This window comes from Sciurus carolinensis, chromosome 2, assembly GCF_902686445.1.
Source record: "Sciurus carolinensis chromosome 2, mSciCar1.2, whole genome shotgun sequence".
Taxonomy (NCBI): Eukaryota; Metazoa; Chordata; class Mammalia; order Rodentia; family Sciuridae; genus Sciurus; species Sciurus carolinensis.
In genome coordinates, this window is record NC_062214.1 from 175118039 (window position 1) to 175236275 (window position 118237).

General features: G+C 51.6%; 2 protein-coding genes across 4 annotated transcripts; one reads left to right on the top strand and one right to left on the bottom strand.

Moving 5' to 3' along the window:
* The first annotated feature begins 41691 nt into the window (after nt 1-41691).
* Tmem63c (transmembrane protein 63C) lies at nt 41692-108748 on the top strand. Of its 2 annotated transcripts, none has more exons than XM_047535693.1 (25): nt 41692-41712; nt 54125-54270; nt 70235-70295; nt 72888-73050; nt 73569-73648; nt 74054-74135; nt 77491-77528; nt 83975-84117; nt 84864-84912; nt 86843-86951; nt 89015-89088; nt 89699-89779; nt 89881-90004; nt 90676-90809; nt 92247-92369; nt 92765-92918; nt 94365-94471; nt 95504-95590; nt 96083-96148; nt 98925-99087; nt 99334-99439; nt 99841-100008; nt 101495-101604; nt 102834-102902; nt 105935-108748. In XM_047535693.1, the coding sequence occupies exons 4-25, from the start codon at nt 72901-72903 to the stop codon at nt 106133-106135; spliced, it is 2418 nt and encodes an 805-aa protein (XP_047391649.1). In that variant the 5' UTR covers nt 41692-41712; nt 54125-54270; nt 70235-70295; nt 72888-72900; the 3' UTR covers nt 106136-108748. The 2 variants fall into 2 exon arrangements, with proteins under 2 accessions (XP_047391649.1, XP_047391641.1); XM_047535685.1 differs by lacking the exon at nt 41692-41712 and adding an exon at nt 41723-41797.
* Nucleotides 108749-113651: 4903 nt separating this feature from the next.
* On the bottom strand, nt 113652-117885 carry Ngb (neuroglobin). Of its 2 annotated transcripts, none has more exons than XM_047541143.1 (4): nt 117597-117885; nt 116072-116138; nt 115755-115874; nt 113652-114681 (listed from the first exon to the last, which is right to left on the bottom strand). In XM_047541143.1, the coding sequence occupies exons 1-4, from the start codon at nt 117683-117685 to the stop codon at nt 114547-114549; spliced, it is 411 nt and encodes a 136-aa protein (XP_047397099.1). In that variant the 5' UTR covers nt 117686-117885; the 3' UTR covers nt 113652-114546. The 2 variants fall into 2 exon arrangements, with proteins under 2 accessions (XP_047397099.1, XP_047397098.1); XM_047541142.1 differs by having other exon boundaries at nt 116072-116183.
* Nucleotides 117886-118237: the final 352 nt, after the last annotated feature.

The window sequence follows — 118237 nt, forward strand, 5'->3', positions numbered from 1 at the left end:
ATAAAAATAAAAAAGGGGCCAGGAAACCTTTTCATGTTCTGAAAGGCTCTTACATGCAAGTGGAGGAACAGCATGCCAGGAGGTGGCCTCTGAGAATCCAGTAGCTCTGTGCCTTCCAGTGGCCACAGACAGACACAAGGAAGCACAAGTGGCCTTTTTCCCATCAGAGCAGCTTTGTGTGACAGGCATGGCTGTCTGGCCCCTTTCACAAGCGCTGGCTGCGTCTCACACTCTCCTGGGAGGGAGAGGAACCTGGAGTGTTTGGTTGGGGCCATATTGATTGAAGATCTCCATTCCCTAAATACCTTGAGAGTCGGGTGGTATTTCTAATTTTATTTTGCATATGGGTGTGTGGTGGGAAGGTGTGTGTCTGAATTTGTGTGTGTGAGGGGAAGACAGAGAGAGAGAGAGAAGCTCAGTGAACGTGGGAAGATGTCAGTGGGGGAAGGGAACAGTCAGGAGACAGAAGATGCAGTCGCGCAGATACAAATGGACAGGGCTGATTATTTATTTAGAAACATAGTTATCAACAGAAAAGGACATTGGAGCTGCAGACCTAGAGTCAGTGGTCCCTCCACCCCCCTTAAAGGAGAGAGTGAAAGAAAGGAGCCAAATGTTTGTTTTCCTAAAATGAGCGCTATCCCTGACCAAATCCACAGGGAGGCCAATTCGGAGCTTCATTTTGACAGTGGTTCCAACAGAGTTAAGCAGCTGAAGAACGAGCACTTTGTTGCCATTTACTAGCCATGTGAACTTGAGTGAATCATTTAACCTCTCTGCTCTCTGTATTCTCACCCATAAAAATGGACAGAATGGTGTTGCATGGTGGCAATGGTGACGAAACGGAATAATGTCATATAGGTGCCCTGGGCTCAGTGGAAGACTGGACAGCACCTCCCGTCTCTCTTCTGGGCTCTTTATCCACAGGACTGTCTTCTCTTTCCAACTCAAATAAGAACTCTGGTCTCTATTGAAAATGTTTTGGAGTCTTCTTTGGTTTGCCCAGAGTTGACCCGAGTAAAAGTATACCGATGGCTGAATTAGTACTGGTCTCTCTGATGGGAAAGGCTGTCCTCTGAGGTTTCTGAAATGTCCAACGAGGGCGTATTTGCCATTGATCCTGCATCCTGTCACCCTCTACCCTGCCTACCCATTCTCCATTAACAGTGTCAGAAGGTGATTTACAAGCCACCTTCTCCATTGCCCTTGTCACGTGCTCTCATAGTTAAGCTGTGACTGAACCCGCAGGTGGTCCCAGGAGGGCAGGGACACATGAGCATCTGATTGCTGCTGAGCACTTTCCTGGAGACAGGTGCCATAAATTTTCCTATTTCATGGTGTTACCGGAATAAAACGAATTCCCTTCCAAGTGGCGATTTCATTTTGCCACAAAATGTCGTATTCCAAGAAAGAAACTCCATGAGACAACCAGCTTCTCCCATAGGGGAGGGACCAGCCCCGTGTCTGTCAGGCCCCATGATTCCCTAGCTGTTTGGATGGAAGCTGATCCAGATGTAAGGAGCTGAATGGAAGAAGCCTGCTGGGGTTTCTGTTCATTTGCTTGTATTTCAGATAGATGAGAGTGAATACAGCCTGGGTCCCAGGTTAACTGAAATTAAGATGGCAACAGGCATCCACAGACAGGATGCTCTTTGTAGCTACCAGCAAATCGTAGCCAGGGGCAACCGCAAAGTGCTCACCAAGTCTCAGAAGGTCTAATAAGGCTCCATCCTTGCCTGCCCAGATTTGGAGAACATACATGGGTAGTTCATCATCTTAGCCAACTGAATACATGGAAATTGGATTATCACCGAATTTCTATTTGGAGGTGGTAATTTACTTTGCCAACTATGTCTTCATCTTAACAACAATTACATTCCTTGGATGTGATAAAATGCTTTGCAGGTTACAAAGTCTCTTCACAAAATTAAAAATTTCATTCCACGAGTCTCTCAACAGATCTGTAGCTAGCTGGGGTAAGAAATATTAAACCCATTTTTCTTTTGAGGAAACAGAGGTTTGGAAATTTGTTGCCTGTCAATTTGAAAGTCTTGGCTATGTTTGATTTAAAATGTAATTTATTATGTAAAGATCTCATGGATACTTAGCCTTTCTGAACATGACATTTGCATAAAGAAAGCAGTGCCCTGGAATAAAAGACCTGCTTGATCTCTCTATCTAAAACTGCTCTGCTTTTCGACCTGTGTCCCATCTACTCTGCCTTATTTGTCCCCAACACTACTTATCACCATCTGACAGAGTGTGTATTTATCTGTTAACTATTTGTCTCTCTCACTAGAGCGCCAACTCCATGACAGCAGTATTTGGACTGTTCTTGTCACAGATGTATCCCCGGTACCTATAATTGTGTCTGGGACATAGTAGGTGCTCAGTAAACATAGTAGGTATTGAATGAATGAACAGATATATAAGGCATAAGAAAACATATAAACCTGCAGCACATTGATCAAAAGCCCTCAAACACTGAAAGGGGATGTGAGGCTGGGGACAGGGATGCTAAAAAGGTCTGAATGTCCCCCTGTGGGTGACAGGCAACCCAGTAGTCTCCCTTATGGTGATGCACCAGTGTGGGAATCTTGGCTTAGCATGGACAAGCCCCTTGGTAGCGCTCAGGCTGTGAAAGAATGAATGCCACCTTTCCCCAATTAGCCCTGGTTTCCAGGGACCTCTTAGGCAGTCCTGGTAGGGATGCTAAAGCCCTGGGCCAGCATGCAGCTTGGAGGGATGGCGGCAGCAAGATTAATTGGCTCTTTCATCTTAGAGCACACAGGAAGCCGAGGAAAGGAAAAGAGGGGGTGGAGGGAGGGAGAGGACAGAGAGGAGAAAAGGGCGGTGGTGAGAGGGGGCGCTGGTCTGACCCACTGTGGTTTCTGTCTTCATGAGAGAAGCTCAGGAGGTGCAGGGCTGTGTGCGGGTGGGGACCAGCTGTGGCCCTGGTAAGCCCAGCAACACCAGCGTCCAGGATGGGAGGGATCAAGGCAGAAGGTCAACATCTCCATTAGAGGAGGAGGGAGGGAGGACCAGGAGACTGAGGTCACCACAGTGCCCTTATTCTTAGATATGACCACAGAACAGCAGGCAGCACAGACTTCTTACCCATGACCGCTCCTGCCTCCCTTCCTCCCTCTTTCCCTCTGTCCCAGCAGAGACTGCTCTGGGCCCAGGAGAGAGGTAGTGTGTTAATTATGGGGAAAAAACATAAGGTTTTGGTGTCCACTGACTTGGACTCGAATCTCCGTATTCTCATTCAGTAGCTGTGTGACCCTGAGCAAGTTCCTTACCTTCTCTGAGCCTCAAATTCCCTGTCCATTAAATGGAATTTTTAGCTAACTTGCGAAGTTCATTATGAGTTTTAATGGGCAAAGATGTCAGTTCGATTGATAGCACCTGCATCTGGCACCAGACTGTAGCCCCTAGCTGCTACTACCCCACAATCCTGCCACCACCACACTTACTGCCCCCACGGTGATCTCCATTGTTTATTTGCTTGTTTATGGTCTCTTTCCATCTGTAAACATCTATAGGCCAGTTTCTGCAGCCTATACCCACACAGAGTATAGTGGGAGCTCAGTAAATATTTGAATAAATAAATTATAAATAAATAATACATTCCATCTCAATACCTAACCTTTAAAACACAGGCTCAGGAGAACAATGAACAAATGGATTCCTGTTTCCTGCCTCCTGTTATGTGCCAGGCCAGTGGGGGCCTACAGACAGGTCATTTTATTTAATCCCTATGATTACCCTGCCTTGTGAAAGTCAGACTCTGCCAACTTTATATAGGCTCAGAGTAGTTAAGAGATTTGCTAAGATTGTGAAGCTCGCTGGCAGCAGACATAAAGTCCAGGTCACTTAGCCAGGTGTGTTAGCACTTGCCTGTAATCTCAGTTACTTGGGAGGCTGAGGCAGGAGGATTGCAAGTTTCAGGCTAGTCACAGCAACTTAGTGAGACCTTGTCTCAAGAAAATAAAAATAAAAAAGGACTAGGGATGTAGCTCAGTGGCAAATCATTCCTGGGTTCAATCCCCAGTAAAAAAAAAAAAAAAAAAAAAAATCCAGGTCACTTGATTCCAAACCCAAGCCTCGCACAGCAAGGCCTCTTGTCTCCCACACATTGGCCTTCACACTGATATAGAAATAGCTAACCTATTTCCTTATGGAGAGGTAACATGTGACGCTGATGTTGACCTCTTACACTTCAGGGTGAGTTAACCATCAGTCTGTCCCCTGTGAAACAGTGCGAGAGAAGGGACGTTTTACTGGAGAGGAGAAAGAGGAGAGGGATGGGATGGAGGAGCAGAGTTTAAAACAGTCCCACAGTAGAGGATGGAAGTGCAGATGGGACCAGAGGATGAAAAGGGAGTCCAAAACAGAGTTCAGAGGGGTGCTGGGGCCAAATGGCCTACATTCAGATTTCAGCTCCACCAGTTGATCATTGTGTAATCTGGAGCAAACCAGTTGTCTTGGTGCATTTTCTGTTGCTATAACAAAATGCCTGAGCCTAGGAAATTTATAAAGAAGAGAGCATCATTTAGCTCATGGTTCTGGAGACCAGGAAGTCCAAGAGCACGGTGCTGGGCATCTGGTGAGGGCTTCTTGCTTCATCATGATACAGCGGAGGGCGTCTCAGGGTGACAGAGCGTGTGTGCCAGATGGCCCGTGCCAGATGGCCCACAGGTTACTCAACGTTTCATCACTGTGACTAAAATACCTTCCACGAACAACTTAGAGGAAGAAAGGTTTATTTTGGCTCATGGTTTCTGAGGTTTGGTGCATGGTTGGCCTGAGGGGACGCAGAGCATCAGGGTGGAAGGGTGTGTGGAGGAGAGCTGCTCAGCTCATGGCAGGCGGAAAGCAGAGAGAGGGAGGGAGAGAGGGAGGGAGGGACGGACTAGGAAGAAGACAGGGTTCTCCAGGGTGTGTCCCCAGTGACCTGCTTCCTCCAATCAGGCTCCACCCACCACGGTTTCATTCAAGTTATGAATCCACCAAATGGATTAATCCACTAATGAGGTCAGAACCCTCATGGTCTGGTCACTTCCCCAAAGCCCCATCTCTGGACATTGCCGCGTCGGGAAGGAGGCTTCCGCACACGAGCTTTTGGGGGATGTTCCACATCCAAATCCTAACAGCCCGCTCGTCCACACACAGGTGGCTCCATCCCGGAAGGTAGGACCCTCACGGCCTGGTCACCCGCCCAAGCTCCCCCATGGCCGCTCGGCTGTGCTGGGGACCAAGCTTCCAACAGACAGGCTCAAACCATGGCACCAGTTTGTGTCCTTGTGTCTCAGTCTCTTGACCTGTGACACCGGGTTGAGTGCGGCTCCCACCTCGTGGGGTCGTTAGGTAGGAAGTTCTCGGGAGGTGATCACTGTTGGGAATCACCACTGTTAGGTCCTATGGCATGTGACAAATCCAAGAAAATACGGTTTAAACTAAAACGGAAGCGGATCTCACTCTCACTGAAGTGACGTCTGAGGGAGCCAGTGTAGGACTGGCGCGGAGGCTCTAAGACCACGTGACACCCGGACTCTATCTCTTTGCTCCATCATCCCGAGTGTGTTGCCTCGTGGCCTAGAATGGTTGCTCCTACACCAGTCATCGTGTCCATATTCCAGCCAGCAAAATGGAGAACAGGAGAAAGGACAGGCCCCTCTCTTCAAGGACATTTCCTGAAGGTTGAGCACAACTTACACACTTGTCTGTTTCATTGGTCAGACACCTAGTCTCGTGGTCATGCCTTGCTCCAGGTCACTGTGTAACCAGCTAACATTTGTGAGCTGTATTGAGAAAGAGGAAGAGGGAAATGGATTTGATGGACGCCTGTAGTTCTGAGCCTCAGGGCTGAAGCAGGATTTTTCTGGAACTCCCGGTCTCTAACAGTCTGGTTCCTCATTGGTTCAGTGGGGGCCCTGCCCTGTGCCCTCTTCCACCCTCCTGCTGTTCTTAGCCTTCCTCTTGACATGTCTCTAGAACGGGCCCAGGAGAGCTAGCTCCGGCCTCCACAGCCTTGACCCTCGTGTGACCGTGGACCTAGTGCTGGAGGTGGCTCTGCTCAGTGTCCCAGACCATCTGCTGAGCTGGGTAAGGTCAAAATGGTCCTGGATGAAAGAGAAAAGGGGAGACAGAAAAGACACTTTAAATATCAAAATACTTTTAATTTCTAGAAGTCATCTGAGTAATATATATGGTAAGAAAAGACAAAAGAATTTTAATTAAAAGCGAAGCAGTCATCAAACCAAAACCCAGAGATAAACATCATTAACATTTTGTACAGTCTTTCATCTATTCAGATAATTTTTTCTTAATTACTAATTTGGGCTCATGTCTTCAATCTCCTTTATAATCAATTGTTAAAATTCAGTGATAGTAAGACAATCCTTTTGTGTTGCTAAATATATGTTCCCAACATAATTTTTTTAGTGGGGGGACTAGGGTTTGAACCCAGGGGCACTTAACCACTGAGTCACATCCCCAGTCTTTTTTATTTTTTACTTTGAGACAGGGTCTCACTAAGTTGCTTAGGGCCTCACTAAGTTGCCGAGGCTGGCTTTGAACTTTCAGTCCTCCCGCCTCAGCCTCCTGAGCCACTGGGAGTACAGGCATTTGCCACCACAAATGGCTCCAGCATAACTTTTAATGGACAGCCAGTAGGTCTCTCTTACTGAGGTGACACAATTTGGTAGGGATACACCAGAATCTGGCATCTGGTCAATCTTGATCTTAGCATCTGGTCAAAGTGAGCTTTCTGCCCTCATTTTCTACTTTGGCCTCTAAAAGGACGAATAGCCAGTTCAGACGTCAACATCACCTTTTGGTCCCCTGGAATTGGACATGGTCAGTCATCCTGTGACCATTCCTTGGTCTTTGTGTATAATAAACATAGCAACCCCCAGGACACACACGGATGCCACTCAGATTTATTGTCAATCACTTCCAAAGACAGGTAGCCTCCTAGACGTAACTTGTAATGTATATTCTTTTGCTCTCTGTCTTTTGAAATTCTATCAGACAGCATAGGAATGTGTATTTACTATTGTAAGAGTAAAATGTTGTCATCACTCGTGATTATAAACACTGCCCTCCCAGAAAGAATGAGGCTTTTCAAGTGTTAAAACAGAAGGAAACACCGATGATGGATAAGAAATATTGAGAAAGCCCATTGGGTTATGTACCCTTATGTACATTATGAGGCAACACCAATAAAACTCTAAAATAACAAGATGAAGCAGAGTAATAGACATTAGATTCTGTTTTAGTATCTGTAGAATTGTTTGGGATGCCAACATTTATAATGCTAAGCAAAGAAGCTTTCAAAACCACATTCAAGTTGGGTTTACTTTATTCTATTTAGATCATAAGTCTTTCAAAAAAAAAAAAAAGGCCATTTGTAATTCTTTGCATCTTGTAAATGTAAAAGAAAAACAATATTAACTTAACCAACCTCATAATTTCAAAAGGAGGCAAACCTTTAAAATCACATATATTATCTATAGCAAGTCATATTTAACCCAACATGGGAAGGAAAATTAAGAATATAAAGAGCAGAGCATGGTGGCGCACACCTGTAACCCAGCAGCTTGGGAGGCTGAGGCAGGAGGATTGCGAGTTCAAAGCCAGCCTCAGCGAAAGTGAGGCCCTAAACAACTCAGTGAGACACTGTCTCCAAATAAAATACAAAACAGGGCTGGGGATGTGGCTCAGTGGCCGAGTACCCCTGAGTTCAATCTCTGGTAGCCCTCTCACCAAATAAAAGAATATAAAGAAAAGAAGAAATTATTTAGAAAAAGCCAGGTATGGATTCCTCTAGCAGTAATAGTTGACAAAAGCATCAATCTATTAACACAAATGTTCACAACAGAAACAATCTAACTGCGGCCAGTCCTAAGACAATACTGTTCTTTCACTACTTAATGTTAAAATGTTAAACATTGACGGTGAAACTCGTCAGTAAGGATATTGTGATCACAGATACTCTGCTAAAGCTGTAAATGCTCTCCTTTATGGAGATACTTGCTCCGTGCAGGTGATGTCGGGCACTGACCTGTGCTTCGCCTGGATATCGATCTTACCCTTGGACCATCTGGTGTTCAGCCAAAACGTGTATTGCCTGCATCTCTAACTTGGTGCTGTTTCCAGCTTCTTGCTATTATTAGCGACATTGCCATGAATGTCCTAGCACAAACCACTTCGTGGGGCCTATGGCCATCTCCTTGGCTGGCTGAATTCCTAGAAGCGCCTGACTGGGTCCAAAGGGTCCCTGTTGCCCAACCACCCTCCGGAAAGTCGGTACCAGCTTCCCCCGTGACAGAAGGGCATGAGTGAGGAGCTTGACTCCCGGCTCCTCTCCAGCTCCGGGGCCTGCATTTTGGACCCCACAGTGCGTGGCAGTTGGATGACAGAGAAGTCCTTCGGCATGGAGATCCCCCGGACCCCTGGGCCAATCCCACAGCTGTGGTTGTTTTGTGATCACTTCCTTTCCAGTTTTGAGTAGACCCTTCAGGTACCTTCTTGCATTGAATCCTTGCAATAATGGTGCAGAGTAAATACAACTGGCCTCATTTAATGGACAAAGAACGGGAAGCTGAGGGAAGCCCAGAGGGTCCGGTGGCTCTGCTTTTAGCCCTGGTGGAGCCCCCCAGAGGCCTGACCAAGCCACAGTCTGCAAGCTTTTCCCTGCAGGAAAATGAAACCCCCTAAGTCTGGTCTCTATATCCCCAACTGCTTAGCCTCCCTGGGGACAAAATGACCCCAAGTCTCCTGCCAGCACCGGGTTCCAGCCAAGGATACAGGGAGAGAGAAGAGATGCCCACTCTGCACTGGGCCTGCTGTGAGCTAGGCACTGGACATCTGTGGACATCTGTGTCCCTAGCTGAGTGGCTCAGACTGAACGGTGCCAGGAGCCGGTGGATGGGTCACTGACTCTCCCACCAGAGGAGGTCGGCAGTTGACCCAGGGACTAGGTGTCAGCCACTTCATATACAGTATCTCACGTGAATCTCAGACTGCCAGCTGAGCTCTTATCCAGTCTAACAGAAGAGGAGCCAGGAGCTTAAGGAAACGTCCAAGAGCTCACAGCTGGTAAATGGTGACAGATTCAAGTAAGGACCGGGTCCAGAGAGGGTGTTTGGGGCATGAGCATTGAGCAGGTGGAAGGATGATAATTCTGCAGGGTCCCAGGTGGTGAAACTAGAGGAAACAGACTGCTGACCCTCTGTGGGAGCCAGGGATGCCACACAGGGAGCAGTGGGGCGGGACTTGAGCCGCTGTGGTGACAGGAGTCTTTTTTTCATGCTTTCAGGCAAAAGGTGTATGTAGGGCTGCTTTGTACAGTTGTTCAGGTTCCGCACTTTATAATTTTAGGGGGCATCATTTCACACTTCAGTATTTGAATGGTTTATGTCAGCTTGCCAGTAGATGGCGGTAAAGCATCTTGAGTTAAGGGTTCCTGTTTGTGTGTGTGCAAATGCACTGTTCTGGCTGTGGTCAGTGCTGGCGAATCTGTCGACCAGCCCTCCAAGCTGTTGAAAAGCTTCCTGACAATCCTTCCAGTTCTTGTCCCACTTCTTCGTCACCTTGGGGCTTCACCAACCACACCCAGGCTTCAGTTGAGCTGAGGAGTTTGGAGGAGAGACCCCAAGACCCAGAAAGCCTCACCTGTAGCCTTTGTGTCCAGGAAGATGATGTTTACAACCAGAGGTCCTGGGTTAGAGTCCCCACTCCTGGGATTCCTAGTAGGTGATCTTGGGCAAGTGACTTCAGAGTCTGGGCCGGTTTCTCTTCTGAAAAGAATGAGGCGATCATCCCTGCAGGCTGGCTCTGCAGCAGCTGGTGGAGTGTCTTCCACGGAGGAAACAGAGCTGGCCCGGCTGACCTGGGAGGGGTGTGCGGCGGGTCGTGGCTCCAGCTTCGTCACCCTCCCCAGTCACCTCCTCACTGGGGATCTCTCTCCTGGCTCTCCACCACTGCTCCGTCCCCAGGGGTGCTTGGGCCCCTTCAGTCTCTAGTCCAAATTCAGTGCAGTAATTTAGGTGGTCGATCAAGGACCATTCATTGAGCATCTACCGTGTGCTGCACCTATGTTACTTAGAGTCCCGTGAGGGCAATTAAGTTAACATAGTGTCCATCTTTTTTCTTTTTCTTACTTTTTTTTTCTTTTGATAGAGGGATTGAACCCAGGGCCTCACACATACTAAGCCCTGCCATCTTGCTTCTGAATCCGACTTTATCCTTGCCCACTCCCTCCATTTGTAGTCCCTAGGTCACTTCATGATTGGGCACTGCCTTGGCTCCCAACATTGTAGACGCCCTCAAAGGTCCAGAGAAAGAGAAGCTTAGCAAAACCTCTCCTGTCCTACTGGGAGCAGCTTGGGTCAGGAGGATCTAACGCAAACCCTCCATGGGCTGGTAGGATTGGATGTGGGTGGGAAGGGACAGAAACCTAAAGCAGAAGTGGCTTACCTGAGATAGACAGGATTGCCTTCTCACCTGGAGGAAGGCCAGAGGCCACCGTTCCAGAGCTAATGCAGCCGTCTGCAGTGTCCGGAGGAACCCAGGTTCTCTCTAGTTCCTTGAAATCTCAGGTGTGCTTTTTATGCTTATGGTGAGTAGCAGTGCAGGGTTGGTCCTTCACAGTATTAGGACCCAGGCTCCTTTGATATCATCACCTACCCTTCACAGTTTGCAACTTCCAGTGCATGGTCCAAAATTGAGGCTTGAGCTCCAGCCATCCAGTCAACATTCCACCAGCAGGAAGTAGGAAAGAAGGCATGAGCAAGAGCATACCTTCTCCCATTTTTGGATACTCCTGGAAGTTACTCATGACACTTCCATTTGCCTCCCATTGCTTGGGACTTAAATACAAGATCAAATCTAGCTGCAAAGACAGCTGGGATATGAATCTTATTCCAGGTGACCCTATCCTAGTTAAAAATTGTGAGTCCAATTCCCAGGAAAGAAAGGAGAGGGGTTATCGATGAAACACGAGAATTTTCTACCACATCTTGTCTAAATTCACCAGGTCAATAACCCCATAACCATAACATCGCAGAGTTTAAGAACTGTACAAATATCCAAATGCAGATCTGGGGTAATTTTCTCTCTGCACATAAATGACATTTGTGTTCTGTTGGAACTGTCATCTCTGCCAACATCCAAGGCTGCAGCCCCCAGGATCTCAAGCAGTCCCTACCAATCTGTCTGTGGCAACCCTTCCACAGCCCCGGGAGCTGCTTTCCTGCAGCCATCCGGGCCCCCTCCCTTCCCAGCCTGGAATCTGGCTCCAGACTGATTGGGGGGGGGGGGGAGGCTGTGACAGCGCAGCTGCACAGCAGGGACAGGAGCGGTTGCCTTGGTGAGCTGGGCGAAGAGCTTTCTGTGCTGCTGCTGAATGTGTCTTCCTGACCTGGCAGCCGCCTGCTCGCTTAGGAGACCCCTGCCGGAGGGGAGGCTCCAGCCGGCTCTCTGCTCACTACCTCTGTTGTATGGAGGGGCCTCAGGCACCCGGGCTGTGGTGGTGAGTGGGTGCAGGGGGTTGTCCATGTGCCCTGGGCCAGCCCTGCACCTCTGTCCCTTTGTTTCCCCTTTGACAGGTGAAGTCACTGAACCTGAGATGCTAAGTATTCGGTCCTGGTCACCCAGTTTGGCAGTAGCAGCCCTGGGACCAGCACCAGTGCTCTGACACTGAAGCCCACCACGTGTCCCCCCAGGCAGAATTCGGAGGGCAGAATTCCAAGCCCTCTGTCCTGCTGTGGAGGACGGTGGGGGCAGGAGCGTGAGCCCACCCTGACTGTCCTTTCAGAGCTCCGTGTGGAGCAAGGAGGAAACTGGCCCTGCTGGAAATGGAAGGGGAGCCACAGAGCCGCCGGTGGGTGGCCACTGGAGACCACGCCCACCAGGGCCCGCTGCCCGGTCTGCCCGCCACACGCCCAGGCAGCTTCCCCAGTAGCCTGAGAAATGGTCTCCAGGGACAGCAGCTCTGCCCTCTCTCTAATCTCCAAGCCCAGAAGAATCAGCCCTCCACTCAACACAGGAGGGAGGCCATGTCCATTGGCCTAGTTCCCCACAACTCCCCAGATCCCCAGGTCCCCGGCCTGCACAGCTTCTGTTCCATCATCTTCCACACCTGGTCCTGGCCTCTAGTCCAGAGCAGTGTGGGGAGGCGCTCTAAGAGGGAAGGTGCCTCATAGGTCTGGCTTAGCAGAGTCCTGCAGAGGAGGCCAATAGAGGAGGCCAATGGAGGAGGCCAACTGCTCACTTTCCCTCCAAGTTCCACCCCATCCCTCTGGTTCCATTCTGGGAGGGATACGTCTCGGCGGAGGGAGATGGTGGGAGGACAGTTAGGGGTTAAGGCCATCGTGGCCCACCTCCCAGAAACGGGCCTTGGGGATCAGGCGCTGCGTCTTGTTAAGGTTCTGTGCCCTGCCTTGCTGCTGTGCACACGCGCACACACCCTGGTCCAAACTGCTAGGCAGAATTCTGCGGGGAGTGGAGCTCTGGAGTCAGACCCGGAATTCTCTCATTTCAAAGACGCCATCTGAGCTTGAGCCACACGCAGGTGCCACGAGCCGGTACCTTCCTCCTCCCCCGGGTCCCAGTCTCTTGTCCCCTCACCAGGGGCAACCACTGCCGCCCAGCCCTTCTGACTCCTAGGGCTGACCCGCACACGGGAGGCGGCCTCGCCACCCTGCCTTCTGCCTTCTCGCTGAGGGATGCCCCCCTGGGACTCCCTGCCCAGCCCCGCCCTGCAGCTCATGACTGCGTGGTGCCCGCTGCGCAGAGGCCCATCGGTCACGCCCACGTCCTCCAGGAGGAGCGCGCCGCTCCCGGCTGCTGCTCCCTGCGGCTCTCCTGTGAGGCTCCCGCCCTGCCCTTTGCCCACGTGGGTGCACGCAGCTGCCAGAACGGGGCGTGGCTGAGTGGCCGCCTAGGCCCCTCCCGGATGAGGGCTCGCTGGACAGGGTGCCAGGAAGTCCCGCCATCCCCACGCAGGGAGAAGCGGCTGGACTGGGCAGGGTGAAGGGTGAGGGGGTGCCCCGCGGACCCCAGGAGGCCCTGCAGCTCCTCCTCAGGGCCACCATGGTGAGAGGGCAGGGGCTGCAGCCCGGGAAGCCCCCGCCTTTGTGATCCGGGTCACAGATTCAGGATCCTGGGCCAGCCTGTGTGGGTGCCTCGGGGCGGCCGGAGAAGCAGGGGACAGGGCGCTGGCGGGCGGGGCAGCACCGCAGGAGGCAGCAGAGCACGAGCAGCCTGGCTTCCCGCTGAGTCACTGCTGCTGCTTTAGGGGGGCAGCCTGCTGGGAGGGAGGGAGGGAGCGTGCACGAGACACACGCAGCGCGCACCGCAAGTTTAGGGAGAGCGGAGAGGGCTTCCTACAGGCCAGGCTGACAAAGGAAGGGCAGCTCGGGCCCCAGCTGCCATTTCTCCACCCACTTCCCTCCCGCCCCCATTCCCACCAGCCTTCTCCATCCCCAACCCTGACCCAGGGAACGCCAGGATGGTCCGGGACTAAGGGATTTCCTGACCCCTCGCCACCCTGCTCACCTGCTCCTGCCTGCTCTCCGCCAATCGCCCCCTGGCCTGGCTCTCCTGGCTCTCCTGGCCCTGGGCGTGAGGGACCTGATGAGCCCTGGGCAGCTGTGCAGGATGGTGAGGCTGGTCCCACAGGGAAGGCTGCCCGCGGGCAGGGGCAGGCTGCGAGGAGGAGGTGGCACCTTTTATCAGAGCCACTTTTTGTCTCAGTACAAAATCCCAACACCCAGGGCTGGGGTTGCGGCTCAGTGGTAGAGCACTTACCTAGCACGTGTGAGGCACTGGGTTCGAGTCTCAGCACCACATACAAATAAATAAATGAAGGTTCATCAACAACTAATAAATATATAGATATTAAAAAAACCCGACACCCAGCTGTCGTCCAGGGCTGCTCTGTGCCTTTCAGGACATATTTCTATTTGGTGGGCCCTGGTTCTGGAAAAGCCTGAATGTGGCAGGATTTAGGCAAGAAGTGTGTTGGCTGGTGCTGGAGATGGAACCCAGGGCCTTGTGCGTGCCAGGCGAGCGCCTCACCACCACTGAGCTGCACCCCAGCCTGCAAGAGAGGTTTCTGCTTTGTCTCTGATCACAGCCTTCGGCCCCCCTCTTCTGTCCCTGAACCATATTCCTGGAAGGTTTCCAGCTTTCTGGTCATCTTCAGTTACTTGAAATCCAGGTTAGTCTAGTCCAATTTAAAAGATAATTATCAGCCGGGCGTGGTGGCGCACACCTATAATCCCAGCCACTTGGGAGGCCGAGGCAGGGGGATTGAGAGTTCAAAGCCAGCCTCAGCAACTTAGTGAGGCCCTAAGCAACTCGGAGAGACCCTGTCTCTAAATAAAATAGTAAAAAGGGCTGGGGATGTGGCTCAGTGGTTAAGCACCAGTACCCCACCCAAAAGTTAATTAACGTAGGCCCCTGCCCATGTTCTCCAGTGCCAAGCCAGCCTAGGGAGGGAGGGAGGCAGGTGTCTCTCTTCCTTCCTGTCCCTCAGTCCTCCATTCCAGGAGGTGGCTGGGTCGGATGGGGTCAGAGTAAGAGCTGGAGGGAAGCAGTACAGGCTTTGCTCTCTGGGCCAGCACTGCCTCTGGGGACAGGCTCCCAAGCGTGAGCGTGGTTGAGTGGTGGGGGAGAAGACGGTGGCTGGACTGTCCCAACACCCTCGCAGCTCTGGCATCTGGAGGCCACCACTGCATTCTTCCCCACCTGTGCTCTTGGCTGACCAAACATGGCACCCGGCCCCCTCCGCTCCAGGACCACTCTTCTTCCCTCCATCTCCCTTGGGCCATGGATGCTCCTCCTTCTCCCAGGTACCCACTCTCTGTGAGCAGCCCTTTCCTACTTCCAGAAAGGGGAGAGGAGAGTCAGAGCTCTCCTGCCCCGGCCCAGCTAGAGTGGCTCTCCAGGTAGCCACCCGTGCAGGTGCAGAGGGTCCTGCACCCGGAAGTGCCCCACATTTGGTTTAAGCCCCACATTTGGTTTAAGGCTCTGGTGATTTGAAATCCTTCGTCATTTGAACAAGGGGCCACTCACTTCCATGTTATGCTGGGCTCCCCCAAATCACGCAGCTGACAACTCTGAGGGTTGAAATGTAACTGTAGGAAAGAAGGACTTCCGTGACCCGGGAGCAGCAGAGCTGGTCTGGAACCCATTGACGCCCCGGGATTCTCCCCTCTCTTTGGAGAGGTGATGATTGACATCTGGTTATCTCAGGCTGGGCTCTGGTCATCCACCTCCAGCAATGGGATCTGAACTAATAAGCATCCTGCTGCAAATAGGAGCGTCCTTCCACATCCAAACCCTTACGTCCAAAATCGGGATGGAATAGACCTGGGTCGCATGCATCTGGGTTTACAATAATGAACTCACGTCTCCCGTGTTGTTTTATAGCCTCCTCTTTTTCACTTAATATATTGTAGGCAGCTTTTCATGTCTAGAATATTCATCTGCAATCTAAGCTTCAGCATCCATTTCTGGTGATACCGAGGGTGACACTCCACCCCCAAATCCAATAATAATTAAAAGCAATAATGATTTCTTGTTTCTACCTAGTCTCTGGGCTGAGAGGAATCTGAGCTCCAGGCTTAGCTGAGTCACTTCCTGCAGGTGTGACCTTGGCCAGGTTGTTGAACCTCAGTTTCCTCATAAGTACAGAATTGCAAAGGACAGCAGCGATGTCTCCTTTACCAGAGATATTTCAAAGATTCAGTGAGAACTATAATAATAGGATCTCCCATGTAGGGTTGTCATGAGCCTTAAAGAAGTTAATGCGGGTAAAGTTTAAGTATCAACTGTTACCATTAAAATTGTCATTATCTGGAAGCACCTAGGCAAGGGGTGAAGCTAGTGAATGAATTGTTGGGCAAGGAGGTAGTTGGCTTTCCAGCTTATCACACAATCAGGCATGCAGGGAGGGAAGATTTTTGCTGGGAATGGAAAGATCTGGAAGGACATGGGGAACAGAGTGAAGAATATGAAGTGTTGCTCAACCAAAGGGGAAATAAGGCTATTGAAAGAATCATCTCATCATAGCAAAAAGGCATTCACTCCTTAGCCACATTCTCCTACATACTAATAATATGCTGGTAATAAGTCGGAGTGACACTCACTCAAAAGCAGGTTGTGCAGCTTAGAGGCACTAGGCCTAGTGAATGTGTGTGCGCACACCTCCACCCCAGCCCACCCCACCCCGGGAGCCACCTGCCTGTCTCAGGAAACAGAGAGGAGGCAGAACAAGGAATGTCTACGAGGGACGGGAGACAGTGTCAGGAACCCACGTCTAGACCTGATGGTTTTCTGACCCCAAATATCTCATCCCAATGCTTTCAATTTCATGAAGAGATCCTAACATATAGAGATCCATGTGCTTGTCTTTTTAAAAATAAAATGTAATATTTAAAATAAGCAAACATATAAAAACACCACAAAGCCCACATTTAAGAAATGAAACATTGCAATACCGTTCCTTTGTCTCTGGTGGACTTCCTTTGCCTTCTCCTACCCGTCATGAGACAGAACTGCTCTCCTGACCCCTGGTGTTCAGGATACCTTCAAACTCTGTTTTTCAAACAAATAAATTGGATTTTTTTTTTAAAAAAAAGTGTTGCCTTGCAGAGATTTGAGTCCCCAGGGACAGGCTGCTGGCTTCAGCACTAGGCTGTAGATGGCTTCCAAAGAGGCTCCAGAAGAACCAGCGAGGAAAAGAGGCTAGAAGAGGCCCAGTAACTTGTGACACAGTGACAGTGTCACCCGGAATAGTGCACTCGGCCTCCTGGGGAAGGAGGGATGGCACAGGAACATCTCTGAAAAAAGATGACGCAAGTTTTTTCAAATTCTATGAAAAATATAAATCCATGGATCCCAAACTATGAATGAATGTCAAGCACAAAGAAAATCACACTGAAGCACGTGGTATTTAAATTGCGGACAACCAAAGATAAAGAGAAAAATCGTGGGGCTGGGGCTGGGGCTCGGGGGGAGAGCGCTCACCTGGCACGCGTGAGGCCTTGGGTTCCATCCTCAGCACCACATATGAATAAATAAATAAAACAAAGGTATTGCACCCATCTACAACTAAAGCATATTTTAAAAGAAAAGAAAAATTGTTAAGAACTTGGGAAAATAGGCGCATGATGTTCGGCAGTGGGAGATGATCTTAATCTGACTCCCTTTAGAGCTAATGGAAGTTGGAAGATGAGGGAACCCCATCTTTAACTCGCCCCAGGGAACCCCCCCCGACGCTCGAACGAGAAATCCAGCTGAGGGAACTCCTCACCGGCAGACCTCAGAAATGTTGAAGGCGCCTGAAAAATGATATCGGGTGGAACCTCAGTCTCCACAAACAAAAACAGAAAGAAAAACCACTGAAATGGTAAAAATGAAAAATCATATTTTCTCAATTTTGCAGGGGGCATACCAGGGATTGAACCCGGGGTCACTTAACCACGGAGACACATTTCCAGCCCTTTTTATTTTTTATTTCGAGATAAAGTCTTGCTAAGTTGCTTTAGGACCTCACTAAATGGCTGAGGCTGACTTTGTACTCCCGATCCTCCTGCCTCAGCCTCCCGAGCCACGGGGATTGTGAGAGTACGCCACCACGCCCAGCGATCCTCTCAATTTTAATGTATGTAAAAGACCTGTAAGTTTAAAGTGAAAACAATAACACCTTACTTTGGAATTTATAATAAATGCAAGAAGCCGGGTGTGGTGGCGTTTCCCTGTGGTCCCCTTACTCAGGAAACCAAGGCAGGAGGATTGAAGCCTGGGCAACATGAGACCCTGTCACTAAATTAAACAAATAACTGCAAGAAGTAAAAGAACAAAGAGGGCGAAAAGGAGCCACGCTGTGTGTGCCATAGGTGCAGTGGTCTCATAGGAGGTGAAGGAAGACTGTGGGAAGGAAAGATGCCTATTGTGGACCTGAGAGCAACCACTAAAGAAAGAGAGGAGAAAGCCAGGCGCCCTGGTGCAGGCCTGTGGTCCCAGCTCCTGGGGAGGCTGAGGCAGGAGGATGGAGGCCAGTCTGGACAACATAGTGAACCCCATCTTAAACTTAAAAAAAGAAAAAGAGGAAATGTGGCTTGGTGGTAGAGCATTTGCCTCGAATGCATGAGGCCCTGGGTTCAATCCCCAGCACTAGTGAAAAAAAAAAAAAAAAAGGAACAGAAAACAGGAAAACAGAATAACTAATAAGCTGACATAGATAAAATGGAATTCTAAAAATATGCTCAATTAATACAAAAAGGCAGAAAAAGAAAAAAAAGACAAGCAACATATGGCACAAAGAGGAAAAAAAAATAGCAAGACAGTAGACTTAAACCCCACTATATAAATAATAACTTTAAAAAGTAAATGGTGGTGTTGGGCCTGGTGGTACCCACCTGTACCTGTAGTCCCAGGTACTGGGAGGCTGAGGCTGAGGCAGGAGGCTCATCTGAGCCCAGGACTTTGAGACCCCGGCCAGGGCAATATATCGAGATCCCTGCCTCAGAATAAAAAAAATAAAATACCTTATCTACAGAGATGGCCTTGAACTTGAGATCCTCCTGCCTCAGCCTCCTGAGTAACTGGGATTACAGGTGTGTGCCACCCCTCCCAGCTAATTATTAAACATTTTATCACCCCCAAAAGGAATCTGTACCCCTGAAGTCACTCCCCATTCTCTCCACCACAACCACAACCACACCACCCCTACCACCTCCCCGTGCCCGACCTGTCAGTGACTAACCACTTTCCATCTCTATGGATTTACTTATTACAGACAGTTGTAAAACCAGAACCAAGCAATAGGTGGCCTTTTGGGTCTGACTTCTTTCACTTAGCATAATATTTTCAAAGTTTACCCACGTCGTAACACATATCATTGCTTTTTAATGGTTGAACAATAGTCCGTTGCTCAGATACATCAGATCTTTTGTACCTGTTCATTAGTTCATGGACATTTGGGCAGCTTCCCAATAATAATAATAATGCTGCTATGAAAACTAATATCAAGAGTTTTGAACCTATGTTTTCAATTTTCTTGGGTATATACCTAGGGGTGGAATTGATAGGTCATATGGTAATTCTATTTTTAACTTCTTGAAAACTGTTTTCCACAGTTGGCTACACCATTTTCCATTCCCACCAGCAAGGCAGGAAGATCCCAATTTCTCCACATTCCCACCAACACTGGTTACTGTCCACTTTATGCCCATTCTAAAGAGTGTAGGGGGTATCTCATCATGGCTTTGATTTGCATTTTCCTAATGACTAATGATCTTGAGCACCTTTTCATGTGTTTATTGGCCATTTACGTATCTACTTTGAAAAACTGTCGATTCAAGTTCTTTTTAAAAAATCGAGTTGCATGTCTTTTTATTGAGTTTTAAGACTCCTCTATGTATTCTAGATCCTAGACCACCCTTATCTGACAAATGATTTGCAAATATTTTATCCTCTTTTGTTGGGGTTTCTGTCTTTATAGTATCCTTTGATGCAGAAAAATTTTGAAGTTTGATGAAGTCTGACATATCCATTTTTCATTTCTTTTCTATGCCCATGATAGCATATTTAAGAAATTGTTGTCTAATTTAAGCTTATAAAGATTTACACCTATGTTTCCTTCTAAGAGCTTTGCAGTTTTTAGCTCTGACATTTATGATGCTACTCTGTTTTGAGTTAATTTTTTGCCATCGTGTGAGATTGACCTTCAAATTCTTTTGCATGTGGATATCAAATTGTTCTAGCACTATACGTTAAACTATTTGTTAAAAAGACTTTGCACCATTAAACATCCTGACACCCTGACAAAAGCCAACTGACCATAGACATATGGGTTTATTTTTGGATTTTCAATTCTAATCCATTGATCTATGTGTCTATCCTTATGCCAGCACCACTGTTTTGATTACTGAAACTTGGTGGTAAAATTTGAAATTTGAGAAGTGTGAGTTCTCCAACTTTGTTCTTCATTTTTTTTTTCCTTAAGATTCCATTGGCTCTTTGCCTGTCTTGCAATTCCATATAAATTTTTTTTTTTTTTTTTTTTTTTTTTTTTTTGCAGTACTGGGGATCGAACTCAGGGCCTTATGCTTACAAGGCAAGCACTCTACCAGCTGAGCTATCTCCCCAGCCGCAATTCCATATAAATTTGAGAATCAGTTTATTAATTACTACAAAGAAGTCAGCTAGAATTCTGAAAGGGATTGACGATATTGAATTTATAAGTCAATTTAAGTATTGGCATCTTAAAAAGTTAAGTTTTCCATTTCATAAACAGGGGATGTCTTCCCTTTCATTTAGGTATTTTAGAATTTCTTCCAATAATGTTTATAATTTTCAGTGTATAAATATCTTATTCTTTCCAGTGCTGTTCTGAATGGAAGTTTTTTTCCTAACCATTTTCAGATTGTTCATAGTGGGTGTATAGAAATACAAATGATTTTGTGTATTTATCTTGTATTCTGAAACTTTGCTGAACTTATTAATTCTAATATGTATGTGTGTGGTGTGTGCAACATTTAACATTTTTTATATATAAGAGCTAATATCATCTGCAAATAGAGATCATTTCATTTTATTTCTTTCTAATCTGGTTGTCTTTTACTTTTTTTCTTGTCTAACTCCCCAGATATAACTGTCAAAGAAATGTTCACAGAATGGCAAGAACCAACTTCCTTATTGTTCTCGATTATATGGGGAAAGCTCTCAGTATTTCACCATAAATATGATGTTGGCTGTGTTTTTTCATAGATGCCTGTTATGAACTAGATTGTGTCTTCCCCCAGAAAATTCATATGTTAAAGTTCTAAACCCCAATGTGACTAAATTTGGCTATAAGGCCTATTAGGAAATAAGGAGATTCCTAATTTGGTAGGTCCAGTGTCTTTATAAGAAGGAAGAGACAGTAGAGAGATCTCTCTACACACAAGTGCATAGGGAAGGTCATGTGAGGTACAATAAGAAAGCAGCCATCTACAAGTCAGGAAGAGAGACCTTACCAGAAACAAACTCCAACCCCTTGATCTTGATGTTTAGCCTCCAGAACTGTGAGATCATAGATGTGTGTGCTTTTTTTGTTTTGGTGGTGGTGCTGGAGATTGAACCCAGGGCCTCATGCATGTGAGGCAAGCACTCTCTGGTAAAGCCACATTCCCAGCCCCTGGTATTTTGTTATAACAGTTCCAGCTGACTAATACAATATCTTTTGTCAGACTGGGCAAGTTCTCTTCTATTCCTAGTATATTAAATGTTTTTTGTTATTCTGAAAGGATATTACATTTATGTCAAATGCTTTTTCTGCAACAATTGGGATGACTATGACTTCTTCAGTCTTTTAAAATAGTGTAGTACATTGATTGAATTTTTTTATACATTGAGCTATCCTTGCATTCCTGAGGTAAACCCCACTTTACCAGAGTGTATAAACCTCAAATATGCTACAGTTGGATTTGTTTTTCTTGTATTTTGTTGAGGATTTTTACATGTATTTTTCATAAGGTATATTGGTCTATTTTCTTGTGATGTCTTTGGTTTTGGTATCTGGGTGATAAAAGCTTCATAGAATAGGTTAGGAAACTTTCCCTCCTCTTCTATTTTTGAAAGAGTTTGAGGAGAATTAGTGCTAATTCTTGAAATGTTTGGTAGAATTCATTAGTGAAGCTAGTTTTAATTATTCATTCAATCTTTTTACTTGTTATTTGTCTCTATGTTTTTTATTTCTCTTGAATCAGTTTTGATAGATTGTAGGTGTAAGAATTCATTTAGATTATCTAATTTGTTGGCATGTGTTTTAGTCAGCTTTTTTGCTGCTGTGACTAAAAGACCTGACAAGAATATTTTGGTGGGGGAAAAGTTTACTTAGGGGCTCATGGTTTCAGAGGTCTCAGTCCATAGAAGGATGGCTCCATTCCCCGGGCTTGAGGTGAGGCAGAACATGGTGGAAGAGTGTGGTAGAGGGAAGAAACTCACAAGATGAGGAAGCAGAGAGAGAGAGACTCCACTCACCAGATACAAAATATGTACCCCAAAGGCACACCCTAGTGACCCACCTCCTCCAGCCACACACTACCTTTGTACAGTTACCACTCAGTTAATCCCATCAGGGGATTAATTCACTGATTGAGTTAAGACTCTCAAAACCCAATCATTTCTCCTCTAAACCTTCTTGCATGTCCCACACATGAGATTTTAGGGGACACCTCACATCCAAACCGTAACAGCATGAAATTGTTCATAGTATTCTTTTATTATCTCTTTTTATTTCTTTATAGTCCATAATAGTGTTAACACTTTAATCCCTGAGTTTACTAATCTGAATCTTATCCCCCTGCCCCCACCCCCCTCTCTCTCATTCAGTACAACTAAAGGTTTGTCTGTCTTGGTGTTTTCAAAGCATCCAGTTTTGGTTTTGTTGGTTTTCTCTATTATCTCTTTTCTGTTTTCTGTTTAATCTATCTATCTATCTATCTTTCTTTTTTTCTTTCTTTCTTTCCTTTCTTCCCTCTTTCTTTCTTTCTTATTGATTTATTTCTTCTTGCATTGGGTTTAGTTTACTCTTCTTTTTCTAGATTCTTAAGATAGAGTAATGGCTATTGGTTTGTGATCCTTGTTCTTTATTAATGTTAGCATTTACAACTATAAAACTTCCTCTGAGCACTACTTTCACTACATCCAATAGTTTTTATAGATTATATCAAAACATCATAAAGTATTTCTAGCTTCTCTTTTGATTTCTTCTTTGACCCATTGGTTTTTTAAGACCATGTTATTTAATTTCCACAAAAGTGTGAGTGTCCCCTATTTCATTCTGTCATTGATTTCTAATTTCATTTCATTGTGGTCAGAGAATATACTTTGTATAATTTCAATCTTTTTAGATTTACTCAGACTTGTTTTGTGTCCTCACTTGTACTGGAGGATATTTCATATTCACTTGAGAAGAACATGTAGCCTCTTCTTGTTGGGTAAAGTGTTCTTTAGTGGTCTGCTAGTTCTAGTTGGTTTGTACTGTTGTTAAAATCTTTGATAATCTTGATGATCTTCTTTCTAGTTGCTCATTTGTTATTAAAAGTGGAATATTATAGCTCCCAACTCTTATTGTCAAAATGTCTTTTTTTCACTTCAATTCTGTGAGCTTTTGCTTCATATAGAACTTCATACGGAACTCTCTTGCACAGTGTGTATGTTTATATAATTGTTAGACCTTCTTCATGGGTTAACTCTCTTATCATTATATAATATCATTCTTTATCTCCTATCAAATTTTGTCTTAAATTCTGCTTTTTTCTGATATTAGTGTAACCACTGCAACTCTCTTTGATTGCTGTTTGCCTGTAGTATTATTTCTATATTTTTACTTTCAACCTATCTGGGTCTTTAGATATGAAGTGAGTCACTTGTAGGTAGCACATGACTTGATCATTTTTCAAACTCCATTGACATCTGCCTTTTGATTGGAGAGTTTAACCCATTTACATTTAAAGTAACTACTGAATAATCCATTTGGCTATTTACTTTTTGTATTGTACATACCATTTTTGTTCCTTTTTCCTCCATTATTGCCTTCTTTTGTGTTAAGTGGGTCTTGTCCTTCCATTTCAGCCTGAGGAATTTCCTTTATTATTTCTCATAGGGCAGGTCTACTAGTAATGAACTCTCTCAGCTTCTGTTTGTCTGAAAATGTCTTAATTTCTTTTTTATTTTTGAAGGATAGTTTTGCTGGATATAGAATTCTTAGTTGATAGACTTTTCTTTTAGCATTTTGAATTTGTCATCCATTACCTCCTAACTTCCATGGCTTCAAATGAGAAATTGGCTGTTAATCTTATTCATCATCCCTTGCATTCTCTTCTGGTTGCTTTCAAGAATCTCTCTTTCTTTCTAACAATTTGATTATAACATGTCTTAGTGTAGATCACTTTGAGTTTACCCCACTTGGAGTTTCTTGCATGCGTAGATGAATGTTTTTCATTAAATTTTGGAAGTGTTGGTCCATTATTTCTTTAAGTATTCTTTCTCTTCTCCTTCTGGAACTCTTTTTTTTTAATTGATTTGGTATTATTAATTAGTTACTTCGTTAATTAATTAATTTTCATAGTGCTGGGAATTGATCCTCAAGCCTTGAATCTACTAGGCAAGTGTTCTACCATTAAGCCACACTGCCAGCTTCTTCTGGGACTTTTATTATGCCTATGTTGCTATGCCTGATGATGGTTACAGGTCTCTTAGGCTGTTTACATTTTTTGTGTTCTTTCTTCTTCGTGCTCCTTAGGATGGATAATTTCAATTGATTTATCTTCAAGTACACCGGTTCTTTCTTCTCTCTGCTCAGATCTGCTATTGAGTCCCTCTAGTGAGGGTTTGCATTTTAGTTGTGTGTGTGTGTGTGTGTGTTTCTACTCTAGAGCTTCTATTTGACTTTTGATAACTTCTGTTACTTTACTGATATTCTTTATTTATGAGACATCATTCTCATGTTTTCCTTTAGTTCTTGTGCATATTTTAAAATGTTGATTTAAAGTCTTTCTATTTATTAATTAATCCTATTAATTGCCATTTTCTTTATGTATGGGTCCTACTTTCTTGTTTCCTTTCATGCCTCATAGTTTTTGGTTAAAAGTGGACATTTTGATATTATAATGTACAACTCTCTGGAAGTCAGAGTCTTCCCCCTTCCCAAAGTTGACTGTTTCTGCTTATGGTAGTGTTGTTGTTAGTTTATTTAATGCCTTTTCTGGACTAGATTTTGTTTTTTCTTCTCTCTCTCTCTCTCCCTCTCTCTCTTTCATACTGGGGGTTGAACTCGAGGCCTCATGAATGCTACACAAGCACTCTACTACTGAGTTATATATCCCCTGCCCTTTTTTTTTTTTTAATTTTGAAACAGGGCCTTATTAAGTCACCCAGCTTAGCCTTACACTGCAATTCTCCTGCCTCAGTTGTCTGAGCAGCTGTGATTACAGGCCCATAACACTCCACCCAGCTTGAATTAATTTTTTAACTATATATTTTTTGCATGCATATGGCCACCAAAATCTCAATTCTATTAGCTTAAGCTCAGTTAGTGGTTGAACGGAGATTTCCTTAGATACTTGAGACAATAAAAGCAAAAATCTCCCAGTCTTTGCAGATAGGTTCTGTGTTACTCAGTGTGTATGTGTGTGTGTGTGTGTGTGTGTGTGTGTGTGTGTGTGATTGCGTGCAAGTTGGGGCATGCCTTCAGAATTCACCAGGCAGTTCGCAACTCTGCCTTAATCTTTAGCATTTCCGGGCACAGAAACTGAAGGTCATCCAGAGGTGAGCACTAAGGAGCATTTCAGGACTTTCCTGAGCACGCACTCACCTTGGACATGCACTTGCCCTCAGAGTCCCAGGAGTCTGCCTGGGTGTTTCAAAACTCTTCTTTAAAATAGAACCTGGCAAAGTGGGGGAGATGTCTTCCTGGAAAGAGATTCTGCACAGACAAATAACTTTAGAAGCTATTAGCAGCTCATGGCTAGTGAGCAAGTTGAAGGAGAACAAGTGACATCTCAGAATCAACTGCCATGTCACAGTGATACTAACCAAAGCCGTCAAAAAGTGCAGAAGCCAGCCTGAGGGAGGGAAGGAGAAAGTTTTCTGGTACTGCGTCCCAAGTCCCAACTGGCATTTCTTCTGAGGCTGAGGTGTGAAGAGAAGCTCACAGGATGAGGCATGTCAAAGCCACCTGAGAGGGCTGGGGACGGAGCTCAGTTGGTAGAGTGCCTGCCTTATATACACACTCAGGTCTAACTTGCTCATGCAGTAGTGATGGTGGGAAAAATCTTTAAGCAACAGATTTATTTGTGAAAGCATTCTTGCATATTGTTTTAAATGTTATGTGGGGCTTCATATAAATTTTATTCCTCTTCCTATGCTCTGGGACAGTTTAAATAGCATTGGTGTTAACTGCATCCCTCATAAAATTCCTCTATTTAAATGATTACCTGCTTTACCATCTTTTTCAACTAATCAACCACATACTGATTCCAGTTGCCTCGGATAAAAGGGTGTTTATAATTTCTGAATTTTTTTAATAGTAAACGTGTTAGCCTGATAATTATAAGAGCATTAAATATTATTAAATTTGGGAAATAAACATAAATTGTCAAGTGTTGATATGGAAAAAATTCCGAGTACAGCATTATTTATACTACAAACAAGATAGAAACTTAAGGGCTAAATGTCCACAGGAGACTGGTTAGATTATGGCACTTCTTCTATACCATTAAATACTATGCTATTAAAAATTTTTGGGAGTCAGGTGCCGTGTCTGATGCCTGTAAATCCCAGTGACTTGGGACATTGAGGCAGGAGGACCACAAGTTTGTGGCCAGACTCAGTAATCTAGAAAGACCCTGTCTCAAAATAAAATATAAAAAAGGCTGAGGATGTGACTCAGTAGTAAAGTGCCTCTGGGTTCAATCCCCAGTGCCAAAAAAAAGGGGGGGGGTATATGGAAGGAAATTTTAATACATTCCTGAACATTCTGAAGATTTCCCACAAGGTAATTATTACTTTTATGCTAAATAATATATAGTTTTAAAATTAAAAACTTACCGGGTGCGGTGGCACATGCCTGTAATCCCAGCAGCTTGGGAGGCTGAGGCAGGAGGATCACAAGTTCAAAGCCAGCCTCAGCAAAAGTGAGGCGCTAAGCAACTCAGTGAGACCCTGTCTCTAAATAAAATACAAAATAGGGCTGGGGATGTGGTTCAGTGGTCAAATGCCCCTGAGTTCAATCCCCGGTACCCCCCAAAACAACAACAACAACAACAAAAACAACAACTTTATTTCCCAAAGCATCTCATTTCCCAGGCTTTTCCCTAAAGCTTTTGATTAGGTTATTTTAATTTAATTTTACTTACTATTAACCAATGCTCCAGGCAGCAATAATAAATTCATTTGCCTTTAAATAGATTTTGTGGGTTTTTTTGTTTGTTCATTTGTTTTGTATTGTTTTTATTTTGGTACCAGGGATTGAATCCAGGGGTGCTTAACCACTGAGACACATCCACAGCCCTTTTATATTTTTTATTTTGAGACAGGGTCTCACTAAGTTGCTTAGGGCCTTGCTAAATTGCTGAGGCTGGTTTTGAACTTTCAATCCTCCTGCCTCAGACTCCCGAGCTGCTGGGATTACACCCAGCGTGGCCACCATGCCCAACCCTTTAAAGGTGTTTGACAAATGCCAGGGCAGCCACCTTAGTTCTGATGGAGCTCCTAGTTAAGTGAGCTATAGCAATCCTCTCTAACTAGTCCTCCTGACCATCAAACGAGTCAAAATAAATAATCGCTATTTGTTTTTAATCTAATGAGGTCAGTTCTGCTCCCTCCCGGTCCTGGTACTGGGAATGCATGCTGCTGTCATCCAAGCCACTTCTGAACAGGGAACAGGGTTGGGCACCAGGTAAGTCAAACTACCAAAAGGCTCTCTCACCGAGATTCAGCTGCTTGGGCCCCACCCTCCTTGGTTAAGCTTCCCCCGAGTTGTTTGCAGCTAGTTTCCAGAGTTCCAAAAAAGTTGATTCTTATGTTTCTTTCTTTTTTTTTTTTTTCTTTTTTTTGCCAGTTTATTTGTTGCTTTTACAGAGGAACAGACGCTTTGAGTTACCCATTATACCCTTCCACAGATGTCTCACCAGATAGATTTTAGACTTAAATGTAAAATGCAGAAAAAGATAACTTTCAGAAGACAGTAAAGAGAATATCTTCAAGTCCTAAAGGAAGGGAAATATTTCTTAACCATAATACACAGACTGCTAACTTTTAAGAAAGAGTTAGATAAATTTTTCTGAATTAAAATTTTAAGAATTTGTTCATCCAAGAATGTCATAAAGACACTGAAAAAGCAAGCCAGGAAGCAAATGCAGATAATTCCAACACCTATAACAGATGAAAACTTTTTCCATAAAATCCCTCAAATCAGTTATTAAAAATACACATATCCCAATATAAAAAAGGATAAAAGATCTAAATAGGTGCTTCCAAGAAAGAAACTGGGGTGTCCAGATCCCAGGCTGGCAGGTAAGGAAACTTGTAAGTGGTCGCTCTGTCCTATCAAGTAAAACACTGAACAATTGGGAATAAAGCAACAACTCTTCTTGTATCTGTAAGACAAGTAAAGTCACTGGGCAAATCACTGTTCCCAAGTTGGAGAGACAGAAAGACAGGTAGACAGATAATTACAACTCACTGGAGCAGAAATCCACAAGCCCAAACCTCTGTAGGAAGTAGAGGTGTGTGATGTATTTCAGGTCATTATGCAAAATGAAATAATCCAGCCACAATCAGACAAATACTGGATGACTCCACTCACAAGAGCTAGTTAAAGCAGTCAAAATCATAAAGACAGAGGGTTTGATGCTGGCCTTCAGAGGCTGGGAGGAGTGGACGAAGAGGGAGTATTGATTAATGGGTGCACAGTGTCAGTTTTCCAATAAGAAAAGGGTTATGGAAGCCAGGCAGGGTGGCACACTCCTATAATCCCAGCAACTTGGGAGGCGGAGGCAGGAGGACTGAGAATTTGAAGTCTTAGAAACTTAGCAAGACCCTGTCTCAAAAAAAAAAAAAAAGAAAGAAAATGTAGCTCAGCTCATCGGTAAAGTGCCCCTGGGTTCAACCCCACTATAAATAATTAAATAAATAAATAAAAATGAAAGAAAGAAAGAAAGGGTTCTGAAGGGGTAATTATGATGGTTGTATTGTATAAATGCACATAATACCACTGAACCATGCACTTAAAAGTGGTTAAGAAGCAACATTTATGAAATGTATTTTGTTATAATATGCAAAATAATAAATTTTTAAAAATTAAGTCTCTGGCCAGGACATTTAAGGAAAAAAAAAGAGAAAACACAAAATAAAAATATGAGAAATCAGAGGGAACGCCACTACAGATCCTACAGGCATTACAAGGATAATAAAGTAGCATTATGAACAATTTTGTGCTCTGAGATTTTACTCCTAGATGAGATAAAGCAAGCCCATGAAAAATGCAATCTGCCAAAGCAGACACACTTAAGAAATTAAAGAATTAAAGAAATTAAACCAATAACTGATAACCTCCTGAAATAGAAACACAAGGCTTAGATCGGTTTGCTGGTAAGTTCTACCAAATATTAAAGAAAGAAATAATATGAATTCTCTCCGATCACTTCCAGAAGATAGTAGCAGAAAGAATATTTTCTAATTCATTCTATAAAGCTAGAATTACCCTAACACTAAAAACAGACATTAAAAGAAAACTACAGATTGACATTTCTCATGAACATAGATACAAAAATGCTCAATAATACATTAGCAAATTAAAGTCCAACAATGTTTAAAAATAACTATATGCCGCAACCAAGTGGAATGAAGCGGTGTGAAATGTGTTTCAATATTCAAAAATCAACTAACAAAATCCAACACATCAACATGATGGGGAAGAAAAAAATCACATAGTATCAATAGATGCATGGGTTAGTCAGCTCTCTGTTAATGTAACAAACACCTGAAATAATCAACTGTGAGAGAGAAAAGGTTTATTTTTTACTTACAGTTTTGGAGGTTTTAGTCCATGGTTGGTTCACTCCATTGCTTTTGGGCCTGTGGCAAAGCAGCACATCATGGCAAAGAGTCCATGGTGGAGCAAGCAGTTCACCTCATAGTGTCCAGGAAGTGTGAGAAAAATGAATTGAAAGGACCAGGATCCCAGAATCTTCTTCAAGGACACATCCTCAATGACCTAACATCTTTTCCACCAAGGCCCCACCTCCTAAAGATTCCACCATTACCTAGCAGCTTCACCCTGGGAACTGGGCCTTTAACAAATGGGCCTTTGGGGAACATTCTAGATCCAAACTATAGTAATTCAGAAAAAGCATTTGGCAAAATCTAACATTGATTCATGATAAAAATAACTTTTGAAAAGCTAGGAACAGAGCTTCCTCAACTTGATGAAGAACATTTACCAGTAAATATATAGTTACCATCATGCATAATGGTGAGAGACTTAAAGCTTTCCCAGTAAAAAGAAGAAAGAAGGCAGGGCTATCTCACTCACCACTGCTTTTCAATATCCTATGGGAAGTCCTAGTTAATGCAATAACACAAGGAAAGGAAAGCAAAGGAAAGGTAAAAGGTGTACAGAATGGAGGGGAAGAAACAGAACTGTCTTTATTCATAGATGATACAATTGTCTATGTGGAAATTATGAAAGAATTGACAAAGAAAGGAAAGAAGAAAGAAAGAAAAGGAAGGAAGGAAGCAAGGAAGGAGGGAAGAGAGGGAGGGAGGGAGGGAGAAGGGAGAGGGAGGGAGGAAGGAAACTTACTCTTGGAACTAATAGGCAATTGCAGCCAGGTTGTGGACTACAAGGACATTATGCAAATGTCAACTGCTTTTCTGTATGCCAGCAATGAAAACAATGGAATTTGAAATAAAAAATGCATTATCATTTATATTCGTACTTGGTTCAGCTTTTTGACTGCTGTGACTAAATGACCCGACCAGCACAACTGTGGAGGAAAAGTTTATTTGAGGACTCACAGTTTCAGTCTTAGTCCATTCCATAGAAGGCTGGCTCCATTCCTCAGGGCTTGAGGTGAGGCTGAACATCACGGCAGGAGAGGGTGGCAGAGGGAAGCAGCTCACATCAGGGTGATCAGGAAGCAGAGAGAATCCGCTCTCCAGATACAAAATATGTACCCCACAGCCATGCCCAAATTCCCGCCTCCTCCAGCCACACCCTACCACTTCAATTAATCTAACCACTAATTAATTCACTGATTGGGTTAAGACTTACAACCCAATCATTTCTCCTCTGAACCTTCCTGCATTGTCTCACATGTGAGCTGTTGGGGGACGCCTCACGTCCAAACCATAACAGTACTTAGGATGATTTTGACTTGGAATGTCCTCCAAAAGCACATGTTGTTGAAGACTTGGTCCCCCCAGGTAGCAATGTCCAGAGGTGGGGCTTCAGGGAAGGGATTGGACCATCAGGGCTCTAGCCTAATTAGTGGATTAATCCACTTGATTCATAATTTGGATGAACTACTGGGAGGAGGTGGACTCTGCAGGCAGATGGGGCGATTAGAGGAAGGAGGTCACTAGGGGCACCTCCCTTCTCCCACCTCTCTCCTTCCCAGTTACCATAAACCAAGCGGCTTTCTTCTCTCACATCCTTCTGCCATGATGTCCTGCCTCTCCTCAGTCCAAAGAGGCAGCTGACCACAGACTGAAACCTTTAAAACCATGAGCCAAAATAAGTCTTTCCTTCTTTACCTTGTTTCTGTCAGGTATTTGGGTCACAGCAATGAAAAACTAACACAGTACTTGAAGAAATGAAATCCTTAGGTATAAAACTAACAAAATACGTACAAGGGATATATGAGGAACACTGGAAAACTCTTGAGAACGATGTCAAAGAAATAAGTAAATGGAGAGAGATTCCATGTTCACGGAAGTATCAAGATTGTCAAGATGTTAGTTCTTCCCAAATTGATTTATACATTCAAAGCAATTCCAATTAAAATCCCCCCAAATTATTTGGTAGCTCCTGACAAATTGATTCTAAAGTTTACATGGAGAGTCAAAAGACCCAGAATCACAAACTCAGATTGAAGGAGAACAAAGTCGGAGAACTGAGACTATGCCACCGCAAGACTCATTATAAATCTAAAGCAGGCCTGACAATGTAGTATGGGCAAAATAGACAAGTTCACGAACAAAATGAACAGAGACCAGAAATAGACACGAAAAAATACAGTCAACTGATCTTTGATAAAGGAACTGTGTTAGCTAGTTTTGTACCACTGTGACAAAATACCCGAGATAAACAATAGGAAAGATTTATTTTTGGCTCAAAGTTTCAGACATTTCAAATCCATGGTTGGCTGGGCCCCTTGCTTTTGGGCCTGTGGCAAGGCATAACCTCCTGGCATGGAGTAAGCAGTGGAGCAGAGCTGCTCAGGACATGGCAGCCGGGAAGCAGAGAGAGCAAGTGAGGCCAGCTCTCAATATACTTTTTTTTTTTTTTGCGGTGCTGGGGATTGAACCCAGGGCCTTGTGCTTGCAAGGCAAGCACTCTACCGACTGAGCTATCTTCCCAGCCCTCAATGTGCTTTTCAAGAGCATGACCTACTTCCTCCCACTGGTCCTGCCTCGTCACGTTACCACCCTTCACCCAGTAGTGCCACCAGCTAGGGACCAGGCCTTCCGTACATTTCCCTCTGCCCCACCCCCCACGGCCTCATCTCCACCTCACGATGCAAAAGGAATTTAGTTTACCTCCATTCCCGCAGCCTTAACAGTTTCAGCATTGCTCAAGAGAAGACTCTCCTCTGAGACTAAAGGCAACCTTTCAGTTGTAAGCCTTTATAAAATGAAACACAAAGTTACAAACATCTGCTAGACAATAGTGCCCTCCAAACATTGCCATTCTGAAAGGGAGGAATAGGAAAATAGCAAGGAGGAATCGGACCAAAGCAAGACTGAAATCCAGCAGGGCAGACATTAATTCCTGCAGCTCCATGACCCGCCTCAGGATCACATGGTGGCATGCCGAGAGCTCCAAAGGGCTCGGGCAGCCCTGCTCCTGTGTCCTTGCCACACACTCTTGCTTAGGCTTGCCCGTCCACTGCCCAAAGCTTTCCTCCACAGGCAGTCAACATTCCTGGCATCTCCAACTTCCTGTGTCTCGTTTTGGGCTCAGTTTCACCCTCACGCATGGTACATCACTCTCTCAGAGGCTGCTGGTAAGAACTCTGGTCGCATTGCCTGGCCTCCCAGGCCTTGCTCTGTGGAAGCCTCGGTGACCCCACAACTCCTAAGTTCTGGATGCCTGCAAAAACGTGGACAATGCCAAGGTCTCTCACCAGTGGGGGGAGTAGCCAGACCCTTTTGGATGCAGTGATTTCTGAGTGCCCAGATGGCTCAACATGGGGAAATGAACCCCAAGGAAACAATTCCCTAAGTAGCCATGTGTGAGCCGGTATCCTGGGGCTCTCCTCCCCAAGCAAAGTATTTGAAAGGTGTTTACACTTTTACACCATTGGTCCTGAGAGGGCTAGTCTACCGATGCCTGAGGTGCTCTCTAGGTATCTTTCCTACCGTACCGTGCAAAGTATTTGACAACTTCTTCTTCCTCTTGCTCCCCCTCCCTCTCCCCTCCTCCTCCTCCTGCTCCTCCTCCTTTTCTTCTTCTTCCTCTTCCTCTTCCTCTTCCTCTTTTTCTCCTTCTCCTTCTCCTCTTCCTCCTCCTCCTCCTCCTTCCCTGGGAATTGAACCTGGAGGCACTTTACCACCGAGCTCAGCCCCAGCCCTTTTCCTTGTTTTATATTTTGAGACCGAGCACCACTAAGTCCCTTAAGGCCTTCTTAAGTTGCTGAAGCTGGCTGGCCTCAAGCTTGCCACCCTCCTGCTTCAAAGTCCTAAGTTACGGGGTTGCAGGAGGCTACCACCACACCTGGGTACTTGACTTCTTTATAACAGCATTAATCTTATTAGCAAGCATACTCTCTTTGGTTGCAACTTCAAACTTGCACATTTTCTGGCCAAACTGTAAGTTTTTTGAGGCTTTTCACATCATCTTTACTCCTGATTTTCTCTGTAAATTTGGATAAAAGCAGCTAGCAATATTCATGCCTCTGCCTGACTGCTGGGCTGCCTGGAAACTTCCTCCACCAGATTAACTAATCTCTCGCCTTAAAGTCAGCCTCATGCAAACTCCAGGACATGGGACAATGTGGACAAGTATGAATTCCCGACAGAGCCCTCAGGTCCGTCTGTAACCCAGGAGCACAGCCTTACTGTCTGCAATCCTGTCGCCATTCTGGTCTTCTGAACTCTCATTAGAATCACCAGTTGAGCTCTCCATACAGTATTCTATGGCTTCTCTGCCCTGCTCCTCTAAACTTTTCCAAGTTCCTCCTGCAAACCGATTTCAAAGGCTCTGGATCACATTGTCAGGTATAGTTACAGTGACAGCCCCATTTCTTGGTACCGATTTTCTGTCTTAGCTTTGTATTGCCGTGACAAAATACCTAAAACAAACAATTTGGAAGGAGGAAAGATTTATTTTGCCTCATGGTTTCAGAGATTTCATGGTCAGTTAGCTCTGTTGTTTTTGGACCTGTGGTGTGACAGAACATTACAGAGGGAAGCACTTGGTGGAACAAAGCTCCTCACCTCGTGGTGTCCAGGAAACAGAAAGAGAGCAGGGAGGGACCAGGGTCTCAACATACCCTTCAAGAGCTTGACCCCAATGAGCAACTTCCTCCAAGTTACCGTACCCATCAAAGTGTCCACCACCCCCCAGCACCTTTATCAGCTGGAGACAAAGCTCTCCACACATGAGCTCTTGGGGGACATTTAAGATCCAAACCATAACAGGAATAAAGGCAACAGAGGAGAAAAGAGGGTCTTTACAACAAATGGTGCCAGAACAACTGGATATCCACAGGGGGGAAAATGAGCCTAGACTCAGAACTTAAACCTTTCACAGGAATAAACTCAAAATGGACCCACAAACCTGAATTAACACGCAAAACTACAGAACTCCTAGAGGACAGGAGACAAACCTAGATGACCTTGAGCATGGTGATGACTTTTTAGATAACAACATTAAAGGCATGATCCATGGCAGGAATAATTGATAAGCTAGAATCCATTAAAATTTAAAATTTCTACTCCATAAAAGATAATGTCAAAAGGATAAGACATGTCACAGAAAGAGAAAATATTTGCAAAAGACACATCTAATACAGGAGTGTTATTGAAAATATACAAGGAATTCTGAAAACTCCACCTTAAGAAAATGAACACCCTCTTTAAAAATGGGCAAAAGACTTAACAGACCTCATCAAAGAAGATACACAGATGGCAATAAACAAGTGAAAAGATCTTCCGCATTAGGTAGCTGCAAATTAAAACAGCAATGAGATAGCCATACACACACCAAACATTACACACATTACCAAAATCCAAAACACTGACACCACCAGATGCTGGTGAGGATGTGGAGCAACAGGAACTCTCATTCATTGCTGGTGAGAATGCAAACAGTACAGCCACTGTGAAAGACAGGTCAGCACTTTCTTACAAAAAATTACTCTTGCTACACGATTCAGCATTTATATTCCTTATAGATAAAAAAAAATTTGTCCCCACAAAAACCTGCACACACACACACACACACACACACACACATCAGATTTATTCATAATTGACAAAACTTGAAAAGAACTCGTGGTACATCTAGACCATGGAATATTATTTAGTGCTAAAAAGAAATAAGCTATCATACCATGAAAAGATATAGAGGAAATTTAAATGCATATTACTAAGTGAAAGAAGCTAATCTAAAAGGGCCATATGTTGTGTGAATTCAACTACATGACATTCTGAGAAAAGCAGATCCATGGAGACAGTAAAAAGGTCAGTGGTTGCCAGATGTTAGTGGGGAAAGAAGGATGAGTAGGCAGAGCACAGAGGAGTTTTAGGGCAATGAAACCATTTTGCATGGTACCACCATGGTGGCTACATATAGCGCACGTCTATCTAAATCAAGTCCTACACCAAGAGCGAACCTTAATATGCACCTTGGGCAATAAGGATGTGTTGGTATAGGTTCATTGATTGTGACCAGACTACCACTCTGCTGCAGAGTCCGGACAGGACAGTGGCTGTATATCTATGAGTGAGGGACATGCGGGAAATCTCCACACTTCCTGCTCAGTGTTCTCTTTAACCTGAAACTGCTGTAAAACCCAAAGTTATTAATTTTAAAAAGTCTACAAATGACCAATTGACCAAATGGCTGTAATACGACCACATGCCTCACCTCATTGGTCATTCACAAAATGCATATAAAACCCACAAAAGACACAATCGAAGGGCACCAGGAAGGTAACAAGTCCGTCAATGCCAAACATTGAAAAGGAAGCAGAGCATTTAGAACTCCCATCCGCTGCGGGAGGAGGCATAAATGGATGCAATCCTACTTTAGAAAACATCTAAGCATTAACTAGAAAACTGAAGATGCACACACCCTCCAGGTTTTACTCCTGGTTTACAGAAACTCAAAAATGTGAGCCAGGAACAATGACATGGTTTGGAAAGATGATCTCGGATTGTGTTTCTATAACAAAATACCCTGAACTATTTCTGTAAATTGAAATCTATTTCTCACAGTTCTGGAGGCTGAGAAGCCCAAGGTCAAGGTACTAGCTGCGTTTTTGTCTGGCAGGGCTACTCTCTTCTTCACCTTGTTCCCTCCCAGGCTGCATCCACACATGGTGATAAAATGAGGGAGGAGCCCTATGTCCAAATCCCCTTGGAAAGGCCTTCCCTCCTTACCTAGTTTTTTTGGACATAAGTCTCAATGTGAGTTTTGGAGAGGACTAAAGCATTCAGACAATAGCACTAACTGGAAGTAACCAAGTCTCTACCCAGCAGGACCAGTTAATTCATGGCACAAACAATGGAGTACCCCAGAGCAGTGGCAAAGATCAGCCACCCTGGCATACCATAACGTGGGTCAGTCTCAAAAGTGTGATGATAGTAAAAGAAGCCCAACGTGAAGGTGTGGGTGTACTCCAACTCCATGAATACATACTTAAAAACCAGACCGAACCCAACCTTACTGGTTAGGGTGAATAAGCTGGAAGAAGTAGAAAGCAAAGCCAGGAAGGAGTCCCACTAAAATCATGATGGGGCTATATCTCAGGGGAAGAGGGCTGGAAGAGAAAGGGGTGTGTTGGTAAACTACTTAGGGAAACGAGATCAGGTCTTTCTCTGGACTTGGGCGCTGACTGTACAACATAGGCTTTGTGATTATTCACTATGGCATTCATTTGTGTTTTGCATATACTTTTCTGTATGTGTGTCATCTTTCACAAAGCTAATAAAGGTTATAAAACAAGAAAAAGGTTCATTACTGAAAGCAGGGATCCAGTTCCAGTGGAACAGGTACAACAGAGCTGATTTCAAGAGCCTGGGTGGGCCTGGGTTCATGGAAAGGGGAATCCTCATTTTTGGTCCATGGGAAGACCACATTTCTGCTTCAAGAGTGTCAGCTTGCAGGTGGAGGGGATTCCTTAGCTGCAATAAAATTTAATGCAAGGACTCAGATATTCTTTAATGACCTGACTCTGCTGACGAGCAAGACTCAAGATAAAACTGAGGCTTCAAATCCCAGGCCTGTCTGAAAATGCTCCATTGGCTCAACTCTGGGTAGAGAAACCTTTCTTCTCAAGTATCTCCAGAGTTCTAGGACGACAGGGTGCTTCCTTTGTGATGTCATCAGCACCTTTCTCGACCTCACCCACCAGAACTTTCCAATATTGATAATTGGTAGCGTCTCCTGGTGGTGGATGACAGTAACCTCCCCCAGTCTTGAATTTCCCTTCTTCCGGGAGAGAAAGAGGTTGGATAAAGAGGCTGCTGCTGGCTAAGAGCTCAGACCTGAGGGGGCCTTGGTGAGTGGAGCCCCGCTTAAGTCATGGATCAGGAGGGCAGGGACCCAGGAGAGGGAGGCCTGGATTCTCTGTTGTGCGAATGCCAAGTGATTACAGGGTCCTCCACTCGCCCACCAACCTGACGATGCCCAAGTTGAGAACAGTGCTGTGTGCCAAGATCTGACCCAGATCTCTAGAAATCTGTCTGGTTAGACTGACAACACTGAAAACAATGGTTTCCATCCCAATTAGCTACCTCCTGTCTTGTGCAGGAACTCAATTCCCTTCTGCCTGGAAAGGCAGGTTGGAGTATATGATGGAATCCAAACTCCCACAGTGAGCCCACTTTCTTAGACAGTCTTTATTTGGCTCTCTTTAAAAAAAATGTTCTTTTAGTTGTTGCTGGACCTTTATTTTTATTTATTTATATGCGATACTAAGAATCGAACCCTGTGCCTTACACATGCTAGGTGAGTGCTCTACCACTGAGCCCTGTACCCCAGCCCTTTATTTGGCTCTTGGGAACAAAGGCTATCCTAGAGTATCTGGATTGTCCCTTAAAATATGAATGGTACCTTGGTTCTGCTTGAAAATACTGTCTCTGTTGGTGTCAAAAATTCATATTCTGGATCCTAGAACAGAATCTGCAGTTGACTCTCATCACCTCTAGACCCACCGCCCCTGCTTTCCTCCACCCAGCAGCTTGTCCAGTGCCAGGCCTTGAGGGAGATGGGGCATTAGTGTGTGGATCCCCTGCTCCTGAGCCGAAGGAGTGAGTGTGGAACCGAGGAGAAACAGGCCTGCAGCACACCTAGCAGCTCTCCCTGGCCACCTACCTTTGCCCTCTCATGCTGAGTTTCCCTGAGCATCTCAACTGGGTGGTGCAGGAAGGCTGCCTAAGTCACCAAGGTGGTGCACAAGTTGTGTTTGGTTTGGGCAATTACAAGGAATTCCGCAATGACTGTCTTGTGCAGGCAGGTCTTTGTGAGCCCAGGCGAGTATTTCTGATACGATTCCTAGAGACCAAGGGTGAGTTCCAAGGCCTCCAAGGGATCAAGACCACTCTGGGCTCTGAGGCTGTGCTCTGGCAGCTCTTACTGGGCTGGTCTAGGACCCCAGGCAATTTCACCCATCAGTTTTCCAAATCAGCTTGCAGACCCTTCTCAACTGGGTCATCAAGGGAACACTGACTTCACCCCCGTAGACACTGTGCTAGACACTAGACATAAAAAAGGAAACACAATCGGACTGTAAAAAAATTGAAAATCTTTCGTGGGAGGAAGTAAATATTAATGAATTAAAATCTGCTTTCTGATTCTTGAAGAAAGGTATCGTTTTAGGTGACTGAGTTTGCTAGATGCTGAAGGTTTCTCTCCATAACATACAAACTTTATTTTAACCAATTTTTACTGAAATTACTTTCTCTATATCTCATAGCTTCTCTTTCAAATAAAATATTCAGTTGACAATTTAACCTAAGTGATGCAGGGTTGTTGTTCTGAGCGTATTTCCTATATGGACCTACAATACAACCATGCCCTGCCAGGCTCTTGGAAGGACCCTGCAATCACTTACTCTTGCCTTTTGCTGATTCCACCTTACTTGCTTTTTCATAAGTTCTTTCTCCTGCCAATCTGCTCCTGCTCATTTGCTGTGGGCCTCAAAACCAGGAATCTGGGCTTAGCACTAGGCTATTGGTGCAGCAGCTGTAACAAAGATCAACAACGGTGGCTTCACAGTGTGTTTTGCTCTCCCAAGGTGGCTGGCATTCTAGGCTTCTTTCCACTCCAGGTCATCCTGAGACTCTACTTCTTCCTGTCTTTGCCTGGTCAAGCTGCAGGGGTTGTCCTGGTCAGTATCATCAATGCTTCCCTCCCCTCCACCCCCACATCCACAAAGGAGAAAGAGAACGTGAAGGGCAGGCAGCTCCCTGTCAAGGGTCACTTCCACTCACATCCACTGGCCAGGACTTAGTCCATGGCTGTAGCTGGCTGCAAAGGGGGTGTGGGACACATAGTTTTGGCAGGGTAGCTGTAGCGGCAGGTTGCAACCTTTAGAGCTCTCCTGCTAAAAGGAAGAAGGTAGGAAAGGATATTAGGGGGCTCAGCAGTCTCTGCCACACTGCTTCTGTTGAAATTGTGTGTGGCGGTGTGCTCCAGCTGAAAACAGTAGGGCTCTCATGCAGAAAAAGCCCCTGACTTTGTCAGACAGATGCATCTGTGTGGGCTACTCAGGGTCCTTTTGCTTCTTATATATTGTTCTGAATTATGCTCCCAGACAAATTGTGGAGGTTAACTCCCATCCCAATCCCCGTGAGTGACAGCATGGAAAGGGTTTTCAGTGCCACAGAGGTTGAGAACAAAGGTCAAAACCCTCTGTTATCCATTCCCACCCATCTTTACAGAGACCCTTCTACCAGCCTGACCCTCACCTGGGTGGTCAATGTGTAGTTGGCTGGACACTGGGAATCACTCCTTCGCCACTGTGCAGCCAGCCCCTCTGGGCTGCAAGGGTTCACCATCCTCCTCCTCTGCATCCCCTTCTATTGCATGTCCCGGTGCCTACAGGTCTCTCCTCAAGGGCTGGAGTGGGGTGAGTACAGGCTCAGCAGCAGATACTGTCATGAGGGAGCAGAGAAGGATTCCACTCGGTCCCGCTACAAAGGCAGCAATGACCAGTATTTCTAGAGTACTTACTTTGCCTACAATATCTTAGAGCGTCCCTTAGGAGCGTCTCCCATTTTACATGCAGACGATGAAGCTTAGAGAGGTAAGTTCCATATACAGGTGGCCCAGCTGGAAATGGAATCCAGACAGCTAGAGTTCTTAATGTACTCTTGTATTTATCTGGTTTGTCCTGTATCCACCAGCCCTTCTAAAGAGGCATAATAAAAGGGTTAGGGCAGAGAGGCCTTAGACCCCAACCAGTCCAGTCCCCTCTGTTACAGAGAGAGGAAAAAACAAAAGGCCATCAAATGAGCTGCCCCAGATTGCACAGCACGGTGGTGGCTGAGCCAGGGCTAGAACTCAGCCCCCAGCACTCTGTTGCCACTGCATAATAGATGATCAAAGTCTTCCTGTGCCCTGACTGAGGAAATGAGGGCGTGAGTGGGAGAGTGAGGACGCGAATGGATAGGCCCTGACAGATTCTGTCTAGTGGCTCATCCCTGTGTTCTCATGGTGTGGCCGGACAGGTGCATGGCATGGGGAGACAAAATCAGGGGGCCCAGCATAGTGGTAATGTAGGGGGGGGGATTGTGCTGCTGGTTATGGGGGAGCCTACCCAATGAAAATGCTACCTTTTGTCCCCCTCCTCTAGTGTCTCACAGTGCTGTCACCGTTTCCTCTATGTTCTTTTAATCATATTGCTACAACTCTGAGCTGTTGGAAGGGAGTCACCTGTGGAGATTATTCAGTAGTGCTCCTGTCCCGTTAGCACTGTAATGGAAGTGCTGGATAATGTCTATTAAATAAATGTGCCTACGCCCCTGCCTGGGGGACAGAGGCTGTCTGCAGCCCCTTATTTAGCATGCTGATCTTTGGGGTCCAAACCAGGGGTATCTGTCCCCAGGGTCAAAACCAGCCATCTCTAGCTGAGTAGCCAGGTCTTTGATGAAACTAGAGACCCACTTGAGGAATACGGCCCCTGACAAACTGGAAATGACCCAACCCACTCCCTTGGGCTTCCTGGGTGGGGCTGTGGCCAATTTGTAGGTCTTTTGCCAGGGAGGAAGAAGCCGGAACTGGATTGAGCCACTGAGCCGTGCCAGGAGGTGGTCCTTGGGCGGGGCAGAGCGCTACCTTTGTGGGGTTTGGTGTCTTTTCTAGCTTCTGGCTGAAGGGACTAGGAGGCCTCGGAGGAGGAGAGTTTGAGGGTAGGGTAGGGGAACCTGCAGCTGCCAGGCCCAGAGCATCAGTCGTTGCTGGAGCAAACTGCAGCAAGGGACCGGCAGTCTGGTGCGTTGGAGACGGTAATTTGCAGATGGTTTCTGGTAGCGATAGGATTTCCGTGGCAGAGCCTGAGCCTCTGAATATGATAACCCAGCGACAGGTCAGAGCAGCCGTGGGGCGGGGCCAAGGTTGGCTCCTGCTGGGAGGAGCCGGGATGCCGCTCCCGCGGTGATGCGGAGGGGAATTTGCTGACAGTCCCTTGCCAGGTGGGGCTGGCTTCACCAGGCCGCGAGGAGGAGGACCAGCTGGCAGTCTCCTCCCAGGTAGGGAGCGTGTTGCCTGTCACCGCACCCGGCAGCCCGAGCACCTTGCCTGGGGCCGGGCCGTGGCGCCGAGCGCGCAGATGTGGTGAGCACGCCGGTGGCGTGAGCCAGGACAGATGGGCCCGGAGAAGAGGCGAGAATCCGGGTCCTGGACGAGGGAGGGGGCGGGGAAGGACTGAGAGCTCTGTGCTTTCCCGGACCTCGGACGGGGAGGGGTGGGGGTGGGGGAGACTGCGCCACTGTGCCTCGCCACGCTGGCTGTCCCCAAGCCTGCACCCAGGGAAGGGTGAACTGAGCCGCCCACCAAGGAGGGCCATTGCTTGGTAGACTCGTCTTTAGCGGGTGGGGGGATGGAGGTGGGTGGAGGCTTGTCTGGGGGACCCCTGGCTCCTGCCAGGTGGGAATTACGGCTCAGGATCGCCCCACCCCACCCAGGGACTCCCGGGGCTCTGCCGCCCACTCATTGGGCTGAGATGGGGGAGGCAGTCGACTCCACCGGTATGGGTGTCGACCACGTCACTGCTGAGCTGCCGCCGACTGGGGGGTCCTGTTCTATGCTAGGTGGTCCTGGACTCCTGGGCCCCCAGGGGCAAGGGGTACCACCTTTCCCCCACGTGCTTCCAAAGAAAGGTTCTTGCTTCCATTCTCAACTTGGCCTTGAGAGAGAAACTGGGATTGAATGAAGGCCCTGGGGAAACTGAGGCCCAGGGGCACTATGGTTTGACCAAGGTCATTTGCAGGTCCCACAGAGCTGGCCTCCCAGGCAATTCTTTCCCCTGATCCCTTCTGGAGGGGCAGGGGCTGTTCTCTATCTCTAAACCTTTGGTTCATCTGGGATACCGTGTCGTCCACCCCCACCCCCACCCCCCGCTCCTGTGCAACTCCTGCATGGGGCTCCAGTGTGCCATGGGTGTGCACATCAGTGTCTGGGGCGGGAGGAAGCTGCTCAGGAGAGATGCTCATCTGGGCAGAGCGGGTGATGCAGAGGTACTTCAGGGAAAGAATGAGAGTTGGCATCTGGGACAGCCAGAGGGGCAACCTAGGTTCCCAGCATCCGTCCTGTGTGTAGCCTTGATGGAGAGGCCCAGGGGGAGTTCCCTGGCTGCTGTGGCATGGACAGTGCTGAGGGAGACAAGCAGATGGACTTTCTTCTTTAACGGCCATGAGGCTCACTGGAGAAGGGGGAGGGGGCAGGGAGCATGTTCGCGAGTCACCTTCTCTCAGCTCTTCTGACTGTTGTCCCCAGGCGTCATGGACCCCATTGACTCTGTTGCCCTTCCAGGTGAACTTTTCCTCAGATCACCTGTCCTCCTCCTCCCTGGGGCAGATACCATTCTCCAGAGGGAAACTGAGGCAGGGAGAGAGTGATGGGTCTTAGACCTGGAGCCAACTATCGTCATTGTACATATGAGGAAACTGAGGCACAGAGGAGCAGCAGGTTGCTCCGCCTCTCACCCGCACACAGGGCTTCTGACTCCCAGTCCAACACAGGACAGGCAAGGGACAGCTCCTCCTGGCTCCTACTTGTCTCCTGACTGTCCTGGCTCTGGCAAGTCCAACTGTGAGTGCAGGTGTGGGAGCCCAGGGGACAGAACCCGGACTTTCTCCTCTTTTAAGATGTGCTTTCTAGTTAGCTGGGTAGGAAGCATCCTGAAGAGGGGAATCAGTCACTAGGCTACCCTCCCAGCATGCTCCTGCGTTTCTATGGGCCTGTCGGAGCCAGAGGTAGCCCTCCTGCCCTGGTGCCGGCAGCTGTGAACACAGCTTGGGAGCGGGGACCCCCAACTGTAAGGGGCCCATGAGCACAGGGACCTTGGTTAGCTCTCTGACAGCATGTCAGGGTAGGAGCTCTGACCAGCCTGTTATAAAAGGAGTACCTGGCTCACAAGTTATTGCGTCCCAGAGACATCCCCTGACCACAGAGCCCTGAAGCTGGTCTCATGGACTCCACAGCATGCCTTGGATAATGATTGCTAAGAATCTCTGGGGTGATCTGTGGTCCCCAGAAAACCAGATGGGAACCAGCTGCTTGTAGGGCAACCAGTGTAGTGCCAGAGAATAGAGAACCCGCCCTACTAGAGGGAGACCATGTGTCTGGCTCCTCCTTTGGGGTTCTTTCTCCAGGAAGAAGGCTGGTGCCCCATGGTCCCAGGAAGCTGGTGATATGTGTCCCTCCTGGCTAGCAGAGGCAGGGCCAAGCCTCAGGGAGCTTTCTTTCTATCCTTGGGTCCTGGAGGAGAATCAGACTTGTGGATCAGAGCAGAGAGCCTGTTTTGGACCAAGAGTCCCTGTTGGCTGGCACTCTGCCCTTAGCTTCCCTACCTGACAGCTGGGTGTGAAGATACCTCCAGATGGGTGGGAGGGCTTTGGAAACTATCAGGTGTTTATTTCAGACAGGAAGTGTTATTCCCGGAGACTTTGGCCTTCACGGAAGCTGTTTCATACCTCAGTGAGGGAAACGTAGTTGCTCCCTCTATGGAGGATGCCCTCTCCCTCCGTGTAGCCAGACTGGGACCCTTTCCGTGCTCGGAATGCTGGCCTTCCCAGCCCACCTCAAGCTGTGTTTCGGCTCTGGAGGGCTTCCCTTAGCCTGTCCTTAGTTAACATGTGTAACAGGATTCCCACCATGAATTGCTAGTGTCTGGTGACACCGTGGGCTTTCCTACAAGCCTGTGGGCTCCTGCAAAACTTCTGTCCGGTGGATTCTGCTCTGGCCCTTCCTGGGAGGTAGCTGGTGGAAGAAGCACAGAGAGAAGGGACTTCATGTGCTGGGAGCTCTTTGCACTGCATCCAGGGTGCAGGAATCCAGGGGCACTCAGGCCACGGGCCGGCTCGCGCTGGGAAGGCTGTTGAAGTGCTTAGGCGAAGCGCTCGGAATGGAGTGAGGTCAGCAGCTTTGAGTGCCCCATCTTGCTGGAGGAGGGGCCCTGCACTCTCCCCTCCCCCTCTCCTGGGAGGGTGGTGGTTTGTGCAGCTCACACACCAGCACACATGGTGTCTGGGGGCTCCATGGCCTTGCCCATGTGTGGGCTGCTCTAACTCCAGCAAGGCTAAGCCACAGGGGAAGCCGAGCTGAGGACCTGGGGCCACTGAGACGAGATGTGGGCAGTTCATGAAGCCGGTGTGTCCTTGTTCTAGATCTTCCTGCGTTGCTCGGGGCCAACCAAGAGTGGTTCTTAGGGGAACTCCCTGGAGTCAGAACTCCTTATCCTGTGTCTTTAGGGCAGAATATGCAGCTAAGCTGCCATGCTCCAGCTGGTTCTGAGACATACAGAGAGACAAAAGGGGTGGGGACACCCCATTATCACCTCCTGCCTCCTCCTAGTCATTCCTTTTCCCAAAAGGGAAATGGAAGCATGGACCCACTCAGAAAAACCAGAACTAGGACCCAGGCGTCCTGGGTGCCCACTTCTGCTTTCCGTACCCTTCCCCTCTGCTGTCTTACGTGAGCACCCTCAGGAGACTAAAAGGGCTGGGAAGAGCTGTAGCACAGCCTGAATATGTGGGGCCTTCATGCCTGCCACGTCAGGGTCTCTGGTGTCCTAGAGGATCGGCTTCTAGTGGAAAGCCTACCTATCATCCCCCCCTTATCATTGAGTGGCCTGGCCAGTGGAGGTGGCCCTGGAGATGGGAGCCTTCTCACTGTGGCTGTCTTTTTCAGAATTGTGCCAGGCGGAGGAACACTGGCTTCAAATCCTAGGGCCCTGGAAAAAGACCAGGGGACCCTAAAATCTTTAAAGATCCAGGGGACCAACATGGTCCTGTGGCCAGTTAATCAGGGAGATGATTGTTCACTGGGTTTTTGAGCATGAGACCTGATCACCTCAAGGTATCTGAGTGGCAGTGAGCTAGAAGTGCTGGAGAGGGCAAGGGGAGACTCGCCGAGGGCCCTGTGGGGGAGATCGACCTTGCTCGATGGGCGCGGGAGCATGGGGGACCCTTCACACAGGGACACTGCCCAGCACTTAGAGCTGGGCTCCTGCCTGCTCTTACCTGTTCATTTTCCTTCTGTGAAGCTTCCGTTTGCAGCTTGATGAAATGTGCTCACTGCATGGGCTGCTGGGAAGATGGACAGGAGGGAGGAGAAAGATGTCCAGGGCAGCGCTTGGTGACTATGTCCCCTCGCCATTGGCTTACCTCTCTATCTCTAGTGGTCAGCTCTCCAGGGACCTCTAGGATGACTGGCCATGCTTTGGGGGCCTCACACAGTGTGTGGCTAACAGTTAAAGTAGCTGTAGGCACTGTTAGAACTGACTGTTCCCTTCAAAAAAGCGTCAGGTCCCCGAGGACCTGGCAAAGGGGAACTTGACTCAGAACCAGAGGGGAACAGGTCTGCTTCACTACAGCAGCACACCATTGCTGGCCAGGGAGCCCCTCCTGGGCCAGGACCACCTGTGCCCAGGTCTGTAAACTAGGCCCTGCCTTCTCAGGCACCAGAACAGCCTGAACAGAGAGCCTGGCCTGGGACCTTGGTACCTCTCAGCGTCCTCATGTGCCTGGTCATTACTCTTGAATACTTCTCATGCCTTAGGAGAGAGGTGGAGCAGGCAAAAGTAGCCCCTTACCAGAGGAGGAAACTGAGACTTTGACAGGTTGTTTGAGCTTCACACACACACACACACACACACACACACACACACACCACACACCACAGAATGTGAAGCAGGCCACAGCCATCTGACTCCAGAGAGGCCATCAGGGAGCTGTCCTCCCCAGCACCGCAGACACATCCTGAGCTCACCTCGGTTGCTGTTGGTGGTGGTTTTGCTGAAGTTGCTTAAGGCAGAAGGACTTGGAAGTGAAGGTCGTGTTTCTCCCCTTCCCCTCCACTCTGGGCAGGGTGCCCAGAACTGGGTCTGCTGAAGGACAGCTCTGTCACGAGAGTCAGGGAAACGGAAGGACAAGATTCTGCCCCACCCCCACTGGAGCAGAGGAAGGAGACCCAGGCTCCGTGCTCCCTACTCCAGGGTGGCTCCTCGAGGCCTGTGCGGTTTGGCCTGTGTGGAGCTGCCAGGGCGCAGGGGGACTGGAAGCGATGCACAGGTCTCAGGCCCTGGTCACAGCGCAGCAAGTGGAGGAGCACGAGGGTCCCCAGTCCCAACCCTCGCCCAGTGGGTCTGAGAAAGGAACCCAGACTGAGAAAGGAGCAGCCCTGACCTTCTCCCAACAACAGAAGAGGGGATTTGGGAGAGCAGGCCTTGGCCCAGGGGCTGGGTAGCCCAGTGATCCTGCCTACTGAGTCATCTATGAGCCCAGGTCTGCCCTGGGCCCTCCTCCTCGGCTCCCCGGAGTCTGCCGTGGAAGGTTCATCTGGATCAAGCCCAAACTCGCTTTCCAGTGAGGCCCCTTCCTGAACCCTCTGCTGTTGCTCAGAGGTGCTTCGTGTGTGAGGAGGGGGATGTGTCTGATCACCTTTACGTTTTTACAGGATAACACACTTTTTTCTGCCCCTGCTCACCCCCAGCTCAGCTAAAAAGCGTGATCCTGGCAAATTGGATTTTATCAAAAAGAGATCGTTTTCTGTCCATGACCCGGATTGCGGCGCCCATCTCCTCCTCCTGTTCCAGACCTTGTCCTCATCCCCACGCTTGTCTTTTCTGACCCCGTGTCCCTCAAAGTTCTCCTCCTCCTCCATGAAGCCCTCTCACAATCTCAGCCAGCAGGGGTCTCGGAGGTCTTTAATGCACTTCTCACATTGAGACTGTCCCTTCTGCTAGACAGTGAGCTCATCCTCCCATTCCCCAAGTGTTCACCGAGGACCAGTCACACACTTGCCCTCGGTAGTTCATGGGGAAGGGGGCAGGTAGGTGAGGACATGGATAATGACAACAGCCTGAGAGTAACAATGATATTCTATAATAATGTCAGTGCAAAGTGCCAGGGGACTTTCTGGAGCTAGTGAAGCTGAAGGTGTGCATACTTTATGACCCACAGCTTCACGTCTAAGTGGATAATTTTTACCTAGAGAAACTCATGCATGTGTATAAGGAGACAGTTCCAAGGATATCTAGGACAGCAATACTTGAAGTACAAAAAAGAGGTCTCAACCACAGTGACTGTGACATCTGCAGTAAGGACATGGACAAGAAAACTGGATGTTGTGCCCCAGTTAAAATAGGTATAATGGAGATTTTATTGCATGTAAATTATACCTTGATAATGCTGATATGTCCATGAACATGAGCACGTGTACGTGCATACATGTGCATGCACGCTCACACTTATCTCTTCTGTATTAACATCACTGAATCTCAAAAACAATGTTGCAAAAAAAAGGGAAATTGCAGAATAATATTAGATTTTAACAAAAATTTCAAAATCATGTTGTGCAGTTAATGGAGACAAACATGTTACGGTACCTACTTGCGATGGTCTCTGCTTCATAGAGTTTTGCAGTACTGGGGATGGAACCCCAGCCTCACGGCTGCTGAGCAAGTGCTCCACCACTGAGCCACACCCCTAGGCCCTGTGGGGGTCTTTGGAGAGAGAAGGAGCTGAGAGGGAAAGAGGAAAAGGGAGAGAGATTCTGATTTGTCGGGAACGCTTCGTTTAACAAAAAAGATCTGAAGCCAAAACAATAGGAGGTGAACATGTGTTCATTTGGTTCATTTTATTCTTTTATCTTTTTCATGTTTCATTTTTTTAAAATTTTAAAAGTGAATCAGGATGTCCGTGGAAAAGCAGTGACTTTTCCCCAGGGACCCAGGGAGAAATAGCTGGGTGTTGAAGGATGGTGGGTGGGTTTAGGTGGGGGAGGGAGCGGAGGGTGGGCGTTTCAGGCCAGGAGACTGGCGGGCCCTTCACACTCTTGAAATGTTTGTTGAATGACTGCTTATCAAGTCCCCCCTCCCTGCCACCTTCTCATCCCCATCTCTGACTTCAACACCTCTATTTCTGAGCTGTGAATATAGTAAATCAGGCCCTGGGGAAAATATCTTGTATAATGTGATGATTTTTTTTTAAGTCTAGATAAACTAATGAGAATCAGAGAAAGATTGAGGCAAATAGATAAAAATGGATATTAAACAGCCACTGATACAGAGAAAACAGGATCCTTGGAGGATACTGTGTTCAACCATATGCAAATTCAGTTGAAAGGTAGCTGGAATGGGGGTTTTTCTGGAATCATATAAATCATCAGTTTGGGTCCAGCGCAGCGGCACATGCCTATGATCCCAGTGGCTTAGGAGACTGAGACAGGAGGATCGTGAGTTCAAAGCCAGCCTCAGCAACTTAGTGAGACCCTAAGCAACTCAGCAAGACCTTGTCTCTAAATAAAATACAAAACAGGACTGGGGATGTGGCTCAGTGGTTGACTGCCCCTGAGTTCAATCTCTGGTCCCCCCTCCCCCCCCGCAAAGAAACATGAAAAATGGAAAAACTCAAAACAGACCAATAATCATGGAAGAAACTGAGTTTTCATTACATTCTCCTCCAAGAAACCAAAGTTTAGACAGAATCTAATTTCTTTCAAGTCTTCTAATTTCTGCTATTTCTGCTTCTAATTTCTATCAGACCTTCAAGGAACAGTTAATTCCAATGTTATTTCAACTGCACCAACCATAACAGATCAGAGTTGGAAAAATTACAAATTATTCTGTGAGGACAGCCCCATTGATACTAAAGATTGACAAAAATAGTACAAAAAAGAGAAAAATTCCAAGGGAAAATCCTCATGTATGAATATTGGTACAAAATTCATAGATTAAATAATAATAATTAGGACCATACAGAATTATATTTTAAAAAATGAATGCACAAAAGCAAGTGGAAATATGTTCCATAAATAGATTCAATATTAGAAAAACTTAATATAATTAAGCAAACTAACAGTAAAAATATGAATATCATATAAATCGTTCCATAAATGCTAAAACAATGCCTAAAAGGCATTTGATAAAATTCAATGTATGTCCTTGATTTTAACTTTTTTTTTTTTTTAGTACCAGGGATTGAACCAAGAGGTGCTTGATCACTGAACCACACCCCAGCCCTTTTTATATTTTATTTAGAGACAGGGTCTCCTCGAGTTGCTTAGGGCCTCACTAAGTTGCCAAGGCTGGCTTTGAACTCACGATCCTGCTGCCTCAGCCTCCCAAGCGGCTGGGGTTACAGGCATGCACCACTGCGCGCAGCTGATTTTAACTCTTTTATTTAATCAAATGTAGACATTGTTTAACACGATGGTGTGTATGTGTGGATATAAATACATATAAGGAAAGAAGAATCACCTTTACCTTAATTCTCTAATCGTACTCTAAAAGTCCAAGCCAACACAAATTTTGAAAATATAAGTTATAGAAAGAGAGGCTGGGGGTGTAACTCGTTGGTGAACCTTGGCTTAGCATGTACAAAGCCTTGGGTCAATCTCTAGGACTAAGAAAGAAAAGGCAAATTTATCCAAATTTAATAAGGGCAAGGATTTAATTTAAAGAGGATTTAATTAATTTAGTAAGGATTGACTACCTGAAGAAAAAAAAAAAAGATTGTCAACTGAAAATTTCAGCAAAAATTATTAAGGACAACATCAAAACAACTGGTAGTAAACACTAGAAATGAAAATTCATGGCATTTCTATATAGAAGCATTAGCAACTTTTGAAAAAGAATGGAAACTGGGGACGGTGGTGTACACCTGTAATCCCAGTGACCTAGGAGGCTGAGGTAGCAGGGTTGCAAATTCGAGGCCAGCCTCAGCAACTTAGAGAGAGCTAAGCAACTTAGTGAGACCTTGTTTCAAAATAAAAAAACAAAAGGGTCTGGGAATGTAGCTAAGTGGTTAAGTGCCCTTGGGTTCAATTTTCACTTCCAAAAGACAGAGAGAGAGAGAGAGAGAGAGAGGGAAATAAGTAGAATGTAAGAAAACATTTGCAACATCAGTAAAAATGGCTAGGACTTAGTCACTAGACGACAGCAGCTCTCTCATTGCTGCTGTTCACACCTGGTCCCTGTGCCTGAAGTACGGCCTGTCTGAACCACCTCGCACACCCATGGAACAGAGGACATTTAACATTTAACATGTGGTAATTACAATAGTAATTGCCCACGTGTTAAATGTGGAGCCTCTTCTACATCCTTCACCTGAAGCCAGATGTGATTTCTCCTGGGCACATTCTGCTCTGGAGACCCGAGTGGTCTTCAAATGGGTATTAGGTCCAGTTGGTCTGTAGTGTTGCTCAAGTCCTCTGTTTCCTTGTTGATCTGTCTGGTGGTTCTAATCCTTACTGGAAGTGAGGTATTGAAATCTGCTGTTGTGTTATTCTCTGTCTCTTCCTTCAATTCTGTCTGTATTTGCTTCATTATTTGGGGGCTGCGAGGTACATATATGTTTTTAATGATCTTATCTTCCTGGTAAATGTACCCTTTATCCTTTGTCTCTTGGAGCAGATTTTGACTATAATAAGTGTGGTCACCTGGTCATACTTGATTACTGTCTTAGTCCGTTTTGTGCCACTATAACAGAATACCTGAGATTAGATCATTTATAATGAACAGAAATGTACTTGGCTTACTGCTCTGGAAGCTGAAAAGTCTGCTACTTCTGTTAACAGCCTTCTTGCTGTGTCATAACAGGATATAAGGAATCAGAGGGAGAGAAAGTGCTCACCAGAGAGGAAAGGAAGCCGAACTCCTTTTTATAACAACCCCACACCCATGATAACAACCTTAATCCATTCTAATCAATGCATCAGCCTAATCAATCCTTTGGGGGCGGGTCCTGGGATTGAACCTAGGGCCTCTCATGTGCTTGGCAAGTGCTCAACCACTGAGCCGCACCCCAGCCCTGATCAAACCCATTCTTAAAGCTACCTCACAGCACTGTGGTACTGGGAATTAGGTTTCCAGCACATGATCTTTGGGGACCCATTTGGGCCACAGCATGGCTACCATCTGCATGGTGCTTTTTCCCATCCTTGCCTTTCAGTCCAGGTGCGTATTTCTGTCTCAGGTTAGTCTCTTCTGGGCAGTCCAGAGCTGCATCTTTCAGTATCCTTTACCTGTTATAACTCATTTAATCCACACTGTAACCCTCCACAGATGGTACAGTTATTATCTCCATTTTCAGATAAGGAAACCGAGGAACAGGAAAGTTAGGTAACTTATCCAGCAGAGTTGGAGTCTGAATTAGGCACCTGACTCTGAGTTGCATCCATCCTGTTATGTAGTTAAGTGGGAATTTTGAATCTAGAGAGGGAGGACAGGAAGTGGTTTACTTAAAAAGTGACTTGAAGACAACTGGACCGCTGTCTAGCTAGCCCCTCGGGGGAAGCCATCAAGGGGGTCCTGCAACAGTCTACACCAATATAAATTCTAGATGCAGCCAAGATTGCCAAAGAAGAAAGAAGAAAACCCTAACAATACCAGCAGGAAATATGGGCAAATATTTTTATGATCCTCAGGCAGCAAAGTAAGTCCATACTCCAAAAACTCCACAAGAGAAGGCTGATAACATTTGACTACAGAAAAATCTGAACTATCTATAAGCAAAATATGCCATAAAGTAGGTCAAGAAGAGACAGATGACATGTGCAATATATGTGACCAAAATTAATTGCATTCATTTAGAAAAACTTCTAAAGATCAGTAAGATAAATTAGAAAGAACATACATAGTTCACAGAAAAATAAATGCTAAAGCCAATCAATTCCAGAACAAGACAATATGTCTGCCCTTTCTAACATTTTAAGAAATGAGACAAAGTATCCATTTCAACTGTGATATTGGAAAAGTTTAAAAATTTGATAATGCGTGATGCAGTCAAGGGCGGAGAGAATCAGGCACCTTCCTACGTTGGTGCAGTGTAAACTGGTTCGCCTCTTCTTGGAGAGCAGTTTGGCACTATTAATCAGAATTTTAGATCCACATAACCTTTGATCTCAAGATTTGTCCTATAGCTAACTCTGGCTATGTCGACTGCGACTTTCTGCACCAGAAACTAGGAACAACCTAAATATCCATCAACAAGGACAGATTTGCAAGAAGTATAGGCCTTGGTTCAGTGGAACACTCTGAGCTATTAAAAAAACAAAAGACTGTCTAGTTGAGTGCTTAGATCTGGGATGCATATCAACAAACCAAACAAAGATAGAATACCAGGAATGTGTCCTGGGTGGATTAAAATAAAGACGTAGGCATAGATATGTATGTGTCCATATTTAGGTTAAAATCATGAAGAAAACTTAAGCAGGAAACTTGACCATGTTTGTGATCAGAGCTCTGGAATGCTGGGGACAAATGCTCTGTATTTCATTTCTATGGTGTATTATTTGGAAAGACTTTTGCTATAGTCATGTTATTTTCAGAAAAAAGATATTTAAGAAGAAACCAATTATAAAACCAATCTTAGCATAGTGCTGGGGATGGAACCCAGGGCCTCATGCATGCCCGGCAAGCCCTCTACCACTGAGCTATACCCAGCCCTGAACTTCTTCTTTGAATTAGCTGCTTGGTGTATTCTTCTCTTCTCTAGTTGGCAATTTTAGATCAGGGTCCAAGAGATGCTCTCTAATCTTCATTTTGTCCATGAGGAAAAGGAGGCCCAGAGAGGCTTCAGCAAGCCACCCAGGGGCCCTGCTAGTCTGTCTGCAGATCTAGCCTCCCACGACACTGCTCTCAGGAAAGGGCCGGTGACCCATTCACGTACTTCATAAAACCTTCATCCTGGGGCTGGGGATGTGGCTCCATGGTAGAGCAGTGCTGGCCTGGCATGCATGAGGCCCTGGGTTCCATCCCACACCAAAAAACCAACCAAACCAAACAAAAAGTCCTTCATCCTTGGACTTGTCTGCCTTTTCCTGGCAGATGATTTGAGTACTACTTTCTGTGCCTCTGTGTGGCGAACTGGTTGAAATGCAGATTCCTGGGCACCTTTCAGGACGTTCAGCTTCAGGGGGCCAGGGCGGGACCCTACCTCCTGAGTCCGAAGAAGGTGACTGCTGTGTCCCCCTGTTACCTCCCTTAGCTCAGCCCTGCTGTTTTGTCTGTGCATCTAGGCTGAAGCTCCTCCCACTGCAAGGGAAATAGGGTGGTCCCACTCATGGGGAGCAAGTGACAGCTGGTGCTTGGACTGACTTGGACTCCCAATACATGGCTCCATGCAGGGTCCAGCCTCCTCCCATCCCGGGCCCCTGTTCAGCTGGGAGGAGTGGCAGGCAGTTCTCTAACTTACTCCTTCCAGGGGCGGACTCTCACTGGCCTGGATTTGGAGGCGGGGCAGCCTGATGGTCATCAAGGCCTCAGGCCCCTGAGGCCATCAGAGCTCCCTGAGGCAGGCCTTGTGGGAAGAGCTGACAAGCTTGTTTGAGTGGGGAGGAGCCTGGCCTGATTGGGCTCGGGGAGGAGCTTCGCAGAGGCCAGGGAGGACTGGGATCCATGCCCGCCTGTCCTGAGAGTGTTCATTGTCCCTGCACCAGAGCCTTGGACGAGCCACTTTTGTGGTGAGGAGTCGGCGGGACGCTGCTGGGTCACCGGGAAGTACCTTTTCTTAGGGGCCAGTCAAGAAGAGGAGGCCCTGGTACCAGTCCGTTGGCCTGAGCCCCCACCTCACCTGCTGCTCCAGGTAGGCCCCCCTCCCATCCCTGCCAAGCCAGAGCACCAGCTCTGGAAGAGTGGCCATCCTGACTGACCCGCGGCTCTCCAGTTAGCACTGGGAAAATTCTAAACGGACAGCCTGACAGGACAGGGCAAGAAAAGCTTCTCCCTGTCTCCCTGTGACACTATCCAAGGTGGCCCTGGCTCCAAGGCCCGGAAGGGGTGAATCAGAGGCCCCCTGCCTCTCGGCAGCACCCCCAGGCTGAGCTCCTAGCTGGGTCCCCTGCGTGGTTCTTGCCCAGCTGCCCTGGCGTGGAGCAGGCCCAGGACCCAGCCCGACTCTGCTTTTCTGGGAGTTTCCTGCCTCCTGATATTTTTTTTCCCAGGGAAAAGATTAAGACAGATGGTATCTTTATAAACTGTTGGAGCTGGAAAGAATCTTAGTGATATAATCCAATCATAATCCCTTCTACTTCTCAAGCAATACTTACATCAGTAGTGTAGTTCCAAATGTTGTGGTTGAACATCGCAGAGGAATCAGGTGTAATCTTTTCACAGTGACCCTGAGAGCCTTTGCTTTCAGACAGCCTTCTCCTCCCCGCAGGCCTCACCAGCCTCTGCCCCAGACTCCTGTTCCTTCCCTTCCACCTGATCACTTCTGGCCACTTAAACCCCCCATGCAGAAGTGACCCAGCATCCAAAGCTAAAAGTGTTAAAGCCACGTTAGCATCTAAGTGAGTCTTCCTTCCTCATTTAGGTAAGTAAATATGTTAAGGAGTACATCTTTGAGAAAGAGTTAGATGGTCCAGGAGGCTTACACGGGGAAGCTGTATCTGTGATAAGATTTCTCTGTTTGAGAGTGTCTAAAACCTTTCTCATGCGAGAGAAGTTTCCCCACATGGGCTGTTGGCCAAGAACATGGCAGTCGTTGCTGTTATCAATAAAAGCAATCTGAGACACAGCTCTCTTCTGTGAGAGCAAAGCGCTTGATGTTAGCATCTCCTTATAATTTCCGGAGCCTTCCTCAGGAGAGCCCTGCAGGCAAGGAGGCCTGGCCACAGCTGCCCTTCACTTCCATCCTGGGCATGCTCAGTGCCCCAGCCTGTGCCGGACCCGGGTTCCTCCAGTTCAGGTGGCTCTGAGAAGCAGCTGTGAACACTGGTTAAAGAGTTCAGGTTCTTGACCCGGAGGGCTTCACACCCAGTTCCACCACCACTAACTTTGCCATCTTGATGGCATCTCTTCCATCTTTATTCCATCTCTTCATCTATAAAATAGGGATAACAGTAGTACCCTCGGGTCCCTGTGACAGTTAAATAGGTTAACATCTGTAAAGTGCTTGAAACAATATCTAGCACCTAGTTGGTGCTTAAGAGGTTAGCTCCAATCATTATAAAAGCCCATTCCCTCCCAACCACATCCCTCTGCCTGATGAACTTCCCTAAACCACAGTATAGTCAGCTTACTCCCCTGCTCTACAGTCCTCCGTGGCTCCCTGTGACCTCTTGAATGACTGTGCCCTCACCTGCCCCTTAAGGATCTTGAAGGCAGAAAACGGATATAAATTATTTACCTTGCACATAATAAGGAATGAGTAATGCTTACTGAGAAGGAGTGTTTCCACCTTCAGGTGGTAAATTGAGATCCTAAGGAGGGGGATGCAGCCACCTGCAGCCCCACAGCTGTGGTTTGACCAGGCTCCCCCACCTCCCTGACCACAGCCCAGCCACACGCCAACCTGGGTACTGCGTGCTGGGTCTGCTGGATATGGGGAAGCTCTGGTTTCCTCTGGATCTGCTGGGACTGCAAATGCAATAAGCTAGACTCCAGCCCTGTCCATTCCGAAGTGAGGAGAGGACACCTGGCCACTGCCCAGCGTGGACAGGCACTGCAGCCCTCTCTGGCGAGTTCAGGCCAGAGGCAGACGTGAAGTCATCCTCCTGGTTCCACACTGGGAGGTGGCCAGAACCTTGGCTGCCCCGGCTCCCTTGAGAAGCCCGAGGCTGATGGAGACCACTCACGATCTAGCACCTTGGACAGAGGACTCAACACCACCCAGTGCACGCTGCCGGCTCCTGCGGCTCCCAGGGAATACCTTGAAGGAATAGAAAGCTGGGTGCCAGCAGGGCAGACCGCATCTAAAACCAGGCTTCTGCTCTGGCAGGGAAACCTCGGTCCTGTCGGCAACATTCTCTGAGTCTCTGTTTTTCCATCTGTAAAATGGGGAGGATGATTCCCACACCACAGGGTCAGGGTGAGGCCAAAATGGAACAAAATCTCAAAGTGGCTGCATGGCGCCAGCCCGGGGTGGGTGCTCGCGATTTGCTTTTATTTTTATCAGACTCTCCGAGTTGTTCTTCCTGCCTGCCGCGTCCCACAGACCTCTCACTTTCCTTAGGTGCGCCTCCCTCTCTCGGCCTCCACTCCAAGATGAAAGAAAGTTGTGGTGGTTTTTGGCAAGGGAGGGAAAGAGGAACCGTCCAAATCTTCCCAGCCTCCTGGCAGGGCGAGAGGCACAGGAGGAAGCAGCACCGTTCTGTCTGGTTCTCGGTTCTCTCCGAGATTTCTCCACCGGGAGGCTCCAGGGCTGCCAAGTCCCCCAGCAAGTGCTGGCGCAGGAGCAAACCAGACCTGGCTGGTTCCTGCAGGCTGCCATTTTCCTCCCTGTGTATTCAACAAATGGATGGGTTTGTGGGGATTCCATGCTCTGTACTAGGCCCCGGGGGACTCAACAGCAAGGACACCTGGGTGCACACTGGCTCCAGGGGACCTTCATTCTAGGGGCGCCCAACAAACAGCGTAAACTCTGGATAAATAATGTTAGAAGGCGAGCGAGGCGGAGACTCGGGGTGCCACAGGAGCTGCCGAGCTAGCAAAGGTAGTGTCCCCAGGACCCAGTTCCCGGAAAATGAAACATTTGAGACATCAGTGGCTCCCTTGGGAATTCCTGACAGGCCTCAGAATCAAGGCCAAGTGACTTTCATGAGATTCTAGAACAGGAGCAAGATCCTGAGCCCTTCTAGTCCCAGCCCAGACGATCTCTTGCCCTGTCTCTAAAACCTTCAATGGCTCCCCACTGCCTACTTGATTAAGTGCACATCATGGACCTCGGTCAGGGTCTCATGGTTCGGGTTGCCTGTTAGCTCATCAGACCCTTCTCGCTGGGTCTCTGTAGCCAAGCCAGTCTGCCTGCCATTCCTGAAACATCCCATCTCTGCCTCTCTCCTCCTCTCGCTTTTCTTTCTGCTGGGATTGCCCCCTCCCACTGGTTCCTGGAAACAGAAATCCCTCCCGTCCCGGCCTCTCTGCAGCCCTCCCTGACCCTGGGGCCGTGGCCTCTCAGCCTGGGAGCCTCAGCTCGTGCCTTTCCCTCTAGGGGTCCTGCTGCTGCGGGTGCAGCCTGACATCCATGCAGTCTCTCCACCTGACCAGAGTGGCCCGACCTCCAGCGGGCATCGGGCCCAGTGAGCACTGGCTGACTTGTACCCGTGCTCAAAGGCTCCAACACTGGGACAAGCAGGAGGAGCTGCGACACACTTGGACAGCACAACCAGAGGAGGGGGAGTGGGAAGGGGAGGGACGTGAACTTGGAAGGAATAGAGAAATCCCCACCATTTTTTTTTCCAGGTAGGAAAACCATCACAGACAGGATGGGTCTCTCTTCTTCTCAGAAATAGCTACTACTTCCTTAAGCATCCCAGGCCAGTGCTTTATTGAGTCTAACTGGAATACCTCTTGCTACAGTGAAAGCCCATTTTCCCTGGCTCCATCTTGTGGATCAGAGTGGCTTTCCTGACCCCCATGCAAGGAGAAAGGAGCAAGGTCAACAGGAGACTGGCCCCTGGCCTGGGGCTTGGCTCTAGTCCAGGAGGCCAGACTGGAGGCTCTCTGGAGGGCAGGGCGTAGGGCCCCCATAAGTCCTGGAGGTCGGGCTTGTCCCAGCCCCGCTCAGCTCAGCCTCCTGCCGGGATAACCATCACCAGCAAATCTGTAAGCAGAGAGGTCCACCACAGCAGTGCTGGGGTCCCAGGCTCTCGGGTCCCCAAAGGCCCTGTGAGGCCACGTGAGCCAGACCCACAGCCTCTGCCGCCTGACTCCCGCCCATCACTGGGGCAGCTGCACTCAGAGGTCCCTGAGGCACCAGCCTGACTCCTGCCCTACTTAGGCAGATGGGGCCAGAACCCAGGGACACCTGGCCTTGCTCCACGTCTGCTGGGTGGTGTGTGTCCATCCAGGGACCGGGGCTCCACCGGGGGAAACTGAGTGCAGTCTGGCCCGGCGCGTGTCCTGCCTCACCCTCTCAGCCCTTGGTGGGGGGGTCCTGCTCCTGCCTCTGTCCTCCACGTGGTCGGAGGCCCACCTGGCCCCAGGCTGGTTGCATGGCTGTCCGGGCTCAGATCTCAGCAGCGGCTGTTCCCGTCTGGGGGTGAAGGGGAGGGTTCAAGCGCCTGTGCTCAGAGTATTAGCCAAGCATCTGGTGGCTCAGGAGCCCATGGGGAGCTCAGCGTCTACTGCGAAGAGCAGCCCGCTGGCACCTCGGCAGGCATCCCAGACTCCCCAGGGCTGAGGCAGGTGCTCCTCCGTGCCCCAGCACCGCTGTCCTGTCCCTTAGGGCTCTGCATGCCCACTAGAAGCTGTGCCCAGACTGAGCCTGCCAGACACGACTTTTCCAGCCTAAAAAAAATCAGGCTAAGGTCTGGAGTCAGCTGAGGGGGCCGCAGCAGAGCCTCCATCTCACCGTGGGGGTGATTCTCCAAACACGGTCCCCAGTCCTGCGGGATTGGCACCGTCCAGGGACTTGTACGCATTCAGACGCAGGCTCCACCCCAGAACCGCCGACCCAGAACCTCAGGTGGGTCCCACCATCCACGGTGGGACAGGCCTTGCTGTGAGGCTGACCTCTGGAGTTTGAGGGGCACGGCTCTGTTGTTCCCAAGTAACCCCCTTAAACCAAGCGGAACCCTGCAGAGGAGAAGTGAAGCCCTCTGGGGCAGGGGTCTCTGCTCTGCTGAAGTCACAGTGAGGCCCTCGGCTGGGCCCCAGGATGTGGCTGAGCTGTGAGACCATTTTGCTGATGGGGCACCTGCAATGGGGACACTCTCCTCAGACACCCGATCCCTCCTCCAGCGGGCCTGAGGCCAGGGACACCTCCTGCTCCAGCTGGCCTGGAGCCTGCTGCCCCCTCGAGGCCCCAGGGCAGGGCTGAGGGAGCCCCTAGAGCTCGTTGATCACGCCCATGTGTGCACGCGCGCACACACACACACACACACAAATATACACGTGAAATTCATGGAGAGATCCAGTTCAACATGTGCACGTGTGAATACATAAATACAGTGCACCCCAACACACGCAAGCCCAGATCATAGGCACGAATTGTAGCACAGCCGAGTCCCCTCTGAAACACACACACACACAAACACGTAGACCTACTGCACTGGTGTCCCATCCCGGTGACCTGACACAGCAGACGTGTCCTCTCACAGCTTGGGAGCAGAAGTTAGAAATCAGGACACTGGTGGGCCCTGTTCCCTCTGCAGGCTCTGGAGAATCTGCTGTGCCTCTCTCCTGCCTTCTGGTGGCTGCAGCCACCCTGAGTGTGACTTGGCTTGTAGCTATGTCGCTCCAACCTCTGTTGTCACACAGCCTCCTCATAAGGACCCCAGTCATCAGATTTAGGGTCCACCCACACCTCCTATGAGCTCGTTTTAACTGATTGTGTCTGCAGAGACCCTCTTTCCCAACAAAAGCACATTCTGTGGTTCACATGGACATGCATTTTGGAGGGAAACACAACCCCCAAACTCATACGGAGGCAGAGGACACACACACACACACACACACACACACGCCTTGCCGATAAGAGCTCAGATTTGGAGAAGAGAGTCCCCTGGTGTCAGAAGCGCCTCTGCCCCAGCCCCCCAGCACCCAGCAGCCACACACTGATTCATACGCCCGGGGTGCTGCCGTCCTGGTTTGGTCTGGTTTGTCTGGCGTCGTTAGACATAGGTACGTAATTCGTAAAGTAACGAGAACGGAGTGAGGAGCGAGCCTCCTGCCTGCCCGTGTCTGCCGCCACCCACCTCCCCTCCCAGAAGGCAGCCACTGCCACAGTCCCTCCTGTATCCTTCCAGAGCAGATCCAGACCCAGGGCACACGGGGTGGGGACGCTTCTCCATGAGCTGTCTGCACCCCGCTTTCTTCTCTTGATGGTGCATCTGTTACTCCCTACTTTTGTGGGGTGTGGGTCTCCCCATCTGCCTGTGCACTCGCTGACAGTAGGGCTGCAGGTTGCTGACCTTTGTCACCCGTTTCTAGCTTGGTGCTGGCACAGACAGGACTTGCCTTAAGGCTGGCTCCCTCCAGACATCAGTGAGCCACTAGCGGCTTGGTTGAGCCTGAGGGCGACCAGGCCTCAGGCTTCGGCGGCAGAGCCTCAGTGGACCCAGGTCCACTGGCAGCAGAGGGAGATGAGTGGGATGGCGCCAACACTGTCCCCAGTGTTCACCCCTACTGGGGCCCCTGTCCGCCGGCAGCCTTCACCCTGGAGCTAGGCTGGCTCTGGGGCACGGCCCTCGGCGCTGCTGCATCCTGTGGTTGGTCCTCCTCTGACCCCTGCAGAGGAGCCCGGCAGGGGAGAGGCTGGGGAGAGAGCCACAGTGCTGGCATTGTAGTCCAGGGGGCCTGCTGCTGACGCTGAGCGGACGCCCAGTCCTGCTGGCTGAAGGCTTGCGTTGCCACGGAGATGAGAACCACAGCCACAGCTCGGGGTCACGCTGGAGGTGCCGCTTCTCCCAGCGGTGGTGACTGTGTGTGCTCCACTGCATCAGAGATGACACGTGCTACATTTTTTTTTCTTTAAGTCGAGACAGAAATGGATGCCTCAGTCCAAGATCTCACCACACCCTCCGCGAGTAGGCTTCAGGCCAAGCCCCGCAGGGGACAAAGGTAGATGGGGGCAACTGCAGCCCCGGTGTGACTGGAAGCCCCCAGAAAGGTTAGCCAGGGCCCCTCCACCTGGCTGTGGAGGGAGGGGCTTGGGCAGAGCATCTGGAAGGGCCCCTCCGGCCAGGCTCTCTGGGTCTGGCGTCGTGGGGCCAGTGAGTCCCACCCCACCCCTTGCCACTCATCTGTCGGGTCTTGAACAGACATTGGTAAAACACTGGGCCCTGCCCAGAGAGCAGAGTGGATAGTCAGTATCCCAGAGCCAAGGGCTCTCGTCTGGACCTCTCCAGTCACTGGGAGAGGTGGCTGCTCGCTAGGACATCCTGTGAAAAACCACGTGCACCTGCACAGAAAGCCACGGTGACCTTCACCCAGGCCCTGCTGGGGCTTCGCAGGGTCCAGAGGCTTCGTGTGATGCAGGGGATGTGGGAGCTTGACTTGGCCTCAAGTCTTCCCCAAGGAGACAGGAACTGAACTGAGATTAACTAATGGGAGAATGGGTCAACGAGCGGGAGAGGGAACATTCCAGGCAGAGAGAGTCGGATATGCAAAGGTCCTGTGGCAGGAGGGAAGGTGGCCTGCTTCAGGAATTGAGGAAAAGACCTGTGAGGCTGGAGATGAAAATGAGGGAGAACCCAGCAAGATGAAGCTCAGGAGTTGGCAGAACTGCATGTGCAGAGCCACAGAAGGCTCTGGAGGGTTCCTTGACAGCCTTGTCTGGAGGCCTCTCTGCCTCCAGACTGGGTTTAATCTACCTGCCCGGTGACCCCTTCACTCACCTGTGTGCAGCAACTGCCTCTCAGCCAGGACTTCCTCACTCCCCTTCTAGAATGGGCTTGAGGGCGGGGAGAACATCGTGTCCTCTTGAGCACCCGCTACCTGGTAGAGAACTCGGGAGAGAACCAGTGAGGACTGGGAATGGAGGGACGGTGAGATCGCCGAGACCCGGAGTGCTCGGGGGGTCCCCGCAAAGGGAGGAATGCAGGGGTCAGAGAAAGCCTAGGCCTTGAGGGGCGAGGGGCCATCAGCCTGCTGGGAGTGGGGGAGACAGGATAAGGGGTCCTGGGGCCAGGAGGGCCTCCCCTTGCTCCAACCGCTGTCCCCAGAATGAGTTGAGAGCCCAGATGTCAGAAGGAACAGGAAGCCAGGCCAAAGCACAGGCCTTGGCTTCAGACCCCACTCCCGCCTCACCGTTGCTAGCTGTGTGACCCTAGGCAGGCTGCTTGCCCACTCTGGGCCTCAGTGACATCATTTGTAAAATGGGACAGTTGACACCCCTGCCCTGACAGGGTGCTTGAGTTGGGTGATGATGGCCAGCGCACTTTGTAACCTGGAAGAAAGCACACACCAGGCCCTTGATGGGCACCTCAGAGATGGCCCAGAGGCCAGGCCCAGGGCAGGACCCCCACCCCCGCCCAGGAGGCTCCTGTTCCTCTTGTTTCCTTCCCATGGGAGCCTGGCGTGGACCACTCCCCACGTCAACAGCAGGGGCTCAGTGGCCACCGTCACCCACAGATCTATTGAGGGTGCTGAGCAGGTGGCAGGGAGGCTGGCCTCCACCAGCCTGGTAGGAGCTGTGTTGGGGGCCACCAAGCCCCCTTCTGATCACCGAGTGGATTCCCCGATGGCACAAGGTCAAGCTTGATGTCCCTGCACCTGGCCCCTCGGGTCCCTGAGGTGGGGAGGAGGTGGTTTCAGAATCGGGCCTTGACCTTTCTGAGGAGGCAGCCTGTGCAGAGCGCCCGGGCTGCCTGCCCCGGGGAGGGCCCTGCCCCACACCCCCAGACGCAGCCCTCCTGGGAGCTGGTCGGAGGAAGGCCTGGGGGAGGGCAGGGGGACCGGACGGAGAAAGAAGGGAAGCGATCATGTGTGTGCCTCGAGACATCAAGCCTGCCTTTAAAAATAGGACCTCCTTCTGATTAAAACAATAATACATGTTCATATTAGTTTCTCAAATTCAGAAAAAAAATTTTTAAACTGTTGAAAGAACATGGTATAATTTGCTTTTTTCTTTTTCCTTCATCCCTTTTACATTTTTTAAAAGCACTCGAGGGCGTGTGGTTTAATCGCAGGGCGTCTTGCTGCTTGACTACTATCTTGTCTGTTCAACACAGGTCGGGATTCACTCCCCTCCACCCAGTGTGTCCCATCTCTCTGGCTGTCCGTGCTGTTCCCACACCTGCCTCCCCTTCCTGCCCCGGCCCTGTTTGGGCCCTGTCATGGTTGTGCACTGCTCAGAGTGAGGAGCAGAAAGGCTCGGGCTGCAGGGTCTAGAGGACAGAGATGGACAGGTGCCCTGTCAGAGTCCCAGAGGTGAGATGGGTGGGGTGGGGAAGCTGGCTCCCTCAGCTTCCCGCCTCGGTCCCAGCGGCCACATAGCTGAGAGGCCTTTAGTTATAGTATGGATCGGAGCCCACCTTCCTATACCCTGAAGACACTTCTGGAATAGGCAGAGCTGCTGTCCCCCATTGTGCCTTCTGAGGCCACGTGATGGAGTGGAGCCAGACACATAGATTCCAGCCCTGCCTCTGTCTCCAGCTGGGTGACTTCAGGCCAATTACTTAACCTCTTTGAGCCTCATTTTCTCTACCTGTAAAATGGGGCCTCTGATTCCAGCTTTTAGGCTACTGCCTCCTAAGTTGTTTGTGAGGATAAATGGTGTTCAGTAGGATGACCGTAAGAAGGCCCTGGACCACCCCTGGCCCATCACAAATGCTCACATCCTCCCCTTCTGCTTTCTTCTGAGAGCCTCTTGAGAGGCTCTTGAGTTTCTTGAGAAACTGCACCCACTCAAACTGGACTGTGGTTCCCTTTCCTCTGCCAGAATTTTCTTTTCTCCATTAACTGCTGCCTGGAACCCAGGAGATGCACAGCTGTTAGTGGGCATAGTGTTCTCTGCCTGGAGGGCATCGTCGCATGTCACAGTGATCCAGAGGTAGCTGTGGAGTCAGTGCCCCTGGGCTCAGCCCCTCCTCCGCTGCTACCAGAGCCTTGACCTCAAAAGTTTCTTAACCTATCTGGTCTAAAATTTCTCCTCCATTAGATAGAAGAACAGTAAAATCTACTTGGTCTTTGCACAGGAAACAAAAACCACTCTAGGGATTTTAAGCAAAAACAGAATCTAAAACAGAGAATGACATGCTTTCAAAATCACTGGGAGGTCAGATCTGGGTCTTCAGAACAGCAAACAAACCACTCCTCACCTGGCCAGGAGGGCCATTCCCGGAGCTGCAGAGTTCACACCTGCAATCCAGGGATCAGGAAGCTTCTGCGACTTTTGCCACAGTTGCTTCTCACACCCCCTCCCTGGGATCCAGAGCCTGTGCAGAGACTGCCTCCTCCCTCACAGTGGCTTGCCGGCAGAACACAGCTCGAGCCCTAGCCCCCAGTAGCTGGCCTCCTCCTCCTCCCTTCAGCCGCATCTCACTGATGGAACTCGACCTGTATGCAGAACCCCAGGTGCAAGGGAGTGTTAGAAACGTAGCTCTCTCTCAGGCGTTTAGGCTTCTTCAGCACGAAAGCAGACAGAAAGAGGAGGCTGAGAGTGCTCGACTTAGTGCCAGCATGTAGAACTCAATTAGTGTCCGCTGTCATTCTTATGCTTATTGTTGGGCTGGGGACACCGGTGAGCACTGCCTGACCCTGCCCACAAGCTCTGGCAGAGAAGCCACTGCAGGGATGCCTCGGCCTCTGTGGCGCTGTCCGTGGTGCTGAGTCCTGCTGCTCTGCAGGATGCCCTGCCCTCTGTGGCGCTGTCCGTGGTGCTGAGTCCTGCTGCTGGACTCCAGGCTGGCAGCCTTGTTACTAACCAGCTCACATAGAGGGCCCCGAGGCAAGGGGGAACTCCAGTTCTTTCACCCAGGGTTCGGTTGGGAGGCCATCTGGGGGCTTGTGATGGAAGGCTGGCCTCAACCCTTGGAAATAGGTAGCAAAGGCAACAGCTAACATTTGTGGTACTCACAGTTCACTCAGAAAATCTCCATGCCCTATCTCCTTTAAGCCTCAACATCACCCTGGAATAGGCAGGACAGACATCATGATATCTGTTTTTTAGAAGAGAACACTGAAAATCAGGAAGTTAAGTAACAACAAATCAATAATAGAGCCAGATTTGCAGCCAACCTCCTTACCCCAAATTGTGCTCCCTCCACTCTAAGCTGTGACCTGGGGCTGGAGATTTGAAAACCAAATCTTTTCTATGGGTAGGCAAAAGCTCAGGATGCAGGCACTCTCCACACACTCTGCGCATGTGTGCTAATCACCCACATTTATCCTTTTCTACACCTGAATATGGACCTGGATAAAGAACCATGTGTCTCTCATCAAGGCCTCCCACGTGCTAGTCTCTGTGGGAGAGCCACGGAAAGCTTAAGAAAAGACATGGCCCTTGCTGTCAAAGATTTGTTAGGGAACTGGTTGCATAGGGAAAGGGGAGGGTCGTACCAGAAATTGGAAGCAAACCAAGTATGTAGTGGCTCAGGAGGTTGAGGCAGGAGGATCCCAAGTTCAAAGCCAGCCTCAGCAAAAGCAAAGTGCTAAGCAACTCAGTGAGACCCCGTCTCTAAAAATAGGGCTGGGATGTGGCTCAGTGGTTGAGTGCCCCTGAGTTCAATCTCCGGTACTCCCCCCAACAAAAGAAAACCCAGGTACATAAAGTAGGAAGTGGAGACAAGGTGCACACCAAGCCCATGACCTGAGGAAGGGCTCGACCCATGGACTGTACATTTTAATGAGACCAAGACCCTAGCTGAGCCCAGGAGGATGTGGCTCAACTCCATAGGGGTGGGACCAGCAGCTCTGGGACACATGGCAGGGGGCAGGACAAGAGGGTAGGCTTGGTGCCAAGAAGTGGCTAGGTTGGTGGCCTCTGCATTAAAGGAAGGAATGCCAGGGCTGGGAGATCCCAGTGAAGACGTGGGCATCATCAGCCAGCTCTCTACTGACCCAGAGCCAGCAGGGGGCAGGAGATGGAGAGCTGGAAGAAGAAAGGACTGTCTCATGGCCTGCCCCGCCCCATGGTGGCATGATTTAAGGGCACCAAGATACCATTGTTTATGCCCAAATCTTCCTGTGACCCCCTTTCAGGTCTGGGGATTAAACCCAGGGCCTTGTGCACCCCTGGCCCCCTGCTCTCACCTTGCCTAGAGGGAGTCAGTAAATTTGGGGGGTCTTTACAAACTCCTTATGTAGATGCAGATAACCCTGGAAATCTTAGGCTGGTGGTCCTTGTCTTGGGCTGGTGGCCCTCTGTCTTAGGCTGGTGGTCCTCTGTCTTGGGCTGGTGGCCCTCTGTCTTGGGCTGGTGGTTCTTGTCTTGGACTGGTGGCCCTCTGTCTTAGGCTGGTGGTCCTCTGTCTTGGACTGGTGGTCCTCTGTCTTAGGCTGGTGGTCCTCTGTCTTGGGCTGGTGGCCCTCTGTCTTGGGCTGGTGGCCCTCTGTCTTGTACTGGTAGCCCTCTGTCTTGGGCTGGTGGCCCTCTGTCTTGGGCTGGTGGCCCTCTGTCTTGTGCTGGTGGTCCTCTGTCTTGGGCTGGTGGCCCTCTGTCTTGGGCTGGTGGCCCTCTGTCTTGTACTGGTGGCCCTCTGTCTTGTACTTGTGGTCCTCTGTCTTGGGCTGGTGGCCCTCTGTCTTGTACTGGTGGCCCTCTGTCTTGTACTTGTGGTCCTTGTCTTGGGCTGGTGGCCCTCTGTCTTGTACTGGTGGTCCTCTGTCTTGTACTTGTGGTCCTTGTCTTGGGTTGGTGGCCCTCTGTCTTGGGCTGGTGGCCCTCTGACTTGTACTGGTGGTCCTCTGTCTTGGGCTGGTGGCCCTCTGTCTTGTACTGGTGGCTCTCTGTCTTGGGCTGGTGGTTCTTGTCTTGGGCTGGTGGCCCTCTGTCTTGTACTGGTGGTCTTTGTCTTGGGCTGGTGGTCTTCTGTCTTGGGCTGGTGGCCCTCTGTCTTGGGCTGGTGGCCCTCTGTCTTGGGCTGGTGGTCCTCTGTCTTGTACTGGTGGCCCTCTGTCTTGGGCTGGTGGCCCTCTGTCTTGGGCTGGTAGTCCTCTGTCTTAGGCTGGTGGTCCTCTGTCTTGGGCTGGTGGTCCTCTGTCTTGGGCTGGTGGCCCTCTGTCTTAGGCTGGTGGTCCTCTGTCTTGTACTTGTGGTCCTCTATCTTGGGCTGGTGGTCCTCTATCTTGGTCTAGTGGTCCTCTACCTTGGCTGCATATAAGAACCAATTAAGGAGGCTCACTCTTAATGCCTGGGAGGGGTGAGTATCTGCTAATTCAGTGGCCCTCCCAGATTGAGGAGGGGTCACTGAGAGCACTGAGTGCAGAGCCAGAAAAGCCAAGTTCTCACCCCAAATACACCCTTTCCCCAGCCTTAGGCAGGTCTCTGAGCTGCTGGAGATTCAGTTTCTTCATATTTGACATTGGGCAGGGCTTCCTTGGTTGTGGAGATTGGGGACAGTTTGGAGCAAGGAAAGGGCTCACTGATACTTAAGATTCACGGCCATTGACAAAGCAGGTGTGGGAGGCCATGAACCAGAACCTCTCAGGCCAGTAAACCCTGCCTCCCCCTCCTAATATCAGCTTCCTCGCAGCCACGGGACAGAAGCCACGGAGCTGACTTCCTGGAGTGGTGGGGGATGGGGAGAAGATCCAGAGAAGAGGAGGAGGTCCCTGGCCAGGACCTCCTGTTCGTTTAAGTCCAGAACCACTGGAGGCGGTCTCTCCAGTTGTTAACAAACAGATGAGGCATCATTGAAGATCCTGAGAGGGCCAGATGGGGGGTGCGTGGAGCTGATGGGGCCCTGGGGGTGCTGGGAAAAGCAGCTCAGGGGTCCAATCCAGATCCCTGGCTGGGCCCACCATGCTTCGTCTGCACACCCCGAAAGGTTGGGAAGACCCTATCCCTGAACTAGGGCTCTTGCCAGCTCATCCCTTCCTCTGCCCTCGCCGAGTGCTGCCAGCACAGCAGAGGCTCAAGGTCCAGGAGGGGCGGCAAAGCAGGTTGTGAAATGCCTGGGTTTGAGGGTCAGCTCCACCACTTACTAGCACTATCACCTTGGCCTAGTTGTTTATCCTTTCTGGACCTTAATTTTCTCTTTCATCTAGGGATGGTCCTGGTGCCCTAGGATAGTTACATTGATTAAGTGAAGTCATTTTTAAATGGAAAATATTTAGTCCATAGTAAGTGCTCAGTAAAGTCTTCACCATTGACACATCCTAACTCTGGAATCATTCTGGAGACTCGGGTGCTCCCCACAGAGGACTTGGCTTTCAGATGTGGAACTGAACTGAAAGGAGACGGAGAGGGCAAAGTGCTGGCCTAGCTGGTAGGAATAGCAGTAGGCGAAACCAGGCGAGGTCTGGAAGCCTGGGAGACAGGGCCAATGGGCTGGGGGTGTCAGAAAGACAACGCAAGTTCTTCTTGAAGCCTCTGCCCAATTACCAAGGAAAGCTAAGCCTAAGCCAGAGCTACAGAGCATCCAGTTTGGGGCATGGGAATCCAAATGGTGGAGGAGTGGGAAAGAGGAAGACATTGTGCTCTGTCATTGGGTGAGGTGCACAGCTCTGCAGGAGACCTGAGGATCCTGACCCACCAACCAGCATTAACCTCATCTCCCTGCCCGTCCTGAGCCCCAAAGCAAGACTGACATTTGCTCTTGGGGCCCAGAAAGAACAGGGACAATGGCTGCCTGGTGGCTGCAGTTTGAGGGACAGTAGACTGTATGTCCTATCTCCACAGCTTTCCTCTTATCTGCCCCAGAAGAGAGTGGGTGGGAGGAAGGAGCCAAGGGACTGTCCAGTCTGGGTCTCTCACCACCATCTCACAAATACACTGATGACAGTGATGAGGGCCTGGCTGATCCTGTGCACTTACGTTTTTCTCAAGCATTATTCAGAGGACTTTCTATGAATTACCTTATTCCATCTTTATGATAACCCTGTGAGTCAGTATTGTTGTTACTCTAGTTTTCCAGACACGGAAGTCAGAGAGGTGAAATCACTGTCCACGGTCACCCAGCAAGCAAGGGTGGGTGTGGGATTTAAGTCATACCATCTGGCTTCACAGTCCAGTTCTCCCCACTGCTCCAAAAAGCTTTGGTCCCCTATGTGAAGCTGATACCTGGAGAGACAGAGTCCCTGACCCCTGTCATGTGTACTGGAAGCACCCTCCTGTTTCACGCTTCAATCTTTCCAGTGCTCTTAGCTTTCCCTTTAGGAAGAAGGCGGGTCTGGGGATGGCGCAGGGGGCAGAGAAAGACTGGGTGCTGTGGGGTTTCCATGGTAACTGCTTCCTTCCTTACCATCTCTGCCTGCCGCCCGAGAGAGCTAAAAGGGGAGATGAGGTGGGAGAGGGTGAAATCCTCCTTTCCTCTCTTCCCCTCCCTCACCTGCCCTGCAGTCTGGTGGCCAGAAGGGGCTGAAACCTGCACCCACCAGCTTGCTGGACTGATGTCCCCACTCCCAGCTTGGAGGCTGACACCTTGTAGCTGACGGTCCTCCCAGGCAGAACCGTGGCCTGGGCCGATAGCGATCCTCTTTCCAAATCCCAAAGGCTAGGAACTCCCTGGAGAGGACCTCATGTTGTACTTTCAGGGTCTACACAGGTCCTGGCAAGAGCAGATACTCAATAAGTTCTTCTTGGACGAATGGAGGGAGGGACGGATGGACGGACAAACCAGTGATCTATCCTACCCTGCAGACATGACTGTTCATTTTCACTTCCTCCAAATGCCATGCTCCTTCTCCCCTCTGGGTCTTCACCAGTGTGGTTCCGTCTGTCCACCTTTCCCCACGGCACGTATTGACACCTGCACCTTCGACTATCAGTTTGGAGATCACGTCTTCAAAATACAAAACTTTGGCTCTTCAAAAGGCATCATGAAGAAAATGAGAAGACGAGTAGCTGACTGGAAGGAACAGTTTGCAAATCATGCCTCTGCTAAAGGGTGGGCCGCTGAGCAAGAACAGTGGAAAGGGGTTCTAAGGAATGAAGCTGCCCAATCAAGACTTCCTGGGCCCCTAAGTCTGGTGGTCTCTCCACCACATTTGTTCTTTTACAGTAATCCGACAGCTGAGTGGCGCTTCCAGTCCTGACTTGGACCTTCCAGGGAAAACTGACAGGTAGGGAAAGTCTTCCCACACCTTCCATCACCAGCTGCCTTGGTGCGGGCTCCGCCTATTGGGCGCCGGCGGAACTGTAGTTTCCTGCTGGAGCTGAGCTAGAGGCGGCTCCCTGTTCCTGTTGCTATATTCTGATGCTCAGGAAGAAGGCTTAACTCTTATAGTGCACTGTAAAAAATTTCAAGTTTACATTTGGCTTACAATTTCAATGTAAGATTTTATAGGTTTACATTCGGCTAACCATGTTAGCGAGTTAATCAGTGACCTGGGGTAGAGACCAGACCCTGCGCAGCCCAGGCTGCTCCCCTAGAGGAGGGGAGTAGACAGTGGGCAACTTAGGAAGGTAGGCAAGAGACACCTTGTTCTGGTGAGATGCCAGTCTGAAGAGTAGGAATGTGAGAAGTTTCCTTGTCCCCCTCCCTCTGCAGGATTAACCTCATTACCCTCCAGCCCCAGATTCCCAGGCCACCTTCCTACCCCTCTCCATCCCCAACTCCCGCCCTCCCCAACTCCTGAGATCCTCGAACTGTGCCCCCAGAAATCCACACTGGCTTCTCATTTTACGAGCCTCTGTGTGCTGCCACCGCGTCCCAGGCATTGTTCTGACTCCCTCACTCCTCTTGACAGCCCTTTGAAGGGGGCATCCGCGGCTCTCACCACCCCCAGTTGACAGATGAGTTAAGTGAGGCCTTGCGCAAGGTCACCAGTGAGTAAGGGATGGAGCTGGGGTCAGTGGCAGAGCCCTAAGGCACAGCTGCCCCAGCTCCTCCACCTCCTCGCCGCCTTTGAAACCTCAGCTCCCCTGGACTGGCCTCTCGCGGAGCGGCTGTTTCTCCCCCAGCACGGCTGCCGAGGCTGGAGACACATCTTACTACTCCTCTGCAACTTCCAGCTCTTCCTCCTCTTTCCCCTGAAGCCCCTGTCTTGGACTGGAGGGGATCCACCTAGCTATACTGCTGCCCCTCTTTGCTGTGGCTTTGACTGCTGCCCTGGCCACCGGCCCCCACCTCGAGCCCCTCCCTTCCCTCCGCGTCCCTCCTTCTGTGATCCAGTCCCTTACCCCTGAGAGTCATCCGTATGCTGGTCGCCCCTGTCGCACACCTGTGTCTCCGGGATCTTCTGAGCTGCACACTCGGGGTCCACCTGCCTGCCCCACGTCTCCCAGCCTGTCCAGCTGAACCCCTGACCACTCTCTCCTCCTGCTCTTCCGGTCTTTTCCATCAATGACAGCAACTCCATTTTTCCAGGCACAGGCTAGAAACCTTAGACATCTTCGATTCCTCTCTTTCCCTTGCATCCTCTACCCAGGCTACTAGCAAATCTTCAGGCTCCATGTTCAAAGTGTCTGGACACTTCCCACCACCCCCCTGCTCCCAGCCCAGCCCAGGCTGCCGCTATCTACCTGGATCCTGACTACCCTCTCTCACCAAAGTGATCCCTTTAAAACCTAGGTTCCTTTCAAGCCACTCCTCAGCTCAAGTCCCCTGCCCCATGCCTCTTCCTCTCCCCTGTCCACCCACAGGTCTTTTGTCCTCCCTCAACACACTGGGCCAGCTCCCCCAGGGCCTTAACTCTGCCTGGAGTGTGCTTCCCCACACCTGGAGGACTGTCCTCCAGTCCTCGCTCAAGTGTCACCCTCTAGCGAGGCCTTTGCTGGTCCCTCCCTGCTGATTCCCCCCCACTAGACTCCTAAGAGGAAGGATTTTTTATCTGTTGTGTTCGCCGACGTATCATCGGCCTCAAATCTGGCACAAAGTAGTTGCTCATCGAATGTTTGAAGGAATGAATGAGGCTACTTTTCTTGAATGGAAGTGAAGTGTCTCCAGGGGAAGGGGAGGCTTGGAGTCAAAGTGCAAGCTCCTCGGAGCACAGAGCAATCTTGCAACGACCAGTCGCCTCCAGTTTTCACCCGCTCTTTTATCCGCTCATCCGTGACTGAGAAGTTCGGGTGCCCGTGACCATGGCCCTGCCTTTGAGTCTTACCTAGATGCCCAGTCTCACTGCCCGGGCTCTGGACCCCGGCAGGTGCTGAGCTCCCTGATTCTGAGGCGAGTTTGTTAAGACAGGGACCTTTCCCGGCTCACTGCTCTGTGCTGGGCACGCTGAAAACTTAAGGCCCAGAAACTGGATCAGAGAATGGCAGCACGCAGAGGTGATCAACAGCGAGTCCCCTCTGTATGGGCATCCCGTGAACACAGTGGCTCTGTTTCCAACTTGACCGTTTCCACTCTGGGGCCTTTGTGAAGTTTGTCCACTTATAGAAAAGAGAAGCTTCACAGAGGAGTGACGTGAAGACCCCTGGGGTTTGCATTTCACAGCTTTTTGAAGGGACCAAGTGGGCACGCAATACCCCCCAGGACACCTGAGCTCCTCTGTCTCCTGGGTTGAGGCAGCAGCTGTCTTACGGGGCAAGGCCATGCCACCTTAAGGGCTGGCCTTCCTGCCTGCCCAACAGTTCCAGGCCTGGCGCCCCAGGCCCAGCCTGTCCCGTGTACTCAGGGCTCGTGCCCCCAATGTCCCCAGCGTGCCCCTGAGTCTTGCAGAGTGAGCCGCAGTGTTCACGTGTGAACGGAAGGCCACTGTGCCCCCCAGGGAGCCTGCCAGGATGTCTGCCTCACTGGAGCCCCTGAGTTCCAGTGAAAAGATGCGCAACATGACAGCCAGCGAATGCTTCCAGTCTCGGAGCACCGTCCTGCAGGGGCAGCCGTTCGGGGGGATCCCCACGGTGCTGTTCCTCAACGTCATCTTGTGGGTGGTGAGTAACGGGCGCACGGGGGGGTATCCGCTGGGATGGGCTGTTGAACTGAGGATACAGAGGGGGCCCCAGTTGTCCAGATGGGTGCTAGCCAGCGAGGCAGACCACCCGAATGTCATCCTACTTGGGGTGGATCAGGGGAGACCGCAGGGGGGAATGTGGCAGAGTTAGTGCCAGTGCATCGTTGTCCAGCGTCCACCTGGTGCCACTCTGGGCTGTGCTTCTCTTTCCCGGTGCAGAGGTCTTTACCCTGGCCCTCAGCACACTGCCAACTTCAGTTGGTACAACCAATTCTTAGTGCCCACTCCATTTCAGGAAGCTGCAACCAATTCTTAGTGCCCACTCCATTTCAGGAAGCCGCAGGGTTGATAGGACTCCGTTCCTGACAGAATTCACCATCTGGTAGGGGAGCGTCCTGGGGACTTTGGGGACCAGGTCTCCCCTTAGGAGTGCAGGGGGCTGCCCAGGGAAGGGTCCCATGAACTCTTCTACCCCATGTCGCTTATCCTGGCCTGTAGCTCGTCCTTTTGGTTTATTCCTTCCTCCGGAAAGCTGCGTGGGACTACGGGCGCCTGGCTCTGCTGATCCACAATGACAGGTGAGCAGGGCCAGGATCAAGATGGTGAGCTCCTTGCTCCCTTGGGAGGGAATTGCTGCGGAAGCCAAGATGCTGCTCTGCCCCGGGCTGGAGCTGCAGCAGGTGTCTACGCAGCAGGTGGTCCTGCTCTGCCCCTCCCTGCCAGAAGGGGACTTGGAGGGCGGCCGTCTCTGGGCACGAGGTCACATTTCCCCCTGGTCTTAGGCTTTCCGAGTCGGGTGGCTAACTCCCAGGGTGATGCTGTCAGTACCCAGAACTTCGTGTCCAGCTACAGGGGTGAAGCATGCCCGCTACTGGGCAGGAGTGGCCAGCAGCCCACAGCCCAGGGAGAGGAGAGGAAGTGGAATAGATGTCTAAGGCCTTGTTTCTCCTTCTCCGTGTCCCTGTCACCCTCTCTGGCTGCAGCCTGACCTCGCTGATCTACGGGGAGCAGAGTGAGAAGTCCTCTCCCTCAGAGATTTCCTTGGAGATGGAGCGCAGGGACAAGGTGAGTGCTGGCAGCCACTGGGGCACAAGGGATCCTGGCTCCGGGCAGGTAGCGTGCGCAGGAACGGGTGGGACTGAGCAGAGGCCTGCAGCCAGCCAGACTCCACTGCTGCTGGCAGTGTGACCTTGGCCAATTCTTCAGCGTCCCAGACTCATCGGAAAGGTGGAGGTAGGAACCCTACCCACCTCCCGGGGTGCCAGGAGGTCTCAGCTGATTATAATATCTTATACTTTTAAAATAAATTTCTCTCCTTTTCTCAAAACCTCCCACCCTTCTCCCTGCCCTTCTCCCCAGCCCCAAGGACTCACCTCCCATTTCACATAGAAGATTCTAGCAGTCAGACAGAGGTTCCCCCAGTCCCACCTGCCCCATGGGGTCCAAGTTCTGCTTCCTTTCCTGCCTGTGGAAGCCAGTCCCCGCCTGAACCTGTCCGTTCGTTCAGCCAGGCGCCAGGGAGACCCGCGATGCGCCAGCCCCTGGCCTGGGAATGGGGAGCCGGCAGTGACCGCCACAGACCACGTCCCGCCTCTGGCACTGTCTTCCAGGCTGCAGACACACCCGGCCAGACGCACGTGGGGTGGGAATGGGGGGCCACTGAGATGCCCCGGCAGGATTGGCAGCCATGGGAGGGAGCTGCACTGTAGCTGGCAGCCAGGGAGGGTCTTGGGCAGAAGGCGACATTGAGTGGAGACCCGAGTCAGTGGGAGGGAGCCGAGAATTTCTGTGCCCTTCACAGCCGCAGAGGCCTGTCTCCCGCAGCTGGCCACCTCGCCACCACCCGCAGCCCCTCCCATGGGCACTGACCCCCTGGCTCCACCTGAGCCCCAAGGCTCTCAGTGGTCCTCTGTCACTAAACCCAGTGGCCTTTCCTGTCTCACGCACGTCAGAAAAGCCAGGCCCTGCAGGCGCCTTCCTCCTCCGGGTGCTTCTGTGACGTCATGCCGTGGGGGCTTCCTCCCCCTCGGTCTCCTTTGCAGGCTCCTCCTCCACACCCCGAGACCCCCGGCTGATCCCAGACCTCCTCCCCTCTCCCCTCCCGAGCAATGGCCCTCGCTCCAGCCTCCTTGGCCATCGCCACACTGAGGCCTCTCAATTCTGTCTCCAGCAAGTCCTGTCTCCCTGGGGCCTTGGAAGTGGCTCCGCCTGGATACTGTAAAGGCTTGGAACACAGTATGCCCCAGACATTCCCCAAGATGCCTCCACCCCGGTTCCTTGAGACCCTCCCCTCTGTCCTCCTCTCCCACTGTTGCCCAGTCCCCTGCGCATGGCCCGCTTGCCACCCTGTTCTGTTGCGTCTACCTTCCAGCTGTTTCCCTCCATCCCTCCACCGGCCCCACCCGCTGGTCTCGTTGGGCGGCCAGAGCAGCTCAATAATCCCTGTAGGTTCCTGCATCCCCTACTCCATCCATGTTCCACCTGCATCCAGAGACATCCCCACAAACGGGGACACAGATTGCCCGGTGTGACCCTTCAATGTCTTCCCGATGTTCTCGCAGTAAACTGCAGGAGCCTAGTCCTGGCCTGGTGGTCAGGTCCTTTCCCCGCTGCCCAGCCTGTCTCTCCTCTCAACTCCCTACCCCCAGCCACCTTGGTCACCTCGTAGACCTCTGGAGAGCCGCCTCCTTCCGCGCTCTTTTCTCCCCTTCCCCAGTGGCCCTTCTCGGTCACCACATCCTTGGTTTAGAGCTCAGCCCAGGCAGCAAATCCCCAGGGAGCCCTGACCACCCACCTGAGTCCGGACCTTTTGATAAATACACATAGAAAATGCAAACTTCCTTGAACTTCGGTCACCCTGTCTAGCATGACGGGCACCTGTGCCAGTAGTCCGACTTCTGACCCCCGCAGTGAGAGCAGGCACGAGCTGGGCTTTGCTTACCGCCATGCCCTGAATCCACTCCCGCCAGGGGCATGATTCACCTCAGATACGGGGTTGTTGCCCACCAAGCAGCGCGGCAGAACCCCGTTCCTGCCCTCACGCCCCTCAAGAGACCAGGCCCTCTCCTTGCCAGGATCTGCCCCATTCAACGTGTGAAGCCTCAGATGAGTTGTTGCATTTCCTGGAGGCCTCAAGGTCAAGTGAGGACATTAACACCTGCCTTCCAAGGTGGGCCTCAGGTTCACCTTTACACCCACCATGGTGGCTTGCTTTTTTCTTATCACAGTGACCAAAAGATTTTTTTTATTTTAAAACAACTCTAAGAAGATAAATCATGTTGGCAGGGTAGAAATCAATTAGACCAGGCGAGAGAGTGGAGCTGTCCAGCTTTCTGAGTGGGGGAAGGCACGTGTGTGCACACGTGTTTGTGTGCATGTGTGTGTGCGCGTGTGAACATACTGGAGAGACAGGTGTGCCCACCCAGGCCCCCGCTCTCTCGTGCCTCCTCATGGGCACATCGGGCCTCTTCTGTGCACACCCTCTGCCTTTTCACGGGTGATCTGTCCTGTGTGTATTACGGTTCGCATCCCTGCCGGTGTGTTGGATGCAGCTGGGCACCTGCTGTGGAGGGGGTGGAACACCCTTTCCTTCCCCTGGAAGGTGTGTTCTCAACTGCGTGTGCAGCGAGGCACAGTCCTGTCCCCCCAGGGCAGGCAGTGGACAGGACTCTCCTGGGGGAGGGGTGCCTGGACCTCTCAGCCCACATCTCACCTAGCAGTCACCCCCTCCCTGGGGACATTCGCCATCACTGCTGCTGCTGCTGCTGTGCCCCCTTCGTTACTCTGACTCACACCAGGGTGTCTGTCCTTATCCGGGCTCCCCAGAACATGGCTGGGGAAATGGTGTCCCCACAGTGGACCCCTCCTGATTGGCCAGTCAGCCTGACACAGGGAAAGGACTTGGAGTTGGCCTTATGTGAAGGAGCAGAGGACTTTCTTCTGTTCCTATTTCTTTTGTCTGCCCTGAATGCTTCCTCTTGGGAAAATCCCCTTCTCCAGCCTCCAGAAGACTATCAATCAAGTGGGCCTGCCTGGCCACCTGAATGGGCCCATGAGGGGCTGTAGGCTTATCTGAAGTTTGGCTGAGCCACTGGGATCCCGAAGGAAGCAGGCACCCTGGAGGGCCTTTTCCAGAAGGAAGCAAGGAAGGACAGACAGAAAGCTGCAGACGAACTCCTAAGAGGCCCTTCTCCCCTCAGTCCCAGGCCCTCCTTTCAAGCCCCACTCCCTGTGTCCAGGTGACAGGGGTGTCCACTTGCCTCTGGGGAGGCATTCCCCCCCGCAGTCACCGCTGATTCCACGGCGTCCCTCAGGCTCTTTCCCTGGAGGGAGGCCCCACTGGACCCAGCTGCGGCTGCCTGGGGACCAGGCCGACTGGCAGGGGCCTGGCTGTCTCACTGTTTCTCTCCTCTCCCCCCAGGGCTTCTGCTCCTGGTTCTTCAACAGCCTAACCATGAAGTAAGTGCCTGCGCTCGCTCGTGCTTGTGACAGCCTCACCTGGAGGAGGGAGGATGGAGCTGTGGAATCTCTCCTGCCCATTAGCAGACCCGGCGGGTGGGAGGCAGACCCCAGCCCACCGGCTCCTGCCTTACCCGATGCAGGCAGAGGCCACTTTCCCAGGTTACGACTGATGAATGGGCACACCGCATAGCACACTGCCCTTGTCACCTCGGCCACAGGCCTCAGGAAAGAAGTCGTCATTCCCAGGCGTCTAAAGGTTATGCCGGGAACCCCTGGCAGGAGAACAAGCCCTCTCTGCATGATGTTCGCCTGCCTTCTGTGCACACCCTGCCTCATTCTGCTCAAGAGGCAGCAAACACATGGAGAGCAGGGCGCACAGACTCCCTCTCTCTGCCCTCGAGACCTGTTTCCTCGATTCCCCAGCACCAGCCAGGCACATCAGCTGAGCGGTCCCTGATCAGAGCTCTTTTCCCTAGGAGCCTGGGCGTGCATGCACACGCGAGCACGTGCACTCACACTCAGGCGGGCATGCCTAGCACCCACATGCCCGTGTGCACACGGCTCCACCCACGTGTGCTCAGAGCCCTGCAGGATCCTGGCTCTACTATATCACCCATCTGTCCTGCCCCACCTGTCCTCTTCCAGGGTACTTCCTTGCCTGGTGACCTCTGCTTTAGGGCACTGTTTCTGGTGGCCACAGGCACTGGGCGCCTGAGCAGGCCTGTTATTTTGCTTCTCTGCAGAGGCTGGCGTGGTGGCTTCCTGCACGTGCCTCCATGCCCACCAGGCCAGTTGGCCCCTCACCGGCTTTGCTGAGCTTTGCTTTTCACAAGACACCAGTCCCGGAGCCACCAGGGCACCTCTGGTTCTCCAGACCTGAAAGGCCTGGGGCCTTCGGGGGGCACAGGGAACCCCAACGGGGCCTAGGACCAGTGGCCTCTGGTGTTTGACCCACAGCTCTGAGCTGGGCCTCCCATGACTTGGCCTCCAGCGTCCCTCCCTCATCCATCACAGTCCCAAGGAAGCAATGCCACTCCTTTGTGAGGGGGTCAAAAGTCAGCGCCTCTGCTTATGCCACATGTGGGTGAGTAGAGGGGAGACTTTTATATTGGCTCCTCTCCCTCTCTCTGTGGTTTTGCTTGGTTAATTTTTTAAATGTGCACAAGCCAACTTAAGTACATTTTCATTAAGAGGAACATGAAAGTCCACCTCCAGTCTTCCACAGAAGTAACCCTTCAAGAGTTTCATTTTACTTTTTACATGCATTTACTATTGTTTATTTTTAAAATAATTGATAATATGTATTAGTCCATTTCTGGTTACTGTAATGAAATGCTTAAGGCTAGATGATTTTGTAAAGAAAAGAGGGCTATTTTGCTTACTGGTCTGGAGGTCCCAGGGCATGGTGCCAGCATCAGCTTGGCTCTGGTGAGGACCTATGGCAAAGGGCACCTGCAAAAACAAGATCCCACCATACCTGCTGCACGGAAGGAAGCCAGAGAGCAAGTCAGGAGGCAGGTTTAGTCCCTTTTTCATTCTCTTTTTTAGTTCCTTTATCCTTCCTTTCTTTTACTTTTTAAATTTTATTATTTATGTATTTATTTAGTGGTGCTGAGAAGCCAACTCAGGGCCTCCTGTATGCTAATCACGTGCTCTACCACTGAGCCACACCCCTGCCTTAAACTCAGGGACAGGGCTGGCGGGTACCAGGGACTGAGCCCAGGGCCACTCAACTACTAAGCCACGTCCGCAGCCCTATTTTATATTTTATTTACAGACAGGGTCTCACTGAGTTGCTCAGCAGCTCGTTTTTGCTGTGGCTGCTTTGAATTCCAGATCCTCCAGCCTCAGCCTCCTGAGCCGCTGGGATGCTAGGCATGGAACACCACGCCTAGCTAAGTTCAGGCTTTTACAAGGACTCATTCTTGGAAGAACTAATTTCAGGGTCCCCCAGATGACCTAAGGGACCTCCCATTAGGTACCACCACTTAAAGGTCCCACCACCCACTGACATTGCCGCAATGGAGAACAAGCATCTGACACATGAGCCGGTAGGGGACAGATCTCATCCAAACCACAGCTTGCTCCCCTCAAGGCCTGCTAGGTTGCTGAGCTTAGCGAATTCATGAATGATAGGCTGGGCATGGTGGCAAATTGGCCAGTCCCCTGCATGGGTTAGAGAGAAGGAAAACTGGGGTGGATGCGTCCACTTAGCTCACCACATCCTTAGGTGTGGGAGAGAAGGAGCCCTGGATTGGCTTGGGGCTGACTTTCTGGATTTTTCCCCACCGCCCACTGACGTGTCAGTGTGTACTCACAAAACGAGAAGGTGTCCGTGTGTTGGGGGCGTGGGACACACAGAGAACATAATAGAACACCTCGTGGTAGGTTCTCTGTGCCTCTGCGGTGCGCATGAGTATAGAATACAAGGCTCAGGCCCCAGCTGTCGCACGTCTGCAGGTCAGCCGGGAGGCCAGTGCGTCCAGCTGTGTGTGTGCCCTCCCCCACTCCCACCCACCACAAGCTTCCACCAGAGAGGCCCCCCCACAGGGAGCACCTCTGTCCCATCGTGGCGGGCGGCAGGAAGTGGGGCATGGCACCCACCTCCTGGACCTGTGACAGTTAAAGCAGAGTTCCGGGCACAGACCCCATGCAGTCTGCCTGGAAAAAGGAAGGTTAACAGGACTCCTCCATAGTGGAGAGGCTGTCATTTGCTGTGTAAAGGGCATTTGGGGAAAAGAGGTTAAAACCTAACTGCGGGGCTCAGAAAGTGTAGCTTTGTGCTGGGTCTTGAATTTTGACCAGAGTGAGCAGAGGGCACATCAGAACTGAAGGACTCTGCCAGGCACAGCGGCACAGGCCTGTAACCCCAGCAGCTCAGGAGGCTAAGGCAGGAGGATCGCAGGTTCAAGGCCAGCATTAGCAACTTAGCAAGGCTGTAAGCAATCTAGTGAGACCATGACTCAAAATAAAATAAAAAGGGCTGGGGATGTGGCTCAGTGGTTAAGTACCCTTGGGCTCAACCCCTGGTACAAAAAAAAAAGGAAAAACTCTGAGCAAAGGATTGGGGCGAAGATGAGCAGGGAGTGTCTGTAAGTGGTAAATCTCTTGGTGGGCTACAGGAAGAGGCAGGGAGAAGATTGCACCAGAAGGATCAGCTGGGATTGTGACTGACATGCCAAGAAGCTTTGACTTTGGTCTAGTTGCAGTCGAGACCCAGTTACTGTTTTTGAGCAGGAAACCCAGAATGAGGTCTGTAGGCAGGAGTAAATTATAGTGGTACGAGAGTAAATTACTTTTGAAAAAGCCCAGAGTCAAGGTGAGCAGCTAAGGAGGCTAGTCCAGTGGTCCAGGAAGGATGTGAAGGTGACCCAGACTGGGGCAGTGACCAGTGAAACAGTGGGGGAGGGGACTGGTGGGAAGGAGATGGTATGGCCACAGGTGACTGGTGGAGAGAGAGGGAGAGAAACTGAGGTCTGATTCTGGTTGGTAACGCCATGATGCTGGAAGGAAATAGTCAGTGATGAGATGCCGCCAGAGCCAGCCTGTGAATGGACCAAAGAGCAGGGCAAAGGCTCAGAGCAGGGGCCTCAGACCTGGAAGACAGATGCTGCAGCTCAGGTGGTGGGAACAAATGGGTTGCTCAAGGAGGTGAGGTCAGCAAAGGCCAAGAGCGAGCCTGGGTGAGACAGGAGAAAGAAGGGCCTCCTGTCAACTTGGGATCACTGGAGCCCAGTGAGGACGAGGCTCAGGCAGGTGTGTCTGGCAGCCTCCAGTACTATGGAGCCTGAGTGGGATTAGGAAACCCAGTGAGGACATTGGCCTTGTGGACTGGGTCTCTGTTGGGAGGGCACTTGAGGACATCTCCAAGAAGAAGAGACAGAGAACAAAGCTCACCTTGTTCAAAAGGTGGGTGAGGAGGGAATCAAGATCCTGGTGGGAGCTAGAGGGGAAGCAGAGCGGGGAGTGGATGCTGGAGGAGTTGCTTGGTTTATTTTCAGAGGAACCAGTATGCACTTGAACCTGGTTGTAGTTAAAGGGGCAGATGTGTGCGCAGGCATGGAAAGAGAGGGATGGCAGAGATGATAAGGGCCATGGAGACAGCAAGTCTCCAGAGAGGAGAGAAAGGAAGAGATTGGAGCAGAGACAGAGAGTTAGCAAGGGCAAGAGGCCTGGCGGGTGGCACTTTAGAGAATGGTGGGAAGAGGGAAAGGGCCTAGTGGGGAGGGAGGACTTCCTGGCCCAGGGAAGGAGTTTTTGTGATCTCTGTGGGTCCAGCCCTCTGCTGTCCACCTGGAGGCTCCCTCAGACCTCCCGCTCCTCAGAATTTTCTGTCGAAAGACCAGATCTTGCATCCCGGGCCGCAGCAAGACCCCTGCTGTTCTCCCCGCCCAGCCTTCCCATGGTCCTCAGCCACCCCATTCCTGGGGTTTAATTCTCAAGTCCAGCAGAAGGAAGTGTTTTAGTTGCTCACAAATAAATAAAATAAAATAAAGCCAGGAGCGCTAAGTAACTCTAGCTTCATACAACCTCCATGTCTGACAGAGAGGCCAGGGTGGGGATCCAGGGTGCATCCAGCCATGGAGCGGGGCAGCCAGATGGTGCTGGGCATGAACCAGTGCTCTGTAACGGAGGCCCCTGTTGCCTTATGTAATACACATGGGAAAGGCTTATGATTAAATGCCAAGCCAAAGAGCAGTACATCAAATGCTGTAACTATAAGCAGTCTGTCTTGGGTTGCTGCGGACACAATACCACAATTAGAAAGGAAAGAGATTCACTTTTGCCTCCGGTTCTGGTCCAAGATCAAAGGGCAAGAGAGCACATCTGGTGATGTCCTCCTTGCTGGCAAGAATCCCAAGGCCACGCAGGGCATCATGTGCCAAGAGACAGGGAGCACGTGCGTGTGTGGGGGGGTGTGCGCGTGCGCACGCTGTGGTCTCTTTTCTTATAAAGCCACCAGGGTTCAACCGTGGGGCTCCACCTGATGACGTATTTAATATTTATCGCTTCCTACATGCCATACAGTACTCAGCTGCCGTCCTCTTACCGCCTCACAACGGGGAAGAGTTTGGGAGGGGACAAACCACATTCAAACCATTGCAGTCACCAAGTAAAACTAGCACAACAGGAAACCGAAGGAATTTAACCAAAATCCTTAATAGTCATTGCTTTGGGTTTGTTGAGATAGTAGGCAAATTATTTTCTTAATATTTTCCAAAGTTACCATAAGCACATGTTGCTTTTACATTTTTTAGTTGAAGCATAACACACACACACACACAAGTGCACAAACATTAAATATGCAGCTCACTTACCATGATGCAAACCTATGCCACCAGTACGGCCCTGATCCAGAATTAGAACACCCAGAAGCCCCCCTCCTGCTCCTTCCCACCCCCCATCTCCTCCCTTCTCTCTAAAGGTGGCTGGTATTCTGACTTCTAACTTTATAGTTCAGAGTTACCTATTTTTGAACCTAGTACATTGACTCATACAGTAGGTGTTGTAGTGTCTTTCAACATTGTGTTTGTGAGGTTCAGCTATGGGCGGTTCATTTTTAACAGTCTATAGTATGGCATTGTGTGTGTGTGTGTGTGTGTGTGTGTGTGTGAACAATTCTCGTGTCCATTTCGTCTTTGAGAGACATCAAAGATGTTTCCAGTTGGAGATGTCACACGTGCAATACATCTATGATATTCTTACACGTCTCTTGAGCACATGTCACATGTGGGTCTAAACCTAGGAGTGGAGTCGTGAGCTCACAGGTTGTGCATGTATTTGGTTTCTGTAGCTGAGGCCCGCTGTTCTGGGAGTGGCTGGACCAGAGGATACACCATGAGTAGAGGGTACTTACTCCCAGTGTCCCACACCCTCATCAATGCCAGGCATTGCTTAACTTTCTTGCTTTGGCCAGCCTGGCAGTGTGTGGAGTGTTATCTCATTGTGGCATTCATTTTAACTTAAGAAATTAAAATAAACAACTTTTTTAATAGGGTGCATCTCCCTGTATCAGTGTCTCTAATGCTTTGTCGGGGTCTCACCAGAGCAAGCGCTTAAGGTGTTAGAGAAGTGGTGGAAGGATAACGAGCTTGGACTCAGGAGCACTTCAGAGTCTTCAGTGTGCATCTGCAGCCTGGTCTCTCTCTGTGAAACCTAGTGACATGTGCTTAGGGACACCGGACACCTTGAGAAGGGCAATGTTTCTAAAGGGGGGGAAAAAAGAGTTCGGGAGTATGGCTCAGTGGTAGAGCCTGCCTCACATGCAGGCTTTGATCCCTAGCGTGGGAAAAAGAGAGGGAGGGAGAGAGGGAGAGACGGAGAGAAAGGAGGCAAGGAAAACAAAAACTCAGGAGGAGTGGGATGGCCACCTTCCTTGCCTTCCTCTGGTCGCTCACGTAGCTGTGACTCCTAAGGAGTGTCCTCATCTGTGTCTTTTCCAGGAACCAGGATCTGATTAGCAAGTGCGGGGATGACGCTCGCATCTACATCACGTTCCAGTACCACCTCATTGTCTTCGTGCTCATCCTCTGCCTCCCCTCCTTGGGTGTCATTCTGCCCATCAACTACACCGGAACTGTCCTGGGTAGGTGGGGCTCAGCGGGCCCTGGGGCCTGGGCCACTGGATCCAAGAGGCAGCCTGGCAGTCGGACTGAGACTGAGCCTGGGGAGGACGAAAAACCAGCTAGTGTCCAACAGCACCCAAAATGCCCAGGTGGCAACCAGCTGTCCCGCAATGCCTTGGGTTTCTACCTGTTTCTTGGCCAGATGTGGACCTTGGTTCTGTGCAGCACATAGGAAGGTCCATGCCTCCAAATCCTACTATGAGCATGAATAACTCAACTCCTGTCTTTCCAGGTTCTCCAGATTCTAAGAACTGCTGTGTGGGCAATGAGAGTAGAAGGCAGGATTTTTAGACACATTTTGCCAACTTGGGAGGTGTCTGAACCGGCAACCCAATATGTTTAGCCAGAAGGATTTACTGTGTTCAAAGGAGGCAGCACCCCCTTTTCTTTGGGTTTCTTGTGATTGTTGCCCATTTTGCTAATCTCATCATTTACTCATGGCTGGACAGCTGGTTCCTTTAACAAGCATTTATTTGGTTCCTTTAGATACCCTGCAAATATTTGATCTTAATTTATGGAAAAGAGTCCCAGTCAGCATTCTCTGGGAGGATGATGTTAGTGTTGGAAGCTGGGAACAAGTACTAGGCACTCAGTAGGAAAGTGGAATGTAACCCCTGGACATTCATCAGGGAACCTTGAATTCTGGCACCCTGCCTCCAGCAATTAAGGAGCTGGGCTGGAGGTGAGCAGCTTTCTTCTCTTTCAGACTGGAATAGCCACTTTGCACGGACCACCATTGTCAATGTCTCCACAGAGTAGGTACCTGATCTTCTTATCTCCCATTCTCCTGGCTGGGCACTGGAGGGGAGGGAAGGGTCTGTGTGTCAGTCCACAACAGGGCCACCATTGTACTGCCAGGAAAGGCTTGGTTCCCTGGAATCCAGATCCCAAATGGGATGCAGAAGTTGCTGTCTCTTGGTGGGACGGGGCTCTTGGTGCCTCAGCGTCTCTGTCTGTCCCAAGCGGAACTGTCCAAACTGGCCACTCATGAGGGCTGGAGAAAAGGGTTCTGTTTCCTTTAGTATGTCCGGCTCCCAAGAGGCAGATGCCCTCTCGGTTTCAGATGTGGTCTCCCTGACCACCCAGGGTTCAAGTCCACCCTCATCTGACCAAGCGCGTCGTGAACCTACCAGTCTCCCGCTGCAGTCCTTGGAGGGACTCAGATATCATGTGATGGTTGACACCTGCCTCTGCCATCACTGACCCTGGATCTGAGGCTGCAGCCCTCTGTCTCTGAGCTTCGGTCCTCCATGGCAGGTGGGGAGGGGTTGACCACCCACCTCACAGTTTAGGAACTGGTGGGTTTCAACGCCCACCAACCTGACTGGTGGCCAGATCAACCCGTATTGAGCCAAATGTGGCCCTGCTGGTCTTTGCTGAGGCCCACTAGGTGTCTTGGCCTGCCCTTCCACCCCAGAACTGCCGTATGCCATGGGGCAGGCTGGCTCAGCCCAAACTGGAATCAGCAGGATGGAGCGTGGCTTCCTCCCGCCTCCTGTCTCAGCAGCCCCTCCCTAAGTGCTGCCAACTGGAACAGAGCCACCCGCTTCTTCCCGGGCCAGTCACTCCGAGGTGCCCAGTCTTCCCTGTAAGAAGTGCATCTTCATAAAGCACCAAGAGCCTTCATCGTATGAAGGCTGGACTTGTGACTGAGAGCCGGAATGTGCCCTTAACCCTCTGCACACACTGAGCGGCCAGGCCTCTGGCTGGGCAGGGAGAGGCATTGACAGGCCAGGTGCTGGGGCAGGGACAGATGTCTGGAAGCAAGACAGCCTTTCTCTCCTTGAGCCACTCCACAGAGGTGGACCCTGCGTCTCACAGTAAGTCTGGTCAGATGCCATGGGACAGCGTCCTGTGAGCCACAGGCAGGAGTGGCCACTTGGCCTGAGTGCCATCAGTCCTCCTGCCTCAAGGGAGGTGAGAAAGTCCACCTGGCCCTTCTGCCCCTGCTCCCACATGTGGCCCCAGCTCCCTCCTCACTTGGCCTGCCGGGCAGCCAGGAGGTGAAGTGTTATGGGCTCAGCAGCTCTGGTTCCCCTCAAACACTGCCACGGCTTCCAGTGACCTTGGGAAGGTCACCTACCACTCTCGACATCGTTTCCCTATGGATAAAGTGAAGCTAATCACTGAACCACACTGCCAGGCTCTGGAGTCTCTTGAGAAAATGCACATACAGAACTTAGTCCCGACTGGATCTGACAAGTGCTAGCCCTTACTGCTGGAGTCAGGCCCCTGGCCACCACTGCCACCCCCTTCAGGGTGCCCGAGAATTGGGACTCCATGAAGGTGGTGGGAGGGAGTCTGGGAACACTCGTGGTGGTTGGGATCTGGGGACACTTGTGAGGGGATCTGGAGACACTATGGTGGGAGGGGGTCTGAGAGCACCATGGTGGTGGTGGTAGATCCAGGGACATTGTGGTTGGGGACACTGTGGTGTTGGTCTGGGAACACTGTGGGGGAGGGGTGTGGAGATACTCTGGTGAGGATTATCTGGGGACATTATGGGGGAGTCTGGGGACGGTGTGGTGGTAAGATCTGGGGACACTGTAGGGGGTGTCTGGGGATGCTTTGGGGGTTCCAGGGATATGGTATGGGGTGATGGGGGGACACTGGTGGTGTCTGGGGACCCTGGGGGGCTCTGGGGAGCCCACGGCACAGCTCCCACCACCCCTTCTCCTCCTGCAGGAGCAGGCTCCTGTGGCTGCACAGCCTCTTCGCGTTCATATACTTCCTCACCAACTTCCTCTTCATGACTCATCACTGCCTGGGGTTTGTGCCCAGGAAGAGCAAAAAGGTGAGCAGGTGATGAGCCCCCTCCCCACGGGCCCCTCACTGCCAGCCTGGGAGAGGCCCCGCTGGCCACCGCGTGGGAGCCGACCTCCTGAGCTGCCACGCCCCTCCTCCTAGCCTGCTCCCCAGCCCGCACGCCCCTCTCCCCCGCACAGCCCACTGGTTGCTGGGCCACGAAAACTCTTCACACTGGCTGCTAAGCAGCTTCTGCCCAGCTCCTCCCACCCTGGCCCTTCTGCCACCTGGCACCTCTCCAAGGCCCCAGGAACTCCCATCCACAAACTAAAGGGTAACAAACACTGCAACTCACAGGAGCCTCCATTCGAGGTGGTCAGTGTCCCCTGCTGTGCATTGCCACTGGGCCCAGGCCTTTCCTTCTCCTCTCTGAGGTCACGGACCCCTGGTCCTGCCCCTGGGGATCCCCACTCTCAGTTTGGCAGACACCCTACCTTCCAAGCAGACCCAGGACCATGACTTGAGTAACATCCATCTATCCGGGAAGTGACCTCCGGAAAGGCCAGTGGGGAGTGGGGGTGGGAGAGAAGTTAGCCAACAGGAGCCAGGATCGGGGAGCGGCTTGGCAGTGTGGGCGCTGGAGTGACACCCCTCTGGAGAACTCCAGGAGCTGCTGGAGAGCATGCATCCTAGAGTTTTCGCAGCCTGGAAGCGAGCCGTTTGGAGTACCTGCCCCACCCCCACTGCCACCCCACAACTCCCTGTCCACTGTTCGAGGGCTGCATTTGAGGACTTGAACTCTTTCTTCACTTCTTGACCTATGCATGATCCCAAGGCTAGGAGAGAGTGCTCAGGAGGACACACCGATGGCCATGGGTGGGCATCAGCAGTGCCGCCTGCCGGGACCAATGCCTGGCTCAAGCGTAGGGGTCTTCAGGTTGACCATGCTCTGCGGGGAAGGGAAGCCAGGAGGACGAACACCTTGCCTCCACCCTTAGCTTTTTAAGGGCTCAGCGGAGTGCAAGCCACTCTACCGAGGCCATCCACCCTAAAGGACTGATTCGTCTTAACTCCCCCCAGGTTGCAAATCCATACACCCTGAAAACTTACCCACGTGTTTCTGCCTGCCAGGCATGGAGGCTTGGCCAACCGTGACCAGTCTGGACTCAGCCAATTCAGCTTTTCTTATTGTCACCAGACACCTCTGCCAAGACTCCCATCTCTCAGTTAACCAGACTGTCATCTTGAAGGTGTTGACTCAAGGAAGCCATTTCCCACCCACAGAATAAAATAGGAAGTTCCCCAATCTCTTTCCAGTCTTGCTATGCTTGCTTTTCGTTACTGTCACCTGAGAGAATCAACTTAAAAAGAAGGAAGCTCACAGTTTAGCTCACAGTTTAATTTAGCTCCCAGTTTCAGAGGTCCATGGTCAGTAGGTCCCTTTGCCTTTGGGCCTGGGTTGAAGCCGCGTATCGTGGTGGGAGTGTGTAGCAGAGGAGGCTGTTCACCATATTTTAGCTGGGAAGCAAAAAGAAGGGCCTGGAGTCCCAGTGTCCCCTTCAAGAGCACACCTCCAGCGACCTAGGACCTCCCACTCATCCCGTTCTCGAGGCGTTCCGCTACCTCCCAACAGCACCAAGCCTTTGACACACGCGGGGCACTCGTATCCAAACCCCAGCACTCGCCTGCATCCCAGCTCCCCTGTCCCATCCAATTTTAGGGGTTTCTCTGGTGACGTGAGTCTTTCTGCTGGAGACGGCTGGGGTACGGGAGGTCAGGATGCGCCGGGAGCTGCATGTGCAGCTCCTTCAGGTCGCAGAGCTCTGGCTCCGCAGGTCTCCAGCTTTCCCTCCCTCCACCTCAACTGTCTGTGGCAGGGGCCTGTCAGCGGTGGCACAGAGAACAAGAGAGGCACAGTTTGCTGACCTCAGGGCTGTGGGCTGAGCTGGGACACCAAGGCAGAGAAACTGGCCCTTGCTTACTTAGCGAGGAGGCCCGTGGCATCAGGCCGCCTGGTGTGAGCCGAAGGCCTGGGCTCTGGGCCACCCAGAAATCAGCCATCTGGAGCTCCTGTGCAAGCGGTCTTCTCTGTCCGTTTGCCCTCCCACCTAGGTCACAAGGACACTAATGATCACCTATGTGCCCACGGACATACAAGACCCAGAGATGGTCATCAAGCATTTCCAGTAAGTGGGGTGCATCGCCTCTCCCTGTACCCCTGCCTGGGTCCTCGAGGGGTATGAGTTAGCACAGGATGTTGGTGGCCCTCCCTGAACTCAGCTCAGGATCAGCTCTTCAGAATAGAGAGGAACTCCAGGGCTGGAGCCGGGTTCTGAAGCCAGGGATTTCCTGCATGGCTGGGTAAGAGGTGGGAGATGTTAATTTTCCTTTTTCATGTGGCTCCAGCTACTGAGCCCAGGGAGACCCTGCACCACAGGTATCTGGGACTCAGCATCTTGAGACCTCTTTGGTAAATTCAAGTTCCTGGCCCCAGGGACACTGTCCACTGAATCCATATGATCTTTCAGAGCAGCTCTTTCCTGGTCTTCAGTGGTTGAGGCCCTGCCCTGAGCCATGTTCTGGGCCACGTAAGAAGGATATGGTAACCCCTCAGCTTACCAGGATTCAGACCCTAAAGGTAGCAGGGCCTTAGGAGCAGGGATGGATTCCCTACAGCAAAAGGTGGGAATGCCAGGCAGTTGAGCTGTCCAGACTTGTGGGCTGCCATGTTGGGCAAGGTGAGGGAGCCCATCCTAGCCCGCCAGGCTGACTCAGCTTCTGTGTTTGTGGCTGCAGTGAGGCCTATCCAGGGTGTGTGGTGACCAGAGTCCACTTCTGCTATGATGTGAGGACGCTGATTGACTTGGATGATCAGAGGTGAGGCTGTGGCAGTGCCTGTCGGGATCTGGGTTGGGGGTGCAAGGGAGGATGGGCCTCCACTGACCAGAAGCTCCTTCCCCCGTGCCCACCTCTGACAGGCGCCATGCCATGCGGGGCCGGCTGTACTACACGGCCAAGGCCAAGAAGACTGGCAAGGTGATGATCAGGATCCACCCCTGCTCCCGCCTGTGCTTCTGCAAGTGCTGCACCTGCTTCAAGGAGGTAACTGGCCAGGGGTGTCACAGGGCAGGGAGGGGCTGGGGCCCTGGGGCTCCAGCCTTGCCCCTTGCCCACATCCTTGGACCTCAGTTCCCATTTGGATCTGCCCCAGGGTTCTGGGGCTTCGGCTCCGGCACTTCCCTCCCTTTCCGCTGTGTCCTGGCTCCCTGTGGAGCATGTAAGGAGGCCGAGAACTTTCTTGGGGCTGCCTCCAGGGCAACCTGGGGAGGCTTGCTCTTGTCTCCCTTTTGCTGCTGGACAGAAGGGCCAGGGAGAACGCCAAAGGCTGCAGTACAGTGCCAGGCCTCAGGCTTCCAAAGAGATAGAGCAAGGAGCAGGTGAAGATACCTGGCCCCACCTTGTCCCCCAGTCACTGACTAGAAGGGATCTTGGGACTTGGACTCCGTTTCAGGGCAGAACTGGACTCCAACCAGACCAGAAAGAAAGCGGCGTCCCCACCACCCCTCTGACAAGCTACACATTGTGCTGTCTCTGTGGTCCAAGTCTGCAACACCCTCTACCCCCGCTATACCCCCCGTCCCTGGGTCTGAGGCAGGGAGTGCATGGCAGAGCCAGCCTCTGCTTGTGCTAGAGGTGGCTTCAAGACCCACCCCCCCCCGGGCTGCTGTGCAGAAGGAGGCCTCCCCAGCTCTGAGGGCTGTCTCTCGCCCCAGGTAGATGCAGAGCAGTATTACAGCGAGCTGGAGGAGCAGCTGACGGATGAGTTCAACGCTGAGCTCAACCGCGTCCGGCTGAAGCGTCTCGACCTGATCTTCGTCACCTTCCAGGATTGGAGGATGGCAAGGAGGTAAGTGCAGCACCGTAGCCTCAGCCCCACCCAGGCCTGAGGATGCACCGCTGCTTCTCCAAGGCTAGCCCTCTCACCACATTCCAGCCTAGGGGAGGAGGAGAGAGCCTCCTCACTGCTTCCATATTCTGACCTCACTGCCCTGCTCCTTGCAGGAGCCGCCATCTTGCTTTCCAGAGCACGGCTGTTCCCATGTCCCCCAGCTGCCAGGGCTCTGCTTATCTCCAGGGTTGCCCAGGCACTGGGCTCCTTACTCCATGTGTCCCCGTTTCAGTAGGAGGTAGTCACCATAGCCTTTGCCTCTTCCGGATCTTGCCAAGATTGAGAGCCATTTTACCCTCATCACAAACCCATGCCCCTCTCCCTCACCACAGCGAGTGGGGAGAGGAGCCCCCCTTGCCCCATCTCCTCTCCACCATAGGCATCCCCATATTCATGGTCCTACAGTCACCCCCCTCTTCTCTCCCAGCCTCTGGCAGTCCCCCCTCAGTAAGAAGTGAATTAAGTTCATTCTGGAATGTTCCAGAAGGATCCTCAGAGCTGGGCTAAACAGAAGGGAAATCCAGAATCAGTCTCTGAAGGATTGTGAGGGTCCTCCTCTTCTGGTGGGAGCCCAATAATCTAAGGCACTACATCCCTACCCACCCCAGACCTACGAAAGAATAGTGGAACATCTTAGATTTTAGTCACAAATAATGGCACAGTTTTACAAATTACTTACACTCTGAAACTTCTTGTCTAATTTTGTCATTGATATCTGCCCTGTCCACCTCCCAGAGGGTTGACGAGGATGTTATGTTTATATATATACACACACATATATAAAATCTAGTCAACGTGCATGTTATATAAAGCAGTATACCTATATAAGATAATACCATTCACTTCCTGAGACATTGCCATTTGGTAGAGAGGATCCGAGGCTTGGTTACAATAGAATTCGAGTTAGAAGGTCCAAGATGAGGCTCTAGTGCAGTACCTGCCCCTTTTCGGATCTATCTTGAGGCACCTCACTTTAGGAAACTGTGAGATTGCGAGTCACCAGAGAGCACAGTGCCAGGCACACAGGAAGAACTCAATAATTGGTAGTCGTTATCATTAATATAAAGCTGACTCTAAGAGCCTCCTATCAACCTCAGAGGAAGAACAGGTCTGTGTGTCGCTGCTGCTAAGGGGAAGGCAGGATCTGAGAACTGTCCCTCCCTCCCTTTCCTGGACAGTCGAGGCTCCCTGGCATGCCCCTACCCTCGGACCCTGCACCTTAGAAGCTGTCCACTCTAAGTCCTGGGAGACATAGCCACGGCTTCAAGTTTCTCCAGGAAGTGGAGTGCCCACCTGCAGGACTGCCACAGTGACCCTGAGACCCTGGCCTGTGGCCTTCCTAAGCCCGCCTCCATCCCCAGACCTCTGTCTCCTCCCCTTCTCCCACCTCTGCAGCATCCTGGAAGATTACAAGTACGTCCAGTGTGGCATGCACCCCCAGCAGTCCTCAGTGACCACCACCGTCAAATCCTACCGCTGGAGGGTCATTCACGCCCCACACCCCAAAGACATTATTTGGTAAGCCTCCTCTGACCCCCTCTCCTCTGAGCAAGACTGTAGAAGGCACCAGGACAGAGCCTCTCTCCCCACCTTATGGCCAGCAGAGGCTCCACCAGGACCAGCCCAGCACTGTCCAAATACAGCCCCGGCTAAGCTGTGCCATGTACTTCCTGAGCACCGCGAGCCTCGGCCCACCCCCAGGCACCCAACCCCTGGGGAAATGTCCCAACCTTCACAAGTGGTGTGACTAAGGGGAAAGCCAAGGGGCCCGTGGCACACAGGTCTGTGTCCAGGAGCTGAATTAGACCAGGGCAGCCCGGGCCACAGCTGGCGTGCTGGGAAGAGCAGGTGAGCTCTCCCCGAGGGCTCGGACCCAGGGCCCTAAGCGCACCCCCTGCTCCATCCCTCCCTAGGAAACACCTGTCCATCCGCCGCTTCAGTTGGTGGGCCCGCTTCATCGCAATCAACACCTTCCTCTTCTTCCTCTTCTTCTTTCTCACCACGCCTGCCATCATCATCAACACCATCGACATGTACAACGTCACCCGCCCCATCGAGAAGCTGCAGGTGCCTCCTCTGCTCAGGCCAGGCCTGGGGGCCCCAGGGAGATCAAGGAAGAACTCAGGCGAGGATGGGATGGTGGGCCCACCGGGACAGGGCTGCAGAGCCTGGACGCCACCAGCACGGTGGCGGTGGAGTGGCGTCAGCGGTGGGGCAGAGTCTCCTGTGTTCCAAAGGAGACCGATGTGGGTCGTTAGTCCTCTTAGAGGTAGAGGCCGGAGAGGAAACGGAGAGTGGAGGCAGGTCCTGGGGACAGGCGGTCCTGTCAGTGTGGGCTTGGAGGCCTCCATTCCAGTCCGTCACTCCAGGCCATTTGGGGGTTCAGAGGGCATGGCAGGTGCGAACAGCTGTGCTCTCCCCAAGCTTTCTCCAAGTTCCCGATAGGTCTGAGGATGAGAAAGAGTAGGATAACTCCCAACACAGCCCTAGGAGACAAGTGGGACCTTCAGATCTGTCTCCACCTCCCTCACCTCCAGATACCTGCCTTCCAGGCTGGGAGTTCGGTAGGAGCCATCCCGGAAGTTAGAGGCTGCCTCCATCTGGGAGGGTAGTTCCAAGGAAGCGCTGGCCTGATTCCCAGTCCTGTGGCCTCCATGCTGATTTAATGAGCTAGAAGTCAGTTCCTTCCATTTTATCCCCTTCCATGTTTCCAGCAACACACACGCATACACACACGCACACACTCACACACACACACACTCACACACACACTCACACACTCACACACACAGTCACACTCACACGCACAGTCACACTCACACGCACACACTCTCTCACACACACACTCACATGCACACACACACACACACGCTCACACACACACACACACTCACACACGCTCATACACTCACACACACACGCACACACACACACACACACACGCTCACACACACGCTCATACACTCACACACACGCACACACGCACACACACTCTCACACTCACACACTCTCTCTCACACACACACACACACTCACACACACAGTCAAGCCACATCACTTTTTTTGCTTACTTTGTCAACTCCGCAGCAGGCCTCAGGCCGCACGCATGCTGGGTGCCCCCTGCTCTCCCTATCCCACCCTCCCTGCTTCCCTGGCTACTCAAGCCCGTCCCTAGGCAGCGTTGTCTCTCTGAGCTGTGAGACATGTGCCAGCAGTTGGTAACTCGCTCGAGGAGGCTCAGGCTGCCTCTCCGGGGATCTCAGCACTGCAGGCCATGCCTGAGGGGAACTCCACCTGGCCTTGGGGTATCAGCCTCTGCCTCCCCCAGCCAGGAGAACTCCTGCCAGGAAGGCCCCTGAGGAAGCTGGGCCACTGCACGGCGTCATAGAAAGCAGGCCTGCTCTCGGACTGAGCGGGAGGTGGAGAGCAGGGCTAGGGGAGAGGCCGGGGGGCCGCAAGGGAAGGGGCTTGGTGCACTGATGTCTCCCCTGCCCTGCTGCTCCGCCCCTACAGAGCCCGATTGTGACCCAGTTCTTCCCCTCCCTGCTGCTCTGGGCCTTCACGGTGATAATGCCTCTGATGGTCTACTTCTCTGCCTTCCTCGAGGCCCACTGGACCAGGTGAGCAGGGCCGCCTCTCCCAGCCCGGCCCTTGACTCCAGCCTCTCCCCCTTCCCTAGTCCCTACCAGCCTGGTGCCAGAAAATTCTAGTGGATATGGGATGGTTTTCATACCGGAAACACCCTGAAGCCAGCAGGTGTTTTCTCTATGGACAGGTGTGCTGGGCTGTGTCTGGGCTTCTGGCCTTGAGGCCACCACCTAAGGGATGGGAGGCCAAAACCAAGCCCTCCTTGGGCTGCTCCCTCAGCCCCCAGCCACGTACGAGGGATGGAACCGTAGGCATGAGCTAGACAATGCCAGGAATTTTAGGCAGAAAGCACAGGATGAAAACCCTGCCTGCCAAACACCAGGCAGGCAGCCGAGGGGCCCAGCAGCCCGGAGGCTCCATCTGCCTGGAGACATCGGCCCACACCCTGTGGACATTCGGAACAATCAGGAGGTTTTCCCGCTTGTTCGCCCTGATGCTCCCATGGTAGTAATTAGTCGGGGACGAGTATTTGCCATTTCCTGAGCAAGTGGCACTGCTTTGGCTTAATAGCTACATGGGTCTCAGAAGTGATTCCCACCAGGCCTGGTGGTGCACACCAGTAATCCCAGCGGCTCAGGAGGGTGAGGCAGGAGGATCACGAGTTCAAAGCCAGCCTCAGCAACTTAGCAGGGCCCTAAGCAACTCAGGGAGACCCTGTCTCTAAACAAAATGTTTTAAAAAGACTAGGGATGTGGGTTAAGCACCCCTGGGTTCAATCCCTGGAACCAAAAAAAAAAAAAAAAAAAAAAAAAGTTATTCCCTGCACCAAAAGTTCCGATCATTTATCAGGCAGTAAGCCTGAAGGTTTGCCCTAACAGAAATCCTTACTGGCCCTTCCTCTGGCCAAGAACAAGGTTTATACTGATTAATAAAATTCTTGCAAGTATCCCCTTCCCCTTTCTGTGCCCAGGGCAGACAACACTGGTGGCTCTCCTCTGTAACTAGACCTTTGGTTCTTCTTATGTCTCGTGCACTGGTGAGCATCTCTCTTGGTTTCCTTCTAGATCGAGTCAGAATCTGATCATAGTGCACAAGTGCTACGTCTTTCTGGTGTTCATGGTGGTCATCCTGCCTTCTATGGGACTGACCAGGTACTCCCGACTACCCCTCCTCTCCAGCCAGGCTCACCCTAGAGTTGAACCTACTCTTTCAGATACTTTAGGCCCACCTGTCATTGCAGCAAATCCTAGCTTGAGCCAGGCATGCAAACTAACGGTCAGCCATGAACTCTGCCCGAGCTGGGCAGACCAGGCGTGCCTACCAACTGACTGGCAGCCCAAGGGCAAGCACACAGCCAACGTGTGGTGGACTTTCAGAAAAGGGAGAGTGCTGTGGGAAAAAATGACTGGCAAAGCTTTGTGGGCAGAGGTGGACTTGAGGTGGGAAGGCCAAAGGGTTAGGGGCGAAGGCAGCCCAGCGTTCAGAAGGACGAGGGGCAGATGACTGGCCAGCTAGAGTCAAGCAAAAGTCTATGGAGATTGGCCAAGGGAAGATGGAAGGAAGGAAGCCCGACAGGGGAGTTGAGCCCTGGGTTTCACTCACAGGCTTGGTCACTAAAGGGCTGGCCTTCTTCTTGCTTCTAGTTTGGACGTCTTTTTCCGCTGGCTCTTCGACATCTACTATTTAGAGCAGGCGACCATCCGGTTCCAGTGAGTACTCCCACACCTTCCTCAGGGCTTCTGTGTGTCCACACCAGGTGGGTGTGCACACTCGTCCCCGAATCCAATACCTGCATAGCTCAGGGCTGTTCAGAGATGCACCTGAACTCTCACTGGGCAGCCTTGGAACTTTCCGGGGCTGGGGACCCCTTTGGCAATCTGGAGCATCCAGGAATCCCTTCTTGGAAGGATGTTTTGGTAATCATTGTAGATATATAGGAAGTTGCCCCTGCCAGATGTACAGGGTGGGGTCCCATGTGCCCTTCATCCACTTTTCCCTAATGGTAGCATTTTGCATGACAATAGTACAATATAAAAACAGGAGGGTGACATTGGTACAATGCCCAGAACCTGTTCAGATTTCTCCAGTTTCACATGTGCTCTGAATGATGTCTCTAAGTGTGCAAAGTACAGGGATTGCAAAGAAAACCAGTTATAATGAAATACAATTACCAAGCTGGGCACAGTGGCACACACCTGTAATCCCAGCAACTCAAGAGGCTGAGGCAAGGAGGATCACAAGTTCAAGGCCAGCCTGAGCAACTTATAAGGCCTTAAGCAACTTAGACCTGTCTCAAAATAAAAAATAAAAAGGACTGGGAATGTGGCTCAATCGTTCAGTGCCCCTGGGTTCAATCCCTGGTACAAAAAGAAAGAAAAGAAAAGAGGAAAGAAAAGAGAAAGAAAAAAGAAATATGATTATCAAAATATTTTAAAAATCATCACCTCGCCCCAACCAAAATGGCAATTATCAAGAATAAAAGTAACAATAAATGATGGCAAGGATGTGGGGAAAATGTACACTCATACCTTGTTAGTTGGATGGCAAATTAGTGCAACTACTCTGGAAAGCAGTGTGGAAATTCCTCACAAAACTAGGAATGGAACCACCATATGAGCCAGTTATCCCACTCCTCGGTATACGCCCAGAAGAGTTAAAATCAGCACACTACAGTGACACAGCTACATCAATGTTTATAACAGCTCAATTCACAATAGCTAAGCTATGGAACCAACCTAGATGCCCATCAACAGATGAATGGATAAAGAAATTATGGTATATATACACAATGGAATATTACTCAGTCTTAAGAATGAAATTATGGCATTTGCAGGTAAATGGATGGAACTGGAGAATATCATGCTAAGCAAAATAAGCCAATCCCCCAAAAAACCAAAGGTCAAATGTTCTCTCTGACATGTAGATGCTAACCCACAACAAGGTGGGAGAAGGAATAGAAGTTCAGTGGATTAAACAAAGGGGAATGAAGGGAAGGGAGACGGGATAGGACTAGGAAAGACCGTGTAGTGAATCTGACGTAACTTCCTCTGTAATGTACATGAATACACCACAGAGAATCTCAATATCATGCACATCCCACGCCTGGGCTCCTCATTAGAGTAAGACATATTCCATGATTGTATAAATATATTGAAATAGATGCTACTGTCACGTATAACTAAAAAGAACAAATTAAATTTTAAAATAAAAGCTACCATTCCTGAAAAAAAAAATCATTTTAGAAATCAAATTTGTGACACGGTCTTTATTAACACATCCATTACAAGATAATGCATTGTAAATACAGACAAGTAAAAGTTACACGTTATTGTTTTTTAAAGTCATCTGTGTGAAAGTTGATATTATTGGAATAAGAACATTAGATTGAAGGGGTCTTTCATAAGACAATCTGCAGACCATGCTGACCCTCCAGCCAATTTTTTTTGTTTTGTTTTGTTTTGTTTTTGGTTACAAGAGTTGAGAATCCCAGTTTTCAAAGATACATTGCAGACGGCATCAAGCTTCCATAGCAAGCTCTCCTAGGCGAGGCCAGAGCTCGCCAAGTTCAACTGTTGTCATAATGAGGTTCCCCCCCAGCTAAATGGGATCATCTTCGATCAGGCCAATTTCCTCAAACAGCTTCAGTATGAGAAAGAGGCTTGTGAGCAGGACTCAGCCGAATGCCATCCAGAAAGAGCGGATTCTCAGGGAGTGCTACAGCGGGTCTTGGGGGCTCACCCTCTTTCCAAGGAAGTTAACATCGTCGTGCGGACAGGGACCCTGGGAAGTCACTGAGATGCTTGGACCTCCGCATTTTAAAACACCCTGAGGGCTGTATTTCAGCGTGACAGGTTTTCTTTGTGGTCATGCATTCTGCACATTAAAGACACCCACTCAGGGAAGGTGGGCTGCTGGGGCGGCTCCAGCTGAAGTTGGCCAGCTCCCTCAAGGGCACCCTGCGACCAGGAGAATCGTGACCACGGGTAACTTAGCAGCGTGTCTCAATCATCATGTTGAAATGGTGATGAGTGCCCATGACGTTGTCAAAGGTCAGTGGTGACGGTGACGCCATTTCAGCTGGAGACGGAGCCACTCGGTGGCCGACCTTCCTGCGGTTCGTGGCCCCCATCCTTAACGGAAGGAAATGCTAAATTTCAGTGAGAGATCAATGAAAAGAAAGCTGCGATCTCTCCCAGCATTCCGAGGCTGTGGGCCCAGCTCCACTCTCCAGCGGTGCAGCACGCCCGTGAACTGAGTCCTCACACACCCACGTGAACCTCGGAGGCTACGACCTCATTAGGGGCTGTGACCTGCGGGGCCTCCGTGGCGCACAGGCCATCGCTGGTCAAAATGTGGTTTTGCAGCACATGACCTGAAACTTCAGCCTCCTTGTCTGCACGCCCACGCCCTCGGCTGTGTCCTCTCTCCTCCTCCCTCCCCTATCCCCTGGCTTGTCACTGTCTTCCGCTCTCCCCCGCTGCCCAGGTGTGTGTTCCTGCCAGACAATGGCGCCTTCTTCGTCAACTACGTGATCACAGCGGCTCTGCTCGGCACAGGCATGGAGCTGCTGCGCCTGGGGTCCCTCTTCATGTACAGCACTCGCCTCTTCTTTTCCAGATCGGAGCCAGAGAGAGCCCACATCAGGAAGGTGAGGCCCAGCCCTTCCCGGAGCACAGCCCTTAGTTTCTCTTGGGGGGGGACCAGGACGGGGAAGGGGGGGAGCTGCCAGGAGCACCGAGGGACCCAAGGTGGAGGCCTCGTGTGGACAGGTGGCTTGGCCTCCAGGGTTGGAAGGGGGTGCACTGAGCTGCCAGCCAGCTCTCAGGAGAAGCCAGAGAAGCAGTCGAGCCAGGGGTCCAGGCAACCTCCAGGTGACCCCTGCCTTCTGCCCTAGAACCAGGCCATAGATTTCCAGTACGGGCGGGAGTACGCGTGGATGCTGAACGTCTTCAGCGTGGTGATGGCGTACAGCATCACTTGCCCTATCATCGTGCCTTTTGGTGAGTCGGCTTTGAAGCCCACCCAGGACTGCATGCCCTCAGGCTGGGAGGAAGAGCCCACATCAGGCTACCTCCTGGAGCACGAGGAGACCTGGGACAGCCGGTGGTGGGGAGGCAGCAGGGGCAGGGCCAGGCGGGGCTGAGGCCAGCTGGCTGCTTGGCTGGCAGGGCGTTTACTGAGTGAATGCTGGACTGGGTGACTTTGTCAAGCTGGTAGGATGGGGTCTGGGGCTCAGAGGAAGCTGTGGGCCTGGAGGTCAGTCTCTCGGGCTCGCATGATTGGCTCTTGTTGCTCTGACAGCTCAGAATCTGGCTTCTCAGACCTGCAGAGACCTTGGGGGGCTCAGGTCTTGACCATCAAAGTAGCCGCTGAATGGCTCCCCATCTTTCACCCTCCCCAGGGCTTCTCTACCTGTGCATGAAGCACCTCACGGACCGGTACAACATGTACTACTCCTTCGCACCCACCAAGCTCAACGAGCAGATCCACATGGCCGCCGTCTACCAGGCCATCTTCGCACCGCTCTTGGGTCTGTTCTGGATGCTCTTCTTCTCCATCCTGCGAGTAGGTGGGTGCCAAGGCTGCGAGGTGATCCCACCTCTGCTGGCCCCACTCCTCTGTGGGTCCCTCGACATCAGCTCTGTTAGAGGAGAAAAGCTCAGGGGGAGCAAGGAGTTACCAAGGTCAGCGAGTTCTCTGAGCCTACAGGGTCTTGGGAGAGAATCCATTGGTATGGATTTGGGTTTGGGTGAGAAACGTCACATGCCTTCATTCCAAATCCAGGCTGAGAGGAGGTAGAAGAGTAGCTCCTGGGGACTCAATTCCCACGACATTTCTTCTGGGATCCTCTAAGGTGCCAGGTTCTATGGGTCTGCCAAAAATCCAGAAGAGTAGTCAGATCCTGGCAGCCAGCTTGTCCCCGACTCTGTCATCACACAGGGCAGCCAGAGACACCTTCATGGAAGTGACCGCAGACCACAGACTGGACCTCCCCAGGCTTTCCTCCCCTTCGAGTCACCTGTGCCACTAGGCAGCCACCAGCCCACTGCCCTCCTTCAGCCGGGGAGGGAGAGCAACAAGAGGGAGCACGTTGGGCTACTGTTAATTCACAAAATCATGACCATCCGTGTTACACCCTTCAGTCCTGAATCCTGAGCTTCCCCCTGAACCTTATGTTCTGGGTCTTTCCTGTGTGAACACCTGCCTTTCAACGGCTGCCTCAGGGGCAACTGGCCATCAGCTCTCCATTTTTGGATGTGGAGGTTGTTTATCATTTTGTATTCTTGCACAACCACTGTGGTAAGCACCATTAAGCAGTCACCTTGGACTGTGAAGGACCACTTTCCATACTTACCTAGTTAGAAAACTGCTGCTATTCAAAAGGAACCAAATATTCCCATGTAGAATATAGATGACTTTTGAATTCTAGATTGCTTTTCAGTGCCCTTAGCACAGGTCATGCTCAGACTTAGCATGCTCAGTCTGGGCTTGCATGGAAAGGTAGAGGTCAGAGACTGTGTTTGGGGGTAGTGACAGAAATGGCAACTCACAGATACCCAGGGACCATGGTAAGAGAGGTAACTGACTGGTCAAGAAGAATTCAAGGAGGACATGTTTAATGGGCTAATGTGGATACTTAATCAAAAAAATTTTTTTTTGATACTGGGGATTGAACCTAGGGTTGCTTAATCTCTGAGCCATATCCTCAGCCCTTTTTTATATTTCATTTACAGATAGGGTCTTGCTATGTTGCTGAGGCTGGCTTTGAACTTGCAATCCTCCTGTCTCAGTCCCTTGAGCTGCTGGGATTACAGAATCAAAACTTTTTTTTTTCATGGAATTCACAAGATACCAAATTCTGAACGGGCCAAGGAAAACAGAGGGATGATGTCATCAGAACTCATTGATCTCCGTTCTTCTCAGGGTCTCTGCCCTTAGCTCAAAGCCCCTTGGGAGGTACTGAGATGGTTCCCAGCTACCTGCCAACCATCTCAACGGTAGCCGTCCACCCACAGATCCTCTGCGCCACGGTCACTGCCTTTTCTTCTTGGCAGGTTCCCTCCACAACATCACCTTCTTTTCCCTGACCACCCTTATCGTTTCCATGGTAATCGCCTTTTTTGGCATTTTTCTGGGGAAGTTTCGGACAGTCAGTGACTATGAGGTGAGTTGCTAGCCTGCCCTTCCTGCACGGGTTCTCCCTGCCCCTGCGGACAAGCTCCGGGACGCCCTCCCGGCCCAGCCCCCAAGCACCCCGTAGCAGGAGTGTCTGGCCCTTCTCTTGGGCTGGGTATGCGCATGCTCACCCTGCCCTAGCTCAGGCCGGCCCCCTCCAGAAGCCTCTGCCCTCTCCTTTGCTGGCACCTCCTCCAACAGCAGGCTGCTGGCCTGCCCCTCCTACCACGTGAGTCCAGTGCCGCCACCGGGCCTGAGCGCCATTCCAAGGGCTGAGAGGCAGGTGAGGGTGGGGGCGGCGGACAGAGGTCATCTCACCTTGGAGAACCCCAGGTCAGGAGCTGGAGGCTCTGGCTCTCTGGCAGGGCAGCCCAACCTAATCATTAGGCCACGTAGGAAAAGGGAGCCCACCCATGTCCTCCCAGGGCCATGGCAGCAACTCCGTCTGTATCAGCATTTCCCAAAGCGGATTCTGCCCAGGGAACTGGAATGATTTCCAGCGGCCCAAAACATAACCTTCTACTTTTATGTCACGTATTTATTTTTCCAGTTAGCTTTCTGCTATGGCGCCTGGTTTTGTTTATAACAGTGAACTGTTTCCTTTTCAAATGAATGTGATGTAAAGGAAAGAAAGGTGGTTGTACCGGCTGACACCTGCTGAGCTGGCAGAGCGAGCTTCCCTTTTGCTTCTGGTGTCTGTGTCTGAGGCTCTCTACACAGGCACCTACTGCCCTCATGCCTGGCCCTCCTGCCCCATCGCTGGCCAGAGTGCCACACTAGAGGAGGGCCAGAGTGAATGACGACACCCCTGCCATCTCTAATACAACAGTGTCACGGGATCTGGTTGCCCGGATGTCACTCTAGAGAGGGAGGGTGGCAGGGAACCTGGACTGGATGAGTTTAGGACTCCTTCCAAACCCAGTAGAGGGACACGCTAACCCCTAACTGGGGTTCCATCATTGAACCCCAATTTCAACCCAGCTTGCTTCCCCCTTTATGATCCTGGGAAGAGAACATTCCAGAAGGGACTCCCAGCATCCTCGCCCTCTCCCCGTCCCCTTGGGCTTCTGCCCTTCCCTCTGGGCTGAAGTTCTGGGAAGACAGGTGATTAAGTGCTGTGTGGCAGGCGAGAGGCCCAGGCGCGGGGCCAGGCCCTCTGATTGTGAGGGAACGGGGGCAAAGAGCAGCCCCCAACCCACCTCCCTCTCCCTGCTGCAGCCCCAGGAGGAGACGGAGACAGTGTTTGACATGGAGCCAAGCAGCACGTCCTCCACACCCACGTCCCTTGTGAGTCTCCACCTTCGCCCTGGGGACAGGTCAGGAGGGCGGTGCCTACAGGGGTGGCCTACTCCAGCAATGTGGGGGGGCACCAGCATTAGTGCCCGTCCTGGGTATTGGGGAGGAGGAGCCGGGGCCCCTGGGTTCCCTCCTCTGACGCAGCAGGACTCGGCCCAGGTCCAAATGCTGCCGTGGCCCTGGCTGAAGAGCCGGGAGATGAGAAGATCCATCAGTTACTCGACAGTCTCTAGAAGGCACCCAGAGAGGAGGCAGCCAGAGAGGATGTACCGGGTCAGGGGGATCCCGATCTCAGAGACCTCATTCGTGTAGAGGGGCATGCTGGGGCTCAGCCTCAGGACCCAAGGCTGCCTCCAGGGCACAGGTGCCAGGCAGAGCGGCGCAGACAGAGCTGCAGGGAGCTATTGGCGGATGCACCAAATGGTAAGGCAGGAACAGCACCAGATGAGTGAGCCCGTGAGGAGCCGAGGCAGACTCAGAGTCAGGCGCCAGGGGGCCGGGTGTGAGCTGCCATGCCACGTGGCTGGGCCTGCACAGCAAGAGCACTGACCCGCACCCCTGCACCAGTGCGCGTGCAGAGCCACCGAGGTGTGTGCTGAGCCTGGGTACCAGGCTGTCCATGCCCAGGTGCTAGGCACCTTGGAGGAGCACCGAAGAAGGGTGCCTGCTGGCCGGGGCACTTGGGAAAGCTCCCCAGAGAAGGGGACAGCTCCTGTCACTCCAGGAGTGGAAGGAGGGTTGCCGGGTGAAACAGGGTTCGAGAAGCGCGTTGGAGGAAGAGGAACAGCCTGTGCCGAGGCCGGAAGAGAGAATCTGGAGTGCGTAGGGAAGTGGAAGGCAGCGCTCTGCATAGTGGACAGGAGGCGTGAGCCAGCGGGCAGGGCCTGTGGGAGACCAGGCTTTCTCTAGTGGTCAGCAAGGCTGGGCAAAGGGCAGAGACAGAGACAGACAGCAGAGGTGACACGCCCACCCACGTGCACACAGAGCTGCCAGAACTCCAGGTTCGCCTCACTTGGAAGGAAACCCTACTGACAGGGACGAACTGCCTCTGACAGGGAGGAGAGCAAGACTTCAGAGCAAGGAAGTCCCTCTCCCCGGGGGCCCTTCAAATAGGAATACGCTCATTCTGTTGGCAGAGTTATCAAAATCTTAGGAACCTGTGGCCGTTTTCTATCTTGATTTTTTGATAAAGCCATAAAATAGGGGGTTTTATTCCCAAAGGGAAACTCAAAAAGTAAAAAGTATTGGGGGTGCCAGGGCCTCCTACCTGCTAGGCAAGGGTTCTACCACTGAGCTACACCCCAATCCCCAACAGGCCAATTAATTTAGAGCACAGAGCATAAACCAAGGAAGTGGCAGAACAAAGTTTGAACCAGTTCAGTAAGACTGTAAAAACCTGTGGTTTAAAAAAAAAAAAAAAATTCACTAGTGGACTGGAGAGGTAGCTCAGTGGCAGAGTGGTGCAAGGCTCTGGGTTCAGTGCCCAGTACTACAAAAAAATTACTAGACTTTGTTATTTACTTACTTATTTATTTTTTGAGACAGGGTTTCGCTTTGTTGCCCAGACTGGCCTTCGACTCCAGGTTCAAGCAACCTCCTGCCTCAGCTTCCTGAATAGCTGGGAATACAGGCGCTCGCCACTGCTCCTGGCTTAGAATTTTTTAATCTTTCATTATGACACTATTATAGATAATTATGGGATAAAAACAGATAAGCAAGAATAAGTAAATAAAAAGTTCATATCTCTCTCACCAGAGATGATCACTGATACCCGTGGTGTATATGCTTCCTAATATTTATATATGCGTTTGTATCTCTTCTAGAAAATTGTACTCATAGATATGTAACTGTTTATATAGTTTTTGCTAAAATTACATGATACTCTACGTGTGGCCTTATAACCTGCATTTTAGTTAACAAATACTGTCTGGCCACGTATATATATTTTTATCTCTTCAAATACCCAATCCATATTCAAATTGCCCTAATAATTCCAGAAATTTCTTTTACAACTTGTCCAAACCAAGACTCAATCCAGCACCTGTGCTCGATTAATCTGACACCTGTGCCCCTTGTTGTTTTGTCCCTTTTATTTTAGGACGGTCCCTTTTCAGGACTTAGAGACACCAAGTCAGTAGCCCTGAGCATCCCACCTTTTGGATTTTCTGGTTGTGTCTTCACGTCCCCATGTGGCAGGTTCCACTACCTCCTACATTCCCTGGAAACTAGAAGTTCCATCCCGGGCTCGATAGGCTCAAGTTCAACATGGGGACTAGAATGCATGCTGGGGGGTGCTGTGCCTCACCCCAGGAACATCCCCTTTATTCCCATCAAACATGCTGGCAGGACTCCCCACCACCACCACCACGCAAATATTTATTCTTTTGTAGGAAAATAGTTCCCTTATCAGCTGAGGCTATTTGGATTTGGTGTCATTGAAATAAACTCCCAAGGAAAGGCTTAACTCTGACCTATAATTACCTATTTTCAAATTAAGGGTGACATGTTGATTTTTCCCTGGTACTTACTGCTTTTTCTAATCTGCAGCCCTCTCCAGCATTCCTGGGGCAGTTGCTGGGTTTGACAGGTCCCTCGACCCAGGTCTCGGAGGGCTGTCTGTTTCAGATTCCAATTCACAGGCCAGCCCCCCCACACACCCCTGGGAGTTCTGGAAGGCCCGTGGTGTTGTCTTTGAAAGTGCGCTAGCTCCAGATCCTCCAGATCCCAGCTCAGGGGAGCCCCTCGTCTCCCTGTGTTCAGCCTGACTGGGAACCAAGGATGAATGGAGCACGTTTAGAAAGAACTTAGGCTGGGAGTTAGGACGTGTGCCTCTGAACCGGCCCCAGGGGATCACGGGTGCTCGTGGGTGGGAGGGGTGGGCAGGAAACAGGCTGCCAGGGAGGAAGGAAGGGTTTGTGGCTTGAGGAGCAGAGGTGACCGGGTGGAGTGTGAGGGAAGAGGGTGTGCCCCAGTCCTCGCTCCCATGTGACCTTGCCCCCATCTCCCCTCTCTGTCCCGAGCAGCTCTACGTGGCCACCGTGCTTCAAGAGCCGGAACTGAGCCTGACCCCAGCCTCCTCCCCAGCCCGGCACACCTATGGCACCATGAACAGCCAGCCAGAAGAGGGAGAAGACGAGAGCGGTTTGAGGGGCTTTGCAAGGGAGCTGGACTCTGCCCAGTTTCAGGAAGGGCTGGAGCTGGAGGGCCAGAGCCAGTACCACTGATCAGGACTCCAGTCAGGGGCCAGGGGAGAACTGGCAGGGGGAGGCAGGAGGGCAGCCCGGCCTCCCCGCTCCCTCCCACAGACTTTGGGAAGCTCTGGATGGAGACATCTGCTGCCCGGCCTTGGCCACATGGAGACCCTGACCTGCTGACCACCCAGAACAGGAGGTTCTGGGAAGTGCCAAGGGATCCCGGGATGGGATGGAGAAGGCAAATGCCAAGTCTTGGGAGAGATGGCTGAAGCCCAGGACACAGACTGCGTGGTGGGTACCTTCCTGGGGTCAAGGTGGAGAAGGTGTGTATAAGGGAGGAGGCAGGAAGACGCCACCAAGGCTCTCCGGGGTCTCCCTCGCCCCTGCTCCAGCTGCCCTTCAGGGAGCTCCTGCTGCTCCACCCCCCAAAGAGGCAAAGGTATGTGCACTGGGCGTCACCAGGACTCTGGGGCATCTCAGCACAGGTTTCCCCGCAGGGGATCTGTAAAGGAGGGGACAGCTGGGACCACAGACTGAGAAGAGGTGACTGAGCCCTTCCTGTTCCTCTGCCCTTTGTGAGATGTCCCAGGAGCAGCAGGGAGGAGGCCCTTCTTTCTAATTCTGCAAGGGTAGCTGGGACAAGGTTCCCCAGGCTCATTAAACCAGACCTGTGTGCGTCCTGGTGAAGGAAACCATGGCTGCTTCTTGCTGGTTGCTATAAGGTGGGGCGGGGCAGAAACAGAACTCATAGAGGGGAGTCCTTTCCCCAGAACGTGGGGCAGTGGGAAAACGGTTACACCTCCCCAAGCCCTGGGGCTAAATAAGAAGATTCCCCAAAGCCAAAGAGATGGCCACTAAGTGCTTCCCCTGCCTCTCATCCATCTTGAGTGCTGGGTCCCCAGCCTGGCCAAGATGGGCGACAACTAAAGGCTTCAAAATGAAGGCACTGGCCATCCCCTGCCCTCCAAGTAGGATCCTTTCTCCCCTTTGGGGCTGCCCTGCACTGAAGACTGCCCAAGTGGCCTCCAGTGTGGCCCTGGCTCAGACACTGCAAAAGCTTCTAACAGTGACGTCACTCCAACGGGGATGGGGTTAGGGGAGAGGCGAGTCCCCCATGGAGGAGCCCTTTCTGGTGGGGTATGGATGACCTCCCAGAGCTGCCTCCCCGTGAGGGTTGGAGGGCTGAATCCTGAACAGAGATGGTGACCCTCAGCACCTCTGCCACCACCCGGGGTGGCGGGGCAGGGAGTACAGGCCTCTGCCTCTTGGGACAGGCTGCTGTCAGGACCACCATGCAGCTCAGCCAGGGTGGACATGGAGAAGGGCCTCCGGGGCCTAGTGAACCCCACAAGTTGAGCTGCATGGGGTCTGTGAGCCTCTTGAGCCCCCTCCTCCAGAGTCTGGCTCCCTCCCTGCTGCTGATCTGCTGCAAGTGACCCAGGCTCACCCCACCTCAGGGTCCCCACTGTCCCGGGCTCATGGCTCCCTGAGTGCAGATCACACAGGCCCGTTCCTCGCCTAACTCTGCCCACATCCCAGCCCCAGCTTCAAGCTTCGCCCCAGGTGAGAAGCAGCCTCTCAAGGGCAGACAGTGCTGTGACCCAGGGCTCAGCCCTGACACTGGCCTGGAGGATCTTTCCAGAGAGCTTGGGTCAGCTGGGGAGGAAGTTATCTTCCATCCCTTCTCCAGCTTGGATAAAGGAAAAAGTCTACCCATCCTGGCCCTAAGCACCCAGGTCCCACAGGGATGTCACCAACCAAGGAGAGGAAAGGACCCTTCTGTAGCAGAGTGGTCAAACCCAGAAGGGAGCTCTGCCCACAGTGAGAAATGACCAGCACCAGGCCCCGCCTGACCCTGTAGTGGCTCTTTGATACGTGGAGAGTATGGGGTGCTGCCAGAGGCTGGCTTGGGCCTGTCCTTCCCTGGGCACTAGTCTCGACTATACCTGCTGCTGGTCCCTCCCTGCAGCCCTGCTGGACCGTTGCTGCTGGTCCTGCCACTGGGCCTCCCCTCGTCCCCCACTCCCCTGAAGGCCATGGAAGCGTCACATGGAAAGGGTCCTGCAGACAACATGGCAGGATGGCTGGGGACGCCCATCTAAACCCGGGTCAAGTGCAACCTGGTGTGACTGTTGAGGAAGTGCCCGACTCTATTTGCTTTTCTGCTCTTCCTGGAGACCCAGGGCAATGGACAAGGTCCTGCTGAGCACGCTGGACCTCAACCTCCCACGGTCACTGGGGGTTGGGGGTCCTTCAGCTCCTCACATGCACACCACATCCAGGTCCTCCCTGGGAAACCCCCTCCTCCCCTCTCAGTCGACACCTGTCTTGGCTTGTCTACTGACATCCTGCCCTGCCCCACCCCAAATCCATCCACATAATCCTTTCTGGAGGGAGCTGCCTCTTGGGGGACCTGGTGTGGCCTAGAGCCTCCCAGAGGGGCCTCCCCAGGCCTTGAGTGGCCCCAGCCCTGCCTGCCTGTCCCTCAGCTGCCTCTGGAAGCAAAGTGCCTATCAGCAGCATTGCGTCCTCGGGGGCCCTGGAGGGGTCGTGGACTAACCTTGGCCACCACCACTAAAGGAATGTGCCAGAATGCTGAACCTTCTTGTTATCAATGCTATGACTGTGCCTTGAATAAATAAGTCCTCCCAACCTCTGCTGGCCTGCGCCTCTGCATCCGGGTCAGCCCAGCAGGGCCCCCCTCCACCTGCAAGGAACCGGAGCTCCTCGGGGTGTCCTCCCAAGGCCTCGGGCCTGGCACTACACCTCATGCATGACTTCTGCCCCTGGGGTCAGACCTGTCCCTCCTGCGAGCCTCTCCCCGCTGAGGCCATCCTCAGAGCCAGGGCTCCGACACCAGAGGAAGGCCCGGCAAGGGCCGCCTGGTCTGCTGGAGGGGCGGGAAAGTGCAGAGATGAGCAGACGCTGGCCCTGGAGTCATCCAGGAGACCCAAGGGCAGCCTCCCCAGAGCAACGGAAGCCTGGACAAGTGCCGGGCTCTGTGTGGGGACAGCTGGCCTCTGCCAGGGGTGGACTAGACTTCAGGTGGAGTCCCCATGAAGAGTGACAGTCAGCACCCAGGTCTACGTCTAATGGGGGACGAGGGGGTCAGGGAGAGCAGGGAGGTGTGGGGGACAAGCTGGGTCAGGACAGGACGAGAAACGCAACGGCCATCACACCTTTGGTAAGGAGGAGAAAACCGGTCCCTACCAGGGAAAATGTCTCTGGGTGGGAGACTTTGATTCTGGCCTTTCCTTCATCCAGCCGATGACCCTGGGCGGTTAAAGTCAGGGCAGGAGGCCAGGCACGGTGGTGCACGCCTGCGACCCCAGCTGCTCGGGAGGCAGAGGCAGGAGGATCGCAGGTTCAAGGGCAGACTGGGCAACTTAGACCCGGTGCAGTACAATAGTGTTTCATCTTGTAATTTTTTTTTCAAGACAATCTAAGTTGCTCAGGGCCTTGATAAGTTGCTAAAGCTGGCTTTGAACTTGGAATCCTCCTCCCTCAGCCTCCTGAGCTGCTGGGATTATGGGCCTGTGCCACTGCGCTCGGCTTTACAAAAAAATTTTAAAAGGTCTGAGTCTGTAACTGAGTAGTGCTGTGCCCTGGCTTCAGTTCCAGTACTGCAAAGAGAAAAAGGAAAGGCCATGCTCTGCCCCAGTTCTGAAGAGAGCAGACCCCTCCTGCCCAGGGTGCGGGAGGTTTCCTTCCCTCGGCTCCTGTGGGGACAGAGGATGGGTCTATGGGTGGTGGCCCAAGGACTGTCCACCACCACTGCCCTCACTGTGCCACTTCCTTCCTCTCAGGGTCCATCAGTGATGGACGGCAGTGGGTTTGGAGCTAGGGACCCTCCTTCTAGTCCCCCTCCCTGAAAACTATTCAAGTCAAGCCAGACGAAATGCACCAGGGCTGCTGAACGAAAGGGACAGCGGCACAGACTCCTGCCTGGGCTCGGGTCCATGGCTGCTGCAGGAAAGGGACCTCCTTCCGGGGCCGACACACTCCTTCAAACAGCTGCCCCTCAGGGTCTGCTCCCAGAGGCCAGCAGCCTCCATGGTCCCCAGATGGCAGGCCCTGGGCCATCTCTGGGTTCAGCTGCCAGGTGACCCCTGGGGCAACCGCCCCAGGGCAACCGTGGCACTGGAGGTAGCAGGTCTGTCCTGAGGAGCCCCCAGGCTGGGTCAGCTGCAGGTGTGCTCTCTGGAAGGCCCCGAGGCATGGGCTGGGGAGCTGGTTCACAGAAAGACAAGCCCCCGGGTTTGCCCAACAGGGCCGTGTGCTGAGAACTGGATGGTCCCTCAGCCTTGACAACCAGCAGGCTTCAGTGACTGGGCGCCTTCAGCCCAGCGGCAAGTGCAAGTCTCCTGAGAGATTCCTCAACCCGATGCCCAGACCCCATCCCTGAATAAACCCAAATTCCTGGGGTGGTGCCCTGTCACCTCTGTTTCCACAGACGTTTCTCAGCCAACTGTTGTGTGCAGGGAGAGGTAAGGAAGCTCAGCGTCTCACCACCCTGGGCATGACTTCTGTCACAGTGAGCAGTGACTATGTTTGGGCCACAGAGGGACACACCAGGCCTCGGGGGCCCTCTGACTACCTTGTCACCTGCAGCAACCGTGTGGAGAATCTCCTCTTCCCTCCAAACTCAGAGGCCAACGTGGCTTTCATGTCAACCTGCCCATTTTTATGCGACAGAAGGTTCAAGTGCAGTGAACAGATTATGTCACGGGCCGTCAGGCAGGAATAAGCGCTTTGAGGAAAGAACAAAGCGGTTGAAGGCAGGGGAATGCCAGAGATGACGGGGGCTGTTTTGCCCTGGAGGATCCAGGATGAAACCCAGGGGGATGAGCCATGGGAGGAGTAGAGGTCCGCACACAGGGCCGGGGGCAGTGAGGCGGCCAGAGTGGCCGAAGCCCAGGGAAGGAGCTCAACGTGAGCCTGAGAGCGCAGCAGGCTTTGTAGCCTTGGTCTGGGTTCCAGGTCTTATTAGTGATGGAGGAACCTACTAGAAGATTCCAAGTAGGGGAGTGGCAGATCCTCTTACGTTTTTCAATTTTTTTAAATCGTAAAATACAATATTTACCATCTTAGCCATTTTTAACATGCGGTTCAGGGGGGTTAAGTTCATTTACAATGTGCAACTCATCCCAAGTCATTGCCCAGAGTTTTCATCTCGCAAACAATAACTCCTGGAGATTGTCGTCCTCTGTCGTCCTCTGTCCCCACAGGGATGAAGCCTGTGAGAGCTTAAGGAGGAGGCCCAGCGTGGGTGGGGTGGGGAGCTGTCCCTGGGACTGCTCTGCACACAGGGGGTTGGGGTCACTGGACCTGGGGGTGGGGGATGGGCCAGGATGGGGCAGAGATTGGTCCCCCACAAGGACCGAGGATTCAAGGATGGATGGGACGTGGAGTCTGAGGGAAAGAAAGATGCACCGCAGTTCTCTGGTAAGCAGTGGTTTACGAGGCGGAGACAGCCAGGATGGAGCAGGTTGGAGTGAGGTATGGGGGACACAAGAGTCCCATTTGGCCGTGTTGCATTGAAGGTGCTCATGAGGAGGTCGAGGAGGTGGCGGGATAACGGGGTCATCAGGACCTGGCTGGTGGTGGAGAAAGGCACCGGCTGAGACCCTAAGCGAGCAAGCACAGGCCAGGAGGCCCGAGGGCTGGGCCAACCCAGGATGAGAGAGAGAGAGTCCGCAGGGGAACGGGGCCAGGACTGAGAGCTGGGGAAGCGCGGAGGGAGTCCCCAGGCTGGCCACACCGGACAGTACCTAAGGGCACAGGCCAGGGTAGACAAGCCAGTCACATGAAGCCACGAAAGAACATGAGGTCATGTTTAAAACGTCTTCAGCAGGGAAAAAAAGGGGGATCTTTGAGCTGCTCACTGTCGCTGCTGGTTGGTGTGTGCGGAGGTTCACCAGTCTCAGTTTTTGTGATTGTTAGCATTTTTTCATTAAAAAAAAAAAAAAAAAAAAAAAAAAAAAAAAAAAAAAACGTGCTTGTCTTGCAAGCACAAGGCCCTGGGTTCAATCCCCAGCACCACAAAAAAAAAAAAAAAAAAAAAAAAAAAAACGGGTTTAAAAATAAGGGCGTGATCACCGCTGCTGAGCAGGGCGGGGACCGTGGGCCATGCGTCTGGCAAGACAGGGTTGCTGGTGACCTTGAGCGTGGCAGACTGAGTGGAGAGAAAGCCGGGCTGGAATTGGCTCCCATTCTCTCCTGGGAAGCAGGGAAGTGAAGACGGTGAAGGGAAAGACCACTCTTTTGAAGAACTTTGACCTCAAAAGAAGTAAACAGAGTGGGGGCTGGAGAGGAAAGGGGCTGATCTTTGGATAAGATGGGAGATGTGGGCGGAAGGAATGAGAAGGGGTGCCGCGGAGGCTGGGAGGATGGCTAGGCTGAGACCTGGCACAGAGGAGGGACGGGACCTGTGTGCGCACGGGCACGGCATGGCGGCCTGCCTGGAGGTGAGGGCCACACCCAGGGCAGCCAGGTCGTCCCAGGCACCCGAGTGGGCTTCAGACCCTGGGGACCTCAGGCCACGTGTAGACGGCTGGGTCTGAGCTGGCCTCAGGTCAGGCGGTGATGAGGCCCCGTCTGCTACAGCCTGCGGGGCTGGAGGCGAGTTTCCCAGCATGCTGCTGGCCCGGCGGCTGCAGTCACACGGCCCTGCAGGCCCTGCCATCTGAGCTTAGCCAAAATGGTGCCTCAGTGGGGGCTGGCAGGGCGCTACCGCACCAGCCCCAACTGTGCAGGCTGAGGACCACTGGCCGCTGGCCCGGGAGCAGCCCCCTCCCTATCCCCGGCCACTCCCGGACCAGCCACAGACTGGTCCAGAGTCTACTCCTGTGATGGCCACTCAGTGCTTCCCCTCCCGCTGTCCCAGGTCACTCCCGCCCATCACCTCCCAAACGCCTGACCTATGGACTGCTCCGCACTGTGCACTCAGGTGGCTGCGTGTTGTCTGACCACCAAAATGCATAACCGCACAAACACAGACACGTTTATGCCTGTTTCCTGTAAATGTCCCAAAGGGCCATCCTGACGAGGAGGGGCCCTCTCCAGGCAGCAATGCAGGGACCAGACTCCTTCACCAAGTGGCTCTGTCCCCTTCTGCGCATGGTCCTGAAAGTCACTGTGAGATCTTCATCGAACCAGCAATGGACGGCAGAACATGAAGGAGCCCATGGGGGCCTGGAGGACACACCAAGAAGCGGCGCACCCCCCCAACTTTGTCCATTGAACAGAGCTGGCCCTGCCCTGCCGGGTTGCAAGGGAGGCTGGGAGCGTCACCCAGCTGTAAGCACAGGAGAGACTGGGTTTGGTGGCCTGCTGGCCAGTCTGGACCCCAAAGCAGTAGCTCCATCTCCGTCACTGCCTTCTTTTCCACCCGCTCTGGCCTGGGCCCCCGTGTCCTCGCATGCTGCCCTAGGTCCCATGCCCTGCAGGGGACGGCGCTTAGAGCAGGCAAGGCCCAAGAACAGACCAGTTCCTGAAGGTCAGAGAGGCATAGGGGACATGTTTATTCCTTGAGCGTGTACAGGACCACAGCAGAGCGCAACGCAAGCACGGGTGCTGGGAGCAGCCGGGGCCCTTCCTGCGGCTTCCTCCTCCCCCCGCCTGCCCAGGCACTGGCACGCCAGGGGCAGTAAATATGGCCGCTGAGGCCCCCGCCCTAGAGGCTGAGCAGAACAGAGGCAGAAGGGAGGAGACGGCCTTGCTGGAGGCAGGGGTTGAGGAAAAGCCCTGGACGCCTGCTGCCCCTCGTCCTCGACCTCCCAGCCCCTCCCGCCTGGTTGTCCCCACAGAGCAGTAGCAGAAGTGCTGAGGGGGCCCCGGAAGTTCTGCCGAGCGAGACTTCAATCTCTGGGGACACCGAGCAGCCGAGAGGCAGGGGAGCCCCAAAGAGCCAGGGCACCCCTTCCCGGAGCTCACTCCCGGCTCCCCTGCGGGGACCCACCGTTGTCCCTCACCCGAAGCTGCTCTTTCTCTGCTGTGGAACGTGAACACCCCGGCAGGAAAGCAGCATGGCCCAGACCGGCCCTGGAAGGTGCTGGAGCCCAGCCGCCCGTCCTGGGCTCTCCCGAGAGGGCGGACAGACGAAGGGCCCCGCGGGCTCAGAGCCCCTTCCGGCCCCGCGCCACCGCTGCCCCCAGACTCTGCTCCTCCTCCTGGGGCAAGAGGGGGAGGCTGGGGAGCTGAGAAGGCAGGCAGGGAAGAGGCCAGGGAAGAGGGGAGCCCAGAAACCCCTTCCTGGAGCAGAAGCCCCTCCTCCTGCCGCGCGTGTGGGCCGGGGACCCGGCCCTGTTCCATCGCCTCTCCAGTGTGGCCAAGGGGACAAGGACCAAGATGCAGGGAGGCCTCGGGGAGCCAGGGCTACAATGACAGACCAACAGACAGACAAACAGAGAGCTGGGGCCCCTCTGGGTAGGGGCCACCTCTTACTCGCCGTCCCAGCCCCGGCTCATGGCGGCCACTACGACTCGGTAGAGCTGGCTCCAGGCGGCCTGCATGGCCGGAGTGAAGGCCGGGCCCAGGCACTTCTCCAGCATGTAGAGCAGGGACTCACCCACCGTCTGCAGAGGAAGGGAGACCGAGTCACTCCAAAGGCAGGAAGGAAGCGCTCCATTTCACAGGTGAGAAGACTGAGGCCCAAGGCCAGCAAGGGCTCTGCGCTGCCTTCTCCCCTGCATAGGGCTCTTGCTTCCTAAGCAGGGTCCCACCCCAATCTTGGGAACCACATTGTGCCCACCTTCCCCGCAAGGGTGACACATTACAGCCAATGGAACTTTCCACTCCACACAGCCACCCATGACAGGACTGAGCACTGCCCAGCTGAGACCCAACCTAATCACTGCCCCTGAGCCTCAGTGTCCTCCCCAGCAACACAGCAGCCATGGAGGCAAGAGTCTAGGCTGAGGAGCCAGATAGACCTGAGTGCAGATTCTGACCACCACCAAAGAGCTGGGTGACCTTGAGCAAGTTACAGAGCCTCTCTGAGTCTCCACTGCTCTATCAGTCACACAGGCAAAGTGGAAGTTCCAAGTCCTGGGCTTGCTGGCAGATTCAGTGGGATCATCTGTAAACAGCACGGCATCTGCATACAGTAAGCCTTTGGTGCTGATAACGCTCTTGTTTATTATCCTTACTATCAAATGAGGTAAGGTTTATCTACCCACAGGTCAGCTTGGACCTCCCAACCCCCACTGGACTCTGAGCTGGACACCACATGTGGGTGATTCCAACTACACCGCGTGGAGCAGAACCGCCCACCTGAGTCTGGCCACAAGAAATTAGAAATTGCTTTAAGGCAGTGAGTTTTGGGGTGGTTTGGTACCCAACAATGGAAGGCTGAACAGACCATATGGAAGGCTGAACAGACCATATAATCCCAAAGAGTCCTAAACTTTTATGGTTCTAAAAAAAAAAAAAAAAAAAAAAAAAGGTGTAGCCAAGAAGAGAACTTGGAGGCTCAGAGAGGTCAAGCTAGTGTCAGAGTCACACAGCAGGTAACAACTGATGAGGGCCCCCAGCCCTGGTCATCTGAAGGGATGGACATAGGGCGAGAGAACAGGTGACAGGGGAGGATTGGGAGAGAGTGGTTGCCCCAGGTCGGAGCTCTGGAGAGAGGAAGGGCCCCCTTACCCACCGAGAAGGAGCTGAGCTTCACGCCCACAGCCCGGTGCTTCCTGCCCAGGCCGGCAAGGTACTCCTCCAGTGAGGACAGGTCCTCCACGTTGGTCACTGCAGCCTCGATCACGAGCATCACCTGCCGAGGCAGAGACGGCAGTGACAGAGGGGCCAGAGCAGCCCCACCTGCACAGGACCAGACAGGATGAGCCTGGGAAGGTGGGGGCAAGGACAGGCCGGGGCCCGCCAGGAGGAGGAGCAGGCGTCCAGCAGGAGCCAGAGCCAGCCCACGCCCGGGGCAGACGGCCTCCTGCCTGCGCCCCTGCTGCCCCTCACCTTTCTGATGTGGCCCAGGAACTCCGGGGAGGACAGGCAGTCCTCCGGGCTGGAGAACTGGCGGCCGCTGTACTGGAAGAGAGGCAGCAGGTCCGGCTCCAGGTCAAACAGTCTGTGGCCGGAGGGGGTCGGCGTCAGGTATGGGTGCCCAGAAAGCCCCAGGGGGCCTGGCTGGCCACAGTGAGCTGAGTGTGGTCTGGGCCGTCAGCCCCTCGGCCTTGCCAATGCCCTGCTCACCTCCCCAGGCCCTGCAGGGCATCCCTGAGAGGACAGTGTGTCCCCAGGTCTCTCAGCACCCAGCATACAGTGGCCCCTCCATAAATGTTAAGGGGTCGTTTGGGACGGGAAGGAGCCCTCGAGTAGGAAACCTGGAGTTACCTTGGGGAAGGGAACACCCCCGCCTGCTCTTGGGTCAGAACTCCTCAGTCTCCTGGGTCTGACGAGGCTCTGACTAGCAAGGATTCTAGCAGAAACAAAGTCCTTACACTTACTGAACGCTGAGTTCTTCACAGGTGGCTGCCTTGTAATTTTGCATCCCTCATAATTTTAAGCAGTGAGTGCAAGTGTTAGACCAATTTTACAAAGGAGGAAACAAGCCCAGAGAGGCTAAGCAACCTGCGGAAAAGTAGTGGAGCCACAGCAGGGCCAGAGGGGAAAAAGGGAGCTTGGGGAAATTCAGGAGGCACAACCAGAAGCTACGACCCCTATTCTGGAGGGTTCATGCTTTTGTGTAATTCCTGTGGCTCTGTTTTTTATGACTGTGTCTTGGGGGATTAGGGGTGGGTTGCAAAACTTGGTCAGAAGTTTGGGGCTGGCCTAGGAAGTCAAGTTTCCTGAAAAACCAGGATGTAGGGAGTATTACCCCATTGGTGATGGCAGAGAAGTTCCAGAGAGAGACCCAAGGTGAGGCTGGAAATTAGCTCTCCCTTGCCTGATGGGACCTGCACACCCCTTACCCTTCTTCCTTATGGTAAGGCTTGGGTGTCTGTCACCTCTTCTCTGGAGGTTTTCTGGTCCTAACCTGGTCCTTTCACGTTGCTGGGACTGCGCACTCCTGGGGCGCGGGAGCTCGTCCCGCAGTTGGGGCGCCTGGCACACCCTGCCCCAACTGGCCTTGGGGACACTCCAGTCTCCTCCTACCGGCAGCTGTGGGTACCCCTGCAGTCCCCACCCAGAGAACACTCGGCAAATGCAGGGTCGAGGAGGGGACACGACGCGGGACCGGTTTCCGCCCGCCCAAGTGTAAGGAGATTCGAGTGGAGGACCCCACCGTCCCCAGCGAGGCCAGCAGGGAGCAGGGTGTGCTGCGCTGGCTCCTAAGATGCGCCCGCAGCCCAGAGAAGAGCAGAAAAGGGTGCGCCACCCGTTGCCCCGCGCCCCGCTCCTCTGGCGCACATCTGGCAGGCGCCCCAGCGCCACCGCAGCGGGCCGGTTTTTCCTCCTCCGGTCCCAATGCGGCTGCCTTGAGACCGTTCCTGGCGTGTCACCCCTCCACCCGCGCCCGGGGCGCTCGGGCAGCCCTCACCTGGCGAACAGGACCGTGCCATGCTCCAGCGGGCTGCGACTCACCGCCCGCCAGCTTTGCCGGATCAGCTCGGGCTCCGGGCGCTCCATGCTCTCTCCGGGATGCAAGGCGCTGCGCTGGGACCCTCGGGGCGCGGGCGCCCTCACCGCACGTGCCACGCCATCCCCGCGGCCAGGCTGACCCCTCCGCCTACGGCCCCTGGCCTCTGCCGGGCGGGGCCCAACAGCCGCTCCTTTGCCTGGCCCGAGGCGGAGAGCAGACGCCCGCAGCCCGCCAAGGGTGGAAGCGCCCCCCGATGTCAGCCCGGCTGGCGCTCCGGGGACCCCGCTGGGGCTGCTGCGCCCTGCACCCCGCAGCTGTAGAGCCGCCCTTTAAAGCAACCGCGGCCCGCGGCCCCCTCTCGTCCAGCAGGGCGCACACTCCCTCTGCCACCACCTTGGCCGGGGACGACCTGGAGGCCTGGGGAATGTCCAGGTTTAGAGCTGAACAGATCGTCGAGCCTCTTTGGGCCTGGGTTTCTCACTCGGAAACTAGTGAGGCTAGCTACTACGAAGGTTGAGGGGCCCCGAGTAGGCTGCGTTGAATTTGATGCTTCCGCTTAGGGAGACAGCTTGTGGACACCTCTCCCACAAAGCCCCATC

Excerpts from the sequence above, each read along its gene's own strand:
- Tmem63c (XM_047535693.1), top strand. The coding sequence starts at position 72,901 with ATGTCTGCCTCACTGGAGCCCCTGAGTTCCAGTGAAAAGATGCGCAAC. Across the intron at positions 90,810-92,246 it reads GATTGGAGGATGGCAAGGAG|CATCCTGGAAGATTACAAGT; the intron begins GTAAGTGCAGCA and ends CCACCTCTGCAG. Across the intron at positions 95,591-96,082 it reads CCTTCTATGGGACTGACCAG|TTTGGACGTCTTTTTCCGCT; the intron begins GTACTCCCGACT and ends TCTTGCTTCTAG.
- Ngb (XM_047541142.1), bottom strand. The coding sequence starts at position 117,685 with ATGGAGCGCCCGGAGCCCGAGCTGATCCGGCAAAGCTGGCGGGCGGTG. Across the intron at positions 116,184-117,596 it reads GGCACGGTCCTGTTCGCCAG|ACTGTTTGACCTGGAGCCGG; the intron begins GTGAGGGCTGCC and ends CTCCGGCCACAG. Across the intron at positions 114,682-115,754 it reads TGAAGCTCAGCTCCTTCTCG|ACGGTGGGTGAGTCCCTGCT; the intron begins GTGGGTAAGGGG and ends CTTCCTCTGCAG.